This window comes from Heptranchias perlo, chromosome 1, assembly GCF_035084215.1.
Source record: "Heptranchias perlo isolate sHepPer1 chromosome 1, sHepPer1.hap1, whole genome shotgun sequence".
In the NCBI taxonomy this organism is placed as follows: Eukaryota; Metazoa; Chordata; class Chondrichthyes; order Hexanchiformes; family Hexanchidae; genus Heptranchias; species Heptranchias perlo.
In genome coordinates, this window is record NC_090325.1 from 66,675,637 (window position 1) to 66,803,562 (window position 127,926).

A 127,926-nucleotide genomic window follows, 5' to 3' on the forward strand; every position below is an offset into this window, starting at 1 on the left:
TCCACGGACCTTATACATGAAGAAAGTTTTTCTGCAATGACGGCGTACAATGGCACTTAGTTTATTTGTGGCCACAAGGCATATCCATGGTCGCCCCAAAATTGGTCATGATCATGTTACTTGGGATATGTAATACCATATATCCGACACTCATTGTCCCTGCCCCAACGGTCCCACCTGGCAACGAGTAAAAAGGGTAATTACTGACACCGACCGGTTCTGGGCCATTGCTTTCCCTTGGTGGGGAATGGGTAAGGTCACCAGAGAAATCATTAATATGGCCAAAATCTTGGAAGAGATTGCTAACGATACGGTAGAAGCCTTAAAGAAAATGAGCGCAGAGATGATAGCCATTCGAACAGTCACCTTACAGAACCGTATGGCCCTTGATTACCTATTGGCAGAAAAAGGGGGGACATGCGCACTAATTGGATCTGAATGTTGTACCTACATACCTGATAGTTCAGAAGAGATTACTAATTTGGCCGATCACATCCAAAAGCAAATTGAGAAACTTAAGCAGCCCCCTTCGTTCACTCTTTGGGGCTGGGCAACAGGATGGCTGGGTTCTATTGGGACTTCTCTAGTTCAAAGTTTAATCATATTCGTTGTTATAATTCTTATAGCTTATTGCTTACTTAAATGTTGCTGTGCTATGATGTCTAATTTGGGTACAAATATATCACCCACTAATTTAATGGTACAAGTAGAGACGGGAGGAGATGAGGAGCAGGAAGAATTTGAACGCTTAGCTAAGGTAAGGCTCTACTAGGATATTGTCCTTTATGAAGGACAAAGGGGGGGAATGTGGAAATGCATGAAGGGATACTTGACCATATTAACTCTTTATTAACCCACATAATAGGTTAGCTACAGCACACAGAGAAGCACAATTGTGTAATTACGTTTAAGCCTTGGTATGTTGATAATTAAGTTAGCTGAGCAGGTGCTTAGTACCGTCTGGCCCCCCTAGCAGATAAGGGTATTGCTGACTACAAAAATAAAATGAGAATACAGTTTCTTGAAAGGCCATGTGGCCTTGAGACTGACTTCAGCCCTACTGATAACCAGGACAGAAATGTGGGGAGGATGGGAATGCTCAGGCCTACATGCCAAAGTAATAAAGGGCTATGGACGTTCGGGGGGGGGGGACAGGCTCACTACTTGATTGACCAACTACCTGAGCCAATAAAGAATGTATGTGTACACCCATATTCTGTAGCAGATGGGCGTTTTTTATTGAACTGTATAAACATGAGCTATTTCACTGACTCGAAGAAGCTGTACCTTCAACCATTGTTTTGAGGTGCTCTTCCCTTGTATACAAGTTAAAATAAAATTTTCTCTTTGTACTACTGGTTTGGGTGTTAATGCATTGGTATAGTGTTAAGTTTCGACAAGCTTCCCCCTCTCTTTCCAAGTTCCTCTCCAGTTGCTCCGAGATGTCCTTTACCCTTGCACCAGGTAGGCAACACACCCTCCTGACCTCTTGGTCACGACTGCAGAGGACACTATCTATCCCTCTAATTATAGAATCCCTGAGTTAGGCGTTGTTGCAGCGTAGGGGTTGGAAATTGGGGCAGAACCTGTCCTCTGTTGAACAGCTGAACTCCATTTTGTGTGGTCAGCTTTCAAGCTAAAAGTCTATTTAGGGCATTTCCTCCATGAACCTCGAAGAGTCCTGTCATCAATTTATAGGGCATTGTTCCTATAATACCTTTATATCAGTGATGCACTGTGGCTTCAGCATGTGCTATCCATAGAGTACACTGCAGCAAATAATCCAAGCTTATTTACATTACATAGAACGTACAGCACAGAAACAGGCCGTTCGGCCCAACTGGTCCATGCTGTTGCTTAAGCTCCACATGCATCTCTTCCCACCCCTCTTAATCTAACCCTATCAGCAGAACCTTCTATTCCTTTCTTCCTTATGTATTTATCCAGCTTCCCCTTAAATGTACCTATGCTATTTGTCTCAACATTCCAACCACTCTCTGGGTAAAGACATTTCTTCTGAATTCCCTATTAGATTTATTAGTGCCTATCTTATATTTCTGGCTCTAGTTTTCGTCTCCCCAACAAGTGGAAATATCTTCTCCATGTCTACCCTATCAAACGCTTTCATAATCTTGAAGTTTCTATCAGGTCACTCTTCAGCCTTCTCTTTTCCAGAGAAAAGAACCCCAATCTGTTCAATCTTTCCTGATGGGTATAGCCTCTCAGTTCTGGTATCATCCTTGTAAATATTTTTTGCAACTTCTCAATTCTATTCCTCTAGAAATGAACCCCAGTGCTTAGTTTGCTTTTTTTAAAAATGGACTTATTAATCTGCATCGCAGCTCCTAGCCCTGCAACCTCTACCACCGGAAAAGACAAGTGCAACTGTGACCTGGAATATCGTCACCTCTAAGGCATACGCCACCTTGACTTGGACATGTATCACCATTCCTTCATTGTCGCTGGGTCAAAATCTTGGGATTCTCTGCCTAACACAATCATGGGAGAACCATTAACATAGGGACTGCAGATAGCTGGGAAGAAGGCTCAACAACACATTTTCAGGGTAGACTTCCAAAAAGCATTTGATGAAGTTAAGATCAAAGCTCAAATTGGCTAAAGGGTTGAAAACAATGGGTACTTGTTACAGGAGTAATGTTAGTGTGGAGGGAAGTATTGAGAGAGCAGCCCCAGGGCTCGGTGTTAGGACTACTACTGATTCTAATTTACATCAATGATTTGGATTTGGAAATTTTATGCAAATTGGTCAAATTTGCAGATGATATGAAATTAAGATAGAGTTATAAAATCATAGAATGATACAGCACAGAAGGAGGTCATTCGGCCCTTCATGCCCGTGCCGGCACTTTGGAAGAGCCATCCAATTAGTCCCACACCCCTGCTCTTTCCCCATAGCCCTGCAAATTTTTACCCTTCAAGTATTTATCCAATTCCCTTTTCAAAGTTGCTGTTGAATCTGTTTCCACCAGTGCATTCCAGATCATAATAACTCGCTGCAAAAAAATTTGTTTCCTCGTGTCACCTCTGGTTCTTTTGCCAATTACCTTAAATCTGTGTCCTTTGGTTACTGACCCTTCTGCCACTGGAAACACTTTCCCCTTATTTACTGTATCAAAACCCATCATGATTTTGAACACCTCTATCAAATCTCCTCTTAACCTTCTCTGCTCTAAGGAGAAAAACCCCAGCTTCTCCAGTCTCTCCACATGACTCTCCTTCATCCCTGGTACCATTCTAGTAAATCTCTTCTGTGCCCTCTGTAGGGCCTTGACATCCTTCCTAAAGCGTGGTGCCCAGAATTGGGCACAATATTCCAGCTGGGACCTAACCAGTGTTTTATAAAAATTTAGCATAATTTCCTTGTTTTTGTACTCTATGCCTCTATTAATAAAGCCAAGGATCCCATATGCTTTTTTAACAGCCGTCTCAACTTGTCTTGCCACCTTCAAAGATTTGTGTACATATACTTCCAGGTCTCTCTGTTTCTGTACCCCCTTTAAAATTGTACTACTTAGCTTATATTGCCTCTCCTCATTCTTCCTTCCAAAATGTATCACTTCACACTTTTCTGTGTTAAATTTCATCTGCCATGTGTCTGCCCATTTCACCAATCTGTTTATGTCCTCCTGAAGTCTATTTCCATCCTCCTCATTGTTTACTACATTTCTGAGTTTTGTCTCATCTGCAAACTTTGAAATTATGCCCTGCATACCCAAATCCAGGTCATTAATATATATCAAAAAGAGGTGTGGTCCTAATACTGACTCCTGGGGAACACCACTGTATACTTCCCTCCAGTCTGAAAAACAACCATTCACCACTACTCTGCTGCTTAGTCAATTTTGTATCCACGCTGCCTCTGTCCCTTTAATCCCATGGGCTTCAATTTTGCTAACAAGTCTATTAAGTGGTATTTTATCAAACGCCTTTTGAAAGTCCACATACACATCAACCAAACTACCCTCATCAATCCTCTCCATTACTTCATCAAATAACTCAATAAGTTAGTCAAACACAATTTGCCTTTAACAAATCCATTCTGGCTTTCATTTATTAACCCATACTTTTCCAAATGCCAATTAATTTTGTCCCAGATTATTGTCACTAAAAGTTCCCCACCACCGACGTTAGACTGACTGTCTTGTAGTGGCCGGGTTTATCCCTCTCCCCTTTTTTGAACAGGGGTGTAACATTTTTCAATCCTCCAATCCTCTGGCATCACTCCTCTATCTAGTGAAGATTGGAAGATTGTGGCCAGAGCCTCCGCAATTTCCACCCTTACTTCCCTCAGCAACCTAGGATGCATCCCATCTGGACCGGGTGACTTTTCTACTTTGAGTACTGCCAATCTTTTAAGTACCTCCTCTGTATCTATTTTTATCCTATCCAATATCACTACTACCTCCCCCTTTACATTGGCAGCAACCTGTTATTTTTTGAAGACAAATACAAAGTGCTCATTTAGTACCTCAGCTATGCCCTCTGCCTCCACAGGAAGATTTCCTTTTTGGTCCCTAATCGGACCCACGCTGCCTTTGACCACCCTTTTACAATTTGTGTGTTTATGAAAGACTTCTAGGTTCCCTTTTATGTTAACCGCTAATCTATTCTCATACTCTCTCTTTGCCCCTCATTTCCTTTTTCAGTTCTCCTCTGTATTTTCTGTAGATGGCTTGGTTATGTACTGTAATAGGAACCTGACATTTGTCATAAGCCTCTTTTTTCTGTTTCATTTTAATCTCTATACCTTCATTCATCCAGGGAGCTCTAGCTTTGGATGCCCTTCTTTTCTCTGCAGCAAGTTGCCAAGGCTTCTTTGGCAGTTCTTCCCAAACCCGTGACCTCCAATACCTAAAAGGACAAAGACAGCAGGTGCTTGTGCAGCACCTCCAAGTCACACACCATCCTGACTTGTTCATATATTGTCATTCCTTCATCTTGGTCAAAATTCCATTCACCCATCACCCCTGTGCTCACTGACCTACATTGGCTCCCAATCTGGCTACACCTCGATTTTAAAATTCCCATCCTTGTTTTCAATTCCCTCCATGGCCTTGCTGCTACCAGCTCTGTAACGTTCTCCAGCCCCAAAACCCTCCACGATCTCTGCGTTCCTCCAAATATTGCTTCTTACGCATCCCCGATTTTAATCGGTCCACCATTGGCGGCCGTGCCTTCAGCTGCTTAGGCCCTAAGCTCTGGATTTCACTGCCTAAACCCCTCTGTCTCTCTATCTCTTGCTTCTCCTTTAAGACGCTCCTTAAAAGCTATTGCTTTGACCAAGCTTTTGGTAACCTGTCCTAATATCTCCTTATGTGGCTTGGTGTCAAATTTTGTTTGATAACGCTCCTGTGAAGCACCTTGGGATGTTTTAATATGTTAAAGGCGCTATATAACTGCAAGTTGTTGTTATTACAAATAGGCTCCCATCTGAAAACGTCATTTATTCTGTTCAGGGGCGGGTCACTGACTCTGACCTTCACCCCCATTTGGGTAGGTCACAGACTCGCTATCCTTACTCCGCCTCATTTGGGTATGTGACTGATTCTCCCCGTTTGGGTGGGTTACTGACCTTCTCCCCCTATTTGGGTGGGTAACTGACCCCCTCTTCACATTTGGTAGGTCTCTGACTTCCTTTCCCTCCCATTTGGGTGGATCACTGACTCCCCCTTCCCCCGCTATTTGGGTAGGCGATTCTCCCCAGCTGTTTGGATGGGTAACTGATTCTCCGCTCCCTCACCACCCGTTTAGGTGGGCCACTGATTCATTATCCTTACCCCCGCCCCCCCCCAATTTGGATAGGTCACTGACTCTTTCCCTCTGTTTGGTTGGGTTACGACCCCTATTTGGGTAATTGATTCCCTCTATCCACCCCCCCCCCCCAATTTGGGTGATTGATTCCCTCCCCCCTCCCAATTTGGGTGGGTCACTGACTCTCCCTTCCAATTACATGGAATTTTACAGCACAGAAACAGGCCATTCGGCCCAACAGGTCTACACCGGTGTTTATGCTCCACATGAGCCTCCTCGCACCTTACTTCATCTCACCCTATCAACATACCATTCTATACCTTTCTACCTCACGTACATATCTAGCTTCCCCTTAAATGCATCTATGATATTCGCCTGAGCCACTCCATGTGGTAGCGAGTTCCACATTCTCACCACTCTCTGAGTAAAGAGGTTTCTCCTGAACTCCTTATTGGGTTTTTTAGTGACTATCTTGTATTTATGGCCTCTAGTTTTGGATTCCCCACATGTGGAAACATCTTCTTTATGTTTACTCTATCGAATCCGTTCATAATTTTAAAGATCTCTATCAGGTCATCTCTCACTCTTCTTTTCTTGAGAAAAGAGCTCCAGCCTGTTCAGTCTTTCCTGACAGTTGTACCCTCTCAGCTCTGTTTTTATCCTTGTAAATCTTTTTTGCACCTGCTCCAATACTTCTTTATCTTTTTTGTAATGTAGAGACCAGAACTGTGCATAGTACTCTAAGTGTGGTCTAACCAAGATTCTAAATAAGTTTAACATAACTTTTCTGCTTTTGAATTCTATACTTCTAGAAATGAACCCCAGTGCTTCGTTTGCACTTTTTATGGCTTTGTTAACCCGGATTGCTACTTCTAATGATTTGTGAATATGTACCCCGAGATCCCTTTGCACCCCTGCCCCGTTTAGACTCTTATTTACCAAGGAGTAGGTGGCCTCCTTATTCCTCCTATCAAAATGCACCAACTCACACTTATCAATATTGAAATTAATTTGCCAATTACTCGCCCATTCTGCAAGTTTGTTAACGTCTTCTTATATTTTGTCACAGTCCTCCTCTGTATTTACTATACCTCCTATGGATGGGACATTAACTCATTTCTGCTACCATTTGGATGGGTCACTGACTCCCTCCCTCCCGTTTGCTGGATCTTGTTCTCTCTCTCCCTCCAGAGGACGAGTCAGTGGCTCTCCTCCCCGCCCACCACCAGAGGACGAGCCACTGGCTCTTTTCCGCCCCCCTGCCAAAGTACGGGTCACTGGCTGTCTTCCGCCCCCACCCCACTGCCCGCCAGAGGACATGTCACTGGCTCTTCCACCCACCCCCTGTGGATGGGTCACCGACTCTCGTTCCCACCCCCCCGGTGACGGGTCACTGACTCTCTCCCCCCCCGGTGGATGGGTCACCGACTCTCATTTTCCCCACCCCACCCCCGGTGGACGGGTCACTGACTCTCTCCCCCGCCGGTGGATGGGTCACTGCCTCTCTTCCCCCCCCACCCTGGTGGACGGGTCACTGACTCTCTTCCCCCCTTGGGTGGACGGGTCACTGACTCTCTTTCCCCCCCCCCGGGTGGATGGGTCACTGCCTCTCTTCCCCCCACCCTGGTGGACAGGTCACTGACTCTCTTCCCCCCCCCACCCTGGTGGACAGGTCACTGCCTCTCTTCCCCCCCACCCTGGTGGACGGGTCACTGACTCTCTTCCTCCCCCCCCACCACACCCTGGTGGACGGGTCACTGACTCTCTTCCCCCCCCCCCCCCCCCACCCTGGTGGACAGGTCACTGCCTCTCTTCCCCCCACCCTGGTGGACGGGTCACTGACTCACTTTCCCCCCCCACCCTGGTGGACAGACAGGTCACTGACTCTCTTCCCCCCCCCCCTACCCTGGTGGACAGGTCACTGACTCTCTTCCCCTCCCCCCACCCTGGTGGACAGGTCACTGATTCTCTTCCCCTCCCCCCCCACCCTGGTGGACAGGTCACTGACTCTCTTCCCCCCCACCCTGGTGGACGGGTCACTGACTCACTTCCCCACCCCCCCCCCACCCTGGTGGACAGGTCACTGCCTCTCTTTCCCCCACCCCACCCTGGTGGACAGGTCACTGACTCTCTTCTCCCCCCCCCCCCCATGGGTGGACGGGTCACTGACTCTCTTCCTACCCCCCACCACACCCTGGTGGACGGGTCACTGACTCTCTTCCCCCCCCCCCCAACCCTGGTGGACAGGTCACTGACTCTCTTCCTCCCCCCCCACCACACCCTGGTGGACGGGTCACTGACTCTCTTCCCCCCCCCCCACCCTGGTGGACGGGTCACTGACTGTCTTCCCCCCCCCCCCCCCCCACCCTGGTAGACGGGTCACTGACTCTCTTCCCCCCCCCCCACCCTGGTGGACGGGTCACTGACTCTCTTTCCCCCCCCCCCCCCCAGGTGGACGGGTCACTGACTCTCTTCCCCCCCCCCCCCCACCCTGGTGGACGGGTCACTGACTCTCTTCCCCCCCCCCCCCACCCTGGTGGACAGGTCACTGACTCTCTTTCCCCCCCCCCCCCCACCCTGGTGGACAGGTCACTGCCTCTCTTCCCCCCACCCTGGTTGACGGGTCACTGACTCACTTTCCCCCCCCACCCTGGTGGACAGACAGGTCACTGACTCTCTTCCCCCCCCCACCACCCTGGTGGACAGGTCACTGACTCTCTTCCCCTCCCCCCACCCTGGTGGACAGGTCACTGATTCTCTTCCCCTCCCCCCCCACCCTGGTGGACAGGTCACTGACTCTCTTCCCCCCAACCCTGGTGGACGGGTCACTGACTCTCTTCCTCCCCCCCCACCACACCCTGGTGGACGGGTCACTGACTCTCTTCCCCCCCCCCCCCACCCTGGTGGACGGGTCACTGACTCTCTTCCCCCCCCCCCACCCTGGTGGACAGGTCACTGACTCTCTTCCCCCCCACCCTGGTGGGCGGGTCACTGACTCTCTTCCTCCCCCCCCCACCACACCCTGGTGGACAGGTCACTGACTCTCTTCCCCCCCACCCTGGTGGGCGGGTCACTGACTCTCTTCCTCCCCCCCCCACCACACCCTGGTGGACGGGTCACTGACTCTCTTCCCCCCCCCCCCCCCCACCCTGGTGGACAGGTCACTGACTCTCTTTCCCCACCCCCCATGGGTGGACGGGCCACTGACTCTCTTCCTACCCCCCACCACACCCTGGTGGGCGGGTCACTGACTCTCTTCCTCCCCCCCCCACCACACCCTGGTGGACAGGTCACTGACTCTCTTTCCCCACCCCACCCTGGTGGACAGGTCACTGACTCTCTTCTCCCCCCCCCCCATGGGTGGACGGGCCACTGACTCTCTTCCTACCCCCCACCACACCCTGGTGGACGGGTCACTGACTCTCTTCCCCCCCCCCCCAACCCTGGTGGACAGGTCACTGACTCTCTTCCTCCCCCCCCACCACACCCTGGTGGACGGGTCACTGACTCTCTTCCCCCCCCCCCCACCCTGGTGGACGGGTCACTGACTCTCTTCCCCCCCCCCCCACCCTGGTAGACGGGTCACTGACTCTCTTCCCCCCCCCCCACCCTGGTGGACGGGTCACTGACTCTCTTTCCCCCCCCCCCCAGGTGGACGGGTCACTGACTCTCTTCCCCCCCCCCCCCACCCTGGTGGACGGGTCACTGACTCTCTTCCCCCCCCCCACCCTGGTGGACGGGTCACTGACTCTCTTCCCCCCCCCCACCCTGGTGGACGGGTCACTGACTCTCTTCCCCCCCCCCACCCTGGTGGACGGGTCACTGAATCTCTTCCCCACCCCCCCCCCCACCCTGGTGGACGGGTCACTGATCCACCCCCCCCCCCCGCTGGACGGGTCACTGATCCACCCCCCCCCCCCCCCCCGGCTGGACGGGTCACTGATCCACCCCCCCCCCCCCCCGGCTGGACGGGTCACTGATCCTCTCTTCCCCCCCGGTGGACGGGTCACTGATCCACCAACCCCCCCGCTGGACGGGTCACTGATCCACCCCCCCCCCCACCGCTGGACGGGTCACTGATCCTCTCTTCCCCCCCGGTGGACGGGTCACTGATCCACCCCACCCCCCTGCTGGAGAGGTCACTGATCCACCCCCCCCCCAGCTGGACGGGTCACTGATCCACCCCCCCCCCCCGCTGGACGGGTCACTGATCCACCCCCCCCCCCCCCCCGCTGGACGGGTCACTGATCCTCTCTTCCCCCCCGGTGGACGGGTCACTGATCCACCCCACCCCCCCCCGCTGGACGGGTCACTGATCCACCCCACCCCCCCGCTGGACGGGTCACTGATCCCCCCCCCGCTGGACGGGTCACTGATCCACCCCCCCCCCCGCTGGACGGGTCACTGATCCACCCCCCCCCCCCCCGCTGGACGGGTCACTGATCCACCCCCCCCCCCCCCCGCTGGACGGGCCACTGATCCACCACCACCCCCCCCGCTGGACGGGCCACTGATCCACCACCACCCCCCCCCCCGCTGGACGGGCCACTGATCCACCCCCCCGCTGGACGGGTCACTGATCCACCACCACCCCCCCCCCCGCTGGACGGGCCACTGATCCACCACCACCCCCCCCCCCGCTGGACGGGTCACTGATCCCCCCCCCCCCTCTGGACGGGTCACTGATCCACCCCCCCCCCGCTGGACGGGTCACTGATCCCCCCCCCCGCTGGACGGGTCACTGATCCCCCCCCCCTCTGGACGGGTCACTGATCCACCCCCCCCCCCCGCTGGACGGGTCACTGATCCCCCCCCCCCCCTCTGGACGGGTCACTGATCCACCCCCCCCCGCTGGACGGGTCACTGATCCCCCCCCCCGCTGGACGGGTCACTGATCCCCCCCCCCTCTGGACGGGTCACTGATCCCCCCCCCCTCTGGACGGGTCACTGATCCACCCCCCCCGCTGGACGGGTCACTGATCCACCCCCCCCTGGACGGGTCACTGATCCACACCCCCCCCCGCTGGACGGGTCACTGATCCACCCCCCCCCCGCTGGACGGGTCACTGATCCACCCCCCCTCCCCCGCTGGACGGGTCACTGATCCACCCCCCCTCCCCCGCTGGACGGGTCACTGATCCACCCCCCGCTGGACGGGTCACTGATCCACCCCCCCCCCCCCCCGCTGGACGGGTCACTGATCCACCCCCCACCCCCCCCGGTGGACGGGTCACTGATCCTCTCTCCCCCCCCCCCGGTGGACGGGTCACTGATCCTCTCTCCCCCCCCCGGTGGACGGGTCACTGTCTCTCTCTCCCCCCCCCCGGTGGACGGGTCACTGTCTCTCTCTCTCCCCCCCCGGTGGACGGGTCACTGAGTCTGTCTGTCTGTCTGTCTGTCTGTCTCTCTCTCTCTCTCTCTCCTCCCCCGCTCTGAATGATTCCGTGTTCGGTTTTAATTTGATTTTTAAATCTAACCGCCGCCACTTCTCGCGGTCACTCCGAGCACGCGCAGCCTCCAGCCGCTCAGCGGTCCCACCGGGCAACGCGCTTCTCTCGCGAGATCTGTGGCGCTGCCTTTTAAAAATATTTTCCAATTGGGTGACCCCTGAGTAAACGTCACCCACGGAAAGGTCAATCTCTAAATCACCTTTATTCTTCACTTAATATGTTACATCAATTAAGAGGGGGGAAAGATAAGGGCGCACAGCTGATTGTCCTCAAAGCAGCAGTCGGTGTGACCAGCCCCCGTGGTCACTGAAGGAGAATGGGGGTTTCCACTTTGTCTTTTGTTGGATTTTTATTTTCGTCGTGACGTCAGCGAAGCGACCAGGGCAGATTACGTCATCATGCGTTGCCTGAGGTCGTCCAACTTTACAGATTCTGAAGGCAGTGGAAGAGTTTGAGGATTTAATTTAGAATCAAGAAAGGAGTCGTCTTCCGTGCTTGACTCTCGTTGCGCCGTTATCTGTTGGCGATGAAACCCTATTGTCCGTGTGTTTGCGGCTTATTCTCGATTTCACATTGGCAGATTTCCTAAATCTTTTCATTCATTCCGCTTTCCCAAATATTTACAACCGTGAAAAATATCTGAGGCCTAATTATCGTTATTTGTAAACAAGAATTTAAAAAATCTTCTTGTTTGTTGTTAACACTTCACTTTCTGCTGCCGAGTTCTTGTCAGAACTTCCTTGTGTTCAATCTGAAGATTTTTGAATCTGCATTAATTACATCATATTATTGGTTAAGGTAACGCAACTTCACTGTTATGCCGCGGGATATCTGCAACAGTAAGTATATATTTCATATTTTTTAAATGCTGAATTTTATGAATAAAGTCTTTCATATTGACTTTTGTGTATAAACATTACTAAATAACATGATTGATTAAATATGCATAAACAGCTACTTCTGAAGATAAATCAGAAGATTCTGAGGATGTAATTGCACTAGAGAGGGTACAGAGGAGATTTACGAGGATGTTGCCAGGACTGGAGAATTTTAGCTTTGAGGAAAGATTGGATAGGCTGGGGTTGTTTTCTTTGGAACAGAGGAGGCTGAGGGGAGATTTAATTGAGGTGTACAAAATTATAAAGGGCCTAGATAGAGTGATAGGAAGGACCTATTTCCCTTAGCAGAGGGGTCAATAACCAGGGGCTTAGATTTACAAGTAATTGGTAGAAGGATTAGAGGGGAGCTGAGGAGAAAATTTTTCACGCAGAGGGTGGTGGGGGTCTGGAACTCACTGCCTGAAAGGGTGGTAGAGGCAGAAACCCTCATCACATTTATATGCACTTGAGGTGCCATAGTGGGATTAGGCTGGATGGCTCATTTTTGGCTGGCGCTGACATGAGCCGAATGGCCTCCTTCTGTGCTGTAAATTTTCTATGATTCGATCATGTAATTTTCAGATTCATGGGGTTTGTGGTCTAGAACCATTTGGAAAAATTTGCTTATGAAATTAATTGATATTTTTTAATTGGTGTAACAAAGTGTTTTTGTATTTCATTGTGTGGAATTTGCAAAGACACTAAATTCCAGTAGTTGCTGAAGAAATTAGGGCTACAGCTAAGGTAAAGATTTTTTCCTTTAAAAGGAGGGTTGTTAATTGGAGTTTTAGAACTCCAGAGCCTTGAAGTTTTTAAACTTCTGTAAATTCAAATCTAGCCGGTGAATTGAATTCAATCAATGTCCTTAAAACCTACTTCTTTGACCATGCTTTTGGCCATCTGTCCTAATGTCTCATTCTTTAGCTTGGTGTTCATTTTTGTTTCATTACCCCCATGTTGAAGTGGCTTGGGACATTTTACTACGTTAAAGGTGCTATATAAATGTGAGTTGTCAGTGTATTATATAAAGTCTAGGAGATTATGTTGATTTTGAGCCATTCTGACATGAATGAATATGATCTTTATAGTACCTGTAGTAAATTAGAGAGGAGTTGTGCAGCTTCATTTCTGAAAAGAATGTAAAGTAGTGTGGCTAATACAATATTTAAACTTTGTTAGCTGGTTAGGAATATGGACTGAACTGAATTGGTCAGAACATGACCTTTTTGTGATTGTGTTGGTGCAGTGGGAAGAATCAGAATTGTGGTCCAGATTAAGAGTGGTTTATAGTTTGAAAGGGATGATGTGGCGTAGTGGGTTAATGCACGAACCTCTCACCTTTGGGACCTGGGTTCAAGCCCAGTTCAAACTGATAGGATGAAAGTAATTCTCAAGTTTGTTAGATGTAAGGGTCCTTCTTGAAATGGGTTTGGGCAATCTCAATTCAGTTTCTGTTAGATGCGATCACTAAATTAGCAGTCTCAGTTAGAGGCTGAAGGGATGACTGGTGTAAGAAATGGAAAATTCACATTGATACATTTGGTGATACTTTTCTGAACTTAGAGTTGAACGACTATGTTGGAAAGGCAAACAGGGAGTTTTAATCTGCTTCTGGCCATGCTGTACGTATTTGAATGCTTGATGCTGACACCTGCTGCCAAAAGTGGGAAAAAATGTTTTGTTCTTCAGCATTGACATTCCTCACCTTGATGAGCACAAACATTCACATGAGCTCAGTGTGAACGGAAAGAATGTTTGTAGTTTTGGTCTCTTCTATTTATATATGATGCTGTTTTCTAAGTAGGAGTCTGGTGCCAGGTGTTGGTAGTGTTGAGTTTTTAATGTACTTAGTTAAAATACAGTGGTGGCAGTCTACATTCATTTCTGACTCGTGGGGAAGAAAGAGGTTTGTGGAGTGAGTTCAATTGGTGGTTGCCAGTATATCACCTGTTTGCAGTTTCTACATTTTTGCTTTCTCACCCTTACTAAGGGTAATGTATTATGTAAATTCATAATGAAGATTCAGTTCTTTGCCATGAAGGCATTCATATTAGATATTTATGTGTCTGTCTAGTTTGATGAGAAATTATGTAGAAATGACATCCATGACCAATTAGTGAGTCTTGATTAAATTCTGGTAAATTGTATTATACTGTTCTCATTTAAAATTTTGTAATTAAAACAAATGTTGTGTTTTTGGATCTAAGGAAATTGTCAGCTAAGTCCAATCACTTTTGTTTGCCTCACTTTTTGATTTATAATGTTCTGACATTGTGCCTAGTTACAGTAGTAAATTCACAGAAAATCTCCCTCTTACTGTGTGTCATAGTTTTATGATTTGCTGCTATCTCAAGGTTAATTTAGTTCCCTTTCAGGGGTGTTCAGAAATCACTAATCTATTTCCTTTTAATTGGAGCTCAACATATTTTAAATAGTTATGCTTTCTTTTTTGTATTTAATTGAATTCATTGATTTCAATTTAAATACTACTTGGTGGAAACCTTGAGTTTGTGAATGAATATAGTATACATTTTAGAGTTAAATGTGTTACATGATTTAATTAGATAAATGTCTTCAATGCCAAGTATTGATTGCTGCAATAGTCTTTTGTGCTAACTGTGATCTTGTAACTTTCACCTATTTCCTGTCTGGCAATAAACTTATTAACTTTGTCACTTGATTTTCCTTTTAGTATTAAGTTTTTAGTTCTCTTTGATATGAGTGCTTATCCTCGCCCACTGTTTGTATTGCTCAGCATGGGTCAGTTAAAAACAGCAAAGCCCAAGGTAACATTTCTGAAGCTGTAAAGGGTTTCTGATATTTCATCATTTTTTTTTCATACTAGTTTGGATGGGCCTAAGTGAGTGCTATGTTTGTATAAATCTTTCTTGAGCAGTCCATGAAACAGGAGATAATATGACAAGTTTCATGAGAGCCAGGGTTGCATGTTGGTGGTGTGGTATTTGAAAATGTTCACAATCTGTACATAGCAAATTATCCAGTCTGGACGCCAGTCTGGCAACAATGATGACTATCTACACTCATGGCATTTCCTAAGTTATATTGTAGCAGTCACTTCACTGCAAAAAAAAGCCCTTTCAGTGTAAAATCCCAACTATCAAACAGATTTTATTTTGCAGATAGTGTTTCTTAACAAAAAATAGATGAATTCCATGAAGATGTCTGAATTTCATTTTAAATTTGTCTTCCTACAGTTTTCAAACCTTTTGCCAGGTTCATACAGCAATAAATGCTGGTGTGCTTAAAACTGGAAAAATGAATCTTTGAATGACCCTTACGTTGTGCTGCGATGAAAAGAAGCAGAGTCTTGTGGTGCTGTTGCTGGGAAGTTCACACTGTGGAATTGCTCCCTTTTTTTGGAGAAAGGTATGCTGATAGATTCTGAATTGCTTTTAGCGAATAGTGCATTGGTCTATTTGTAGATATTTATCAATAGTTAAAGATGAAGGAAGAAACATTTCTAATGAAAAAGAAATTGGTAAAGGAAAGGCTCCATTATATTTGATAACTTGCATTAGGGAAACAAATAACTGAACTCAATGTAATCCTAAATTTTCACTTTTACAGGGATTTGCCATGAGGTGTTGATACCTTATTTTAAAATTTTGAGACATAGGACCTAAATGGCGCAGCATGACTTTGCTCCAGCCTGGCTTAACTTTCCAACTCCACCTTCATCAACCAAGGTATTGCAATTGTTAAATTTTGCACTTTAAAGTGTTTGAATACTTCTGCCCATTTTTTCACTCCTTGTTTTTGGTGCACAGAATGTGTTTTGTCTTATGTGTACAAGGAGAAACTTTAAAAAAAATTCAGAACTGTGATATATTGTAATTTTGTAAGAATTGTAAAAATTTGCTTTTCTAGTTGGATTAAGGTGGCTTGTGAATTCTTAATGGATTTGATTGGGCTGTTTTGAGCTATAGTCAGATTTATCAAGCATCCATTTAAAAGCAGCAAGAAGGAATTAGGTTATTTCCTGATGATGTGATAGCTCTTGAATACGCAGGGACTTTCTAGCTTTGCATTCAGTTAGCATAAATTGGAATGTTTTCATTTTCACTGGGACAAGTGGAACCATAGACTTTCAGTGCACAGAAGGAGGCCATTCGGCCTATTGTGTCGGTGCTAGCTCTTTGCTAGAGAATTCAAAACTAATCCCACTTCCCTGCACTCTTCCCCATAGTCCTGTGTCTTCATTTGCTTCAAATATTTATCCAGTTTTCCCTTAAAAGGTGCTATAGTTTCTGCCTCACCCACATTCCATGCTCCAATAAGTCTCTGCTTAAAGAAATTTCTCCTCAGTCTCTTAGTGACAATTTGAAATTGATGATGCCTCGTCACTAACTCACCACCCAGAGGAAATAGTTTTCCCTATTCACTCCTTCATAATTTTAAAAACGTCTTTGCCTTCTCTGCTCCATTGGAAATACTGCCAGTATCTCAAGTCTCTCCTCTATAGTTTCTCATTCCTGGTATCATTATGATGAATCTACACTGTATGGGCTTTGGGGGCGATTTTAAGTTTGGGCAGGCGGTGGGACGAGTGCTTGTGCTGACTGCTCGTGGTCCTTGTTGAGAAGCCTGAGTGATTTTGAGGAGTGCTGGCAGCTTGTCAGATTGGGGGGGGGGGGGCAGCTTCTCTGCAGATCCAAACTGGAAGTACCGTGCTAATGGGTGGGGTGGGGAGGCAGTCATGAGGGGGGAAGGGAAAGGGTGCATGGGCAGGGCTGAAAATCTCTAACAAAACTTGTACTTAATGTTTTCTGAGCAACCTGCAGCGGTCCCTTTAAGGATCGCTGGTTAGGTTGCTCAATGCCTGGTACCAGTGGGCGAAATGTGATTGGTGCATGCTCCACCTCTTGGTATCTCAAAATTGCGGCCGAGTCCTATTATGTTATCGGACCTCAGTTAGCATATTACAAGTCAGGTCCTGCTTGAAACAGGTGGGTGCCTGGGCCACCCATGTGAGGGCCCTAACAAAAATGTTGGCAGGTGGATTGGAAGTGGGAATGGAGCGGTAAATGTTTTGCTGTGATTTTCAGAGCACTACAACTCCAGTCCTGCCTGGTGGAGGCCTTCAAAACAATGCCTCTGTCTTTAATGTCCTTTCCATAATTAGGACTGCACACAGTTCTTTAACTATGGCCGTACCAGTTTTGCAAATTTATCATTACTGCTTTAATCTTGTAATCTTATACCTCTGTTTATGAAACTCAAAATGCTATTGGTCTTTTTTGCGGTTTATCTCACATTTTCAGGGAATTATGTATTTGAATCCCTAGGTCGCTGTTCATCTACTCCCTTCTTCATCTTTCCATTGACTATATACTCCCATCCCTTGGTTTTCCTCCCAAAATGTATTGCTGCACACTTGTATCACATTAAATTGCATCTTTTTTTTGCCTGTAATTTTGCTAACCTGTCTGTTTTACTGAAGTCTTTTACAATCCTCTTTGCTGTTTGCAAATTTGTCAGCAAATTTTGATACTGTGTTCCCTATCATCACTCAATGCTGATCCCAAGGGAACACCACTTCCAACATTCTCCAATCTGAGCCTATTGTCCATTATACTTAACTCTTTGTAACCTTTCCAACCAGCTTTCAATCCACGCTGTTACATTTCCTTTTATAATATACATCTGAAACTTTCTAACAAACTTATTGTGAGACATGGTATCTGAAAATCCATATGCAGCACATCTACTGCATTCCCTTTATTCTTTCTGTCACTTCTTCAAAAAACCGTTAAATTTATCAAACATGACTTACCTTTAACAAATCTATGCTGGCTGTCCTTGATCAACCTATAAATTTCTAAATGTTCACTAATTTATCTTGAATAATGGATTCCAAGGGTTTGTCCATGACTAACCAGTCATTAAGTTACTCGCTTTATCTTTCTCTCCCTTCTAGAATAAAGGTGTTCAAGGAACATTGGCAACTTTCCAGTTCAATGGCAGAATCTACGGGTTCGGTAGCCTAGTGGTTATAATACTGGACTAGCATCCCAGAGGTGGTGAGTTCAAATCCCACCATAGCAAGTTTTGCACTTGAATTTTATAATTCTGGTAATTTATGGGCTAGCACCAGAAAAATAACCATGAAAGCTTCCGGATTGTCGTAAAAACCCAACTGGTTCACTAATGTCCTTCAGAGCCTGCCACCCCTACTTGGTCTGGCCCACATGTAACTCCAGTCCTACACTATGTGGTTGATTCTTGCCACCCTCTGAAATGGCCTAGCAAGCTGTCAATTGTAAGCAATCATTACAAAGTTCAACCATAAGAAGAAAATCGGACAGACCTATCGGCAATGGAGTTGAGCGACTGATCAGCCATGGTCTAATTGAACGGTGGAACAGGCTCAAGTGGCTGAATGGCCTACTCATGTTCCTATGATCCAGACATTGTATTAGGATGAAACTAAAGAAACTAGAGCCCAGTCAAAGTCCTCCTCACTAACATTTGAGAGCTGGTGCCCAAATTGGGAGAACGGGCCTACAGACTACTTGAGCAACAGCCTGACATAGTTGTACTCAGAGTCATATCTATCGCCAATATTCCAAACTCCTCCAGCATCTTTCTTGGGTATGCCATGTCCTACTGGCAGGATAGACTCACCAGAGATTGGGGTGGGGCACACAGTGATATACATTTGGGTGGAGGTGACCCTGGGAGCCCTCAACATTGACCCTGAACCCCATGAAGTCTTAAGGCTTCAGGTTAAACAAGACCAAAGAAAACTCCTATTGTTCACCACCTACTGCACCCCTCAACTGATGAATCAGTACTCTTTCATGTTGAACATTAGTTGAAGTGAACTGAGGGAAGCATGGGCACACAATGTAATCTGGGTGGGGGAACTTGAATGTGCACACCAAGAGTACTTGGTAGTACCACCACTGACAGAGTTGGCTGAGTCCTGAAGGACATAGCTGCCAGACAAGTCCTGGGCCTGGTGATGAAATAACCTACTTGACCTCATCCTCAGCGATCTGTCGCAGCCATGTCTGTCTAAAACAGCATTGGCAGAAGTGACCACCTTGCAAAGGCAAAGTTTGCTTCCATGGTGAAGACACCATCTACCATGTGATGTTGCACTACCACTGTGCTAAGTGGAACGGACTAAGGACAGATCTCGTAACCGAAGCCCAGGCAACAGTGAAGCACTGTGGATCATCATCGGCAGCATGATTGTATACCACAATCTGTATCCTAGGGGCTTGGCATGTTCCTCACTCCATAGTCACTATCAAGCCAAGAGACCAACCCTGGTTCAGTGCAGAATGTAGAAGGACGTGTCAAGAACAGCAAAAGGCATACCTTAGAATGAGGTACAAATCTAGTGAAGTTACTGCACAGGGCTACCTGCATGCTACATACCTAAAGCATAGGATATAGACAGCAAAGTGGTTCTTTAATCAATGGATCAGAGCAAAGCTCTGTAGCCCTACCGTGTCGAGTCAAAAATGTGCACAACCAGGCAACTAACAGGAGGAGGAGGAAACGCTATGAACATCCCCATCCTCATTCCTGGTGGAGCCCAACATGTGAGTGCAAAAGACAAGTCTGAAGCGTTAGTAAGTGTCTTCAGTCAAAAGTGCCGAATGGATGAGCTAACATGGCGTCCACGCATGATCCCCACCATCATAGATATAGGTGTCCAGTCAATTTGGTTCACTCCACATGATGTTAAAAAGCAGCTAAGTGCAATGTACATAGCAAAGTCTGACAACATCCCAGCGGTATTGAATCATATCATAGAATGGTTACAGCACGGAAGGAGGCCATTCGGCCCATGGAGTCCGTGCCGGCTCTCTGCAAGAGCAATCTAGCTAGTCCCACTCCCCCTCCCTTTCCCCATAGCCCTGCAAATTTTTTCCCTTTAAGTACTTATCCAATTCCCTTTTGAAAGCCACGATTGAATCTGCCTTCACCACCCCCTCAGGCACTGCATTCCAAATCATAACTGCTTGCTGTGTAAAAACATTTTTCATGTCACCTTCAGTTCTTTTGCCAATCACCTTAAATCTATGTCCTCTGGTTCTTGACCCTTCCGCCAGCGGGAACAGTTTTTCTCTACCTGTTCTCTCTAGACCCTCCCTGATTTTGAATACCTCTATTAAATCTCCTCTCAACCTTCTCTGCTCTAAGAACAACCCCAGCTTCTCCAGTCTATCCACGTAACTGAAGTCCTTCATCCCTGGATTCATTCTAGTAAACCTCTTCTGCATCCTCTCTAAGGCCTTCACATCCTTCCTAAAGTGCGGTGCCCAGAATTGAACACAATACTCCGGTTATGGCCGAACCAGTGTTCTATAAAGGTTCATCGTAACTTCCTTGCTTTTGTACTCTGCCTCTATTTATAAAGCCCGAGATCCCGTATGCTTTTGTTCACTGCTTTCTCAACCTGCCCTGTCACTTTCAACGATTTGTGCACATATACCCCCAGATTTGTCTGTTCCTGCACCCCTTTTAGAATTGTACCCTTTAGTTTATATTGCCTCGCCTCGTTCTTCTTACCAAAATGTATCACTTTGCACTTCTCTGCGTTAAATTTCATCTGCCATGTGTCCGCCCATTCCACCAGCATGTCTATGTCCTCTTGAAGTCTATCACTATCCTCTTCGCTGTTCATTACACTTCCAAGTTTTGTGTCATCTGCAAATTTGGAAATTGTGCCCTGTACAACCAAGTTCAAGTCATTAATATGTATCAAGAAAAGCAGTGGTCCTAGTACCGATCCCTGGGGAACACCACTGTATACCTTCCTCCAGTCCGAGAAACAACCGTTCACCACTACTCTGATTCCTGTCACTTAGCTAATTTTGCTCTTGTCGACCCTCCCTGTTACCTCATCAAAAAACTCAATCAAGTTAGTTGTTGCAGTTAGTTAGTTAGTTGTTTATTGTTGCAGACTTGTGTACCAGAGATGGTCGTTCCCTTCGCTAAGCTCTGACTCTAGCATTTAATCAAACGATGTGGAAGGTATGGCCGATCCACAAAAAATGGGGCAAATGTAACCTAGCCAAATACCACCCTATCAGCCTCCTCCCAATCATCAGTAACGTGATGGAAGGTGTCATCAATAGTACCATCAAGCAGCACCTACTCACCAATAACCTGCTCACCGATGCTCAGTTCGGGGTCTGACAGAATTGCTGGGCTCCAGAACTTACCACAGCTTTGATCCAGATGTGGACACAAGCGCTGAATGCCAGAGGAGGGGTGAGAATAGCTGCCCTCGATATCAAAGCAGCATTCGACCGAGTATGGCACCAAGGAGCCATGACAAAACCGAACTCTGGGGGTCAAAGCGAAAACCCTCCAGTGGCTAGCGTGATATCTAACGACCTGATGGCCGTGATTGTCGAAAGCCAGTGTTCACAGCCCCAGTACATCACTGCAGGAGTTCCTCAGGGAAGCATCCTCGGTCCTACTATCTTCAGCTGCTTCGTTAGTGATTTTCCCTTTATCCTAAGGAGTTTACTGATGGTTTCAGTGTTCAGCTCCATTTACAACCACTCCGATAACAAAAGAGCCTACAACGGGATCTGGATAACATTCCAGACTTGAGCTGACATGTGGCCCGAATGTAACCTACCACTTAAGTGCCGGGTAAAACCACTTTGAATAAGAGAAAGCCCAGCCACCTCCCTTTGGTGACACCACCATCGCCGAGTCATTCACCATCAACATACTGGGGGTCACCACTGACCAGAAGGTGTACTGGACCAGCCACATCAATACTGTGGCTACAAAAGCAGGACAGAGGCTCTGTACTCTGATGCGTGGCTCACCTTCTCACCCCTCGAAGCCACTCCACCATCTGCAAGGCTCGTAGGAAGTGTGATGGAGTACTCACCAGGTGTATGGATGGGTGCAGCCGCAACAAAACTCGAAGCTTCACAACAACCAGGACAGAGCAGTTTGCTTTATTTGGTGCTCCTGCAACTGCACTCAATATCCACCCCTTCCACCACTGGCGCACTATGTACGATCTACAGGACGTGCAGCAACTCACCAAGGTTACTTTGACAGCAGCTCCTTCCTCTGTGAGTTGTACCACTGAGAAGAACAAGAGAAGCCAAGTTGTGGGTACACCATCACTTCCAGGTTGCCCTCCAAGTCACATGCCATCCTGACTTGGACATACATCGCCATTTCTTCATCATCGCTGGCTCTGAATCATTGAATTCTGTACCTAACACCACTGTGGGTGCACCATCACCACAAGGACTGTAGTTCAAGGAGAAAGACTACCATTTCCTTCTCCGGGCTACAGGGGATGGGCAATAAATGCAGCCTTGCCTGCATCGCCCGCATCCCAAGAAGAAATACATTTAAAAAAAAAGAAAACATTACATAGTTAAAATGAATTGAAAATGTGTGGCTAGATCCTCTGGTATCTCCTCTGACTTCTTTCAACAGCTTAGGGTTCATGCTAGCAGGGCCGAGTGATTTATCCACCATGAGTTCTGCTAATTTTTCAGAACAAATTCCTTTTGCTCTGTTACCTCTAACAATCATTCCACATCCTCCTCTAGTACACCTACGTTCTTAGTTCTACCATCATTTGTAAAAATTGCAAAATACATATTTAATATCTTTGTCATACCTTCATCCTCCACGATTCGATGTCTTTCGTCCCTGAGTTGTCCTACCCTCTTATTCTTATGTTTATAAAAGCTTGTACTATTTCCTTTCATAATATCTGCTAGCCTTGTTTTATATACTCCTTTTAGCCCTTCTAATTTCCCCATTACACTTTTTACATTCCTCATGACATTAATTTTATCATATGCCTCCTTTTAAGCTTATTTAGTTTTAATCTCTCTTTTTCCAAAGAACCCTGTTCTTTGATGCACCCCTTTATAGGAATGTATTTACTATGTACTCTATCCATCTCATATTTGAAGATTTCCCACTGAGGATCCATCTACCTGTTTCCTAACTTTTCTACCCAGTTAATTTGGGCCTGTATCCTTTTTATCTCACTGAACTTTGCCTTTTTCCAGTCCAGCACCTTATGACTCTTATTATCTTTTTCTGTTCTTACATTGAACCTAATTTTGTTGTGATTGCTATATCCCAATTGTTCTTCCACACCCATGTCAGTAATTTGACCACCTTCATTTTTCAGAACCAAATCAAACAATGCTTCTTTCCTTGTTGGACTACAAACATACTGATCTGGGAAGCAGTCTTTGATGCATTCTAAAAAGCATTCCTCACTTTGACCGCATGCATTACTTTTATCCCAATCTATTCGAGGTTAGATAAACTCACCCAACTTGCCTTGTTACTCTTGCATATCTCTCTGAACCGTCTGTGGATCTTCACCTTTGGTGGTTTGTAATACACACTGAGAATTGTAGAATTTCCCTTCCTATTTGTTAACTTTATCCACATCAATTCCATCTTAACATAAACCCCAGGGCATTCTCGCGATGTGATACATTCCTTTACTATCACTGTCATCACATCTCTCCGCCCCCGCCCCGCTCCCGTATCCCTATGTCTGCGGAAAATATTATAAATAGGAATATTAAGGTCCTGGTCCTGTCCAAACCTACTGCTGTATTATAATTTTGTAATACCGCTATATTGTAGCTTTTGCATCATGCCCTTTCATAGTTATTAATACTTCTAACTATCCAATTTTGTTTTGAATGCTTTATGCATTCACATACATACCATTCAACCCTGACTCCAATTTTTTGAAACCTTGAGTCTTCTACTTTCTCCAGGTTTTCTCATTTAATTTTTTGATCTCCCTTGTCCCTTCTACAACAGAGCTTTTTAGAATCTCTCATTTCCACATTGCCTTTTTTCATTCATTTTAGATGACTCTGTTTCTGTGTGGGGAAATTTAGATAGTATTGCAGGATTTCCTTTTATGGATCTCATGCCTAGTTTTTTAATGAAAGGTAAATAGTTAAAGATAGTGTTTCAATGGCACACCAGTCTTAAGGCAGCAGTTAAAAAACTTAAATTATGAAAACAAACCTATCTTGCTGTTTCTGTGTTTGTGCTTGTTTATAAAATTTGCAAATATATTTTCACACCTGGTTACATGTTCACTTTCTGCAAGTTTAAACATACTCTTTCTTGCAAACACCTCTTCAGGATGTGTTTACAGGAATTCATTCACAGAATCAACTTCTCTTTCTGACCCACATGCTAGCTGACATTGTAAGTGATCCTCTCTCCTTAGGCACTTCCCCCACCCCCCCACCCCCCTCCCTTTCAAAACCACTGTCATCACCCCCTTCTCAAAAAATCCACCCTTGACCCCTCTGACCATGTGAACTATTGCCCCAACTCTAACGTCCCTTTCCTCTTCTAAGTCTTTGAATGTGTTGCTTCCCCAATTGTGCTCATCTCTCCCGTAATTCCCTGTTTGAATCCATCCAATCAGGTTTCTGCCCTGCCGCAGCACTGAAGTGGTTGTAACCAAAGTTTTAAGAATGACATTCTCTGTGACTGTGGTGCATTATCCTTCCTTGACCTTTCTGCAGCCTTTGACACAGTTGACCACACCATCCTCCTCTCGAGCTTGTCCTCCATTGTCCAACTTACTGAGATTGCGCTTACTTCGTTCCTCTTTTGGCTTCTTTTCCCTTTCCCACATCACCTCGGGCATCCCTCCAAAGATTGATCTTTGGCCCCCACCTCTTCCTCATCTACATGCTGCCCCTTGATTACATCATCCACAGATATGGGATCAGGTTCCACATGAATGCAGTTGACACCCTGATCTACCTCTCGACTACACCACTGCCTCTATCCTGTCAAGACTACTCATATGACATGCAGTATTGAATGAGCTGAAGTTTTCTCCATCTAAACAGTAGGAAGACCAATTTTCAGCCCCACCATATTTAAAACATATAAGATTCTGAGGGGGCTTGACAGGGTAGGTGCTGAGAGGGTCTTTCCCCTGGCTGGAGAGTCTAAAACTACGGAGGCATAGTTGCAGGATAAGGGGTCGGCCATTTAAGACTGAGATGAGGAGGCATTTCTTCACTCATGGTTGTGAATCTTTGGGGTTCTCTACCTCATAGGGCTGTGAATGCTGAGTCGTTGAGTAAATTCAAGGCTGAGATAGATCGATTTTTGGACTCTAGGGGAAATCAAGGGATATGGGGATCGGACGAGAAAGTGAAGTTGAGGCTGAAGATTAGCCATGGTCTTATTGAATGGCAGAGCAGGCTCGAGGGCCCATATGGCCTACTCCTACTCCTATTTCCTATGTTACCACAAACTGTACCCTCGCCATCTCCCTCCCTGGTGATTGTATCAGGCATAATCAAAGTCTAGCAACCTCAATGTCAATTCAACCTCGAGCTGAGTTTCTGCCCCATATCCTCTCCACCACAAAGATAATATTATCTACATCTGCCCCTAGCTCAATCCATCCGCTGCTGAAATCCTCATTCATTGCTGTTGTCACCTCCAAACTCGAATATTCCATTTATCTCCTAGATAGGAGACCAGCCTGCACCCTCAATAAGCTCTCTTTCATTCAAAATTTTGTTGCCCATACTCTATCCCGCACCAAATGCCACTCGCCCATCACCCCTATCTTCACTGACCTACAATGACTCCTGGTCTTCCACACCTCAGATTTAAAGTTCTCATCCTTATGTTTAAATTCCCCCATATCCTCGTCCCTCCCTATCTCTAAAACTTCCTCCAACACTACAACCCTCATCTTCCCCCATACTCTGTTCCTCTGACTCTGGTCTCTTGTGCATCCCCCTATCTTTGCCCCACCATTGGTGGCCTTGGCTTCAACTGCTTAGGCCCCATGTTTTGGAATTTCCCCCCCCCCCCCCCCCCCCTTCACCGCCTTAAACCCTTTTCTCTCCTTTTTAAGACCCTGCTTAAAACCGACATTTTTTGACATGCGTCTGGTTATCCCCTCCTAATATCTCTTTCTTTGGCTCGGCGTCTATATATTTTGACTCCTATGTGATGTTCCTTGCAATGTTTTTCTATGTTAAAGATGCTTTATAAATGCAAGTTGTTTATTACTGATTCTTCAGGTTGCTGTATTAGGGATGCTATAATATCTGTCTTGTCACAATGTGCAAAATGTTTGGGTCCTGAGCACTGTTGAAATAGCAGTGAAATGTGTTGATAAGACACACTTCCAGAGAATTCTAATAGAAATAAATCTATAGTAAAGACTGAAAAACATGAAAGAACTTGAGCATCTTTAAAGCATTCTGGGCTATAAAAGTTAAGCCTTGTTAGTCTTTCAATTCTACTTGAAATCACTTAATTTACCCAGTCATGTAAAACTGAAGGTTATTTTAGTTTGGAAAAAAGTGGTATGTTTTTTGTCTTATTTTATACTTGACATTAAAAGCAGTCAGACATTGGATGTTTTGTTTTATTTAGCTGTGCAAATCAAAGTCATCTATTTGGTACCTGTTCTTTCCACATGTACACTGTTGGATTTTGCTGTCATAGGGTATATGTAGACAGTGTTATTGTGATTTGTTCTCTCTTGTGCTGTTACAACCTAGCGCATTATTGTTAGTGGTGAGTATCACAGTATTCTGTCAAATGTTAATCATCTTAGATCTGTTTTCAAAAGATTCATGGCATTTTCTGAAGTTTAAAAAGATTTCTGGCAAATGTACAGTAATCCTCAATCCTTGAAGTGATGCATATAGAAATGACATGACATTTTAGCTTTGTAATACCTGAGTCAGTATATAAAACAGTTGATAATGATAATTGGCTAATGTTGATACAATGGTGGAACTTAAGAACGTAGTGTTATGCAAAGTTTAGATGCTTAATGGAGGTCTGTGCTGAACTGCCCCCATAGCTCAAGTTAGATTCCCAGTCCCTGATCTCAGCCATGATAGTAGTAGGGATACTACAATTGGCTTCAATGTCCCTCAGCCAGGGAGGGGAAAATCAGCTAGGGTTCTGGTTCCAGCTTCTGATTGCCATCCATTGACACCTGGAAAGTGCACGTGTAGATGTTGGGTGATGTTTGGGCATGATTGTGATTCTCCGCACCCCCGCTCCATAAATGAATAATTTGCCACAATCAGTGTCAAGTCTCGTGAAGAATGGTCACTTGGGTGAGGTAGCAGAAGGGTGCTGGCACTCATTCAGCCATACCCAGCAAGAGTGAAAACATCGAGGAAATGGGAAGGGCAGGCAGAAGAAGAAAATTGGCAAACAAAAAAGGGGAAGCTGTATGCTATTGGCCTAGTTAATGCTTTTTAAATTTAAAAACTTCACTAGAATAATATACAGTAACAATTCCCAGTGGTGTTATGCTTTCTTTATATGAATACAAATAATAGATGCTTAAAAGATCACTGGATGGAGCAGAAACCCTACCTCCCAGCACTTATTGTCGTGGCTTATATGTGAAGAAAGGCCACTTGGATGAAGTGTGGGGGGGTTGCAGGTTCCTACCTATGTTGTCTTATTCTGACCAGCATCCAACATGTAAATCTTTTATTCCTTCACTGGATATTCTTCTGAGTTGAAGGCTATGACCTATTTGTTGGAGTACCTAAAACAACTAAAGTCACTTCACATCTTGGGTAGTAGAGTCCATTAGCTCAGGCAATGTTGTTGTTTATGCTGCTGAAACCCTCATCCATGCTTTTGTTACCTCCAGACTCGACTGTTCCAATGCTCTCCTGGCCAGCCTCGCACCTTCCACCCTCCATAAACTTCAGCTCACCAAAACTCTGCCCGTATCCTAACTTGCACCAAGTCCTGTTCATCCATCACCCCCGTGCTCGCTGACCTACATTGGTTCCTGGTCCAGCAACGCCTCAATTTTAAAATTCTCATCCTAGTGTTTAAATCTTTCCATGCCCTCGCCCCTCCCTATCTCTAACCTCCTCCAGCCCTACAATTGATCTCTACGTTCCTCCAATCTGGATTTTTGTGCATCGCTGATTTCCATTGCCCCACCATTGGCGGTCTTGCCTTCAGCTGCCTAGGCCCTAAAACCTGGAATTCCCTCCCTAAACCTCTCGCCTCTCTCTCCTCCTTTAAGACGCTCCTTAAAACCTACCTCTTTGACCTAGCTTTTGGTCACCTGTCCTAATATCGCATTATGTGACTCGCTGTCAAATTTTGACTTAACGCTCCTGTAAAGCGCCTTGGGACGTTTTACCATGTTAAAGGTGCTATATAAATGCAAGTTGTTGTTGTAATCATATTGAGATCTTACTTATGTCCATTTCTTGGTCGTCAAATTACTATCCCCACTGAGACATTGGTGTCCTTTTGAGATACATAGGCTATATAAATGGTAGAATTTGCTCTCTTTCTGGGTCCTTTATCATACTGCATTGGGACTGCTAACTTATCATTTGAAATTATGTACCTGCTAATCTGTTTGAAGCCAGCAAAACATCTGAATGCAAGAACCCGCAAATAACACTTCTTTATTGACTGATCTCTATTATATTAGTATTACTTCAGTGTTTTTCTCGCTGAATAGAGTAGGAGGCTTGACATGTGGCTTTTCATTGATTACATAACACAAACAGTAAGCTGTGGGTGTTATAATTTTCAGCCTCCCCTTCTTCACCATAGTATATCTTCAAAAAATCTGCATACATTTGCCTAATATGCTTGTAAGAAGTACATTTTTTTGTAGATTATTTGTCATAATCTGAAACTTCATTTAAAATGTTCCTATTTTGTCTTAAGTATGAAAGCTGAATGTGACTTTTGATTTTCTTCACATTCGTAGATGCTGATAGTTTGAAAGATCATGGAATGGTTACACCATTTGGAATAGCATGTCAGATTGCACATTCATCTAGGATGAACTTCATCAATTTGTAGAATAATGAGGAAGATTCAGTCCCCATAATTTGTATTGCTATTTGCAGCCACGGTGCTGAAAAATAGTTATACGTATGCCAGTGGTTGTATTATCTAGTTTCTGTTTCTGGATTAACCCAAGTATAAAATGTTTTTCTTAATTTGCCCATGGTCCTTTGCAGAGATTGGTGCTAACTGGTATATTGTTCAAACTTTAAATTGTTCCTTGTTGAACAAAGACATAGTTGCTATCAGTTTGATCAGATTTGTTGTCTTGTGCTGTTTGAATTTCTTTACCTGCAGAAGTGTTATTGTGAATGCTCTGAGATATCTCTGGGTTTAGTGTGCTTTATATATCCATATGCTTTGGGTTTCTCTTCTGTCCTCTGATGCAGTATCTTATATTGAAAGAAAGTACTTGTGTGTGTGGATAACACACAAGTAAGTAACACGATTAGAGCATGGAAAAGGAGGATGCTGAATTTCTTAATAAAATATTAGTACTAAAATATTGATTGAGATGTATGAATTGCTAAGTAGGTTCACCATTTTGTCTGTCAAAAATCATAAGCTACCCTATTAGTATTTGTGCTCTGTACATTCATACTAATTTATAGGTGGAGTAAACTCAGTTATAGAATCATAGAATGGTCACAGCACGGAAGGAGGCTATTCGGCCCATCGAGTCCGTGCCGGCTCTATGCAAGAGCAATCCAGCTAGTCTCACTTCTCCCTTCCTATCCCGGAGCCCTGCAATTTTTTTTCCTTTCAAGTACTTAGCCAGTTCCCTTTTGAAGGCCATGATTGAATCTGCCTCCACTACCCTTTCTGGCAATGCATTCCAGATCCTAACCCCTCGCTGTGTAAAAAAGTTTTTCCTCAAGTCACCTTTTGGTTCTTTTGCCAATCACCTTAAATCTATGTCCTTATCTAGTTCTTGACCCTTCCGCCAATGGGAACAGCGTCTTTCTATCTACTCTGTCTAGACCCTTCATGATTTTGAATACCTCTATCAAATCTCCTCTCAACCTTCTCTGCTCCAAGGAGAACAACCCCAGTTTCTCCAGTCTATCCACGTAATTTAAGTCCCTCATCCCTGGAATCATTCTAGTAAATTTCTTCTGTACCCTCTCTAAGGCCTTCACATCTTTCCTCAAGTTCGGTGCCCAGAACTGGACACAATTCTTCAGCTGTGGCCGAACCAGTGTTTTATAAAGGTTCATCATGGTGATGCGAAGGTGCTTAATCAGTTAATTTTATATATTTTTATGAGTAACTAATTATATATTTATATTTTATACATTCACACACATACCTGGTTGGCATAGGACTTCACTTCAAATCCAACACACTAGTTGATCAACATATCCATTTCTGCAGCTGTAAGAGCCTTGCATAAAATTAATCCATGTAGTATCAACTCAGTTTGTAATAGCTGTAGGATGATAGGTGAAAACTGCCCACAGTTTGGTTGAAATTCCCCTTTGCATTATTTGTAATACATTGGCTAATGTGTTTGCATGAAATTCCTCCACTTTTTTTATTTTAATTAAGTCATCAAGCTATTTATTTTAAACAGATTTTGTTAAAATAGCAAAAAGAGGAATTTTATGCAAAGGTGTTTCAAATCCTATAGTGGCAATCTCGCTCAGAGGAGCAGTAAAAATAGCTAGTGTGGGAAATTGTAATATTCAGTGATATGGTAGAGGGTTCACATCTGAAATTTAGGTTTGGAAAATAAAGTTTCAAATTTGGAGTTGATTACCAACTAACACTTGAACATCTCTGTTATGATTTTCAGGCTGTGTTAGATATTTCCCGCCTACTCGGTATGAAGGACCATTTCCATAAGCAAGCCCTAAGTGTGATTTTATATGTACTACAATATCCGGTAATTTAGCATTGCCCAGGATTAAGCAGAACACCCTTGCTAATATAATTTTCAGTTTAGAAATGATACAAGCTCTCTCTCATATCCTCATCTTCAGATAACAGAAGAATAATCACTGTCTGACCTTGTGGCTTAGGCTGCAATCTATGAATCAAGTTTTCAAAAGGTAAACATTAAACAATAGCAAGAAATTGGAATAGTAGATTTCATTAGCTTATAACCTAACACTCTGAATTCCCAGTTTCAAAACCAAAAAAAGCTGTATTGCTTTTCTAACTCTCCTAATAATACTGAGGCTGGATTAGTACATGTAATACAAAGTTTTATATGTGAGGTTGAACCCCTCCTGGAGCCTCGCCTACTCATCTCCACATGGGCTGCAGTATAGTAGAACAGGAGGAACTGCTGAACGAGCCAAAAGCTGCTGTATATATTTCTCGCCTGGGCGTAGAGCTGTCGGTTAGACAGTGAGTGCTGTCAAGAGCCTGGCTGACATTTTTGCAACAACAACCCTATCCCTCCTGGTAAATCTACAATTAGCTTGGGCTGTTTTTGCAGCCTCTGTAAACAACTTCTCAAACAATGACAATTTCCTGGCCAAAGTGAAAACAAAGAATTTAACTGCTATCGTCTGATAACATTTGCATATTTTGACACGCAGCCTTTCAGAGCTATTTGTTTGTGTGGGTGGGACGAACCAGCTTTCACAACAGGTGACTGAAACGCCTGAAACTTTCTTTAAGCTTTAGTCAGAATTGTGAATATGGATTCTCTTCCAACATACAAATCCAGTCTGAAGTTATCAGTTTAAAGTGGTACTCTTATAAGCCTTATTGTCACAATCGCCTTGACTCCTGTCTCAGTGGTGACATTGGGACTGAAGCGTGTCCCTGTGAATATCATCCGCCTTCTATGCAAAAAATGATTTTGTGTTGATGGTGGTGCCATTGAAGGTCAAGGGTAGATGGCTGGGCTTTCCCTTGTTCAAGATGGCCATTACTTGCAGCTCGGTGTGAATGCTACCTGCCACTTTTCAGCCCAAGCCTTGATGTTATCCTGGTCTTGCTGTTGGCTGGCATGGGCTGCTTTATTATCGGAGGAGTTATGAATGCAACTGAGTACTGTGGAGTAGTCACTGAATGGCCCCACTCCTGACGTTATGATGGAGTAAATTGATGAAACAGCTGAAGATGGTTGGGACAAGGATGCTTTCCTTAGGAACTCCTGCAGTGATGTTCGGGGACTGTGATGACGAGCCCCTGAAAACCACAACCTATTGAAATTAAGAGAAAAATGCGGGAATAACAGAGCTATAGTAATTGGTGACTTTAATATCACCAGCTCAAACATTAGTAAACTCAAATTTATATTTTTAACTTGCACAAATGCTCAACTGCTAAAAGAAAAAACACAATCAGAAAGCAGCTAACCATACCACTTACTTAATCAACTAATTGACCCATCACCAGCTCAAACTACAGGTAAGGCACCAGCTAACTGTCTAACCAATAGCTGCCATCTATTACCTTTTGATTCTATCCTTAATCCCTTAATTCTGCTTCAACTATTGACATTCTTGGTCTCAAATGGAGCTCCTGTGACTCCTTTTATTGCTAAAGTTGCCTCCAAGGAGCATGGTTTCTTCTTTTGTGCTGAACATTTTTCTCCTCAACAGTGCTTAACTCTATAAAGCCTAAGTCTGTCAAAGACATTTTAAATAGTTCTCTCCCCTCCGATATTCTCCCTATCCCTTTCAAAATCGCCGTCATCACACCCTCATTACAAAACCCACCCTCGGCCCCTCTGACCTTGCAAACTACTGCCCTTTTCTCTCATTTCTCTGCATTTTTCTGGCCTACATCCAAGGGTTCTGAAAGAGGTTGCTGCAGAGATAGTGGATGCATTGGTTATGATCTTCCAAAATTCCCTAGATACTAGAACGGTCCCAGCGGATTGGAAGGTAGCAAATGTAACCCCGCTATTCAAGAAAGGAGGGAGAGAGAAAACGGGGAACTACAGGCCAGTTAGCCTGACATCAGTTGTTGGGAAAATGCTGGAATCCATTATTAAGGAAATGGTAACAGGGCACTTAGAACATTAAAATATGATTAGGCAGAGTCAACATGATTTTATGAAAGGGAAATAGTGTTTGACAAACCTATTATAGTTTTTTGAGAATATAACTAGCAGGGAAGATAAAGGGGAACCAGTGGATGTAGTATATTTGGATTTTCAAAAAGCATTCGATAAGGTGTCACATAAAAGGTTGTTACTCAAGATAAGGGCTCATGGGGTTAGGGATAACATATTAGCATGGATAGAGGATTGGTTAACGGACAGAAAACAAAGAGTAGGGATAAACAGGTCATTCTCAGGTTGGCAGGCTGTAACTAGTGGGGTACCACAAGCATCGGTGCTTGGGCCTCAGCTATTTACAATCTATGTTAATGACTTGGATGAAGGGATCGTGTGTAGTGTATCCAAGTTTGCTGATGATACAAAGCTAGGTGGGAAAGTAAGCTGTGAGGAGGACACAGAGTCTGCAAAGGGATATAGACAGGTTAAGTGAGTGGGCAAGATGGTGGCAGATGGAGTATAATGTGGGGAAATGTGAGGTTATTCACTTTGGTGGGAAGAATAGAAAAACAGAATATTTTTTAAATGGTGAGAAACTATTAAATGTTGGTGTCCAGAGAGACTTGGGTGTCCTGGTGCAAGAAACACAAAAAGTTAGCGTGCAGGCACAGCAAGCAGTTAGGAAGGTAAATGGCATGTTGGCCTTTATTGCAAGGGGGTTGGAGTACAAGAGTAAGGAAGTCTTACTACAGTTGTATAGGGCTTTGGTGTGACCTGACCTGGAGTACTGCATACAGTTTTGGTCTCTCTATCTAAGGAAGGACATACTTGCCTTAGAGGCGGAGCAACAAAGGTTCACTAGGTTAATTCCTGGGATGAGAGGGTCCTCCTATGAGGAGAGGTTGAGTAGAATGGGCCTATACTCTGGAGTTTAGAAGAATGAGAGATGAGCTCATTGAAACATATAAGATTCTGAAGGGGCTTGGCAGGGTGGAGGCTGAGAGGTTGTTTCCCCTGGCTGGAGAGTCTAGAACTAGAGGCCATAGATGCAGGTTAAGGGGTCGGCCATTTAAGTCTGAGATGAGGCATTTCTTCACTGAGGGTTGTGAATCTTTGAAATTCTCTACCCCAGAGGGCTGTGGACACTGCGTCGTTGAGTATGTTCATGGCTGAGATAGATAAATTTTTGGGCCCCAAGGAATATGGGTATCAGGCAGGAAAGTGGAGTTGAGGTTGAAGATCAGCCACGATCTGATTGAATGGTGGAGCAGGCTCGAGGGGCCGTATGGCCTATTTCTGCTTCTATTTCTTATGTTCAAGGACTTACATAAGAACATGTTATTGCCTCCCAAATCTGTGCTCGTCTTTCCTGCAACTCCAGTTTGAATCTCTCCAATCATGTTTCAGCCCCTGCCTCAGCACTGAAATGGCACTAATCTAAATCACTAATGACATTCTCTGTGACCGTGGTGCACTGTCCCTCATTGTTTTTCGTGATCTCTTGGCCTTTGACACGGTCGACCACACCATCTTCTTCATTCCTCCTCTGTTGTCCCTCACTTAGTTCCACTCTTTATCCAATTACAGGCAGAGCATCTCCAGCAATGGCTTCTCTTCCCACCCCCACACCATTGTCTCCTGAAGTACTCCAAGGATTTATCCCCTCCACATCTAGAGGGTGCCCCTTGGAGACATCATCCAAAGACCTGGAGTCAGGTTCCATGTGTACAGTGACGTCACCAAACCCTATCTCTTAACCACCTCTCTCGACCTCTTCACTGCCTCTGTGTTGTCTGACATTCAATCCTGCAGAGCCACAATTTCCTCCACATAAACACTGGAAAGACCAAAGCCATTGTCTTTGGCTCCGATCCATAGCTTTTTCGCCTCCAGACTTAATTATCTCAATGCTCTCCATGCTGGCCTCCCATCCTTCACCCGCCATAAATTTTAGCTCATTCAAAACTTCTGTACCCTATCCCACACCAAGTACCGCTCACCTTTGTGCTCGCCGACCTACATTTACTGCCAGTCTCCCAACGCCTTGATTTTAAAATTTCCATCCTCGTGTTCAAATTCCTTCATGGCCTTGCTTTCTCTGCAACCTTCTCCAGCCCTGAGACCCTCTGAGAACTCTCCGTTCCTCCAAGTCTGGCATCTTGTCCATCCCGTACTTCTTTCGCCCCACCATTGGCAGCCGTCTATGCTATGTGGTCTGGAAATCCCTCTCTGCCTCTCCACCTCCCTCTCCTTTTAAGAGCCTCCTTAAAGTCCACCTCTTTGACCAAGCTTTTAGTCAGCCCTCCTAACGTCTCCTTTTTGGTGTGGCATGCTTTTTTGTCTAATTACGCTTCTGTGTAGAATCTTGGCATTTTTTTTTGTATTAAAGCTGCTGTATAAATACATGTTATCATTGAATACTATTGGTTTTAAGAAAAGAGTAGACTGAGGTGATCTCACTGAAGTTGTCAATATTGTGATTAACAAAAGTTATTCTCGGCAAAGTGCTTACTGCAGTGAATGTTCAAATATTGGTGAATGAGTTTTAAAAATTTGGTAGAGTAAGCAGGGAAGTTGGAGGGATATCTTTTAAGTAAGATAATAAGTTACCAGGGAACATCTTTGAAGCACACTGTACATATGTGAATTCAAGAGGCAATTTGTGTGGTTTGTGGCATAAAATGGATTGTGTCATAGGGTGACATGCTGGGTAGATGGGGTGAAAGAGGTTAAAACAGAATGAACTTATTGGGTCTAAAGCCTTCTCTTGTTCCTTGAAGACGTTTTGGGCTGTTTTATCACTGGGGAGATTGGAACTTTGGGAAATATGGACTTGAATCTTTTGTATCTTTTTCCAGGCATTGTCTGGGCATTTTATGTCATATATGATGAACAGAAAGAGTAATATTTCACCATTATTTGGTGCAGCTAGATTTCAGGCGGGATCAGCTTTTGGTGGCTTTGATAATTTAAAGTTGCATTTAACGCTGTTAGATCTTAAACACTGAAACCCAATTGAAATTTCTTTTTTTCTTTTTTTCTCTCTTCTCGCACATTTTCTCACTCTCTTCCTTTCTCGTGCACATGCTCTCGCGCTCTCAGGTGACCATTCACGTGGTGGGGGTAAAAATGTCCTCCATTATTTAAGCCATTGTACTTTTTCCTGGTAGAAAGTTAGCGGCATTTCATTCACCAAGGGATGCTACTTGGGTCGGCTGTGTGGAAGATACAGTGGAGCAAGATAAATTATAAACTGGACTGCAACAACAATGCTTTGAATTCACCTGTTCTGTATGTGGTTGCATCTGCCCCTTGTATGTGTATTACACTACTGAACCATACAAGAGCTCATGAATGGAGACCCACCATCTCATTTAAGAGCATACAATCAGTACATTTCCCTTTTAATCTCTTTTTAAGGAAATTAGCAATGCTAGATGGTGACGTGGGAACTGAAAGCATATGGTTTCAAATGATTCCTTCAATTCTCACTGTCATTTCCTTTTTCACTTATGTACAGCCTCTAGTGAGCTTAGCATATTGTGTCATATATAACTGAAAAAAAATCACAGTATTGCAAAGAATAACCTGTCATGCATGCAGTTTAAGTAGTAATTTAATCTTCATATGTTCATAAACCACTCAAGCTCTTCATTTTTACAGTTCATAGAGTTATTTGATTTTTTCAAGTGAATTGTTGCATTGTAGCTTGCTCTATCATCTATTGTGCTACAATAGAAGACAGAACAAGCTGCAAGGCAGCAACACACTTAAGAACTGTGAAATGGTCAAATTTAAATCGACTCATTCTTGGGCTAGATGGAGAGTAATTACCTGTGATTACAGGTGCAGCTAAAAGTTTGACCTGCAAAGTCAGTTTGGCTCTGTCGGTAGCACTCTTGCTTCTTAATCAGAAAATTGTGGTTTGAAGCCCCACTTCAGGACGTGTGTGTGTGTGTGTGTGTGTGTGTATCTCTCTCTCTCTCTCTCTCTCTCTCTCTCTCTCACTTAGGCATTATACTCCAATGCAGTAAAGAGGGAGTACTGCACTGTCTAAGATACCATTTGTTAGATGGGATGTTCAGTCGAAGCCCTTTCTGCATATCATGGTCCTATCTTCAACCAACGCTACTAAAAACAGATTAGCTGCTAGTCACCGTGTTGCTGTTTGTGGATTCTTGCTGTGCACAAAACGGTTACTGTGTTCAAATAGCAAGCCATCTTACCTCAAAGTAATTCATTTTATGTGAAGTATTTTGTGTCCTTTGAAAGATATGATATGGTGCCATATGAAAGTCTTTCTTTTAGATCTTTTGCTACTAAAATTGTTAATATTTGATTTCAATTTCATTTGTTGATATTTGTTTTTTTTTGCACTTGTAGCAGTCACTCAATGTTGAAAAGAATCCTGAAACTTTTGTCCGACCAGAGAATCGTTATGATGTGAATCGCAGGCGGCACAACTCTTCAGATAGCTTGGAGTCTGCTGGTGCACGTTCTGGCGGAGGTGTGTTAATTCATCAACTAATTAGTGTGGTGAGAAAATTAAAAGCATGTTTAGAGTTAGCATGTGTGGGGCAGGGGTTGGAAATAGGATATTACAGTAGTACTTGGCTTTGTTAAATATTGGAATTGATACCTTAATGTAAAATGTTTTAAATCTCAGTCACTCATTTTGAATATTCAGTTCACTTTGTAATTTATTTCCTGTAATGTAGTTGAGTGTCCAGGCAACAACAGAACTGTATAAATATAGCTTGTTCAGTAAGTCATGAGTGAATATACTTAAATCTGGGATGACTTGTCCAGCCTATTACGTAAAACTTATAGGCATGATTTTACGTGTGTTGTCCTTTTGACATAAGTGGCATCAAATTAATTTGTTGTGAAGTCCCTTGTCTTTATTTTTTACTTGATATATTTAAACACTGTAATAATGAAGTTTGCTATGTACACGTTGGATGTGTTGATCCAGCAAACTGACCTCATCATAGCGTGTGGCTCTGTTGTTTGTACAGCATTTGGTTGGGTTTGTATGGACAAATGGTGATACATTGCAAAACCTGTGAATTAGCTGCTCAACTCACTCATCGGATGTAAATCATATACCATGGGTATTTTCAATGTACTCTTTTTATATCCTATATTACAATTGGATGAAGCTAATTAAGTGGAATTGATTTAATGGTGCCCTGTATCCCTTTGTGGTTTGTTTCCAGTGCAGCTAATGATTGTAAGTACAGAACTGGATTATCATTGTGATGTGGGTTTAGAATATTCTCTCAATTTTTGAAGTTGAACTAATTAGTACATAGGAATGTAGGAACAATAAAGACCCATATAGCACATCTTACTTTCTTGGTCATCCAAGACTTTTGGCAGACTTAATTTGACCATCTTTGCTACCCCCACCTATGTCCTCTCACTCTTCATTGAATCAGCAATTGATCCAGTTACTCTTTGGAATGCTTCGGTTGAGTGGATATTTATTGCACTATGTCAATTTATTCCTTCAGTTTGGCTTGAGGTTTTAGTTTATAATCATGCCACCTGGTTCTGTTGACTTGGTTTTGCACAAAATACCTTTAAATTAATTTCATTGATCTAAAAACTTGAATCCTTATTTTCTAAGGGGGAATCCTCTTTGAGAATATATTGAAGACAAGGTCTTGCATTGTGGGATTTTCTTTCTTTTTAGGAAATGTTATTGTCAAACTAATGTACTGCTTTCTTATTACTTTTATTATTGTTTGCAGAGTGGGAATAAAATATGTTTGGTTTGTAGGAAACTTTGGAAGAAAAGAGAAGAATGGTTGGCGGTCACAAGGAAGGGGCACAGAAACTGTAAATCCACGAAGTGGCTACCATGGAGGAAATCCCCGTCCTCGAAGTGGTACTTTTCATGGAGGAAAAGCCCCAGCATTGCATGAGAATAACTTAACGGAAGATGAAAATGGAAAAAAGGAAGAAAAGGAGAAACCTAAGCAGTTTGAGGCTGAGGATTTTGTAGGTTGATTTTTAAAAAAAATCTTAGATTAAGATTTAATGTTAACATCTCTTATTTTAACTTAAATTGTAAATTCATCAAATAATCTGACATTTATGTAGTTGTGCATTAGGTCATCACCATCTGATTTAAGATGTTAGGTATGTATTTGGAAGCCATTTCACAAAATATGAATGCACGATGCAATAAATTCTATAATTTGAATTTAAGTTGCTTTATTTTTTTTTCCCCTTTTTTAAAAGCAATTTTTGGTTCTCAATCAGTTGTTTTTCCCTCCATTAATAGATTAGCAAGCTAATATTAGGGGTAATTTTCTGATTTTGTGCTGTTGTGGCTGATCTTTACCCACTAATGCGCATATCAGAAACTCAGGCGCACACTGGCGGCCATTTTCTGGCCATTATTTTGAATGATTGGACAAACAAATGGTCTGTATGCACCCTTGGTGGTGTGGTGTGGCTCCCTGCTCGGCGCACAAAGTTAGAAAACGCCCCTATTATGCAGTACAAGCCGATAATAGAAACCAAATGACATTTGGGGTGGAACGTATAAACAAAATAATGCAAGCTGAACAGTAATAGACAAGTTTAAAGAATGCTGAGACTTGGATTTGAGCAAAGCAGCCATTATAATTTAAATTCTTGTAAATAACCTCTTAACAACTTGAATAATGTTCAAATGTTGCATTAGTTCTCATTCTCAATGAGATCATCCTTACTACTTCAGCATTTACAGAAAAATGAATAGTCTGATGTCCAAATGTAGGACGAACGCCTAGGGTCACTGTCTCTTTGAGCTTCATGCTTTGATGAGATCTTGTTGGTTCAGTGCTCTTCCCCATCCCTTGCCCCAGTCTGTCACATCAATAGCAGAAAAATCAAATAAGAAAAATGTTTTGAAGAGGCTTACCCTACTAAGCTGCATATATACTGGGACAATTCGTAATAAAACGATTGAACATAAAGCTTTTGTAATATATTGCTATTACATCATAGTTCCCAAAAATGGCCAACCCCTAATGATGGAGACCAGCACAAAATACAAGGGTTTAGAGAATGACAGATTAGATAGGGAAGGAAATGAGGTACCTTTTTCTGTCGGGGACACCTGAAGTAAGGAAAGTAGATCCATTTGTACACCATAAGCTTCCCACTGAGTTTACCTGACTGGACATAAGTAGTTCAAAGGGAGCAAAGATAATTCTAAGTATTTGCTATAGACCACCAAGTCAGCACAAAAAGTGGGCAGGTTATTCTATGAAGAGATCAGGAAAGTAGGTGCAAATAGGAATATCAAGTGGGATTTTAACCAACCCGATATAAATTGGGAATGCCCAAGTGATCAGAGCTAGTAAATGTAATGCATGGCTGCTTTCTGACCAATTGCGTTAAGGATGTTGAGAGTTAATTTATATTTTGACTTAATAATGACAAGAACCTCCCTATAATAGCACCAAACTCTTTCTAGAGACAATCAGAGTCTTTGTGATAGCATATAGCAATAAAAGAATGAGTATGTTTCAAGGAGCAATTTTATATTGTGTGTTAGCACAAAGAAGCTTCTTTTGCTTTTTAATTCATTTTCCGGCCTTGGGCACAGTGGCTAGACCTAGTTGCCCCTGAAAAGGTGATGGTGGGCCGCCGCCTTGAACCGCTGCAATCTGTGTGGTGATAGTGCTCTTGCAATGCTGTTAGGTTGGGAAGTTCCAGCTACGATGAAGAAACGGCGATATCTGTTCAAGTCAGGATGGTCTGTGACTTGGAGGGGCACTTGGAAATGATGTTCCCATGCACCTCTTGCCCTTGTCCTTCTGGGTCGTGGGTTTGTGAGGTGCTGCCAAAGAAGCCCAGGCGAGTTGCTGCAGTGCATGCTGTAGATAGTATTCACATTATCCACGGTATACTAGTGGTGGTGGGGGTGGATGTTTAGGCTAGTGGATAAAGTGCCAATCAAGCAGACTGCTTCATCTTGGATGGTGTCGAGCTTAAGTGTTGTTGCAGCTGCACCCGTCCAGGCAAGGGGAAAATATTCCATCACACTTCTGACTTATGCCTTGCAGGTGGTGGAGAGGTTTGGGGAGTCAGGACGTGAGCCACTTGCTGCAGAATACTCATCCTCTGACCTCTAGTAGCCACGGCATTTGTGTGGCTGGTCCAGCCGCGTTTCTGGTGAATGTGACCCTGAGGATGTTGATGGTGGGGGATTTGGTGATGGTAATGCCATTGAATGTCAATGGGATGTGGTTGGACTCTCTCTTGTAGATGGTCACTGCCTCACACTTAGGTGGCAAGTAATATTTGCATCAGCCCAAGCCTGGATGTTGCCCAGGTCTTGTTGCATGCAGGCATGGACTGCTTCATTATTTGAAGAATTATGAATGGAGCTGAACACTGCAATCATCAGTGAACAGCCCCACTTCTAACCTTATGATGGAGGGAAGGTCATTGATGAAACAGCTGAATATACTTGGGCCTGGGTCAATGCCCTGAGAAACATCGGCAGCGATGACTTGGGGCTGAGTTGATTGGCCTCCAACAACCACAGCCATCTTCCTTTTGCCAGGTATGACCCCAGCCACTGATCCCTATTGCCTTCAGTTTTACTTCGGCTCCTTGATGCTCATTCGGTTGAATGCTGCCTTGATGTCAAGGGCAGTCACTCTCAACTCGCCTCTAGAATTCAATTCTTGTATCCATGTTTGGATCAAGGCTGTAAACACATCAGGAGCTGAGTGGTCCTGATGGAACCCAAACTGAGCATCGGTACGCATGTTATGGTAAGTGCCGCTTGAAAGCACTGTTGACAACTCCTTCCATCACTTTGCTGCTGATTGGGTGCAGGCTGATAGGTAATTGGCCGGTTTAGATTTGTCCTTTTTTTGTTGACTGGACATACCTGAGCAATTTTCCACATTGTGAGATCAGTGCCAGAGTTGTAGCTGCATTGGAACAGCAGCTAGGGGTGGGCTAGTTCTGGAGCAGAGGTCTTCAGCAGTACAGCTTAGATGTTGTCAGGGCCCATAGTCTTGGCTGTGTCCAGTGCACTTCGACGTTTCTTGATGTCACGTGGAGTGAATCGAATTGGTTGAAGACTGGCATCCGTGATGGTGGGGCCCTCAGGAGGAGGTCGAGGAGGGTCATCCACTCAGCATTTCTGACTGAAGGTGGTTAAAAATGCTTCAGCCGTGTCTTCTGCACTTGTGTGCTGGAGTCTGCCATCATTGAGGGCGGGGATGTTCATTGTGCCTCACGGTGGTAATGCACAGAACATGATAGAGGGTGTCCTCTGTGAAGACGGGGCTTGGTCTCCACGGAGACTGTGCGGTGGTCACTCCTAGCAATGCTGTCATGGACAGTCTCATCTGCGACAGGTAGATTGGTGAGGACGAGTACAAGGTAGTACGAGGACAAGTAGGTTATTTCCTATAGTAGTAAAGTTTGTAATCACTGTAAATATACTGTTTGTACTGTTCAGTCTCATTTGGGATTCTGTTTCCTCCCTGCTCTTGCTTCATCCCCCATAACCATGTATTCTATTTAAATGATTCTCAATAGCTGCTCCAGTGTTCCTTGCTAGTCTCCTGCTTTGTTTAGGTACACCCTATCTGTCTTGTACCAGTCTTACTGTCTTGAAAATATTCCCAACTACTTATGAAATTGACACTATTTTCACCCCAGATTGCCAACCACTTAATTGCATCCTTGAATTTTCTTGGTGAACTCTTCTCTTTTACTAAACATTGGAAATATAACAGAGAATGTTACTTTGTATCCTATATTGGAGTTTTGAGACCTTCCTTACATACATGACTTTTAAGGCTCTATATGATTTCTCACTGTCGTTTATCCCTGTGGCCCACCACCACAAGGAATAGGAAAAGGTTTATTGTAGTCTATTTTCCTGCAATTCCATGTTTGAACCTCTCCTATCAGGTTTCTGGCCCTAATCAAAGTCATAAATGACATCCTCTGTGACTGTGATGCACTATCTTTCGTCATCCTTTTTTGATCTGTCTGCAGCCTTTACTATGGTTGACCACACCATCCTCCTCCAGCACCTCTCCTCCTTTGTTGTCCAGCTGCTTCCACTCTTACCTATCCCATCTCTTCCTGCCCTCGCACAGTTAGCTTTGGAGTCCCCCAAGGATCTAGCCTTGGCCCGCTTCTATTTCTCATCTGCATGCTGCCCCTCGGCGACATCATCCGAAAACATGACATCAGGTTCCACATGTACCCAGCTCTACCTCACCACTACCTCTCTCGACCCCTCCACTGCCTCTTTGTTGTCAGATTGCTTGTTGAACATGCAGTCCTGGATGAGCTGCAATTTCCTCCAATTAAAATGAAGTCCAAAACCATTGTCTTCGGCTCCCACCACAAACTCCGTTCCATCACCATCAATTCCATCCCTCTTCCCGGCCAGCGTCTCAGGCTAACCAGTCTGCGTCCTATTTGACTCTGAGCTGAGATACTGAGCAATATCATCATCTTCATAAACACCGCCTATTTCCACCTCCGTAACGTCGCCTGTCTGCCCCTGCCTCAGCTTATCTGCTGCCAAAGTCCATATCCATGCTTTTGTTACCTTCAGACTTGACTATTCCAGTGCTCTTCTGGCTGCCCTCCCTGGTTCACTAGATTGATTCCTGGGATGAGAGGATTGTCCTATGAGGAGAGATTGAGTAGAATGGGCCTATACTCTGGAGTTTAGAAGAATGAGGTGATCTCATTGAAACATACAAAATTCTTAGAGGGCTTGACAGGGTAGATAATCAGAGGCTGTTTCCCTTGGCTGAAGATTCTAGAACTAGGGGTCATAGTTTCAGGATAAGGGGTGGGCCATTTAGGACTGAGATGAGGAAAAATTTCTTCACTGAGGTTGTGAATCTTTGGAATTCTCTACCCCAGAGGACTGTGGATGCTCAGTCATTGAGTATATTCAAGACTGCGATAGATAGATTTTTGGACGTTAAGGGATATGGGAATCGGGCAGGAAAGTGGAGTTGACATAGAAGATCAGCCATGATCTTATCGAATGGCGGAGCAGGCTCAAGGGGCTGTATAGCCTACTCCTGCTCCTATTCCTTATGTTCTCCCATCTTCCACCCTCCATGAACTTGAACTCATCCAACAGCCTGCTGCTCGTACCCTAACTCACACCAAGTCCCACTCACACATCAGCCCTGTGCTCGCTGACCTACATTGGCTCCCGGTCCACCACTGCCTTGATTTTTATAATTTTCATCCCCGTGTTCAAATTCCTCCACGGCCTCGCCCCTCCCTATCTGTAACCTCCTCCAGCTCAATGAGCCTCCAAGAGCTTTGCATTCCTCCAACTCTGGCCTCTTGTGCATCCCCCACTTCCTTCACCCCACTGTTGGCGACCTTGCGTTCAGCCGTCTACGCCATAAGCTCTGGAATTCCCTCCCTATACCCTGTCTGTCTCTCTTCCTTTAAGTCATTCCTTAAAACCTACCTCTGACCAAATTTTTAGTTACCCGTCCTAATATCTCCTCCTTTGGCTCAGTGTCAGTTTTTGACTGATGTACACTCCCGTGAAGGGCCTTGGGATGTTTTCCTATGTTAAAGGTACCAAATAAATGTAAGTTGTTGATTTGTACTTAAATGTTTGAGTTTTAAACGCATTATACAAAACAAAGCATGATGCAAGTACAAATAAAACCTCTGTCATGTGCACCTGTTGTCTTGATCTTGAGTTTAAAATTGCACGCTGTTAAGCACAGCATTGCATGAAGCACATGTACTTCATGCTTTGCAGGCACAGTGGTATTAATTCTGATGCTATTAAGTGGCATATAATTCCACTGTAATAGCCTCGGCGTGTGATGTTTCCAATAATTGTAAAACTTGGGCGTGATGGAACGATACGTTCATGCTATATTCTATCTGAGGCAAAGGTTTTAACCTAATTTTGTAGATATCTGAAATGTTTCTATATTCAAGAATAAGATCATAATTTTGGATAAATGTAAAACAATGCTGTCTGAAGCAGGAAATCGTACAAACCACCCTACAGGTGTGAACAGTTTTTTAAAAAATGTTTAGTTAGCAATCTCTCCTTTTCTTCATTGCCTGATACACTGGTAAGTCACATTCTTATTGATCTAATAGCAGTTTAAATATTAGATACAACAAAAACTGGGTGATATTTTGTTGAGGACCTAAAGGATTATGACGGTTGAACCTTTTACACTTTTATACTTTTTTCGATGTTGGAAGGCAAGTATGCTTGTGCTGAAAGTATGTGATAATTACATTACCATGTTCAAATAAATAATTCACCCCATCATTATTTAAGAGGAATCAACTCTGTACAGTTATTCACTAAATTATTTCAGAAGAAAGGAAGAATTAAGTCCCTATTGCATGAATCAGTTTCTTTGACAATATCGAGCCATTGGAAAATAATGGCTGCGCCACTTCTGATTCACTGCTAAGCTCGCTGCGATGTATTCTAATTAGAAAACCAGGAAATTTAGGAGTAAGTTAGCAGTGGCGCGATCACAGCAGTGAAATTTATGGCTGTGACTCTGTTAGCAGAATGCAAATTGTGCGTCTGACCATTGGCCTAGTCTCATAGTGTTCTTATGCCTGCCTTCCAGACGATGGGAGAAACGCATATACGAGGAAGTGTGAGATTACCAACCCAGTTCACGTTACGAGGGTTTTTCACAGTTTCCGGGCCACAATATCGTATGTCTAGATGTTGAGTAAAAGAAAGAAAGACTTGCATTTATATAGTGCCTTTCATGACCTTGGGACTCCCAAAGTGCTTTACAGCCAGTGAACTACTTTTTGAAGTATAGTCACTGTTGTAATGTAGTCAAAGTAAACTGGTTGCAAGGGACGCAGGATCTGCTTACAGGGGAAAAAATCTAGTGCAGACCCAAAATGTTTAATCTGCAGTGTACTCTGTCTTCAAGGATGCACCTGCAGTGTTTATTCAGTCACTGGGGAAAAGGCGGGAAAGTGGAGTTGAGGTAAAAATCAGATCAGCCATGATCTCATTGAATGGCGGAGCAGGCTCGAGGGGCCGTATGGCCTACTCCTGCTCCTATCTCTTATGGTCTAAACTGCTGAAATACTTTTCTTCAACACGACATTGACAGAGGCCTGGGAACTGACAGTTTGTCTGCTTTCTTTGCCTCGGCAGCTTCTGCTTATTTGCTTTTCAAAATTATATGAAGAAAAGCTAAAGGATAAATTTCAGGTATAGATTATATTTGACTTTTTTTTAAGAAGCAGACAAACTACTGACCCATTTCCTGCCCTCTCCATGCTTCACCTGCTGGAGAACTGCCTGAGGAAATTCAGGGCCTAAATATCTGCTTCCAGCTGGTACATCTTGCGTACCATCTTTGCTCTATATTCTCAACTTCAAAAATGGTAAAGAATAAAAATTAAATACAGAGGATATATAATGTATATAATCATTCATTAACTTTTTATAGAATAATGGAATTCAATCCTCAAAGCAGAAGTAAAATCACAGGATAGAATTGGACTGCTTCATTCTCTAAATCGGTGGCCCTAGTGTTATGCTCTACATTGCATAAGCGCCCCAATTGTTATAAAACAGCATAACCTCTGAGTCGTCATAAGCAACACCAGGTAGATCTGCTGATTTTATATTAAATGTCTTGCCTATAGCATGCACTTCCTGGGAACATCACATTTGCTGCTGTCACGCTTTTTTGTGTCCTCTGACTCACTGTGAACAATGCCACGGGATCTGCTGGAATATATAGAAAATTTAGTTTATAGTAATGTTGGAAATTTATCTAAGCTTTGTTTGTGGAATACTCAAAAAAAAAAAAAAGTTTCTGTTGAAAACTCCGGAAATGCAACTGGTTGACCCTGTATTTAATCTTTTATTAAAGGTCAACCTGTAACCAGGTTTGATCTATTCGGCTACACATCAAAGCATTAATGATTCCTACTCGGGAATTAAATAGTTCTATCTTTTACTGTCCTATCTCCTTGTATTAAGGTATCAGATGTTATAAAATGATTTGTTCAATTAGTATTTTTATCATTGGAGGATAAGGTCACGTTGTTGGAGTACCATCACCGTGGATATTCCATGTCACTAGTATAAAACCTGGTCCATACATTATATCTTAATGTAAGTTTTGAAGAAATACGAACCTAGAGTGTGGCTTATATATTGGTGTGAATGGGCAGTCATCTAACTCAATGTTAAAAAATCAGGTGTGATCAATACATTAGGCTTCACAGTAATTAACAGTGTTCTCAGAACCCAATTAATTTTTGAATTCTTATATTTTTTTAAAGTGAGAGTTTCACTGTAGGCAACATTTTTAAAATTCTAACCACTTAAAAAAAAAACTCTGATTAACATCCTTTTGGAGCTTCTGATCTTTGTTTCAAGCAGTGAATGTTGATTATATCATGGGTTTGGTTTAGTGATTAAACTTTACACTTTGGAGACAGCTAAATCAACATATTTGAATGAAGTGGATTCCTGAAGCACCTAGGGTTAATGGTTACATCTACTGAAGTAACATAGGAACAGGAGTAGGTCATTTATCCCCTCGAGCCTGTTCCGCCATTCAATGAGATCATGGCTGATCTGTGACCTAACTCCATATACCCACCTTAGCCCCATATCCCTTAATACCTTTGGTTAACAAAAATCTATCAATCTCAGATTTAAAATTAACAATTGAGCTAGCATCAACTGTCATTTGTGGAAGAGTGTTCCAAACTTCTAACCCTTTGCGTATGGAAGTGTTTCCTAACTTCACTCTTGAAAGTCCTGGCTCTAATTTTAACGCTATGTCTCCTAGTCCTAAACTCCCCAACCAGCGGAAATAGTTTCTCTCTATCTACCCTATCAGTTCCCCTTAAGATCTTAAACTTCGATCAATTCACCTCTTAATCTTCGAAATTCCAGGTAATACAACCCAGGGAATAATGATCTATGTACATGGACCTCTAAGTCTCTTTGAACCTCCACTGTTTCAAGCTTTTCACCAGTTAGAAAATACTCTGATCTATCCCTTTTAGATCCAAAGTGGATGATCTCACACTTGTCTACATTGAAATCCATTTGCCCATTCACTTAACCTATTAATATCTCTCTAATTTTGTGCTTCTATCTATACAGCTTACAATGCTGCCTATCTTTGTGTCATCAGCAAGCTTGGATATATGGCTCTCTATCCCGTCATCTAAGTCGTTAATAAATACAGTGACTAGGTGAGGCTCCAACACCGATCCCTGTTGGACACCAATAGTCACATCCTGCCAATTTGAGTACATGCCCATTATCCCTACTCTCTGTCTCCTGCCGCTCAGCCAATTTCCTAACCAGGTCATTAATTTGCCCTCAATTCCATGAGCTTCAATTTTAGTTAACAGTCTCTTATGAGGGACTCTATTGAATGTCTTCTGGAAGTCCATATAAACAACATCCATAGACATTCCCCCATCCACTACTTTAGTCACTTCTTCAAAAAAATTCAATCAGGCTCGTCAGGCATGATTCAAAATGAGTTTCCTTGGGGCGTCCGGCATGCTATCCTCTTCCTCTACTCTAAATACTGACGCAAAGTAATTAACATGTCCGCCATTTCCTTATTTTCATTTACAATATCACCATTATCAGTTTTTAAGAGGCCCACATTGCTCTTGACCATCCTCTTTTACCTAATATAATTGTAAAAAATTTTTGTGTTGATTTTGTTATCCCTTGCAAGTTTCTTTTCATACTCCCTTTTTGTAGCTCTTACTATCTGTTTTGTCACCCTTTGCTGTTCTTTGTATCTCTCCCAGTTGCCAGGATCTGTGCTATTTTTTGCATTTTTGTTTGCTTTTTCTTTTAGTTTTATGTTGTACCTTACCTCTCGTCATCCATGGCTTTTTTTTGGCAAGTAGAGCCCTTGTCCCTTAGAGGTATCACATTAAATTCTTCTTTGAACACCTCCCACTGACTTTCTGTCGTTTTACCCATTAACAGATTTGCCCAATTTACTGTGGACAGTCTCTGTCTCATCCCGTTGAAGTCGACCTTACCTAAATTTAGAATCTTAGTAGCCGATATGGGTATAATAAGCTGCCTCATGCTTTGGAACTCGGAAGATTCTTTCAGCCACTTCTCCTGGCACCGTGCACACATTTTCTGGACTGATGTTGATAAGAGACCAACATGAAGAATTGAAAATCAGTTGACTAATTAAATATGTTCATTAATGCAAAAATCTTTTTTTCACTTATACAGTAGTGAACTTTATAGGGGGAGGGAAATCACCTGCAACTCTTTTAAACATGAAATGATTAATAGACTGTTACATGTCAATACATGACTTTTCTAAATGAGGCATGCATAATGAGACCCCTGAAAATCAGTACCTTTGATAACTGTTGACACATTAGCAACTTACTTCAGAAAGGAAATGAGTGGAAGTTTTTTTTTATTCATTCATGGGATATAGGCGTCGCTGGCAAGGCCAACATTTATTGCCCATCCCTAATTGCCCTTGAGAAGATGGTGATGAGCTGCCTTCTTGAACCGCTGCAGTCCGTGTGGTGAAGGTTCTCCCGCAGTGCTGTTAGGTAGGGGGTTCCAGTATTTTGACTCAGCGATGATTAAGGAATGGTGATGTATTTCCAAGTCAGGATGGTGTGTGACTTGGAGGTGAACATGCAGGTGGTGGTGTTCCCATGCGCCTGCTGCCCTTGTCCTTTCAGATGGTAGAGATTGCAGGTTTATGGAATGATAGGGTTAGATGAAGTAGGGAGTGAGGAAGCTCGTGTGGAGCATAAACAATGGTATGACCCGTTGGGCCGAATGGCCTGTTTCTGTGCTGTACATTCTATGCAATTCTATGTTTGGGAGGTGTTGTCAAAGAAGCCTTGGCGAGTTGCTGCATTGCATCTTGTAGATGGTGCGCCGATGGTGAAGGGAGTGAATGTGTAGGGTGGTGGATGGGGTGCCAATCAAGCGGGCTGCTTTGTCCTGGATGGTGTCGAGCACCTTGAATGTTATTGGAGCTGCACTCATCCAGGCAAATGGAGAGTATTCCATCACACTCCTGACTTGTGCCTTGTAGATGGTAGAAAGGCTTTTGGGAGCCAGGAGGTTTTTTTAATTATTCGTTCATGGGATGTGGGCGTCGCTGGCAAGGCCGGCATTTATTGCCCATCCCTAATTGCCCTTGAGAGTCACTTAACGCAGAATACCCAGCCTCTGACCTGCTTTTGTAGCCGTAGTATTTATGTAGCTGGTCCAGTTAAGTTTCTGGTCAATGGTTGGCCCCCAGGATGTTGATGGTGGGGGATTCGGCGATGGTAATGCTGTTGAATGTCAAGAGGAGGTGGTTAGACACTCTTTTGTTGGAGATGATCATTGCCTGGTACTTGTGTGGCGCGAATGTTACTTGCCACTTATCAGACCAAGCCTGGATGTTGTCAGGTCTTACTGCATGTGGGCACGGACTGCTTCATTATCTGAGGGGTTGTGAATGGAACTGAACACTGTGCAATTATCAGCAAACATTCACACTTCTGAACTTATGATGGAGGGAAGATCATTGATGAAGCAGCTGAAGGTGGTTGGGCCTAGGACACTGCCCTGAGGAACTCCTGCAGCAATGTCCTGGAGCTGAGATGATTGGCCTCGAACAACCACTGCCACCTTCCTTTGTATTAGGTATGACTTCAGCCACTGGAGAGTTTTCCCCCTGATTCCCATTGACTTCAATTTTACTAGCGCTCCTTGATGCCACAGTCGGTCAAATGCTGCCTTGATGTCAAGGGCAATCACTCTCACCTCGCCTCTGGAATTCAGCTCTTTTGTCCATGTTTGGACCAAGGCTGTAATGAGGCCTGGAGCCGAGTGGCCCTGGTGGAACCCAAACTGAGCATCGGCGAGTAAGTGCCGCTTGATAACACTGTCGACGACACTTTCCATCACTTTGCTGATGGTTGAGAGTAGATTGATGGGGCTGTAATTGGCCGGATTGGAATTGTCCTACTTTTTGTGGATAGGACATACCTGGGCGATTTTTCACTTTGTCAGATGGATGCCTGTGTTGTAGCTGTACTGGAACAGCTTGGCTAGAACGTGGCTAGTTCTGGAGCATTTGCTGTAACTTAAGGGGGACCAGTGCAGGAAGTTAATGTTTGAGTGCCTTGTGACAATAATACATTTTTGGTTTTGTGATTGGTAACTTACCCTCAGGAAAACAGTCATGCTGCCAAGTGAAGCCCAGCATTCAATTAGCAGCATGACTATGACTGGTAATTTATCCTGGAGAGTAATTAAAGGGCAAGTTATCGCTGGTGGATTGTGTGTCTGAGTGGCGACACGCAACATTGATCGAGGCCTGGGAACTGACTACCTGTCTGCTCTCTGCCTCGACAGTGATGCAAAAAACCTACAGAGGAAGAGCATAAAATAAGAAGGCTGAGTAGTCCTTCAGCTAGATTGTCTGATTTGCAAATGAGTGCTAAATTCAGATTCTTGTCTCCCCCAATGTTTACATTGGATTCCCTAGAAGAGAGTTTTGCCTTTACATCTGGTTTTTGTGGGAAAGAGGAGGAACTTGCTTCAGTGAGAGTAACTACACTTATGCTCTCTTTCCCCCCCAACCCCCTCCCCAATGCCACTCCTGATAGGCCAGCAAAAGAATGTCATTATTGGCATCTGTAAGAGAAAAACTTGCATTGTCCAGCTTCCAGGCTTATCAATCAGAGAGCATTGTGTTGATGTAGTGAGGCTTAGTTTTTTTTTTAAGTTGTTCTAATAATAAAATAAGTTATTTTTCATGTATGATATGGGTTAGAATTGAAAATAAAATGAAAATGCTTGCAAGCAAGTTTCTAATGAAGCTTATATATGTTATTTTTTCCTTCCAGCCATCACTTAATCCTGAGGCGAAAAGAGAACTTGGCAAGAAAAAATCTGTTGCAGGAGTATGGGGTGAGTTACTGACTACTTCTTAGTTGTCGCCTACAAATGCACAGCTAATATTGGTATAGAGCAAGGATGTCCAAACCTTTTGTCTTTTGGGTTGCATAAATGCACATGAAGAAGCCTCTGGTTCACGCACAGTTTAAGTCCATTAATTTTCATGTATTTCAAGTGGCTGACATTAACGAATCTTGTCGTTCTGATTTACTTATCAATGAGGCTATAGCACTAAAAACAGACCCATAAAATTCAAACAGAACAAACCGGCTACTGTGAAATGTAAGTGCAAATAGAAAATGTAAGTGCAAATAGACCTGAGTTGCCAGAGCTTTAAGAGCCATAATGTTGGTTGGGTTGCAGGTGGCTCCCAGGCTGCAGTTTGGACTCCCTAGGTAGAGGGTTGTTAAAACCAGGCCCTACTCAATCTTGTATTGTTTTTATGGGAAATGAATATAAATTTTTCATTCAACTGAGTAAAAACTATAGAAGCTGACAATTGGGAATCTCGCATTTAATATACGATAGAATATTAACTGCTTCCTCGTATAGTTAGCTGCTTCCAATAAATCATAAATTGGATTTCCTGAATTTATTTTTAAATAACAATGTGAATTTGTTTCCAAAAGTAACATCAATGTGACTATTTTCTATTGTGCTAAAATCATATTTACCAGCTTTATGGAGTGGATACTGATATTCAACAATATGAATAGTGCTGTTTTTTTTAAATTACTGCATTCTTCCTTTCTTCTTATCTTCTTAAATGTGTAATGTTCAGCTGGTAGGGTTCATGAAAGGGTGTCAGACTTCTCCATTGCTCCAAATCTCCAATGTGTCCTAGTCAAGTTTCCATCTTTTGCTGAAACCAAGGGACAGAGTGGTTAGGAATGGAGCTGATGTCACTAAAACCATACCAATATAAACTTCTTTTGGGTCTTGACTAGTCAATTACATTTTGCACCTTTCAACAAAAAAAAAGTAGGTCTGGGTTCTGCGTCTGCACTGAATAATTTAGGTTAGGCCGTACAGAATCTTGGGCTAGTTCACAATGTTTCTTTCTTGTTCCTGACTTCAGCAAAGCAAAGGTATCATAACAGGTACAGCACAGGAGGAGGCCATTCGGCCATTCATGCCTGTGCCGGCTCTTTGAAAGAGCTACCCTCTTAGTCCCATTCCTCTGCTCTTTCCCCGTAGCCCTGTAAATGTTTTCCCTTTAAGTATTTATCAAATTCCATTTTGAAAGTTACTATTGAATCTGCTTCCATCACCCTTTCGGGCAGTACATTCCAGACCATTAAAACTTGCTGCATAAAAAAATAATTCCTCATGTTCTCTGGCTCTTTTGCCGATCACCTTAAATCTGTGTCCTCTGGTTACTGTTCCTTCTGCCACTGGAAACAGTTTCTCCTTATTTACTGTGTCAAAACCGTTCATGATTTTGAACACCTCTATCAAATCTTCCCTTAATCTTCTCTGCTATAAAGAGAACAGGATGTGATCGCTTTGGAGAGGGTGCAGAGGAGATTCACCAGGATGTTACCAGGGCTGGAGCGCTTCAGCTATGAAGAGAGACTGGGAAGATTGGGTTTGTTTTCCTTGGAGCAGAGGAGGCTGAGGGGGGACATGATTGAGGTGTACAAAATTATGAGGGGCATAGATAGGATGGATACTAAGGAGCTTTTTCCCTTCGTTGAGGGTTCTATAACAAGGGGGCATAGATTCAAGGTAAAAGGCGGGAGGTTCAGAGGGGATTTGAGAAAGAACTTTTTCACCCAGAGGGTGGTTGGAGTCTGGAACTCACTGCCTGAGAGGGTTGTGGAGGCAGGAACCCTCACAACATTCAAGAAGCATTTGGATGAGCACTTGAAATGCCATAGCATACAAGGCTACGGACCAAATGCTGGAATATGGGATTAGATTAGACTGGGCTTGATGGCCGGCGCGGACACGATGGGCCGAAGGGCCTCTATCCGTGCTGTATAACTCTATGACTATGACTCTATAACAACCCCAGCTTCTCCTGTCTCTCCACATAACTGAAGTCACTCATTCCTGGTACCTTCTGCACCCTCTCCAAGGCCTTGGCATCCTTCCTAAAATGTGGTGCCCAGAGTTGACCATAATACTTTAGCTAAGGCCTAACCAGTGTTTTGTAAAGTTTAGCATAACTTCCTTGCTTTTGTACTCTATGCCTCTATTAATAAAGCCCAGGATCCCATATGCTTTTTGAACAGCCTTTTCAACTTGTCCTGCCACCTTCAAAAATTTGTGTGTGTGTACTCCCAGGTCTCTCTGTTCCTGCACCCCCTTTAAAATTGTACCATTTAGTTTATATTGCCTCTCCTCATTCTTCCTACCAAAATGTATCACTTCACACTTCTCTGCGTTAAATTTAATTTGCATGTATCTGCCCATTTCACCAGTCTGTCTGTGTCCTCCTGAAGTCTTATACTATCGTCCACATTGTTTTCTACATTTCCGAGTTTTGTGTCATCTGCAAACTTTGAAATTATACCCAAGTCCAGGTCATTAATATATATCAAAAAGAGCAGTGATCCTAATACTGACCCCTGGGGAACACCACTGTATACTTCCCTCCAGTCTGAAAAACAACCATTCACCACGATTCTCTGCTTTCTGTCCCCTAGCCAATTTTGTATCCACGCTTTCACTGTCCCTTTAATCCCATGGGCTTTAATTTTGCTAACAAGGTCTAATATGTGGTATTATCAAATGCCTTTTGAAAGTTCATAAACACATCAACCACCATACTATCCTCATCAACCCTCTCTGTTACTTCATCAAAGAACTCAATCAAGTTAATCAAACACGAGTTTAACAAATCTGTGCTGACTTTCATTTATTAGTCCATACTTTTCCAAGTGCTAATTAATTTTGTCCCAGATTATTGTCGCTAAAAGTTTCCTCACCACCGACATTAGGTTGACTGGCCTGTAATTGCCGGGTTTATTTTTTTTGTTGGTTGAGTAGAATGGGCCTATACTCTCTGGAGTTTAGAAGAATGAGAGGTGATCTCATTGAAACATAATAAGATTCTGAGGGGGCTTGACAGGGTAGATGCTGTTTCCCCCGGCTGGAGAGTCTAGAACTAGGGGGCATAGTCGCAGGATACGGGTTCGGCCATTTAAGACTGAGATGAGGAGGAATTTCTTCAGTGAGGGTTGTGAATTTTTGGAATTCTTTAGCCCAGAGGGCTGTGGATGCTGAGTCATTGAGTATATTCAAGGCTGAGATCGATAGATTTTTGGACTCTAGGAAAATCAAGGGACATGGGGATCGGGCAGGAAAGTGGGGTTGAGGTCGAAGATCAGCCATGATCTGATTGAATGGCGGAGCAGGCTCAAGGGGGCCGTATGGCCTATTCCTGCCTCTATTTCTTATGTTCTTATGTTTTGAACAGGGCTGTAACATTTGCAATCCTCCAGTCCTCCGGCACCATCCCCATATCTAAGGACGATTGGAAGATTGTGGCCAGAGCCTCCGCAGTTTCCACCCTGACTTCCCTCAGTAACCTAGGATGCATCCCATCTGGATCGGGGTGACTTTTCTACTTTGAGTACTGCCATTCTTTTAAGTACCTCCTCTTTAGCTATTTTTATCCTATCCAATATCACTATTACCTCCTCCTTTACTGCTACAATAGCAACATCCTCTTTAGTGAAGACAGATGCAAAGTATTCATTTAGTACCTCAGCCATGCCCTCTGCCTCCATAAGAAGATCTCCTTTTTTATCCCTAATCGGTTCCACCTTTCCTTTGACTACCCTTTTACTATTAATATGCTTCTAAAAGACTTTTGGGTTCCCTTTTATTTTAGCTGCTAATCTATTCTCATACTCTCGTCCCTCTTATTCCCTTTTTTACACCTCCTCTGTACTTTCTGTATTCAGCCTGGCTCTCTCATGTATTATGAACCTTACATTCGTCATAAGACTCCTTTTTCTGTTTCATTTTAATCTCTTTATCTTTAGTCATCCAGGATGAGTCTACTCTATACCCGAACCAACTCCTCCCTGAAGGCCCTCCCCATGTTCAATTACTGTTTTGCCTACCAATTTTTGATTCCAATTCACCTGGGCACCCCGTCCGTCTTGAACAGAGCCCTCCTGCCCTAGGAATCTGAAGACCTCCCTCCCGACCATTGCTCCAACCATGCATTAACCTGTCTTATCCTACTATTCCTGTATTCCCTAGTGTGTGGCACTGGGAGTAATCTAGGTAAATAAATTCATGTCATTGTAATAAGTAGTATAATGCATATAAAAAAATTATTTTTCCAACTGACAGATAACAATGGTTTCATTAGTAAAACACACAAGTCAAAAACCACAAACAAATTTTAATAGTACTACCCATACGATGTAATTTTTATTAACTATCATATTTTATGAAACTCCTAAAATAGCACTGAATATTCCTCAGTTATCTGGCTTTTAATAGTTGCTGTATTCCTGATTTTCTTTTAGTCTGAAGACAGTAATAGATGTTACATACTTTTGTCTGAAATGTTTTTTTATTTAGATTAAAAATGTGTTACAAATTTACTTTTTATTTACAATTAAAGGAAATGTAAAAGCAAACATTTTTTAGTTGACTAATCGTATATTTGTATCTGGGTTCAGTATTATAATAAAGAGTACATGAATTCCAGTGTGAAAATTCATTTCAGTGCTCACTCTTCTTTCCATTTATTTAACTATGAAAACTTTTTAGCTTTCTTTTTCTTTTAGTCAAAGCACCCAAAGTGAATTTACTTGGGTCTCCTTATTGCAATATCTTTATCTTAAAATTCTGAGCAAATATATGTTTAGGGCTAAGTTCCTGTGGAAGGCTATCCTCAATGTCAGTAATTTTGTGACTTAAATGACGTGATATGAGAATTGGGATAACAATTATAATAGATCTTTCCTCTTTTTTATCCTTTGCATACATTACGGCTAGGCCTTTTCTTTAACAGGAGAAATCATACGATAAATTACCTGTTTGAGTTTTGTTTGCTATTGCCTTCTGATCTTCGTGCATTTTGTAACCATAGTTGTAGATCAGTCTTGTGTTTTGTTTTGTTGGTGCCGCCAGCAGTGTAACTTCGCGGTGTGCCAAGCTTCTGTTTGCTTCACAAAAGATCAAAACAATGGAAAGTGATCTTTGAGAATAATAGGTTTTGTTTGATAATCCAACTCCAGTATGAACCTTTGGAATGGTATATCTAAAATGCATATGCAGTTCAGGTAAAAGTGATTTACAGGACAACTTAATCAGTTACAAGACTGCAGGTACAAGAGAATAGTTGAATTAGGCTCACAGATTTGGGAATCAGACATTGGACTCTTCTGTCACTTGGCAGTACTTAATTAGCGCAGAAGAACATAAGTCAAGTATAACAACATCTTGCTTTTATATAGTGCCTTTAACGTAGAAAAACGTCCCAAGGCGCTTCCGAGAAGCTTGATCAAAAAACTAGATGCCGAGCCAAAGAAGGTGATATTAGGAAGGGTGATATTTAGCCGCCAGTGGTGGGGTGAAGAGAGTGGGGATGCATAAGAGGCCAGAGTTGGAGGAAGACAGAGTTCTCGGAGGTTGGTAGGGCTGGAGAAAGTTAAAGATAGGGAGGAACAAGGCCATGGAGGGATTTAAACACAAAGATGAAAATTTAAAATGTGAGGCATTGGTGGACTGTGAGCCAATATAGGTCAGCAAGCACAGGGTTGTGACAGATGAGCGGTACTTGGTATGGGACAGCACCGTATCCAAATGCCCATCGCTCATTTGTAATCTTAGGTGGTGAGCATCTGCAGGCTGTTTGACCATAGAAGGAAAGGACTTTCGACCATAGAACCTCATCCTTCCAGTACCCTAACTCCCATTTTAATATCGAACTACATTTGTAACTTCCCCAATGTTTTTGACTGGATTACTGTGCCTGGGTAATTATTTCAAACACTGATCATTCTGTGAGTAAAGAAGTTCTTCCTAATATCTGTTTTTATATTTTACATTTCACTCCTTTTAAATTTGTTATCTCAGTCTTCTTTTCTGACTTATTTCTGGGTTTGCTTTATTTACTAGTGGTACAAGGCAACCTAAAAATAAGTCAACCGAAGGAACACGTGGATTTAATATAATTTTTTTAAAAACAGTAGTAATGGAGAAAGTGATGAAACTTAAGATAGACAAATCTGCAGGACCTGATGGTTTCCACCTCAGGGTATTAAAAGAAATAGATGAGGAAATTGCAGATGTGATGGGTATAATTTTCCAGGAATTGTGCCTATGGGTTGGAGAATTGTAAATGTCACCCCGTTATTTAAGGAAAGAGAAAGAAACCAGATAACTACAGACCTGTCAGTTTAACATCAATTATGGGGAAGTTACTGGAAACTGTCAGAAGCAGTGTGACTGAACACTTGGACAAGTATGAGCTGATCAAAGAGAGTTGGCATGGATTTGTGAATGTTAGGTCAAGTCTGACTTTTTTTGAGGAGATTACAGGGATATTGGGTAGGGGAGTATCTTTGGCTGTTATTCAGAAGGCATTTTATAAGGTTCCACATGAGATTATTATCAAAAATGAAGCCGCATAGAATTGGAGGTAACCTTGTGAACATGGGTCGGTAATTAGTTGGGAGGTAGGAGACAGAGTAGGGATAAGAGGAACGTTCTCTGATTGGCAGGATGTGACGTAGTGTTTCCCAGGGATCTGTACTGGGCCTCAGCTTTCCACCATATATTTAAGGACTTGCAGGAAGGAATAGAGAGTTGAATGTTAAAATTTGCAAATGATGGTAAGTTTGGAGGCATAGTAAGTTGTGTAGATAGAAGCAGGAAGTTACAATGGGACATAGACAGCCTGACTGGGCAAAACTATGGCAGATGGAGTCCAATGTGGGGAAGTGTGGGGTTATTCCCTTTTGGATCTAATGTCATAGAATGGTTACAGTGCGGAAGGAGGCCATTCGGCCCATCGAGTCTGTGCCGGCTCTCTGCAAGAGCAGTCCAGCGAGTCCCATTCCCCCGCCCTTTCCCCGTAGCCCTACAAATTTTTTCCCTTCAAGTACTTATCCAATTCCTTTTGAAATCCACGATTGAACCTGCCTCCACCACCCCCTCAAGCAGTGCACACCACTCGCTGTGTAAAAAAAAAAGTTCTTCCTCATGTCACCTTTGGTTCTTTTGCCAATCACCGTAAATCTCTGCCCTCTGGTTCTTGACCCTTCCGCAAGTGGGAACAATTTCTCTCTATCTACTCTGTCTAGACCCTTCATGATTTTGAATACCTCTATCAAATCTCCTCTCAACTTTCTCTGTTCTAAGGAGAACAACCCCAGCTTCTCCAGTCTATCCACGTAACTGAAGTCATTCATCCCTGGAACCATTCTAGTAAATCTCTTCTGTACCTTCTCTAAAGTTTCCCCACCGCCGAGGTTAAACTGACTGGCCTGTAGTTGCTAGGTTTATTCTTGCACCCTTTTTTGAACAAGGGTGTAACATTTGCAGTTCTCCAGTCCTCTGGCCTCACCCTCGTATCTAAGGATGATTGGAAGATTATGGCCAGTACCTCTGCAATTTCCCTCAGCAACCTATGGGATAAAAGGGTCATTTTCAAAATGGCAATCTGTAACTAGTGGAGTGCTGCAGGGATCAGTGCTGGGGCCTCAACTATTTACAATATATATCAATGACTTGGATGAAGGAACAGAGTATCTTGTGGCCAAATTTGCTGATGATACAAAGATAGGTGGAAAAGCAAGTTGTGATGAGGACACAAAGTGTCTGCAAAGGGATATTGACAGGTTAAGCGAACGGGCAAAAATCTGGCAGATGGAATATAATGTGGGAAAATGTGAAGTCATCCACTTTGGGAGGAAAAATAAAAAAGCAAAATATTATTTGAATGGAGAAATACTACAAAATGCTGCGGTACAGAGGGATCTGGGTGTCCTCGTATGTGAAACACAAAAAGTCAACATACAGGTGCAGCAGGTAATTCGGAAAGCAAATGGAATATTGGCCTTTATTTCTAGGGAGATGGAGTATAAAAGCAGGAAAGTCATGCTACAACTGTACAGGGTGCTGGTGAGACCACACCTGGAGTACTGCGTATAGTTCTGGTGCCCTTATTTAAGGAAGGACATACTTGCATTGGAGGCAGTTCAGAGAAGGTTCACCAGGTTGATTCTGGGTATGGAAGGGTTGTCTTATGAGGAAAGATTGAACAGGTTGGGTCTATACTCATTGGAGTTTAGAAGAATGAGAGGAGATCTTATTGAAACATACAAGATTCTGAGGGGACTCGATAGGGTAGATGCTGAGAGGGGGAATCTAAAACTAGTGGACATGGTCTCAGACTAAGGGGTCGCCCATTTAAGACGGAAATGAGGAGGAATTTCTTCTCCCAGAGGGTCGTGAATCTTTGGAATTCTTTACCCCAAACAGCTGTGGAGGCTGAGTCATTGGATACATTCAAGGCTGAGTTAGACAAATTTTTGATCAGGGGAAAGTGGAGTTGAGGTAAAAATCAGATCAGCCACGATCTCACTAAATGGCGGAGCAGGCTTGAGGGGCCGAATGGCATACTGCTCCTATCTCTTATGGTCTTATAGTCTATGATGCATCCCATCCGGACTGGGTGACTTATCTACTTTAAGTACAGCCAGCCTTTCTAGTATCTCCTCAATATCAATTTTTAGCTCATTCAGTATCTCAACTACCCCTTCTTTTACTGTGACTTTGGCAGCATCTTCTTCCTTAGAAAAGACAAATGCAAAGTACTCATTTAGTATCTCAGCCATGCCGTCTGCTTCCATGCGTAGATCTCCTTTTTGGTCCCTAATCAGACCTACCCCTCCTCTTACTACCCGTTTACTGTTTGTATGCCCATAGAAGACTTTTGGATTCCCTTTTATGTTAGCCGTCAGTCTATACTCATACTCTCTCTTTGCCCCTATTATCTCCTCTCTGAACTTTCTATACTCAGCCTAATTCTCACATGTTATCGACCTGACACCTGACATACGGCCCTATTTTCTGCTTCATCTTATCTCTATCTCTTTCGTCATCCAGGGAGCTCTGCTTTTAGTTGCCCTATCTTTCCACCTTGTGGGAATGTACCTAGACTTTCCCCAACCATCTCTTTTTAAAGGCCATCCGTCGTTCGATTACAGTTTTGCCTGCCAATCTTTGATTCCAATTTACCTGGGCCAGATCTGTTCTCGACTTTAGACCACTCCAAATTTTCCCACATTATACTCCATCTGCCACCTTACTGCCCAATCCACTTAACCTGTCGATATCCCTTTGTAGCCTCTTTGCATCCTCCTCACAATTTACTTTCCCACCTAGCTTTGTAGCATCAGCAAACTTGGAGACATTACATTTGGTCCCCTCATCTAAATCATTGATATAGATTGTAAATAGCTGAGGCCCAAGCACTGATCCTTGAGGCACCCCACTGGTTACAACCTGCCAACCTGAAAATGACCCGTTTATTCCTACTCTCTGTTTTCTGTCTGTCAACCAATCCTGAATCCATGTTAATATATTACCCCCAATCCCATGAGCCCTAATCTTGTGTAACAATCTCTTGTGTCTACCTTTTATCGTAATGATTGTCCTGTATGCTAAATCCAGAGAAGGAACTTGAAGACCTCAGTTCATTAAACCCTCTAAATTTAGTGAAATTGGGTTTTATAAATTAGTAAAACATCCTAATTAGAGTTTTTGCAGGATCGTCCCCTGCACATCTGCTTGATTTTAATCATTTCTGGGCATACCCTCTTAAGCACTCGTGCTTGAATTCTCCACCCTCAGTAGGATGATGGCTATTCCTGAGTCACTGATCAGTGGCTGTTGCCATCTTGGTGGTTCTAAACGCATGCTCTTTATGGATACTATTAAAACTAAACCTTGCTCAATAATCTTGACGCTCTCTTCATTGCCCCAGTATGTGGAGACTGACCAAATCAGCAAATGGTTTGTCTTTGTGAGACATCTCCTTGGTGACTCCATAGTGCAGACTGCACTGTTGCTTCTCAGTTGTGGTGGATCATAGAATCATAGGAAATTTACTGCGCGGAAAGTGGCCATTCGGCCCATCGTGTCTGTGGCGGCCGAAAATGAGCCACCCAGCCTAATCCCACTTTCCAGCACTTGGTTCGTAGCCTTGTAGGTTATGGCACTTCATGTGCATATTCAAGTACTTTTTAAATGTGATGAGAGTTTCTGCCTCTACCATCCTTTCAGGCAGTGAGTTCCAGACCCCTGCCACCCTCTGGGTGAAAACATTTTTCCTCAGCTCACCTCTAATCTTTCTACCAATCACTTTAGATCTATGCCCCCTAATTATTGACCTCTCTGCTAGGGGAAGTAGGTCCTTCCTATCCACTCTATCTAGGCCCTTCATAATTTTGTACACCTCAATTAAATCACCCCTCAGCCTCCTCTGTTTCAAAGGAAACAACCCCAACCTATCCAATCTTTCTTCATAGCTAAAATTCTCCAGTCCTGGCAACATCCTTGTAAATCTCCTCTGTACCTTTACTAGTACAATCGCATCTTTCCTGTAATGTGGTGACCAGAACTGTATGCAGTACTCAAGCTGTGGCCTAACTGGTGTTTTATACAGTTCAAGCATAACCCCCCTGCTCTTCTATTCTATGCCTTGGCTAATAAAGGAAAGTATCCCATATGCCTTCTCATAAGCCAAGTGGTGCATAAATAAGTTCAGCTGTAAGTGCTGTTGCTGGGATCTGTGTGCCCTGCCCCCAGATCAAATCCACAGTTGGACGATGCATCTGCACATTGACATAGCAACAAACATGTTTGAGATTTGGTCCAGCTGTCTTTGTATAGTCAGATGTGTTTCATTAATGTTGCCAAAATCCGATCATGCTCAGTATTACACCATGGCCAGTGCTGAAGTGTTTTAATGATTATGTATTGTTGGGTTCAACTTGCAGGATGAAAAAGTGCTGACTTTCCTCTGCTCCTTCCCCTGTAGGATATTAAATCCAAGCTTGGTGTCTCCTAATCACTAATTTCTAATTTCTTCTCTTTTCGATCTTGATCCAGAACAATGGCCCTTGCCCCTTTGCTTAGGTTTCTCCCTGAGAGGGGAGAAAAAAATCTGCTATTGCTGTAATAACAGCCATTGTACAGTGGATTAAAGAACTGCATCCCTTACTGTCTGCCACTTTATTCAATCTTCACAGCTGCCACTGCTTCCAACTCTCACTTCAGCGTTCGACCTCTCTCTCGCTCTCTCTTCTACGACGGTGCAAAAAAAGCCTCTTTCACCTACAGTCATACTGATATGGTCTTATGTGATTTGAACAATCAGTAGCAGCATTGATAACTGCCATAATCTGTTCAGATTCAAGTTTACATGAATTTCTTTTTCTTATTTATGATACAGAAAATCCTCCAAATCCAAAATCCAGAACATCTAAAATGCTGGTCATTAAGAAGGTCCTCAAAGAAGAACCAATACTACCAGGATACCCTCTGACAGGGGGATCTCATCCCCAGCCTGTGAAGAATGGGACAGGACCCCGTGTATATAAGGGATTGGTTCCCAAGGCTGCTGGTTCTCCAGCAAAGGTAGGTTGCAACATCACCTCCATGGACAATAACAATCCTAGTTTAATTTATGGTATGGGAAGTTTCTAACTACCTTTCCATTTAAAAAAAAATGTATGTACCCATTTCTTCTTCAGGAATGAGGGTTTAGTATTCTGGTCTCTTCTTCCCTCTCACCCATTTAAGTGTAGCCTGGTTCAGATGCCAGTAGAGGTTGGAATTTGAAACTCTAGTTTTGTGCTTTTTAAATGCATAGGTAACTCTTAGACAACATATTGATAAATGTCTAGATTAAAGCAGTACTTTAATTTGCAATTATTTGGATAAATATCCATCAAATACTTTGCATGACAGTTTTAACTAATTTTTATGGTTTTAGTTGTCAAGATGCAAAAATCCTAAATACATCTCTACTAAGTAAATGTCATAATATTAGTGATATGTCATGATAAATATTTAATATTTGTAATCCTGTGTTGGAATTCTGTATTCCTGTTTTGTGTGTGTGTCTGCATCTAAAGCTTTGTACATTATTTTAGAAGGACTTTGGTGGGGGGGGAGGTGAACCTAAGAAAGTGGAAACAAATTACTGACTTGCCACCAGACTCTTTGTACACATGCTAGAATAGCCCTCAGGTGTCCAGGGCACTTACTGCATTTGGAACCTTCCTGTCATTATACAAACTGGGATCAAAAGACCCACAGCAATTATGCCAGGCTGTGAAGCTTTGAATATTTGATGAACAGAATGAAACAGGAATAACTGTTAATCTAATCATGATGGTATTTGATGTTAATTTTGATTTCAGGAACTTCCTTTTTACTGCTATTTAAATCAGACTCCACAGTGCATTAAAATCTCTAACTAACCTGAAGCTTTTAAAAATACTTTGGAACAGAAATACTCAAGAGTATGGAAAAACAGAAAAATATTGAGCTTTATAGGGCCAGACTTCAACAGAATGCAAAATGTTTTTTTTAAGTTATTAGAGCACAGTAATGGTTGGGAGATGGTAGTGGTTGTTGGAGGCCAATCATCTCAGCCCCGGGACATCGCTGCAGGAGTTCCTCATGACAGTGTCCTAGCCCCAACCATCTTCAGCTGCTTCATCATTGACCTTCCCTCCATCATAAGGTCAGAATTGGGGATGTTCGCTGATGATTGAACAGTGTTCAGTTCCATTCGCAACCCCTCAGATAATGAAGCAGTCCGTGCCTGCATGCAATAAGACCTGACAACATCCAGGCTTGGGCTGATAAGTGGCAAGTAACATTCACGCCAGGTAATGACTATCTCCAACAAGAGAGAGTCTAACCACCTCCCCTTGATATTCAATGGCATTACCATCGCCGAATCCCCCACCGTCAACATCCTGGGGGCCAACCATTGACCAGAAACTTAATCAGATCAACCGCATAAATACTGTTGCTACAAGAGCAGGTCAGAGGCTGGGTATTCTGCAGCGAGTGACTCACCTCCTGACTCTCCAAAACCTTTCCACCATTTACAAGGCACAAGTCAGGAGTGTGATGGAATACTCTACACTTGCCTGGATGAATGCAGCTCCAACAACACTCAAGAAGCTCGACACCGTCTAGGACGAAGCAGCCCACTTGATTGGCTCCCCATCCAACATCTTAAACATTCATTCCGGCGCACCGTGGCTGCAGTGTGTACCATCTACAAGATGCACTGCAGCAACTCACCAAGGCTTGTTTGACAGCACCTCCCAAATCCGTGACCTCTACCACCTAGAAGGACAAGGGCAGTAAGTGCATGGAAACAACACCAACTGCACTGTCCCCTCCAAGTCATACACCATCCTGACTTGAAAATATATTACCGTTCCTTCATTGTCACTGGGTCAAAATCCTGGAACTCCCTACCTAACAGCACTGTGGGAGTACCTTCACTACATGTACTGTAGCGGTTCAAGAAGGTGGCTCACCACCACCTTCTCAAGGGCAATTAGGGATGGGCAATAAATACTGGCCTTGCCAGCGCGCCCACATCCCATGAACGAATAAAAAAAAATCTGCAGTAGAAAAATGTGTTTAAGGAAATGTTGGCGAGGCCACAATTGAAATTGATTCAGGCCAAATTAAACTGATTTAAAGGACAACAGTGGCCAATGTGGTTAAGTAGGGATATAAAGAGTCCTATTAAGGGTTACTAGCAGGCTTTCAAAACATACAAGTGTTTCAGTAATCGGGAGGATTGGGTATATTACAAAGAAAAGCAAAACCAATAAGAAATTTTTAAGTTTGCTCAGAACATCTCCGTAACAATTAAAAATTTGTTCAAATTTTCATGTATAAATAAATCAAAAGATGAAAGAAATTATTGGTCCATTTAAAAATGGTATAGGGAAGCTAGAATCTAGGGGTAAAGAAGTATTACTTCCTCAACTTCTTTACCTAGGAAGAGGGAGGCAAGTTACCCAAGTCAGATATCCGATTTACAGGAACAGCAGAGTAGGAGCTAAGCAGCTTGCAAGTAACAAAGGAAATTGTCTACTATAGTGGAGGATTCAAATACTAGGGAATGCATGTTTAAAAATTGGGAATTAAGAAGGGAAGTTGTGTAGTACCTTTATCATCCAAAGGATAATAGAGTTCTAGGATTAATTGACCAGGGAAGGCCACAGACACATTCAATATAATTGGGTTCAAAATACAGTTTGATGCATTTCTAGAGACTGGATGGAGGGATATAGTAAGAAAGTAGGCAGGTGGGGCTGATCTGTGAAAATGCCAAACTGATTTGTGTCTTGTCCTTTTCCTGTTCCTAAATATTATTATATTCTTGTACTAGTTTTATTGTGAAATCATACCTGTTAAACACCTTTTAACAGAATTAGTTAAAACCAGAACTGAGGAAACTTTTTGATCCATTTCCTGGATCTAGAGTAGGTGTGAGGACTTTGTTTGTGTGGATCTTATACATAGAAATACACAAGTTACAACATGGAAACAGGCCATTCAATCCAACCAGTCCGTGTTGGCATTTATCCTCCACATAAGCAAATAATTCTAATTAATTTACCCATCCCATATCCCTTGAACCCCTTTTCCTTCATTCAATATCCAGTCTAATGTTGAATGTTGACATAGTTTTTGCCTCAACCACTAACCCTGGAAGTGAATTCCACAGCCTCATAACTCTGTGTAAAGAAGCTTCTTCTATTCTCTGATCTAAATCTTTTACATTTAACCTTGAATCTATGGCCCGTCCTTCTTGATTCAACTATTGGAAACAGTCTGCTTTTATTTACCCTGTCGCATCCTTTCATAATTTTAACCACTTTTGTTACATCGCCCCATAATATGCGTTGTTCTAACAAAAAGATTCCCAATTGTTCAAGTCTTCCTTTCACTAGCATCCTAGTGAATCTGTGTTGTACCCTCTTTAAAGCATCACTTTCCTTCCGATAGTGTGGAGCCCAAAACTGCACACAGTACTCTAATTGAGGCCTTTTTAAAGTTTTATATAGGCTCGTCATTACCACTTGACTTTTATATTCTTTATTCTTGTGATAAAACCTAGCATTCTATTGGCTTTTTTTGCAGCCGGAGATGCTGCCTTTAATGTCCTGTGAACCTGTATCCTAAATCCCTCTGGTTTTCCACAGCATCGAGCTTACTTCCATTCAAAGTACAATTACTGCTGTTTTTATACCAAACTCCATCACCTTACACTTGCACTGAATTCCATCTGCTACTTTTTAGCCCATTGTTCCATCTTATCAATATCCCTTTGATCTTGTAAAGAATTAACTATACCTCCTATGTTTGTATCATCTGCAAATTTTGACACCTCCAACCACTTTGAAAAACTTTTCTTCACTCTTACTCTCTGTTTTCTCCCTTCTAATGAATTTTTAATCCAGTTTGCTATTCTCACCCTAATTTCATACTCCTTAAACTTCTCTAGTAATCTCTTGTGTGATACCTTGCTAAAGGCTTTGCTAAAATCCATGTATGCAACATCTGCTGTATTTTCCCACATCGACCATGTCTGTTGCCTCCTCAAAGAATTCTATTAGGTTTGCCAAGCATGACCTCACAACGTCCCAAAGTGTTTCACAGTCAGTGAAGTATTTTGAAGTGTCGCAATGTAGGGAAACGAGGCAGCTAATTTGTACACAGCAAGATCCTACAAACAACAATGGGATAAATGAGCAAATAATCTGTTTTATTTTGGTGATGTTGGTTGAGGGATAAACATTGGCCAGGGCACTAGGATCATGCCCCGCTCTTCTTCCAATTGTGCCATTTGATCTTTTACATCCACCTTGGTTAACAAATGGAGCTTCATCTGAAAGATGGATTAGGGTATTACGCAGTTGTGCGCCTCATTATAGAAAGGATATTCAAGCCACAGAGAGCGTAGAGTGTAGAATCACCAGGATTATGCCAGCGATGAGAAACTAGTTATAAGAAGAGACTTGAGGTAAAAGGAAGAATGACTTGCATTTATATAGTGCCTTTCTCAGCCTGAGGATTTTCCAAATAAAGTACTTTTGAAGTGTTGTAATGTAGGAAATGCAGCAGCCAATTTGCGCACAGCAAGGTCTGGCAAACAGCAATGTGATAATGACTAGATAATCTATTTTTTTAAAAAAGTGATATTGTTTGAGGGATAAATATTAGCCAGAACACCGGGGAGAATTCTCCTGCTCTTCTTCGAAATAATGCCAAGAGATCTTTTACATCTACCTGAGTTAACAGACGAGGTCTCAGTTTAACATCTCATCTGAAAGATGACACTTCCAACAGTGCAGCATTCCCTCAGTACTGCACTGGAGTGTCAGCCTGGATTTTGTGTTTAAGTCTCTGGCGTGGGACTTGAACCCACAACCTTCTGACTCAGAGGTGTACAGATATCTCCCTGAGAGAGAGGGGACTGAGAGACATCAGTGTACTGATACCAACTGTACCACACAGCGAAGCGATACAGTCCAGCATTGGAGAGATGAAGAGAATGGATCGTGAGCGAGTACTGGGAGATAGTTCCACTGGAGTGGAGAAAGCTAAAAGGAGATTGAATTGTTTTTTTTTGAATTATGAAAGATTTTGACAGAGTGAACAGGGAAAGACCATATCCTTTAGTTAGGGAGTCAATAATGAGAGTTATTAATTTAAAATTGTCATTGAGAGTGAGGAAAGAGGTTAGGAGAAATTTCTTGATGGAGTGGATTGTTGGAATATGGAATATACAGTGAACAGAAGTGGCCTCAGAACTGAACCCTGAGGGACACCACTACCCACTTCCAACCATTCTGAAAATTGCCCTTAACTCCTACTCCTTTCTAACCAATTTTTGATCCTGTTTGCTATCTTCCCTCTAATTCCATACCCCTTAATCTTTAGTAATCTCCTGTATGGTATCTTGTCAAAGGCTTTGCAAAAATCCATGTACACTACATCCATTACATTTTCTTCATCTATGATGTCTGTTACCTCCTCAAAGAATTCTATATTTGTCAAGCATGATCATTCCTTTTGAAACCCATGCTGACTATTTCTAACTATTTTCCCTTTATCTAGATATATAGTAATTTCATCCTTAATTAAAGACTCAAGTTTTCCATACCACAGATATGCTAACTGGCCTGTAATTACCCCATTAGCCTTGTGTATCCCTTTGGGCAATACACTAGCCACTCTCCAGTCTTCCGGTACACATCCACACTCCATAGAGACCTGACCTAACCTCTTGTGATAGACATCTGATCCTAAAATATTTTAATTTACATTCTTTTATATAAGATGCATTATTATTCTTTGTTATACTTGAATAGATGACAGACTTTCATTAATTTATATTTATGTTAGTTGCTATGAGAGGTGGCATTGCAGGATTTGTAATCTCTTCTCCACTTGGGAACTGTTCCATTGGAAACTAATAAAAAATACAAAATTCAATACAATTTGCTGCTAATATGAGCCAGCTGCTTATTACCTGTAATACTGCATCCCACTGGGAAATAATTCCCTCATTATACCTTCCATAAACTGTGACAATATTTCTGTATTTAAATCATCGTAGCTTCTCAGACAGTGATCCTCCACCACACAACCTCCTAATCACATCATTGAACAATTTTGGTTTGAGAAAAATCAAATTTGTATATATAGTTTGTTTAAAAATTGGTTCAGTGAGGACAGAACTGAAATTTAATCTGGTGATTCAAATAATGGTCACAAACCACTTGAGTTGTGCTGTTTGATGTTCTGTGAATCCCTTGATTTAGATTGTAGTCATTAATTGCTGAAAACCCATTCTATATATGAAATTTATAGTAGTGTGTGTATCCCTCGCCCACCCCTCTCTATATCCCCCTCTCTCGTCCATCTCTCTACTTCTCTATCAATCTCTTTATTTTTTTCTCTCAATCTTTGTCCTCCTCTCTCTCACTCTCCCCAATCTCTATCTATCTCTTTTGATCGATCTGTTTCTCTCTCTCTATCTTTCTGTCTCTCTATCTCTCCCCCTTGCCCCCCTCTCCTCTCCCATCCCCCACCCCCACACCACTTAATGGTTCTACTTGTAAATTATATGCCACTTACTATTGATTTTCTATTTAGCCTGCACAGTGGAAAGGCTCAGCAAAGGAGAACAAACATGGGACTCCGTTTATCAGCTTCAATGCTCTCCTAAAACCCGCACCTCAGACCTTCAGTTCATCACCAAACTCTTTGAAGGAGGTATAATTTTAATGCTTCAACTAATTATCGGAATACTTCTGTAAAACACATTTTAAAATGAACACAATCATTTAGGATCAAATTTCCATTTGGTGCTCTTAGAAATTACACTGTTGGAAAGTATAGCACTCATTTTCGGAAGGTATAGAATTGGTCTTAAGTTGCATTTACATTGGGTTTAGTGGGATGCTATGGCTACTGGCTCATGATGTGCGAGTCCCTTGCAGACACCAACAATCTCAAATTCGCTTAGGCTGGCCTCTGGTAGAGCAGGTTTTAAAAAAAAAAGTATTCCTGGCTGCCAATCTTAATGAATGTGACAAATTTGCTTTGGGTTTGTCTCTGGCTGTACTGGACGTATGCAGTGGAAGCTGGTGGCCATAGCACCCTATTAAACCCAATATAAAAGCAGTTTTCTGCAGACCATTGCCAATTTTTTGTTGCTGTAAACCAATATTTGCAGTTTTGAATATTTTTTGGTCTGTAGCTTTGCTAAAACCGAAGTGGTTGATTTGTTATGACATCTTGCAGCAGTGACCAGAGAAACTACTACTTCATTCAAGTACAGAATTTAAGTGCCTCATTCCCATTCCGCTCATTGTATGAAAAATCTAATTCAAATGGAACCCTTATTGGAAAATAGTTGTATACTTTGAGAATTCAGCTACATTAATGTGTCGAAGAGAGGGAGAATTTCATGTAATGCAAAATTCTGCCTGTGTGCAGTTTTTAAAGCATGCTAAAGTTTCCTTCTGGGAATAGAAAATTTATTTTTCGCTATTACCTTTCATGAACTGCCTATGGATGACTTTTAAAAGGAGTTTTATTTATAAAGTGCTGAATAGATGTAGCTTAAATTGCCTAATTTATTTTCAACAGATCAACAGATATTGGATCTATCAATTAGTAGAGAGAAAAAGATTAAAATTTAGCCTAAAACAAATTATAGTCTTTTACCATCACAATGACACTTTGTGCTCAGCAGAGGGTCTGAGATGATAAATGTAACATACTATGGTCATCCTCTGAATATTCACGTCACCTCAATAATTTACAAACATTCCTCATTTCTTCAGATACTAGGATCGACACATTTAGAATAGTCTAAGTTTTATTTGCTTCTCCATAAACAGGAAGTCATAACTAAAGTTGTTCAAAGCTGCAAATGTTGGTTTACAGCAACAAAAAAGCAGCATTCATCTGCCATGAACAGAAAACTGCTTTCATATTGGGTTTAATGGGGTGCTATGGCCACCAGCTCCCAGTGCGTAGGTCCAGTACAGCCAGGGGCGAACCCGAAGCAAATTTGTCACGTTCATTAAGACTGGCAGCCAGGAATACTTTTTTTAAAAACCTGCTCTACCAGTGGCCAGCCTAAGTGAATTTGAGATTGTTGCTATCTGCAAGAGACTCGCACATCAAAATGCAAAGTTTTGGATTTTTATAGTACTTTTAAAAAAAAATGGTATGTAAAGTGACTTAGTGTGGTTGCTTACAATATATAATTTTTTTAATTGGAAGAAGGATTTTTTTTTGACGCTGCACTCACAATTTTGAGATAGATTAGTTTTGAATAAATGTGTGTATTATCTACTACAGATAATCTGAACAGAAATTACTTCCATTAATTTGGATCAAGTTTTGGTAATACTGTTCTGTATAGTCACAATTATTTTAGGTCTAGAATTGAGGGAATGTGAATGTACACTGATTTTTCTGTGATTAAAAATATTACCATCAGCAAAAAATGTTGTTTATATGAGTCAATTTGATAGGGCACAAACAAGTAATGATCGTACTTATTCTTGTATAAAAGTGTTTTTGAATTCACATTATGTCTGTAGTGGATACCTGAGAGTGCAAGGCAGTAATCCAATCAAAGGATTAAGATAACTCGGTTGTACCCTGAAATTAGATAATTTATCTTGGAACTGCTTTGAGGTTTTTTTTTTGTTTTAATTGTATGAGTTTATTTAATTGTGGATCATTTTTGTAGAGTAGGAGGTTGAGCTGATAGTGGCTATCACCTGGCTGTGCACTCCACATTGTGAAATTAAGTTCATGCAGAATAAATAGCTAAAAGCAATACATTTTATTAATTAGTAATTGTCAGGGACACTGTTCCACAGTAAAATAGTCATATTGTGTTTTTAATTACTTAGAAGGTGCTGGAACAATGAGAATTCCATGGTTCTGACAGTTTATAATTAGGCTGTTTCATTTTTAACAACTGATAAGTCAAATTCTATTTTTATTATATGGGATTACAGGATTATCCAGGATTATTGTTGGCATTTTGGGAACCATATTCTGTGGCCTCGATTGGTCACAAATTTGCCAGTAATCAATGTTAATAATGTGAAATTATTGCAACATGTGAAACCAATATGTTGTTCACTGTGTCTGCCTGAAATGTGACTTTCACCATGTGAAGAAAAAGTTGAAACTTTTTTTTCACCCATTTTATTGATTTTTGATGCCCCTATTCTGCCAAGCTCTTTAGACTGCATGCTCCTTCTCTTCACTCTCCCCCTTAAGAAAACACAACTTGGCAAGCATATGCCTAGTAATTTCATACTGATCTTTCATATACAAGCACCTCTAGAATGTGTTGAGAACAAGTGGGTGAAGTTACTTATTATTATTGCCCAAGAACGGATGGTCTTGGGGCAGAGAATGGAGGAAAATGGGGTGGGGAGGCCTTATGCTGAATCGCTGCCCCTAATATTAGCCGGGATTTCCTTTGTCACCTCTGTTAACTTTGACGCCTGTCCGCCCTGTGTAAATAACGGTGAGGGGCGGGGCCTAGGTCTCCATCAGATGTCTCTCTGTACTGCCTCTGCACTGCTGATGGTAGAGAAGGCCTGGAAAGAAAAGGTGGTCGTGATGCTGTGGCGGCAGGAGGCAGGCACAATTAATTTTAATACATCCAAGATAGGCAATCTGGCCACTTCTCCTTTTTACAACCCCTCCGACTGAGACTGAGAGTTTTGAAACTGAGGCTCATTCAGAGCCAATTAACAAGATGGACTCTGCACTTTCTGGGGGTTGCTGCTGCTCCCTTTAAAATTAGTCCTTCTCATTTCAAATGCTGCAGCATATGCCTCACTGCTGCACCGCAACATTTTGCTCTCCCACAGAGGCTTGCTCTCCCACAGAGGCAGGCTCTCGCTGAAGAGTACTGAGAGTCCACTCTGAATCTGTAATTAGCCCTAACCCAAGGAATTGGATGGGTTCACTGTGGGGTCGGAGTGCCGGGCGCACTTATAGCAGGGAAACCAGTGGAAGGAAAGTCTACCCTCAAATCTCAAGCTTTCATGTAGACTTGTATATCATGGGTGCCAATGTGTTTCTCAAGTCAGCACATTATCACTGCATTAATTTATAAGTCCTATCCCTATTATAATTGTCATTTTAATTTTAAAGCCAAATTTTCCCCAAATACAGCAGTGCGTCTTTTAAAAATGTGCGTAGAGTTGCAACTTGTGTATCAAATATTCCATACTCACTGTTTCCTGCTGATATTTTATTGCTGTGTTCACTCCAATCTATGACATGTCCATTTTTCTGCAGTTTTGAATAAGATTCTGTCAGCTGATTCAAAATAGTATGTCTAAACACCTGTCAGTACAAACAAATGCATCAGCAGCCTATGTCACTACATGTTAAAGGTGCTGTATATCATCTTTAAATTAATTTACTGATTTAATTTCTTTAAATAGAGTAGTCGCTCAAATTCTTCTTCACCAATTGATATAACAAGTCAACCTCGTATGTTGAAACTGACACGCATGCGCTCTGATAAGAAGAGTGAGTTTCTGAAGACTTTGAAACAGGACAAAGCTGGTGAAGAGTATCATGATGATGGAGACAATATAGATAAAGAAATGGTAACTATGTACCCAGATGATCCAGTTGACGTAATTTGCTATTGCTCCTTTTATTATTTGCTGTACTTTTTGTTATTCCTGCGAGCATGCTACACCACATAGATGTCAGGTATCCAAAGGTTTGACTGCTCCCTGTTTATTATATTGCTGTACATCCATTTTTCATTGGATTGAGAGATTTTTACTGGGTACTAGCCAACCAAAATTTAATACTGCCTAAGTTGTTTAGAGATATGTAGTCCAGGCTATATTTTTTTAAGAGTTTGGTTTAGTTAGTTATATGTTCATAAGATAAAGGACAATGAAAGTACAAGCAGTTAATATGGACTGTAGCAACTGTAATCAAGTGTTGGAAATGGCTTGTGTGTATGTGTGAAGAGTGATGTTTGAATGATCCCATTCCTGGTTTGTGGTTATCAGACCATTTATACTACATACATATGTAGAGTGAAAACTACTGTAAGATCACACATTTTTAGGAACAAGAAAAAACCTAAGTCAAAACAAACCTGCCCCTTTTTCATAGAACAACTGCACCATTTCCTGCCAGAATTTCTTGATCCATACATCCAATTGTCTCTTGAACCCATTCGTTCTATCTGTTTCATTGATCTTCTCTGATAACTTATTGCACAACTCTATTACCCTTTTAGCGAAAATTTTCCCTGACTCTCTTTAATCGTGTATTTCTAATTTTAACTAACGAGGAGAGAGGCTGAAAGAGATCAGGGAGTGCTACTGAACTCAGTACTTACTGCGTCCAGTCACTGCAGAACAGCAAACCACAAAGCAAACAGAATACTGTGCCATATTGTTCAATCAGTAAATTAGAAGAGTTTTCTGATGAAGTTGTATAGTACTGAGGCCATCTTGCACCTTGAGAACTGTATTTGTACCAATCACCATAGCACAAGGAAAGCATCCAATCGTTGGGAGTGGTGCAGAGAAGAGTCCCAAGACTGATTTCTATTGTCAGAGTTATGAGAAAAGGTTAGAAAATTTTGACTGTCTGGCAATGAAGGAAGGTAAATGATGAAGTATATAAGATAGTAAGTGGAATAGAAAGGTTAATTTGGAACATCATTTCAAGTTAAATTGTGATTTTAGAATAAGGGGACTTGGGTATAAACTGCTAAAAGGCAAGTTCAGGATTAATTTGTAAAGTACTTCACATACAATGATTTAATACTTGATATAGACTCTCAAGTAGATTAGTGGAGGCAAAAACTGTGAAATCATTCAAGAGGCAAATGAGTTTTTAATTGAAATGGCCTCCTAATCAGTACATCTACATCGGGTGCGGTAGCGTTGTGGTTATGTTACAGGACTAGTAATCCAGACGCCTGCACTAATAATCCAGAGAACATGAAAGCTGGTATTTTTTATTTCCAGATTTTAAAAAAACTGTTATCAATAAAAGTGACCACGAAGCTGTCTGATTGTCGTCAAAACCCAATTGATTCGCTAATGTCCTTTTAGGGAGGAGGACCTGCCGTCCTTACCCAGTCTGGTCTATATGTGCCTCCAATCCTACCCCAAAGTGGTTGACTCTTAACTGCCCTCTGAAATAGCCTAGCAAGCCACTCAGCTGCATCAAACCGCTTAGCGGTTCAAGAAGCAGACTTATCACCATCTTCTAAGGGCAACTAGGGATGGGTGATAATTGCCAGCGGCGCCCACATTTCGAGAATGAATATTTTTTTTTTAAATGATCTTTTTGTATTCCTTGGAGTTTGAGATTTTACTATTGTGAACAATTTGACTTGAACATTTTTCTCAATTCATTCATAATCTTGAAAACTTCAATTAGATCACATTGAAATCTCTCTTTTAATTTAAATTTTTGATATCAGGAATCATCTTTGTTGCTCATCTCTAACTTTTTGAGGGCAGTAATATCCTTCCTATGATTAGGTGGCTAGAATTGCATGCAGTTGGAGTCTAGCCAGTATCTTATACTGAAGCAATAGAACTTCTTTAGATTTGTATTAGCTTTTGCTAATATTACTAATTCCTTGTTTGCCTTTTTCACTGCAGCAAAGCAGCAACGTGCCAATTAGTTCTGTACATTTATCAGTAACCCCAAATCATTTAACTGATTGCCATGCTGTAGCACTGTTCCATTTTTGCCTTCACCAATTTTTCCCGTCCCGTCCTCCTCCTCCCCTCCCTCCATTACTCCTCCTTATCTGAATGTGTTTATTTCATGCTGGGTCACAGATCCACTAATAAGCCTTGACAGTGAGTATTTAGCAGCCAATTTAGCTGCATGGGTCATCATAGCTGAGCCCAAACCTGTGCTCGTTCACTGTCCAGAAATATGGAGTTTCAGCAGGGGCTTGATGGATAACAATAAGAAGCAAGAAGTTTGCCCCCAGATTACAGAGAATAAAGTTGGCCAATTACATCAATGTACATCACTCTTACCATTAGGTCTTCCTTGTCTGTACAGCTCAGCTGCTGAGCAATTGGAGGTGCTTCACTGTTTTGTGTGCAAATTGGCTGCCGTGTTTGCCTACATAACAACAGTGACTACACTTCAAAAGTAACTCATTGGTTGTGAAGTGTTTTGGAATGTCCTTAGAACATATTTATCTGCATTGGATTGTACCTGCCACCTATTTGGTCAGATATATAAAGAACCTAGATCTTTCTGAATCTGGCTTCATTGTTCCTCATTATTTCCCTCACTACATATTTTGGTATGATCTGCAAATCCGGAGGTATTGCTGTGTGGAAAGGGATTCAGCCGTTCGTCCTTCCTGCTGTCACACCGAGTTCATATTGATTAGTGATTTCTTGGCAGCTCTGACTGTGGGAGGAGCTTTAAAATGTCTGAGAAACTCACGTGGCACCAGGGCATTGACATTAGCAGTGTTCGGGGGATCTCCCTGTGGGAAGCGGGTTAGACATTCATACAACAGTGTGTGTTCTCTGTGTGGAAAGGGATTAACTCATTCCTTCCACTTGCTGGAACACCAACATGTTCACACTTAGATTCTACTGTTAATCGCATTCCGTTGTGAACTTTCAATTATCTGATCATTATCTCATTACTGTTTGTGGGACCTTGCTATGTGCAAATTGGCTGCCGAGTGTCCTACAACAGTGACTACACTTCAAAAGTACTTCATTGGTTGTAAAGCACTTTGGGATGTCCTGAGGTCGTGAAAGGTGCTATTCTTTCTTCAATATACACTCATTCAAGTCATGTTTACTCCCCAAACTATGTAATATGCCTGAATCATTACTACAGATTAGACGTAGAACAGTGGCTGACTTTGTTGGGCTGTTTCACAAATGGGTACCAAATATATTTTTCTGTCAGGAATGTTCTAGAATATTTGATGCAACAAACATCTGCGTGTTGCGTTTCTCTTTCTTCGCCTCGCTCTCTCGTTGCAGCTTTTTGTGTTGCAGACTGAAGCCTGATATCCATTATGACAATGAATGAAAGAAAGACTTGCATTTATATAGCCCCCTTCACAGCCTCAGGATGTCCCAAAGCGCTCTACAGCCATTGAAGTACTTTTGAAGTGTAGTTACTGTTGTAACGTAGGAAACGTGCCAGCCAATATGTGCAAAGCAAGACCCCACAAACAGCAATGTGATAATGACCAGATGATCTGTTTTTAGTGATATTGGTTGAGGGATGAATATTGGCCAGGACACCGTGGAGAACTCCCCTGCTCTTTGAAATAGCGCCATGGGATCTTTTACATCCACGCGAGAGGGCAGACAAGGCCTCGGTTTAACATCTCATCTGAAAGACAGCACCTCCGACAGTGCAGCACTCCCTCTGTACTGCACTGGAGTATCAGCTTAGATTTTATGCTCAAGTCCCTGGATTGGGACTTGAACCCACAACCTTCTGACTCAGGCGAGAATGCCCCTATTAACAGATTACAGACTGTAGTACCACATACTAAATTTTTCTTTTGGTACTCTGTGCTACAAATCAATCAAATTTGGATTTTAAAAAAAATGCAAAATGTGGTGGGACTTAATTTCCAGGAAATTAAAGCATCAGTGAATTTAGGCCTGCTCTTCATTATGCACAGACATCCCTTATGGTTAATTTTTAGTAAATATTTTTATTGGCTAATATAATTTCAGTAATTCATTTAGTTTGCTGAAGGATGAAACTGTACAGTAATTAAAATACCCTTGTGATAGCTTTAATTAGTGTTAATGAACTTTCAAGAAAGGACAATGGCTGGAAATTTCCTTGGCAGAGCGGGAACAGCTCCGAGGAACTTCTTGGCGTAAGTGTTTGCTTGCTGGGATCAGGGTAAAAAAGTTTAAGTAAAGGGTGTACGAGGAATTTAACTGCTTTTGAGTACAAGGACCTGAAAATCCTAGTGTAAACCTTCCAGTTTACTGTTGGGAGAGGTGAAATGTCCCATTTTGAGTTTGTGGTTGTATTGTTGATCCATACTCACTCTGTACTGTTTAAGACCTTTAGTTCCCTCCCCAATAGCCTTATGTGGTGAAGTGACTGCTCGAGAGGGTATGCGGCTAATTTCGTTGCCACTGCTGTGCTGGAGAGTGGAGTGTATTTTATATTGGGTTATAGGATTTTCCCTTACTTCCTGTAATTATTCAGTTCTGATATGGGTAGATGTTGGCATATGTATTTAAAATTTATTTTGATTTTCCTCAGCCTGCTTTCTGAGAGAATTCATTTCCCATCACCCTGTACAATTAGTTTCTCTTTTCTAAGAAGAAATTGTTATCGACAAATGTCCCTATCAAAAAGACTCTTGTGCTACTAATGGCCTATCAATCAATAACTGGGTATCTTTTATCTCAAACACTGTTTTAAAATAAAATACCTGGTTACCTAAGTTAAAATTTGTTACACTATCAAAGTGAAACGTTAAAAGTTAGAACTTTTTTACCACTCCAAAGAAGTGTTCTTTGATTTTTATGAATTAAATATTTGAGTATTAGCAAACAGCTGGGTTGCAAGATTTATTTTTATTTGTCTTGGTCTATCACCTGCAGGATTATGAAATGTTTAACATGCAACAAAACAAGAATACTCATCAAGAGAGAGACGAAAACCGAAATTTTGATAAAAATGGTGATCCTAGGGAGAATGGAAATGCTCGAGTTCTATCCCAGACAACCGTTCACCCATCAGCGTTCCCCCAATCTAATATTTTATCAAGTTCGCTGGAAGCTGAGCATAGGTATGTGTGTAAAATCATATAGATGTACTTTTAACACTTTAAACTTCAATTTGTCTTATTGATTAGATGCAGCAAAACTGCAAAGAGTAAAAATTACAAGTTGTGAGAAACTTACAATCTCTAGCAGGACCTGGACATTATGCTGCTAGCTACTATAAATGTAACTGTCCAACTGGAGCATTGATTCTTTCTATGTCCTAATACAACTTCCGTCTGTGTGTCTTGTTCTTTTGCTGTTTGAGTTGTACTATTTACAGTACTTAGGCTTGATCTTGGATTTTTGATTTTTTTTTTTCCCACCCCCACCCACCCCTTTCACAGATGCTTTCTACTTATCTCAAAGATTTTTACACTTTTTTTATCACAGTTGCACCTTCTGACCTGTAATTGTCATAGGTATTGCCATCCAGGGATTCTTTTCCCATCGCCTTGGTTTCTTTCCGACTGCACTGTTTCCCATTTCAGATATTAGCTCTTGGTGTATAATACTTGCACCCGTTAAGACAGAACAGTTCAGTGTTTAATACATACTGACAAATGTTGTATTTGATAATTGGGCTAGGTAGTTTGCATCCTGTTCACGCATCAGATTTTACAATTCTAACTTGACATGATCTAGATAATGCTGAAAACAGCGGATGGCAGCTGACTGATGAATGAGAAACCTTATACTGGAATGCTATTGGTGTGGGGCGATTACATTTAAAATAAAATGTGAGCCTTTAGATGGCAGTGAAGAGTTTTATGCACTAAATGTATAATGTTTGAGCTTGGATTTCCTTCACCTTGGTAGAATGATCTATAATTTAGTATTCTTCTACTGAATGTTTTCTGTTTATTTCTAGGCTGCTTAAAGAGATGGGTTGGCAGGAAGATAGTGAAAATGATGAAACCTGTGCTCCATTAACAGAGGATGAGATGAGGGAATTCCAGGCCATCAGTGAACAGGTAACATCCTGCTCAGTAAAAGGCAGAATTGGGTCTATTCTCCACCCTTTTTATCCCCCCTTTATCCTTTTTAAATTAGCTGTTCTAACCCTAGTAGTGAATGTTGTTGGATGTTGACTTTAATCAAATAGTTACTAACCATAAGCCAAAATGGCAAGATTCAAAAATTGTTAAATTAGAGGGGGTGTCAATTTTTAAGTAATGGTAGGAATCAGTTAACCAATGTGGCTTGGAGTTTGTGCCAGTGTGATTGAAATCAGCAAAGTGCTTTGCTGGTATTTCAGCACCTTTTTGGGCATGAGCCCCTTTGACTTGGTGGTATAATTCCCATTGTCACAAGGTGCAGGGTTCGCACCCTACTCCAGACAGTCCTGGTGAGTGGAGACCAGAGCTCTGTTCTAAATTCTGGAATCTAGCTGGATACTCGTGTCTGGTGGGTGTGGGTGGCCCCCTTCATTGTATGGGTTTTGGGAGCCTTTAAAACCCTCCCATCATATAGGACTAACTACCCTATTGGCTGGTATAAAGATGCTTATGGTCGTTGGAAGGACCATTATGGCTTGTTAGACTGTAATCAGCTGCAAATTTTTCCACTGCTTCTGACTGTTCTCTAAGTGAAGAGTGTGAAGACACAAAAAACAACTTTTTAAAAAAACTCCTTAGTTCCCACTGTTTAGCAGCTCCCATGAAAACCTCTACGAAAAACACACCCTGTAAATTCATATCCCCTTCCTTCTATTTGGCTGGTATCATGCCTTTATCCAATTTTTCTGAAGCTGACATGCAGTTGCTTGCACTGGCTTCCTCCCATCACAACAGTCCAGGCATTTGGATGTTTTGTTCTGTCCAGAGTGTTGGTTCAGCTATTACCAGCAAATCTTAATTTAACTGAATCTATGTTCCAGAATTCTAGATTTCTCCTGGAACATCCCAATGGATATTCCTAATTCCATACTTATCCCACTGGATGATTTAGACTTGGAAAGAATACTTGGGCTCTCTTGGTATATAGTCTAGAATGTAATAATTGTCTCCTTTCCAAGATGAGTATTTCAAGCCCACCCTAACACTGAATATGAACGCTTTAAACCTAGAAGATATTCACTGCATTCCCCAAAGGATGCATCATTCCCTACACAGTGTTAACAAATTTCCCTCAACAGATATTCCAGGCCTGTATTAAACCACCATCATTTCTTTTCTGAAGCCAGAAACCATGATCCATAGTTTTTTTTTTAGCAGCAAGGTTTCATTTTGGCCTGTCTTAGCCTGACCAAAGTGAACAAATTCAGAGTCTGGTTACTGAGAATGTTATTGAACCTATGTTATGACCAGTTGATCACATGATCAACCATCCAGGATTGTAATGGGCAACAAAAGTCCTCTGCTAAAAGAGCGTGTTTATTCAAATAAGCAGGCATGACTTTCCTTTATTCGAGGGCCTAAAATGATACTTTGTTCATTTCTAGTGATTTTTAAAGTAGAATTAGATAATTGCTTAGAAACTAAGCTAATTTTGAAATTAAAATAACTGTTATTTTGGTGCTCTTAAAATTAAACATTTAAGGCCACTTAAAAAGCCTTGAAACTGTAGAATTTGGGAAATCACCATGAATTCATAGCACCTGGAGCAAAAAAATCTATATGGGAAGGAGAGGAAAAAGATTGAGAGATTTATGTTGAAATAAGGATACATTTTTTCCACCAATTTGGTCACCATCCTATTTGAAGATTTTCTTTTTACCCATTTCTCTTTTCTTGCCCCTCTACATCCAAACCACTGGAAGCAGTTACAAAGCTGCCTTTCCATCTGAGGCAAAAATGTGAATTCAGTAACTTTTTGTTTTTAAAATCAAACTTTGAGTAAACTTTAAATGATTTCCCCTCCTCAGAAACTAGATTCCTGAAGAAAATGAGCATGTGGAGAGCAGTCCATATATTGTGTTTGCATATCTACGGACACTGATGTCACCTTAGTAACTGATTGTATAGGAATTTCAACCAAATTCGTTCACTGATTTTTTTTTTCTCTCATCAGAGTATTGATTTTTAGGCAGTACTCTGAAGTAGCCAGGCACAAGATCTCTTTTAAACTAGTCGTTGTGTTATTGTAGTATTTAAAGGATAGGACTTGAGCAATGTAAAAAATAACCTCCAACAAAAAAAAATCACCACTGTGAATTGGTTTGCAGGAAAAAGCCGTTATAAAGAGAATACTATACAATCTACTTTTAATTCTAAGTCACTTAATTCAAATTATCTGATTCCAATTTTTTAGCATTAAATTCCTACTTTGCCATGTTATTTGCATTGCCTAATTCAAATGACTGAATAATTCATTATTTTTGCACCAAACGATTTAGAATGATCAGGATTGAACTGTATTGGAAACTTGGATAACTGTTTTGATCTGTAGATTGATGGAATAAAGAAAACCATCTGATTCAAGAGATACAATAATGAACCACTAAAATTAAGTTGTCAGGCTGCAATCTAATCTTGGTATTCGAAGCCATATATAATCCATAGGAGTGAGACTTGAATGGTTTATGAATGTCCTCTGAACCACAAAGTTACAACTTTGAATTCATTTCCCAGTATCTGGAATTTTTTTAAAATAAAGAAGCAATCTCACTTCTACATAGTTACCAGAAGGGTTGTAGTATCAGTGCATTTACAAAGGTTGGGAAGTTTGTTCTGGAAATTATTATTGTTGCAATTTTTTTTTAGATTTTTTTTTAATGTAATTGTTTTACTTTTCTTCTTTCAGCTGCAGAAAAATGGCCTTCGAAAAAATGGTCTTCTGAAAAATGGCCTAACTTGTAACTTCAAGTTTAGTACATGGAAGAGCACTTATAAGCCTACTGTTAATGATGACACAGAGACGAGCAGCAGCGATACATCTGATGATGATGTGTGAGAGGTTAAAGAAAGACATAACAAATATTTGGGTATAATAATTATCATTGTGGTAAACTGCCAAAAATAAACTGCATTAAAAGCAGTACAGTACCCCACCAGAAGAAATTTGAGGGGACTTCTTTATTCAAGAACACAGATTGTTGGACTTGGCCTAATTTGAACTTTGCTTAATGCTTTGTAATGGCCTTTTGTAGTAATGAGGATTTCAGTTGGATTTAGCATTGATCTGCTTCATCACTGCTGATCAGAGGATACATTACTACAATGTGAAAAAATTATTGATCATGGGATAATTCACAGTTCTAATAAACCGAATTGAAGTTCAAATTGTGTATTGTTCCATGGAGCTTTTTGGCTTCCAGTTGTTCCATTCGTTGAGAAACAGCAATTTGAAAACTCGGTATCCTGCTTGCTGAATCATATTCATTACCAAAATAAGACTCTGCAAGTCTACTGTCTACAGAAACACAGGTGATCTAGCATGTTGGTCAAAAGTGGAGAAAGATGCAGTAGAATCTTCATTGCCTAAACTTAATGAGTGCTCTTGTACCGTTCCACTTCTTTCTCAAAGTTAATTGCTTTTTTAACCATTTGTAGTTTTTTTTTTTATCATCACATTTCTTCAATTTGTAGAAAGAAAAATTCTGAGATCAAGAGCTTTATCTGTGCTACACACAGCCTTGATATTCAGGGTGGACTGTACAAAGCAAACTATTGAAAATTGACGAGATTATTTTGATAAAGTAGTTTATTTACAACTCTTACCAAGAGGTTATGATCACAGTTGCTGGATCTATTCACTAAATGGAATAAAAACTGGATTTGCAGCAAGTCTGATGCTGGTCTGACTTTGTGCCAGAACTATTTTAGGAGTTGGTGCTCCTGCATATTTGATGTCTGCTTTATGGGCAGGCTTCAAATTCCCATTACCATGTAAGGGAAGCTGAAACCTTAAAAACTTTGTGGTTGTGACTGATAAAATGCTCAGTGGGTTTAATCTCCACACAAGGACATGAGCACGGATTCTAGGTTGACACTTCAGTACAGTACTGACTATATTGTCAGAGGTGTTGTCCTTCAGATGATACATTAAACTAAGCCTGTTCCGGTGATTGAGGTGGACATTAAACATCCCATGGCACTATTCAAAGAGCAGGGAATTCTCCCGGTGTCCTAGTTAAAATTCTTCCCTCAACCAACACCAGCAAAAGCTTGACTGTAGTCATTGATCTCATTGCTTTGTGCGAGACCTTGCTATTGGCTACTGCGTTTACCCACATAACAGTAAGTGCACAATCTAATTCATTCTTTGAGGTACTTTGGGGTTTTGAGAAGTGATAAGGCACTATGTAAATACAAGTTCTCTTCCTTTCTCCCTTCATTCATTCTGAATCGTGTTGCTTTGATTTCATGAAGATTTGGATATATGTGCCAAATTATTTTATTTAACCATTGCAATCTGAACTGCATTGATGTTTTTCTTTCACTTGTCTAAAAGAAGAAAAGATAAGTATTAGTTAAAATTGAATCTTTGACTGTAACGATGTTCTTAAAGAATTTAATATACTGCTATTCTAATTGTGTATAACTCTTGGCAGGTGTGTTGTGTGTGTTAGGATCCTTGACTCACAGCAAATTATTTAAATACTAACATGTCTCATAGCATTGCTGTTAATGGCTCAGAGGACATGCTGTTTTTTTATAAATTTTATGATGTATAACATCCAATATACTATTAGGGCCACTGATTTTATGGGACTGAATAAGTCAGATTCCATTTTTATTACATTGTATTCTGGTATTTTTACTGGAAATCAAATTTCTGTGAAATCTATAAGAAGTGGCCTTGGTAATGATTATTCGATGGTGAATTCCCATGGGGGTTCTCACTCATCCGCCATAACTTCAGGGAAGAATCAGAGAAATGCTGGAAATATCATTTATGCCATTTTTCCAGGGTTTCTGTGGCTCTTCCGCCGAAGTTACCGCAGACGAGTGGGAGAAACCCTCGAAGAAATTCAGCCCCTTAATCCACATATTCAATTTTTAGCTCTTAGCTTTTTAAAGTCCAGGAGACTCAACAAGAAGGTAGGCAACATATGTCAGGCTAGCGGTAGGTACCAGAATCATGGAGAGAATCATGGATGCAATGGAACACGTACAAATGAAAAAAAGTAGAGTCTGGAGACTGAGGTGGGGAGGCAGAGGCTCGGAGGAAGGAGGGTGTGGAATGCTTGAGGTTGCCACATGGGAGAGGGAGGGTGTTGGAAAGGAGTTTGAGGAGGGGAGGGTTGCTTTTTGGGAGTCGTTATGAGGCATAGGATCTGGAAGACTTGACATTTGCAGCTAGAGTGAACTGAGTTGGAGCATTGAGAAGGTCCTGAAGTTTGGAATCACAGCAGGGGTATCTTGTAGCGCTGAAAGGGGGATCTTCAGGTTTAGCAACATGGGGTTCAGAGCACGGGAATTGTGGGGGGTTGGTGAGGAGAAGAGGCCCTACCATTTTGTAATGGGAGGTGACCCTCAGGGTTTGACAGCACTGGAGGGTCAGGATACATTGGAGCGGCTGGGAATGAAAGCAGCCAGAATAGGAGCATAGTTGACCATTTCTGGCTGCATTGCCAACAGTGGAAGTATCCGTAATCGAGAATACTGGAGCGGCAGCAATATCATGCATGTATTTGTCATCAGACTCCAGGGCACACCTATGCCATGGGGGACCATTTTCACCACAGCAAGCCCAAGTGAAGAATTTAATTTCCAGGCAAGTACGTCAAATTGAGCATCAGGCCTCCAATCCAGGAATAGGCCTCCAAGAAAATATTTTCTTGAAATCTGCAAGCAACTCTTGAGTAAGAATAAGCACTGTTTTTCAGAAATGTAATTTTATGGATTTCTTGTGCAATAAATATTACTTTTACTGGTAAATTTTCAGCTTGGAAAAGTTCAAGGTGGCAGCTGAAACAACTTTACAAAGTATTTTGAGTAATTTCTTTGGTTCGTTATCTCCTTTTCTCTTCTCGGTAGGTTTCCCTCACTGTGCTTTAGTTTCTCATTTGGCAGTTTCCTAGACACTTCTTATCGATCTATTCCTACCTCCTTAATTGTTGCTGGTTTCTGAATACAACATTTGAACTAAAGCTGCAGGAAACTTGTGCGTAAGGTATGACATGGTGGGCTAAATATGTGCTAGATGTACTATATTTTTAGTGGTGAGTTGGAGGATATAGTATTTTATAATGACAGGAACGCTAAATGATCAGACACAATGGGCCAGAATTTGCTCTGAGCGGCAAACTAATGGCACCTGCCGTTCGTTAGACTTGCACTTGCCCATAGACACTTTTTTGCATGACAGGTTCCTCTGAATTAGAGAGCCAAATGACATGGTGCCTTTTACAGGGCATCTGGGACCTGAGTGAACAGGTCAAGCAACTGTGTATGTCCTTAACCAATCAGATTGAAGGATTGTTAATAGCGCAGTCAGAACCAGGAAATGTAAGTTAGAATAATGAATTTAATGTCAAATCAGGTACAGAAAATGAAATAAAGAAAAGGTAAGAAAGATTGAATAAGAGAAAGTTTAAAAAAAATATTTAAAAAAAATGTCCAACAACAATTAAAATCTGACTAAATGAGATTCCACACTTGTAAAAGTTAATTTTCATGCCAGAGAGATTGTTTGGCAGTAATTAAGACTTACCATGCCGTTAAAAGGAAACTTAGACTTGAAATGACTTAATTTTTTTTTGGTGAGATTAATCCGTATCTGAGATAAGTGCAGGAACTTCACGCCATTTAATATATTTGAATGGGGAGTCAGATGCCGTATTCGCGAGGCTTTTGGAGGAGCATCGCATCGTGTACAGCAACTTCCAGATTTCCGCATTTAAATGCGCATGTGCTGTGGCCGGAAGTTGCTGTCCGATTTACACATAAATAACGGTGAGTGCAATTAGCCTCACTTTTTTTTACAGCAAAATCCGGCCCATTATATTTTAATTTGGTTGATCTTCTGTTATATTTAACATTGTACCCTAGGGCCACCTACAGGCATAAGTGATATTGCAAGTACATGTTAACACTTTTATAATGGATTTTCTCATTGAAATCAGGGGACAAAGGTGTTTTCAATGCATTTAATATACTGTGTTTACTGTATATTGATATACATTTATGCACTTTTTCTTCATGGGTTATATTTGTATTCATCTACAGTATTTTCATGTTAACTAGCTTTTTTAAAAAAACAGTTTAAACCTTTGCATCCAGTTTACCTAATTTGCTGTTTCAGAATTATTTGAAGATAAGATAGAGATCAAAATTCAAAAGCATTATTCAGGTAATGTTCATATTGAGGGTTTTTGAAATGGGCTGTGTGTAGAACAGGCAGAGATTTCAAATGTAGCAGACTACAGATTACACACCTGTTTTAATTTATTTTTGAGTTACAAACATTCTGTTTTTCTCAGTGAGAGAAGTCAAATTAAGTCTTTATTAGTTAGTGTGTTTTTGAAAATAATTTGAATATGAACTGGGCAAAGAATTTGAGTTGGTTTTCAACTAAACGTTTAGATAAAAGCTATTTTAACTTCAGAAAGCTTGTCAAACTGAGAGGGCCACAGAAAGTCATAAAGAAACAGTGTCTTTTCTTGTCCTAATTTGAGGGTATTTTCTACTCCCAAAATAAAGAACAAATGAATTGAATTTTGAAAGTTTCTGAAACACACCGGCTCTGATTAGTATCACCCATGTTTTATTGACAGCTAGAAAATGTAAACATTCTAATTAGGGGTGGGTGTGTGTGTGTGTGTGTGTATGACAGAGTGATACACATACATCCAAGATCTCTTGGACACTTCGAAACCATTGCTGTCAGGCCTGGGGGGGGGACATGCTCCCTTCCTTTCCAGTGCTGCCACATCTGGGTCTTTCCTCCCCCACTGCCGTCAGGCCTGTGCCTTTTTTTCTCCCCTCACTTCTCACTGACCCAAAAATACACCAAAGAGCCAAAGTCCCGCATTCCAGTGCGCTCTCCTAATTATGGCAGACCCATGCTGCTGAACTCCAGCACCCCACTGTAGTTCTACCAAAGCCTAGGACCACCCTCTCCATGTAGCAAAACCTCACGCCCCTCACCAGGACTATCAATTATCTACTTCGAACATCATCTTACTATGTATCTTTTTTTTAAAAAAAGTAAGAGATAATTAACTACATAGGTAGAAGAATATCTATATAAAACTCTTATAGGAATTGCAGTGTTAAAATGTCTGCATTTGTATGTTACATACCTGTCACAATTGCCTGTAATGCTAGTATGACCTGGGGGTTCACACACACAAATCTTTGAAGGTGGCAGAACGTTGATAAAGCTATTAAAAAAGCATAGGGGATTCTTGGCTTTATAAATAGAGGCATAGAGGACAAAAGCAAGGAAGTAATGGTAAACCTTTATAAATCACTGGCTAGGCCTTAGCTAGAGTGTTGTCTCCAATTCTGGGCACTACACTTCAGAAAGGATGTCACGACCTTGAAGAGGGTGCAGAGGAAATTTACCAGAATGGTACCAGGGATGAGGGAATTCAGTTATGTGGAGAGACTAGAGAAGCTGGTTATAAAAACAGAAAATGCTGGAGAAGCTCAGCAAGTCAGGCAGCATCTGTGGAGAAAGAAACAGAGTTAACGTTTCAGTTGGAAGACCTTTCATCAGAACTGGAAGATGTTAAGAGTTAAAGTTTTTGAGCAAGTTCAAAGCTGTTACACTGTTCCAATGAAGCTCAACGTAAGCTCGAGGAACAGCACCTCATCTTTTGTTTAGGCACTTTACAACCTTCTGGACTCAACATTGATTTCAATAACTTCACATCATAACCACTGCTCCCATTTTTTCGGTCAGCTAGTGCTGGTAATGGTTCTGCTGCTGCCATTTACAGCTACTCCTGATCAATCTTTTGTTTCTTAACCTGTCCCATTACCACCTGCCTTGCTTTGTACCATCATCCCTTTTGTCATTTAATCACTCGTGCCCTTTACCCTATAACAGACCTTCCCTTTTGTTCTTTCCTCTCCTCCCTCCCCCCCCCCCCCCCCCCCACCCTTTCCTTGGCTCTGTACTTGCTCAAAAACTCTTAACATCTTCCAGTTCTGATGAAAGGTCATCCACCTGAAACGTTAACTCTGTTTCTTTCTCAACTGATGCTGCCTGACTTGTTGAGCTTCTCCACCATTTCAGATTATTTCAGATTTCCAGCATCCACAGTGTTTTGCTTTGATCTGGAGAAGTTAGTATTGTTTTCCTTAGAACAAAGAAAGTTAAGGGGAGATTTAATGGAGGGGTTTTGATGGAGTAGATAGGGAAAACTATTTCCACTAGCAGGAGGGTCGGTAACCAGAGGACACAGATTTAAGATAATTGGCAAAAAAGCCGGGGGGGGGGGAGATGAGAAGTTTTTTTACGCGGAGAGTTGTTATGATCTGGAATGCATTGCCTGAAAGGGTGGTCGAAGCAGATTTAGTAGTAACTTTCAAAAGGGAAGTGTATATATTCTTAAAAAGGAAAAATTTGCGGGGCCATGGGAAAATAGCAGAGGAGTGGGAAGAATAAGAACATAAGAAATAGGAGCAGGAGTAGGCCAATCGGCCCCTCGAGCCTGCTCCGCCATTCAATAAGATCATGGCTGATCTGATCCTAACCTCAAATCTAAATTCATGTCCAATTTCCTGCCCGCTCCCCGTAACCCCTAATTCCCTTTACTTCTAGGAAACTGTCTATTTCTGTTTTAAATTTATTTAATGATGTAGCTTCCACAGCTTCCTGGGGCAGCAAATTCCACAGACCTACTACCCTCTGAGTGAAGAAGTTACTCCTCATCTCAGTTTTGAAAGAGCAGCCCCTTATTCTAAGATTATGCCCCCTAGTTCTAGTTTCACCCATCCTTGGGAACATCCTTACCGCATCCACCCGATCAAGCCCCTTCACAATCTTATATGTTTCAATAAGATCGCCTCTCATTCTTCTGAACTCCAATGAGTAGAGTCCCAATCTACTCAACCTCTCCTCATATGTCCACCCCCTCATCCCCGGGATTAACCGAGTGAACCTTCTTTGTACTGCCTCGAGAGCAAGTATGTCTTTTCTTAAGTATGGAGACCAAAACTGTATGCAGTATTCCAGGTGCGGTCTCACCAATACCTTATATAACTGCAGCAATACCTCCCTGTTTTTATATTCTATCCCCCTAGCAATAAAAGCCAACATTCCGTTGGCCTTCTTGATCACCTGCTGCACCTGCATACTAACTTTTTGATTTTCTTGCACGAGGACCCCCAGATCCCTTTGTACTGCAGTACTTTCCAGTTTCTTGCCATTAAGATAATAACTTGCTCTCCGATTTTTCCTGCCAAAGTGCATAACCTCACATTTTCCAATATTGTATTGCATCTGCCAAATCTCCGCCCACTCACCCAGCCTGTCTATATCCCCTTGTAGGTTTTTTATGTCCTCCTCACTCTCTACTTTCCCTCCCATCTTTGTATCATCTGCAAACTTTGATATGTTACACTCGGTCCCCTCCTCCAAATTGTTAATATAGATTGTAAAGAGTTGGGGACCAAGCACCGACCCCTGCGGAACACCACTGGCTACAGGTTGCCAGTCCGAGAATGTACCATTTATCCCAACTCTCTGCTCCCTGTTAGATAACCAATCCTCCACCCATGCCAGAATATTACCCCCAATCCAGTGATTCTTTATCTTGAGCAATAATCTTTTATGTGGCACCTTGTCGAATGCCTTCTGGAAGTCTAAATACACTATGTCCACTGGTTCCCCTTTATCCACCCTGTACGTTATATCCTCAAAGAACTCAAGCAAATTTGTCAGACATGACTTCCCCTTTGTAAAGCCATGCTGACTTTGTCCTATTAAAGCATCCACAATCCCTACTGCCACTTCCCTCAAGACCCTAGGATGTAAGCCATCAGGTCCAGGGGATTTATCCACCTTGAGTCCCATTAATTTACTGAGTACCAATTCCTTAGTGATTTTAATCTTATTTAGCTCCTCCCCCCCCCCCCCCCCCCACCCCTAGAGCCCCCTGTTTGTCCAGTGTTGGGATATTCTTAGTGTCCTCTACCGTAAAGACTGAAACAAAATATTTGTTCAGCATTTTTGCCATCTCCATGTTTCCCACCATTAATTTCCCGGTCTCATCCTCTAAAGGACCTACGTTGCCTTAGTCACCCTTTTTCTTTTTATATAACTTGCTATCTGTTTTTATATTTTTTGCTAATTTATTTTCATAAACTATCTTCCCTTTCTTAATCAATCCTTTCGTTACTTTTTGCTGTCTTTTGAAGACTTCCCAATCTTCTATCCTCCCACTAAGTTTGGCTACCTTATATGTCCTTGTTTTTAGTTGGATACTATCCTTAATTTCCTTACTTAGCCACGGATGGCTGTCATTTCTTTTACACCCCTTTTTCCTCAGTGGAATATATATTTTTTGAAAGTTGTAAAATAACTCCTTAAATGAACACCACTGCTCATGTACCGTCTTACCCTTTAATCTATTTTCCCAGTCCACTTTAATCAATTCCGCTCTCATACCATCATAGTCTCCTTTATTCAAGTTCAGTACGCTTGTTTGAGAACCAACCTTCTCACCCTCTAATTGGATATGGAATGTAACCATGTTATGGTCACTCATTCCAAGGGGATCCTTAACTAGGACATTATTAATTAATCCTGGCTCATTACACAGGACCAGGTCCAAGGTTGCTTGCCCCCTTGTAGGATCAGTTACATACTGCTCAAGAAATCCATCCCTAATACACTCAATAAATTGGATAGCTCTTTCAATAAGCCAGCACAGGTACGATGGGCCGACTGGCCTCCCGTGTTCTGTGTTTCTATGATGCTCCAATGTTAGCTACTCCACTAACCTGTAATGACTCCCTATTGCCACTGTGTAGTGCTGTAGAGCCTGATCATGCTCTGCTACAGCTTCTTCACCAAGGCTCAATCCGCTGCATCTTCTCGAGTTCATTGTCCCGACTCGACTGGCTTCTAATCCCTGAACATCCTTGTATTTTGTGCCCTGTTGATTTGTGTTTTAATATAATCTTTTCTTTTGGTTGTATTCCATTGCATGCAGCTGCTTTTATTTAATTTATTTGAGACAAGCCCAAGCTACTGCTGAGTTTATTTAATGAATTAATTGTAGAGTTCATTATTTTCTCCTGTAAAGCCAGTTTTTATCTATTGCTGGGGTTAGTACTTGTGTTTATTAATTCATTTTACTCAATTCTCTCTCGTACTGCTTTCAACTCACGAAGCCCATGTTTATTTAATTAATTTATTGCTGGAATTCATTTAAATCTCACTCCTGGAAAGAAGCATGAGTTTTATTAATTTGACCTCCAGGTCCAATAAATCCCACTCCTGACAAGTCAAGCAGCCAGAATTTATTTATTTGTTTAATTCATTGCTCAAATTCATTGAAAATCCCACTTCCAACAAGAAGTTAAGAAGCCCAAGTTTTAATAATTTAATCTCAGTTTGGTTAGCTAAGAAGGCATGAAGCCTGATTTTCTTTAATTGATTTCACCCAATTCGTCCTCCCCTTTGGCTGCTTATTTTGTCAGAAGCCTGTGTTTATTTATTACTAGAGTTTATTTGCAATGCAGACCCAATTTTTCTTTTACTTTATTCCTTTGCCACAAGCAGTTTTTGATTTAATTCATTTACTGGCATACTGTACTTAATTCATTGGAGTGCATACCTCCTTTGCCCCACCCAATTCTGCCTGTTTCAAAGCTTTTAATTCTTAATTCCTTGCCATGCATACCTGATTTCCCATTCAAAGGAGTAAAATCATGATGTTTGTAAGCTGTATGCGGATAACACAGTTCAAATCTTGACTCCCTATGTGCAGTGTCATGGGAGATCAACTAATAAAGGCCCCTCATTTACAGTTTTCACAGAATAATGGACAGTTACAGAATTTGATCACCAAGGCAAAATACCATGTGAGAATATGATTTATTCAGTCACTGTAAATCAGTGTTCCTGATATGCCTTGCATGGCATAACAGTCCTATTGCTACAAGAAAACGTATTCTCTGACTAACCAGGAGCAATGTCACAGGAGATCTGTTAGCAATCGATTAACAGTCTTGCATATCAAGCTCACTTCCTCTAAGTGTCACACTTACTTATCTCAATTCAGCTGTCATACTTTCGGACTTTGTAGCAAATCAGAATTAAAGGGGTAAGGAACGTATAAACAAGAACAACTTGCATTTATATAGTGCCTTTAGTGTAATAAAACGTCCCACGGTGCTTCGCAGGAGCGTTATCTAACAAAATTTGACACCGAGCCACATAAGGAAATATTCGGACAGATGATCAAAAGCTTGGTCAAAGAGGTAGGTTTTACCCATGGCCTTAAAGGAGGAGAGAGAGGCGGGGAGGTTTAGGGAGGGAATTCCAGAGCTTAGGGGCTAGGCAGCTGAAGGCACGGCCGCCAATGGTGGAGTGATTAAAATCAGGGATGCGCCAGAGGCCAGAATTGGAGGAACGTCAGAGGGTTGTAGGGCTGGATGAGGTTACAGAGATAGGAAGGGGTGAGGCCATGGAGAGATTTGAAAACAAGGATGAGAATTTTAAAATTGAGGTGTTGTTGGACCAGGAGTCAATATAAGTCGGTGAGCACAGGGGTGATGGGTGAACGGGACTTGGTGCAAGTTAGGATACGGGCAGCAGAGTTTTGGATGAGCTGAAGTTTATGGAGGGTGGAAGATGGGAGGCCAGCCAGGGGAGTATTGGAATATTCAAGTCTAGAGGTAACAAAGGCATGGATGAGGGTTTCAGCAGCAGATGAACTGAGACAGGGGCAGAGATGGGCGATGTGGAAGTAGGTGGTCTTGGTGATGGTGCGGATATGTGGTCGGATGCTCATCTCAGGGTCAAATCAAAAATGACTACATAAGTAACTAGCTTGACAGTACATTGTTCTTTACTTGGAATGACACCACTATTGTTATAAAACAGCATATCCTCTGACTCACCATAAACAATGCTGTCGAAACTGTGCTGGTAGTATATTAACAGCATTGCATCTAGCACACTCTTGCAGTTTGTCATGATAGCAAAATAGTAACAAAAAGGGAAGCTATGCCTGAGTATAATGTCAGAGCATTAATTTTCATTGTAAGATATATCTACTAAGCTTTGAGTCCTCCAAGCTATGTGATTCTGCAGCTCCTCCTAAGTTCTGTCTTCCAGTTCAGTCCTTTTAGATGGCACTGCAGGTATGCTTCAGTTAATTTTTATTTTTAACTTCTGGGCCTTATTTCCTGAAAAGTTTTTTCATTTTAAATTTAAACTACCCTATTTCCAGGGTAGTTTTATGTTTAATGGTCTCTACTTTTTAAATTAAAAATAAAAATAATTTAAAGTTTAAATGACCCCTCCACTGTTAAATTTTAACTAATATGTCCCCATCAATTCTGAAATAATAAGTTAAAAGCAAGCAAAGCAACTGGAAAAATAATGGCCCTGATGATGCATTTTGCATTAATGGTTATAAACCCCCCATCACCTCTTCCAATGCTTGAGCTGCTCCTCCCCCTCATCCCCGCTCTTGTAAAAAGATGGAGTTGCTACTCACCTGTGGCTGGTTGCTTTCTGTCGATTACACCGAAATGAAGAAATGGCTGAAGACTGGCAAAATGCATTTAGGAATAGTACTAACTTTTTACTGCTATCTCAAATATATAATATTGGCCTTGACCATCACCAACTAGCGTTACTTTGTATGCCATTTTATAATATCAAAATGTTAAGCTAATAATTTCTTCTGTTGCTTCTCGAGGCTCATACCTTCTTGGCTCATTGTTCTAATTTTCTACCTTGTTTACAGCATTGTTTCTGGTAGGTAAAGAAGGCACAGTCATTCCATTCTATTTGGGTTGCCTTCAAACCCAGATACCAGCACTGAAAGGTGGATGTTCTGATTCATTATAGATTTGGGACCTAACCAAACCTTTATGACCACACCAAGCAAGGCTTGGCTTCCATACTCTTAACTCTACATCCCACTCACAAACAGAAAGGGAGATAGAATGTGAAAAGTAGGAACAGCAAGTGAGAAGGCAGATAGAGGAGACAACCTTTGTTTTGTGAAAGCACTGCTGAAGTTGAAGCTGAGGTGATAAATCATATGGAGCGCATACTTATTAAGTATAAAATGGAGGAAATTAGAACATTTTAAAAAGACCACAAAATCTAACAAAAAATAAAACTCCAAAGCAATAAAGTAGAAATCTAAAATTGCTTCTATGCAAAAATAAGGCGTCACTTTTGCTTGATCAGTGAGTTGTCTGATTTTTTGGGGGGAGGGAGATTGTGTGCACATTTATGCATGATCTGTCATGAGCTAATCATGAAACTAGCTTGAAGAGAGAGAATATTAAAGTAATAAAATCAGTTAAATATATATTGAATTAAAAGTTATGTACTAAATGAGGTAAAATTAAATGTCTCCATCTGAGTGCAATGAAGAAAACTGGGCTCTAATGAAATATCAGCATAGGTGGTACTATTAGGGGGACAAATTATGAAGGTGTTTGTGCACAAATGCCATAAGTGTGCTTAAAAAATTATGGACATAAATGTGTTCTAGAACCAGGAGGCATTAATAAAAATGAAGTAAAGATGGCCCAGAAATTGCTCAAGAAATAATGGCGAGGCTAATTGGGCTCACTGTTATTTCAGGGAAAATGGAAGAGCAAGTTCTGGCGAACGCACATGCGCAATCAAATGTGGAAATTGGGAACTTGCTCTTCCTGATTCCCTGCTGATCTGACAGCTTCACGTTAGAGATATCACAAGCTGGAATCAACAGACCAGCATGAACTTGCTCTCCTGCCCATCTGGAAACTGACTAAGCTCACCAGAAAAAAGGTACGCTGAGTTATATCAGGTCTAAACTAACTTATAACAGTGTAAGTATTAAAGACTGCCAAACAAACTCCCTGGCACTGAAAACTAACTTTTAAAAGTGTGGAGTCTCATTATTCCTGATTTTAATAGTTTTTGGACATTTTAAAAAAAAATTATTTAAGAAAATTGTATTTTTTTTTACTTTTTCCTCCTGTCTTAAAACAAGGTTTAAAAATCTTTAGTCTTTTAATCTTACCCTTTATTTCACTTTATCTGATTTTATAGTACATTTACTAATCTTATCTGCCATTTCCTGGTTCTTACCCTGCACGGTTTGTGAATGAGCTTCACTGCCTGGTTCCCACAGTGTGGCTTGTTTCAAGCTGATTGGATGGGACACAGCGATCCTTTCCTCCTCTCACAGCTCAGAGAAGCCCGGGAACGACTGCTGCACTTCTTGCAACCCCCAATTAAAGCAAGTGGGTGAGTTAGTTATGAACGGCGGGCAATGTCCGTTCGCCACTCAGCTCAATTTCTGGCCCAATATTTTATTTAGAGAAACACTTGGGTGCAATGAACATTTAAAAAAAATGAATGCAAATACAGGCTTTCCTTTGGGTCAGGGAGCTGCAGGCATGGTAAATAACAAATTTAGATATGAATTATTGATGAAACGATCACAAGAAGGTGCTTTATTTCATTGGGTTGGAGAGCAGGCCTTTGGGTAGAAGAGTAACATGAGTAATGAATCTGTAAATTCATAAATAAATGGGCAGTAATGAACAACAGAACAGGTTGACTAATGGTGGGGAGGGCAGGCAGCTGAGAATGGGCCATTGGCAGTGGGAAAAAGAATCTGCCTGATTTTAAAGAAAACATGTAGCAAGAGAAGAAAATACTTTGTACAGGCTCCTGGCAAACCACACTACCCATGCTCCAAGAAGCCAGGATCAAAGGCAGACAGGTAGGTGACCAGAGGCCTGACCTAGGAGGTGACACATGGGAAGCCAACTGGATGAAGTAGTGATCAATGAAAAATTTGGTAGGGGAGAAGATAATCACTCCGAAGGAGACTAAAATAAAACAAGGTTTAAAAATAATATATATATTTAAAAATATAAATAAAAGGATAAAATAAAAACTCAGTACTTACCTAGTGAAGCTACTGCGCAGGGCTATTTGCATGCAAAACACCAAAAGTAGCAGGCTATAGACAGCTGTACAATTCCACAACTAACAGATCAGAGAAAAGCTCTGTCACCCTACCATATCCAGTTGAGAATGGTGGTAGACAACCAGGCAATTAACAGGAGAAGAATGCTCCATGAACATTCCCATCCTCAACCATGGTGAAGCCTAGCACATGAATGCATCAAATAAGGCTGAAGTGTCTTCACCCAAAAGTGGTGAGTGGATAATTAAACACTGCCTCCTTCTGAGGTTCCACCATTGTAGATGGGAGTATCCAGCAAATCCGGTTCACTCCACATGATATTAAGAAACAGCCAAGTGCATTGGACACAGCAAAGACTATAGGTCCTGACAATAGTGCTGAAGACCTGTGCACCAGAGCTGACTGCTCCCCTAATCAAGTTGTTCCAGTACAGCTATGACACACAAAAAAGATAAAACCTAACCTGGCTAATTGCTGCCCTAGCAGCCTCTTCCTAATCATTAAAATGATAGAAGAAGTCATCATCAAGTGATACTTAGTCACCAATCTGCTCATCAAAACTCATTTTGGGTTCTGTTAGAAACATTTGGCTCCAGACTTCATCACAGCCTTGATCCAGACATAGATACAAGAGCTGAATTCCAGAGGAGAGGTGACAGTACTTGCTCTGGACAATAAGGCAGCATTTGACTGAATATGGCACCAAGGAACCCTAGCAAAACTTAAGTCAGACATAAAGAAAGACGGTTGTGGTTGTCAGAGGCCAATCATCTCAGTCCTACTACATCATTGCAGGAGTTCAAAATCTTCAGCTGCTTCAATAATGACCTTCCCTCCATCATAAGGTCAGAAGTGGGGCTGTTTGTTGATGATTCCACAGTGTTCAGCTTTATTCACAACCCTGATAATGAAGCAGACCATGCCAACCTGCAGCAGGACATGGAGAGCATCCAGGCTTGGGCTGAGAAGTGGCAGGTGATGACCACCTTGAGCAAGAGAAAGGCCAGTTATCTACCCTTAACCTTCAAGGGCACCATCATTGCCGGTCTCCTCCACTTTAACATCTTGGGGGTAACCATTATCCAGAAGTTGGATCAACACTGTGGATACAAGAGCAGGGAAGAGACTGAATACTCTGTGACAACTGGCTCACTCCCTGACCCCTCAATGCTTCTCTACCATCTACAAAGCTCAAGTGAAGAGTGTGATGGAATACTCACCACGCGCTAGGATGCTTGCAGCCACAACAAAATTGAAGAAGCTCAACGCTATCCTGTCCTTGGACTCAATATCCATTCCCTCCATCATTGTTGCATTGTGGCTGCAGTATGTACGATCTACAGAATACAATGCAGCTACTTGCCACAGTTACTTTGACAGCACCTCCCTCCCTTGTGACTTCTACCACCAAGAAGGGCAAGAGCAGTAATGTTCTGGAAACACAATCACCTCCAAGTTCCCCTCCAAGTTATATACCATCCTGACTGGGACACATGTCATAATTCCTTCATTGTTGCTGGATCAATAACCTGGGATTCCCTACCTAACTTAATTGTCGGAGCACTAGTACTACAAAGACTGCAATGGTTCGAGTAGAAGGTCACTACTATCTTCTCAGGACAACCAAAGATAGGAACATAGGAACAGGAGTAGGCCATTCAGCCCCTCGTGCCTGCTCCGCCATTTGATAAGATCATGGCTGATCTGTGATCTAACTCCATATACCTGCCTTTGGCCCATATCCCTTCATACCTTTGGTTGCCAAAAAGCTATCTATCTCAGATTTAAATTTAGCAATTGCCGTTTGCGGAAGAGAGTTCCAAACTTCTACAACCCTTTGTGTGTAGAAATGTTTTCTAATCTCACTCCTGAAAGGTCTGGCTCTAATTTTTAGACCGTGCCCCTTACTCCTAAAATCCCCAACCAGCGGAAATAGTTTCTCTCTATCCACCCTATCCGTTCCCCTTAATATCTTATAAACTTCGATCAGATTACCCCTTAACCTTCTATACTCTAGAGAATGCAACCCCAATTTGTGTAATCTCTTCTCGTAACTTAATCCTTGAAGTCCGGGTATCATTCTAGTAAACCTACGCTGCACTCCCTCCAAGGCCAATATGTCCTTCCGAAGGTGCGGTGCCCAGAACTGCTCACAGTACTCCAGGTGCGGTCTAACCAGGGTTTTGTCTAGCTGCAGCATAACTTCTGCCCCCTTGTACTCCAGTCCTCTAAATATAAAGGCCAACATTCCATTAGCCTTCTTGATTATTTTCTGCACCTGTTCATGACACTTCAATGATCTATGTACCTGAACCCCTAAGTCCCTTTGGACATCCACTGTTTTTAACTTTTTACCATTTAGAAAGTACCCTGTTCTATCCTTTTTTGATCCAAAGTGGATGACCTCACATTTGTCTACATTGAATTCCATTTGCCACAGTTTTGCCCATTCACCTAATCTATCAATATCCCTTTGTAATTTTATGTTTTCATCTACACTGCTTACAATGCCACCAATCTTTGTGTCATCGGCAAACTTAGATATGAGACTTTCTATGCCTTCATCTAAGTCGTTAATAAATATTGTGAATAATTGAGGCCCCAAGACAGATCCCTGCGGGACTCCACTAGTCACATCCTGCCAATGTGAGTACCTTCCCATTATCCCTACTCTCTGTCGCCTTTCGCTCAGCCAACTTCCTAACCAAGTCCGTACTTTTCCCTCGATTCCATGGGCTTCTATCTTAGCTAACAGTCTCTTATGCGGGACCTTATCAAATGCCTTCTGGAAGTCCATATAAATAACATCCATTGACATTCCCCTGTCCACTACTTTAGTCACCTCTTCAAAAAATTCAATCAGGTTTGTCAGGCACGACCTACCTTTCACAAATCCATGCTGGCCCTCTCTGATTAACTGAAAATTCTCGAGGTGTTCAATCACCCTATCCTTAATTATAGACTCCAGCATTTTCCCCACAACAGATGTTAGGCTAACGAGTCTATAATTTCCCTGTTTCCCTCTCTCTCCCTTCTTAAAAAGTGGAGTGATGTGTGCAATTTTCCAATCTAGAGGGACAGTTCCTGAATCTAGAGAACTTTGAAAGATTATAGTTAGGGCATCCGCAATGTGCTCACCTACTTCCTTTAAAACCCTGGGATGGAAACCATCTGGTCCTGGGGATTTGTCACTAGTGCTATTATTTTCTTCATTACTGTTGCTTTACTTATGTTCATTTTATCGAGTCCCTGTCCCCAATTCAATATCAATATTCTTGGGATTTCCGGCATGCTATCCTGGGTAATCATAGATGGGTAATCATAGAATTGTTACAGCACAGAAGGAGGCCATTCGGCCCATCGAACACGTGCCGGTTCTTTGTAAGAGCAATCCAGTTAGTCCCATTCCCCCGCTCTTCCCCTGTAGCTTTGCACATTTTTTCCCTTCAAATATTTATCCAATTCCTTTTTGAAAGCCATGATTGAATCTTCATCCACCATCCTTTCAGGTAGCACATTCCAGATCATAACTAATCGCATAAAAAAGTTCTTCCTCACATCGCCTTTGGTTCTTTTGCCAATCACTTTAAATCTTTTTTGCTGTCCCTCATTTTTGTACGTTTATAAGTGCGTAGAAAAACAGAAAAATTTATGGCACAGAAGGAGGCCATTTGGCCCATCGTGTCTGTGCCAGTTGAAAAAGAGCTACCCAGCCTAATCCCACTTTCCCGCTTTCCAGCACTTGGTCTGTAGCCTTGTAGGCTATGGCACTTCAAGTGCACATCCAAGTACTTTTTAAATGTAATGAGGGTTTCTGCCTCTACCACCCTTTCAGGCAGTGAGTTCCAGACCCCCACCACCCTCTGGGTGAAAATAATTCTCCTCAGCTCCCGTCTAATCCTTCTACCAATTACTTTAAATCTATGCCTCCTGGTTATTGACCTCTCTGCTAAGGGAAATAGGTCCTTCCTGTCCACTCTATCTAGGCCCCTCATAATTTTATACACCTCAATTAAATCACCCCTCAGCCTCCTCTGTTCCAAAGAAAACAACCCCAGCCTATCCAATCTTTCCTTATAACTAAAATTCTCCAGTCCTGGCAACATCCTTGTAAATCTTCTCTGTACCCTCTCCAGTGCAATCACATCTTTCCTGTAATGTGGTGACCAGAACTGTACGCAATACTCAAGCTGTGGCCTAACTAGTGTTTTATACAGTTCTAGCATAACCTCCCTGCTCTTATATTCTATGCCTCGGCTAATAAAGGAAAGTATCCCATATGCCTTCTTAACCTCCTTATCTACCTGTCCTGCTACCTTCAGGGATCTGTGGACATGCACTCCAAGGTCCCTCTCTTCCTCTCCACCTCTCAGTATCCTCCCATTTATTGTGTATTCCCTTGCCTTGTTTGACCTCCCCAAATTCTTTACTTCATACTTCTCCAGATTGAATTCCATTTGCCACTTTTCTGCCCACCTGACCAGTCCATTGATATCTTCCTGCAGTCTTCAGCTTTCCTCCTCACTATCAACCATATGGCCAATTTTTGTAGCATCTGCAAACTTCTTAATCATGCCCCCTACATTTAAGTCTAAATCATTAATATATACCACAAAAAGCAAGGTACCTAGTACTGAGCCCTGTGGAACCCCACTGGAAACAGCCTTCCAGTCACAAAAACACCCGTCGACCATTACCCTTTGCTTCCTGCCACTGAGACAATTTTTGATCCAATTTGCCACTTTCCCTTGGATCCCATGGGCTTTTACTTTTTTAACCAGTCTGCCATGTGGGACTTTGTCAAAAGCCTTGCTAAAATCCATGTTGACTACATCAAATGCGTTACCCTCATTGATCTTCCTTGTTACCTCCTCAAAAAATTCAATCAAATTAGTCAGACACGACCTTCCCTTAACAAATCCATGTTGACTGTCCTTGATTACTCCGTGCCTTTCTAAATGACGGTTTATCCTGTCCCTCAGAATTGATTCCAATAATTTGCCCACCACTGAGGTTAGATTGACTGGCCTGAAATTACTCGGTCTATCCTTTTCTCCCTTTTTAAACAACGGTACAATGTTAGCAGTCCTCCATTCCTCCGGCACCACCCCTGTAACAAGAGAGGATTGGAAAATGATGGTCAGAGCCTCCACTATGTCCCCCCTTGCTTCTTTTAACAGCCTGGGATACATTTCATCTGGGCCTGGCAATTTATCTACTTTCAAAGATGTGAAACCCCTTAATGCTTACTCTCACTATGCTTATCCCATCTAATATTTCACACTCCTTCTCCTTAACTACAATCTTTGCATCGTTCCCCCTTGTTTGTGAAGGAAAGGTATAAATGCAAGATTTTTCATGAAATACTATTTGATCTCCCACACAGAAACTCGGAGAATATGGGTTCTCTCTTCCATGTTTCTGTTGATGTGTTGCTGTTTCGTTCTCTTCACCTTCTTCTGCTTCTTTCTTTCTTTGTTCCCCTTCTTATTGGGTGGAAGGTGGTGAGTGGTGTGATGGGGAAAGGAGCCAAGAATGCTATCTGCCTGAATTTGGGGATGGGACTGTGGAGAAAATGTCATCCTCAATGGCCTCTTACCCATCTCTTCTCCCATTCACTCATGCTTGCCCATACCCCTCACTCCCATTGTCTCCCACACCCCTTCACCTTTCCTACCACTCCCTCACACCTATCACTATCCCACATACTCCTTGCTGAAGTCCTTGCGTAACCCCTGTATCATAGTAGGTACAGCACAGGAGGAGGCCATTCGGCCCACTGTGCCTGTGCTGGCTCTTTGAAAGGGCTATCCAATTAGTCCCATTCATAGAAACATAGAAAATAGGAGCAAGAGTAGGCCATTCGGCCCTTCGGGCCTGCTCCGCCATTCAAAATGATCATGGCTGATTGTCTAACTCAGTACCCTGTTCCTGCTTTTTCCCCGTATCCCTTGATCCCTTTAGCATTAAGAAATATATCTATCTCGTTCTTGAATACATCTAATGACTTGACCTCCACTGCCTTCTGTGGTAGAGAATTCTACAGGTTCACCACCCTTTGAGTGAAGAAATTTCTTCTCATCTCAGTTCTAAATGGCATACCCCGTATCCTGAGACTGTGACTCCTGGTTATGGATTCCCCATCCATCGGGAACATCCTCCCTGCACCTAGTCTGTCTAGTCCTGTTAGAATTTTATATGTTCCGATGAGATCACCTCTCATTCTTCTAAATTCTAGTGAATATAGGCCGAGTCAACCCAATCTCTCCTCATATGTCAGTCCTGCCATCCCAGGAATCAGTCTGGTAAACCTTCGTTGCACTCCCTCCATGGCAAGGACATCCTTCTTCAGATAAGGAGAACAAAATTGCACACAATACTCCAGATGTGGTCTCACCAAGGCCCTGTACAACTGCAGTAAGACATCCCTGTTCCTGTACTCAAATCCTCTTGCAATGAAGGCCAACATACCATTCGCCTTCCTAACTGCTTGCTGCACCTGAATGCTCGCTTTCAGCGACTGGTGTACAAGGACACCCAGGTCTCGTTGCACCTCTCCTTTTCCCAATCTATCACCATTCAGATAATAATCTGCTTTTCTTTTTTTACAACCAAAGCGGATAACCGCACATTTATCCACGTTATACTGCATCTGCCATGTTCTTGCCCACTCACCCAACTTGTCTAAATCACATTGGAGCCTCTTTGCATCCTCCTCACAGCTCACATTCCACCCCAGCTTTGTGTCGTCTACAAACTTGGAAATGTTACATTTAGTTCCCTCATCCAAATCATTGATATATATTGTGAATAGCTGGAGCCCATGCACTGATCCCTACGGTACCCCACTAGTCACTGCCTGCCACCGGGAAAAAGATTAGTTTATTCCTACTCTCTGTTTCATGTCTGTCAACCAATTCTCAATCCGTGCCAGTATATTCCCCCCCAATCCCATGTGCTTTAATTTTGCACACTAACCTCTTGTGTGGGACCTTATCAAAAGCCTTCTGAAAATCCAAGTACACCACATCCACTGTTCTCCCCTATCTATTCTACTAGTTACCTCCTCAAAAAACTCCAGTAGATTTGTTAAGCATGATTTCCCTTTCATAAACCCATGCTGACTTTATCCAATGCCTTCCAAGTGTTCTGTTATCACATCCTTTATAATAGACTAGCATTTTCCCCACTACTGATGTTAGTCTAACTGGTCTGTAATTCCCTGTTTTTTCTCTCCCTCCTTTTTTAAATTGTGGGGTTACATTTGCCGCCCTCCAATCTACATTTGCCGCCCTCCAATCTACATTTGCCGCCCTCCAATCTACATTTGCCGCCCTCCAATCTACATTTGCCGCCCTCCAATCTACATTTGCCGCTCTCCAATCTACATTTGCCGCCCTCCAATCTACATTTGCCGCCCTCCAATCTACATTTGCCGCCCTCCAATCTACATTTGCCGCCCTCCAATCTACATTTGCCGCCCTCCAATCTACATTTGCCACCCTCCAATTCCTCTACTCTTTCCCCGTAGACCTGTAAATTGTTTCCAAGTATTTATCTAATTCCCTTTTGGAAGTTACTATTGTATCTGCTTCCACCACCCTTTCAGGCAGTGCATTCCAGATCATTATAACTTGCTGTGTTAAAAAAAATGTTTCCTCAAGTTGCCTCTGGCTCTTTTGCCAATCACCTTAAATCTGTGTCCTCTGGTTACCGACACTTCTGCTACTGGAAACAGTTTCTCCTTACTTACTCTATCAAAATTGTTCATTATCTTGTATACCTCTCCCCTTAACATTCTCTGTTCTAAGGAGAACAACTCCAAATTCTCCAGTCTCTCCACTTAGCTGAAGTTTCTCATCCCTAGCACTATTCTAGTAAATCTCTTCTGCACCCTCTCCAAGGCCTTGACATCCTTCCTCAAGTGTGATGCCCAGAATTGAACACAATACTCCAGCTGAGGCCTTACCAGTGTTTTATAAAGATTTAGCATAACTTCCTTGCTTTTGTACTCTATGCCTCTATTAATAAAGCCCAGGAACCCGTATGCTTTTTTAACAACCTTCTCAACTTGCCCTTCAAAGATTTGTGTATGTGCACCCCCAGGTCTCTCTGTTCCTGCACCCCCTTTAAAATTGCACCATTTAGTTTATATTGCCTTTCCTCATTCTTCCAACCAAAATGCATCACTTCATACTTCTCTGCATTAAATTTCATCTGCCATGCGTCTACCCATTTCATCAGTCTGTCCATGTCCTCCTGAACTCTGTTACTATCCTCCACATTGTTTACTACATTTCCGAGTTTCGTGTCATCTGCAAACTTTGAAATTATATTCTCCATACCTAAGTCCAGGTCATTAATAGATACCAAAAAGGGCAGTGGTTTTAATACTCACCCTGGGGAACACCACTGTATATTTCCCTCCAGTCTGAAAAACACCCGTTCATCACTACATTCTGCTTTCTGTCTCCTTGCCAATTTTGTATCCATGCTGCCACTGCCCCTTTAATCCCATGGGCTTTAATTTTGCTAACAAGTCTATTATGTGGTACTTTATCAATTGCTAAATTTAAATCTGAGATAGATAGCTTTTTGGCAACCAAAGGTATTAAGGGATATGGGCCAAAGGCAGGTATATGGAGTTAGATCACAGATCAGCCATGATCTTATCAAATGGCGGAGCAGGCACGAGGGGCTGAATGGCCTACTCCTGTTCCTATGTTCCTAAATGCCTTTTTAAAGTCCATATACACAACATCAACTGCACTACCCTCATTTAAGTACCTCCTCTTTATTTATTTTTATCCTATCCAATATCGCTACTACCTCCTCCTTTACTGCTACAATGGCCACATCCTTTTCTCCAGTGAAGACAGATGCGAAGTATTAATTTATTACCTCAGCCATGCCCTCTGCCTTCACAAGAAGATATTTTTTGTCCATAATCGGTCCCACCCTCCCTTTGACTACTCTTCTACTATTTATATGTTTACAAAAGACTTTTGGGTTTCCTTTTATGTTAGCTGCTAATCTATTCTCATACTCCCTCTTTGCCCCTCTTATTCCCTTTTTTAGATCTCCTCAGTACTTTCTGTATTCAGCCTGGTTCTCTACTGTATTATGAACCTTACATTTGTCATAAGCCTCCTTTTTCTGTTTCATTTTAATCTCTATATCTTTAGTCATCCAGGGAGCTCTAGCTTTGGATGCCCTTCCTTTCCCCCACGTAGGAATGCGTTTACTCTGTACCCGAACCAACTCCTCCTTGAAAGCCTCCCAAAGTTCAATTACTGTTTTGCCTACCAATTTTTGGTTCCAATCCACCTGGGCAAAATCCCATTTTAACTCACTGAAATTTGCCCTCCTCCATTTAAGCATTTTCACATTTGATTGTTCTTTGTCCTTTACCATAACTATTCTAAACCTAGTGATATTATGACCACTGTTCTCCAAATGCTTCCCCACTGAAACATGCTCCACCTGCCCCATTTCATTCCCCAGAACTAGATCCAGCATTGTTTCCTTCCTGATTGGGCTGGAAACACACTGTTCCAGAAAGTTCTCTTGAACACATTTCAGGAATTCTTCCCCCTCTTTGTCCTTTATACAATTACTGTCCCAATCTTTATTGGGATAATTGAAGTCCCTCATTATCACTACACTATGGTCCCTGCATCTTTCTGTAATTTGCCCGCAAATTTTCTCCTCTAACTCCTTCCCACAATTTGGTGGCCTATAGTATACACCCAGTAGTGTAATAGCTCCTCTAGTGTTCCTTAATTCTAACCAAATAGATTCTGTCTTTGACCCCTGAACTGCATCATCCCTTTCCAGTGCTATAATTGTGGATGCATTGGTGATCATCTTTCAAAATTCTATAGACTCTGGAACAGTTCCTACAGATTGAAGGGTGGCAAATGTAACCCCACTATTTAAAAAAGGAGGGAGAGAAAAAACAGGGAATTACAGACCAGTTAGACTAATATCAGTAGTGGGGAAAATGCTAGAGTCTGTTATAAAAGATGTGATAACAAACCACTTGGATGGCATTAACGGGTTTGGACAAAGTCAGCATGGGTTTATGAAAGGGAAATCATGCTTAACAAATCTACTGGAGTTTTTTGAGGAGGTAACTAGTAGAATAGATAGGGGAGAACAGTGGATGTGGTGTACTTGGATTTTCAGAAGGCTTTTGATAAGGTCCCACACAAGAGGTTAGTGTGCAAAATTAATGCACATGGGATTGGGGGGGAATATACTGGCATGGATTGAGAATTGGTTGACGGACAGGAGAGTAGGAATAAACGGGTCTTTTTCCCAGTGGCAGGCTGTGACTAGTGGGGTACCGCAGGGATCAGTGCTTGGGCTCCAGCTATTCACAATATATATCAATGATTTGGATGAGGGAACTAAATGTAACATTTCCAAGTTTGTAGACGACACAAAGCTGGGGTGGAATGTGAGCTGTGAGGAGGATGCAAAGAGACTCCAATGTGATTTAGACAAGTTGGATGAGTGGGCAAGAACATGGCAGATGCAGTATAACGTGGATAAATGTGCGGTTATCCACCTTGGTTGTAAAAAAAGAAAAGCAGATTATTATCTGAATGGTGATAGATTGGGAAAAGGAGAGGTGCAACAAGACCTGAGTGTCACTTGTACACCAGTCGCTGAAAGCGAGCATTCAGGTGCAGCAAGCAGTTAGGAAGGCGAATGGTATGTTGGCCTTCATTGCAAGAGGATTTGAGTACAGGAACAGGGATGTCTTACTGCAGTTATACAGGGCCTTGGTGAGACCACATCTGGAGTATTGTGTGCAGTTTTGGTCTCCTTATCTGAGGAAGAATGTCCTTGCCATGGAGGGAGTGCAACAAAGGTTTACCAGACTGATTCCTGGGATGGCAGGACTGACATATGAGGAGAGATTGGGTTGACTAGGCCTATATTCACTAGAGTTTCGAAGAATGAGAGGTGATCTCATCGAAACATATAAAATTCTAACAGGTCTAGACAGACTAGATGCAGGGAGGATGTTCCAGTTGGCTGGGGAGTCCAGAACCAGGGGTCACAGTCTCAGGATACGGGGTATGCCATTTAGAACCGAGATGAGGAGAAATTTCTTCCCTCAGAGGGTGGTGAACCTGTGGAATTCTCTACCACAGAAGGTAGTGGAGGCCAAGTCATTAAATATATTCAAGAAAGAGATAGATATATTTCTTAATGCTAAAGGGAGCAAGGGATATGGGGAAAAAGCGGGAACAGGGTATTGAGTTAGACGATCAGCCATGATCATTTTGAATGGCGGTGCAGGCCCGAAGGGCCGAATGGCCTACTCTTGCTCCGATTTTCTATGTTTCTGTGTTTCCTTTGATCAATACTGCCAACACCCATCCTTTCTTTCTTTCCCTATCTTTTCTGAATATCTTGTTGCCAGGGATATTAAGTACCCAATCTTCCCCTTCTTTGAGCCAGGTCTCTGATATTGCCACTATATCATAGTCCCATGTGGTGACTTGAGCCTACAGCTCACCAACCTTATTTATCACACTACGTGTGTTTACTCGAAACTCATCTTAGACTGCCTCGCATTTGCCCCCTGTCTGATCCCTATTTCTGAACTATTCTTTTCTCTAGTGCTACTTATTCCTCCCAGTCTAATATGCACCCTGTTTCTCCTCTCTATGTTTCATCCTGGTGCCCATCCGCCTGCCAAATTAGTTTAAACCCTTCCCCACAGTATCCTCCCCTCTCAGCAGTCACTCACCTCACCCTTAACCCTCTATCCAAAACCCCCGCTCCTACTTGCTTCCGAGGTCAGGGTGACATAAAGCCAAAGGCCCCTCATCCTGATCCTTTTGTCATCCTATTTATTTCCCTCATAAAGGGTTTCTTAACGTCCAAAATTCATCTTTTCTAAAAAAAATTAGATTGAGGAAAGACACTCCGACTCTATGTCTCTTTTCCTCTATCTCACAGGCGGTTAGCAATTAGGACAATCACCTTTTCTGTCAACAAAACATAGGTGAGCTAATTAATTGGCTTTACAATTCATCTGTGTTTTGTTGAAAATTGAACTAACACTCGGCCTAATGCACTTTCTGAAGTTTATAGAACACAAAAAACTAGCTACAAATGGCATGTAATCAGTAGTCACTTTTTTCTCTCTCACATACTCTTTAATAAAAAACTCAAAATAAACTTTACTTGAATAAACCTGTTGAAATGTAACGCCTAGCTTACCTCCAAATAATTATGAAAAACAATGGAGCAGAAACTTATTTTTTGTTCTTAGGATTTTTAAAAATTCATTCATGGGATGTGGGCGTCACTGGCGAGGCCGGCATTTATTGCCCATCCCTAATTGCCCTTGAGAAGATGGTGGTGAGCCGCCTTCTTGAACCGCTGCAGTCCGTGTGGTGAAGGTTCTCCCACAGTGCTGTTAGGAAGGGAGTTCCAGGATTATGGGCAACACTGGTGAGGCCGCATTTGTTGCCCACCCTTAGTTGCTCTGACAAGGCAGTAGTTGGCCATTTCCTTGTACCACTGCAGTCCTTGTAGCGATGAGGGTCTGACAATGGTCCTAGGTGGGGAATTCAAGGATTTATTTATGTCCAAGTCAGAATGGTGTGTGACTTAGTGTTGATGGTATTCCCACAATATTGTTGCTCTTGTTCTTTAGGTCACAGGGGAGGAGCTGCTCTCAAAGTAACCTTGGTGAATTGCTGCAGTGCAACCTATAGATCATACATACTGCAGCCAAAGTGCACTTTCCTTCCCACTATTTGTAGTATGCCTATTTACCTATAGTATACACCCAGTAGAGTAATAGCTCCTCTATTGTTCTTTAATACTAACCAAATAGAATTATCTGAGTCCAGTAGCAGGAGCACCGATCAAACAAACTCCTTTGTCCTGGATGATGTCAAGCTTGTTGAGTGTTGTTGGAGCTGCACCCATCCAGGGAAGTGGTGAGTATTCCATCACACTCCTGACTTGAGCCTTGTCAATGGCGGAGAGTCTTTGTGGGGTCAGGGGATGAACCACTCATGGGGGTAAATTTTAACCGAGAGCTGGGAAGAGGGCGGAGGGGGGCTGGTGGAATTCCTGATGGGATATCCGGAAGTACGGGTTTCCCGGACATTGTTATGATTTTGACGTAAGGACGTCTTTCATTTTTTGTAGGTTTCCCGCCCGACAGGCCAGCCTAATTGACAAGTTTGGCTGTCAGTTGGACGGGAGAAGAGGAAGGAAGAGGATGTGAGCAGGTAAGTCTTAGATGGGGGTGGTGGTCATCGATGGGGGGGGGGGGGGGGTTGGTCGTCGGGGTCATCGGGGGAGTCATCGGGATCGGAGATCTTGGGGCGGTCGGAGATCTTGAGGGGGTCGGAGATCTGGGGGGGCGTCGGTCGATCGATCGATCGCATTTATGGGGTCGTGGCAGGTAGGCTTGTTGGTCCTGGAGGAAACACTCCTGCTCCTCCTGGCCCATGAGCAGTGCAACAAAGGCACTTACCTGCTGATCTGGGCCTTACTGCCTCCTCTTACATGGCGTGAAGCAGAGGGCCCGGGAATCCCGGCCTCCTGGAGTTAAAAATGAAAAATCTATCAAAATGGAGGCCCGCAGCCTCCTTAAAAGCTTTCACTGACCAACCTGCCCCCTGAGAGCAGGTTGGTCGCCCACCCCTCATCCCGCCTCCGTTAAAACTGGAAGTGGGCGGGTTGGAGGCGAGTTGAGGTTGGGTGATAGTTTTTTTTACAATTTTTACCTTCCCACCCGTCCCTGACCCACCTGTTTGTAGGGTTAAAATTTATCCCATAGAGTTTCAAGTCTTTGCCCTGCTCTGATGGTTACAGTTTTGACATAGCTGGCCCAGTTCAGCTTATGGTCAATGGTGAGATATTGCCGGTGAAAGACTCAGAAATTATGATTCCGCTGAAGATCAGAAGGCGCTTTCTCTTGTTCAAGATGGTCAATAATGGCACTTATGTGGCACAAATGTGATCTGCTACTTCTCAGCCCAAGTCTGGATATTATCCAGGTTCTGGTGTACGTTGGAATGGGCAGCTTCATTGTCAGAGGAGTTGTGAATGGAGCTGAATACTGTGAAATTATCAACGAACAGCTCCACTGCTGACCTTACGATGGAACGGAGGTTATTGATGGTTGGGACTTGAGGAACTCTTGCAGAAATGTCTGACTTGAGAGCTTTCCCTTTGACAACAGTTTTGTTAGGGTTCCATGGTGCCATATGCAGTAGAATGCTAGAAGCTAAAGAAAAATATTCCATCTTACTTAATAATACTGATGCTTTTTGGGAAATTAGGCACTACACATGCTCAGACTGCATAATTTAAATTCACTGTTCTGGGTAAAAGGGTAAAGGTAGATTTTCAACTCTCTGTTCAGGTATAAAACTGGCATTGTGGATTGGCTGCAGGTTATAGAAATCATCTGATTTTCATTTCTTAGCCCAAGCTTTTGGGAGAGGCTGAGGTCTTCAAATAAAATTATTAACTGAAGACATTAAAAGATACAAAAGATAATTCAATGAGGAGCGGAAGCAGGAGCAGACCTGATCGGGGACTGGAGCAGAGCAGGTAAATAACTAACGAGGAGTGGAGGCCCGCGGTCACCGGGCGGAGCGGAGGCCCGCGGTCACCGGGCGGAGCGGAGGCCCGCGGTCACCGGGCGGAGCGGAGGCCCGCGGTCACCGGGCGGAGCGGAGGCCCGCGGTCACCGGGCGGAGCGGAGGCAGGGTATATTGTATATTCTGTGGGATTGAAAAAAGAATCAAGGAGAGACATCACAGGACAGCAGGTACGTGATTGGTTGGTGAGTATTACAGCTTTGTTTGCTCTCTAAGTTATGGCAGTGGGTTAAGTTAAGAGCTGGGAAGCTATAACTTGCTATTACTTTATTAAATTAATAACTTAATCTAGATTAATTAATAAAACTAAAAATAATCGATTGAATAAAACTAATTAAATAAAACAAGGTTAGATTGGGATGGCAGGGCAGGTGGTGTGTGGTAACTGCAGCAAGTGGGAGTTTGTGGAGACCAGCGAGATCCCCAGTGCCCACATCTACAGCAAGTGTCCGCAACTCGAGGAACTTCGACTCAGAGTTGTTGAGCTGGAGTCTGAGCTGCAGACATTGCAGGGAGGGGGAGAGTTACCTGGACACTTTGATCCAGGAGGCAGTCACATCCCTTAGGTTAAGTAGTACTTTAGAGTTAGTCAGTGGTCAGGGACAGGAGGATGTGACTGTGAGTCAGGCAGTTATGGGGACCCAGGATCTAGTGATGGAGGAGCCTCAGCCCTTGACCTTGTCCAACAGGTACGAGGTACTTGCTACCTGTATGGAGGACTGCAGGGAGGATGGGCAAACTGACCACGGCACCATGGTACAGGAGGCCATTAAGTGGGGGGAGTAAAAAGGAATGTGGCAGTGGTAGGGGATAGTATAGTCAGGGATAGATACTGTTCTCTGCAGCTGCGAGTGGGAGTCCCGAAGGCTGTGTTGCCTGCCTGGTGCCAGGGTTAAGGATATCTCCTCGCGGCTGGCAAAGAACTTGGAGCATGAGGTAGAGGATCCAGTTGTCATGGTCCACGTAGGAACCAACAACATAGGCAAAACTAAGAATGAGTTTCTGCTGAGGGAGTTTGAAGAGCTAAGATGTAAATTAATAAGCAGTACCTCAAAGGTAATAATCTCTGGATTACTACCTGAGCCACGTGCAAATTGGCATAGGGACAAACAGATCAGAGAGCTAAATGCGTGGCTCAAAGAGTGGTGTGGGAGACAGGGGTTTCAATTCATGGGACACTGGCACCAATTCTGGGAAAAGAGGGAGCTGCTCCGTTGGGACGGGCTCCACTTAAACTGGGCTGGTGAATCGAATAACTAGGGCTGTAAATAGAGCTTTAAACTAAAAAGGTGGGGGGGAGGGCTCAGGTGAGGGGAAATTTAGAAATCTAAAGAGAAAAACCAAGGCAACAAGGCAATAGGACAGTGTAGCGATTTGAGAAAAGGTAAGCAGAGTATGACAGGTCGGAACAGAGAGTTTAACGGAAATAGTGCATCAACGAATAAAGTCAAAGCAGGGAATAATGGTAAAAAGTTAAAATTAAAGGCTCCTGTTATGAATGCTTTGTGCATTCAGATAAAGATAGATGAATTAGTGGCACAAATAGAGATAAAGGGCCCGATTTTACCAGGGGTGCGGGTTGGCAGCGGGTGGTCGGGCGGGCTCGAGGAAAACGCGCCGGCCAAATTGAGTGCGTTGCGCACGCGATCGCGGGATGATTGATGTGATTAGCCGGCAGTTACGGGTTCCGCGCTTCTCAGCTGCGTGCCGGCGGCCTGCGCATGCGCATTGACGTCTGAGCGATGGTTGCGCTCTATTTAAAGGGGCAGTCCACCAAAGCCCCTCCAGCCACAAACTACACTCCATCAAGGATGGAGGAGCACAGGGGTAAGGCTGCTCCCCGTTTCACGGACCACGCCCTCCAGGTGCTGCTGGACGGGGTCCGCATGAGGAGGGAGACGCTGTTCCCCACGGATGGAAGGAGGTGCCCTGCCAGCGCCACCAAGAGGGCATGGGAGGAGGTGGCCGCGGAGGTCACAAGCAGGGGAAACACCACCCGCACTTGGATTCAGTGCCGCAAGAGATTCAATGACCTCACCAGGTCCGGAAAAGTGAGTACACTAACGCATTCTGCATCACTCCGTCTTCCACATCACCTCAAACACCTCACAACCCCATCTCCACTGACAGTACTGCGCTCCCGCACCAATCCTCACAGCCACCCAACTATCATCCTCACAGTGCCTGCACGTACCCACCGTCCCTGTCCCCACTCGACCACTACCACACACCCCAATGCCCATACAATGGGATGGCCATGTGGCACACGCATCCTCCCATCCATCTGGCACACGTTCAACCCAATCACACCAATGCTTGAAGCGTCTCACATTGTAATCATCACTCAATAACGTTTTTGTGTTTTGCCCTCACAGGAGAAGAGGGCCAGGAACGCACGCGATAGGGCATGCACCGGAGGGGGCCCGCCACACGAGATGGCCCTGACAGACGCCGAGGTCGAGGCACTGGAGATCAGCCGCACGCTGCATTGCCTGTCGATGGCGGATGGCGAGTCTGGTTCTGGCGAAACGGCCGGTAAGGGAAAGCTGGCACTCATCACTCATGATCGTGAATGATCGTAGCATCACATGGCATATGCCGCACCGCCACATTTGGTCACATGCCTGATATTTCCCTCTGTTCTCTTCCAGGACCGTCTGCGATCGACGTCTCGGTTGAGGGCGATTCCTCAGAGGACATGCCCGTCTCTGAGGGTGCATCGTCACACATGAGCCTTGCATCCACCAGCGCAGATACACACACCTCGGTGGGTCCCCCCCCTCAGCTAGTTGGGATTGCACATGGTGAGTCACCGCGCACACATGAGCATGAGCAGACCCTGGTGGCAGGGTCAGCCGCGGAGGGTCCGCGTCGGTGGGAGCACTCTTCTCCAGGCTTTGCTCAGCCGGACCCAGATGCTGAACCCAGGGGGCCACCTGTCAAAAGGAGAGTCGTCGAGGGGCACCAGAACATTGCTGAGGTACTGGGAGAGGTGCCACGCGCACTCTCCACAATCGCACGGAGGATGGAGGAGTCCAACTCCTGCATGAGGGGAATGGTGGCACAGGTGCAGGAGGGTATCGCCGAGATAGTGTCGCAGGGACGTGAAGGCATCTCTGAGATAGTGTCGCGGGTAGGTGTGGGAACGTCTGCGGTGGAGGACAGGCTAGCCTCCCTCGAGCGTCACGCACAGCTCACCAATGAGTCCATCCAGGCCCTCACAACGGCTGTTCGGATTCAGGGTGAACAACATTCTGCCGCCATCAACAGGTTGACAGATACATTGGAGGTGGCCTTGCAAGGTCACACCCACGTCATCCAAACTGCCGTCCAGCAGGGTGGAAGGGGTGATGTGGGCCTTGGCCATGAGAGGGAAGATGGTGAACGGGGAAATGGAAGTGTGGACGCTACTCAAGGCGCCCCCAAGTCTCACCCGTTGCCCCCCTCTCAACCAGTGCCCGCAATAGTCCATCCTCTCCAGGTGGCCGAGTCTGCCCCTGCACAGGTGCAGGAGGAGCAGTCTGTGGAGGTGCCCTCACGGGCACCGAAACCCAGGGGGCGTCGGCCCAAAGCATCTACCCGGTCAGGGCACGAACAGGAGCAACCTGCCACCACCTCTGCTGGAGCCACAGGGGTAGCACCACGTAGGGGGTCCCGAAAACGAACGCCTAAAGTTCCGTGAGCACACAGGGATTGCACCAGGGTGTTTGTCGTTTTTTTTAAATTTTCTACTCTTTGAATGTCACCACAAAATACACTCACTTTTTCTCACCAATGCTGCCACCTCTTGTCCATAATTCTGCGGCTTGTGCAATATGTCCCTTCCGTGCGCCTCATCATGACGACGACCACCCCATCCCACCCATTGGGCATAATCCAGTGGGTGCAGGTGTACAGGCACCACTCTTCTGTGGAGGGAGCCTGTATGGACCCTCGTCTGTGCACGTTATGACATGTGAACGCCTCACACAGTGTGATGTTAGGAGAACCGTTGGCATATGAGTGCCTCCCTGGCCTGACGAGCACGCAGGTGAGCCGGTGTTCGGCGCATGGGTCGTTCCTCCTCCTCTCCCTCTTCCTCCTCCTCCTCTTCCTCCTCCACCTCCTCCTCATTGTCGTCCTCAATGTGGGTGGCAGGTGTGCATGGGGCCTCCTCCAGCGGCACCCCTCTCTGTAGTGCCATGTTATGCAGGGCACAGCAGACAACTATAATTCGTCCCACTCTGAGTGGCGTGTATTGGAGCGCTCCCCCGGAACGATCAAGGCACCTGAAGCGCATCTTGAGCAGCCCTATAGCCTGCTCAATTGTAGACCTGGTAGCAATGTGGCTGTCATTATACCGACGCTGTGGCTCGGTAATGGGGTTCCTCAGAGGTGTCATAAGCCACGTGTGCAGGGGATATCCCTTGTCGCCGAGGAGCCAGCCGTTGCCGGCGTTGGGTGCGTGGAAGAGGGGCGGGACGGTGGACTCCCTGAGGACGAAGGCATCGTGGCAGCTGCCAGGGTATCTGGCGCACACGTGTAGGAATCTCTGGCGGTGGTCACAAATGAGCTGGGCGTTCATGGAGTGATACCCTTTCCTGTTGATAAACAGCCCTGGCTCATGTGGAGGTGCCCGTATTGCTATGTGGGTGCAATCGATTACACCCTGCACCCGTGGGAAGCCAGCCACAGCATGGAATCCAACCGCCCTCTCCGTCTGGCTGCGCTCATCCATGGCGAAGTTGATGTAGGTCGAGGCCCTGCGGAACAACCCATCGGTGACCTGCCTTATGCACTTGTGTGCAGACGACTGACAGACCCCGGTGATGTCCCCCGTGGCACCCTGGAAGGATCCGGAGGCGAAGAAGTTGAGGGCAGTGGTGACTTTGACGGCGACGGGTAAGAAGATGCTGCTTGGTCCATCCGGGAGCAGCTCGTCATTGAGGAGGCTGCAGATGTCGGCGACTACCTGGCGAGTGACTCTGAGCCTCCGTATGCACTGCTGCTCAGAGAGGTCCATGAAGCTGAGCCTCGGTCTGTAGACCCTGTGCGGAGGGTAGTGCCTCCTGCGACGCATCTCTCTCTGCGGATGCCCTCCATCCTGCTGTGCAGGTGGATGTGCCGCAGCACCGTGTTGTGGGGATGCATGTCTCTGAGGCGGACGGCGTGGACTGCGAGGCTGCTGAGGCTGGTCATGCTGTTCGTCCTCCGAGGATGTCAACGAAGCACCCATCTGGCAGGTTTAGGTTTGCGGGGTTGTGCACGCTAGAAAAGTGTGTCCTCGCACAGGGGTTGGACTTCCACGCCGGTGAATCTTCTTGCTTGGAGGAGGGTGGTGGAGGGCAGGCGTTGCCCAATGTTACGGAGTGTCCTCCTGCGTTGGTGAAGGCTCTCCCCCCCCCCACCTGTGGAATGCACCTTGGCAGCTGCCACAGGCTGCTGGCTGCAACACGTCCGTTGAGAGTGTGAGTGTTTCCCCCAGTATGGGAAACAGTCTCATTTCACTGTAAAATCCGACACCTGTTAAATAAACAGCTCAATCAGGTCATTTAATGACCTGAAATACCAAGATAAATACACTCAAGTGGAACCCCGCTGGCTTTAATTGCCTGCGGGATTCCCACCAGCGGGGCCAACGCACGCACCCCCGCACGTCAGCGCGCAACCCGGAAGTGGGCGGGATCGAGGCGCGATCCGGTCCCGCTCCTCGAAACCGGGATTTTAGAGGCCCCCCCGCCGAGAACGCACCCGGAACCGGGTGCTAAAATCGGGCCCAAAGAGTTTGATCCAATAGCCATTACAGAGACGTGGCTGCAAGGTGACCAAGGATGGGAACTAAATATTCCAGAGTACTTGACGTTTCGAAAAGACAAGCAGAATGGAAAAGGATGGGGGGTAGCCCTGATAATAAAGGATGACATAAGGACAGTGGTGAGAAAGAATCTTGGCTCGGAAGATCAGGAAGTAGAATCAGTATGGGTGGAAATAAGAAATAACAAGGAGCAGAAAATGCTGGTGGGAGTAATTTATAGTCCCTCTAACAGTAGTTATACCATTGGACAGAGTATTAATCAAGAAATAATAGTAGCTTGTAACAAAGGTAATGCAATAATCGTAGGGGACTTTAATCTTCATACAGACTGGGCAAATCAAATTAGCAAAGGTAGTCTGGAGGACGAGTTAATGGAATGCATTCGAGACAGTTTCCTAGAACAATACATCGTGGAACCAACCAGGGAACAGGCTATTTTAGAATTGTGTAATGAGACAGGGTTAATTAGTAATCTCATGGTAAAGGATCTTCTGGGGAAGAGTGATCATAATATGATAGAATTTCATATTGAGTTTGAAAGTGACATACTTAAGTCACTAGCGTGTGAAACTAGAGTCTTAAACTTAAATTATATAGGTATGAGGGGAGAGTTGGCCAAGATAGATTGGGAAATTAGATTAAAAAGTATGACGGTAGATAAGCAGTGGCAAACATTTAAAGAAATATTTCAAAATTCTTAACGAATATACATTTCATTGAGAAATAAAAACTCCACGTGAAAAGTGATCCATCTGTGGCTAACTAAAGAAGTTAACGGTTGTATTAGATTAAAAGAAGAAGCTTATAATGTTGCCAAGAAGAGTAGTAAGCCTGAGGATTGGGAGAGATTTAGAAACCAGCAAAGGATGACCAAAAAATTGGTAAAAAGGGAAAAAATAGAATAAGAGTAAACTAGCAAGAAATATAAAAACAGATTGTAAGAGCTTCTACAAGTATGTAAAAAGGAAGAGAGTAAGAGAGTAGCAAAAGTAAACGTGGGTCCCTTAGAGGCAGAGACAGGAGAAATTATTATGGGGAATAAGGAAATGGCAGAGACGTTAAACAAATATTTTGTATCTGTCTTCACAGTAGAAGTCAAAAAAGCATACCGGAAATAGTGGGGAACCAAGGAACTTAAAGTAATTAATATCAGTAGAGAAAAAGTACTTGAGAAACTAACAGGACTAAAAGCCGACAAATCCCCTGGACCTGATGGCTTACATCATAGGGTTCTAAAAGAGGTGGCTGCAGAGATAGCGGATGCATTGGTTGTGATCTTCCAAAATTCCCTAGATTCTAGAATGGTCCCAGTGGACTGGAAGGTAGCAAATGTAACCCCACTATTCAAGAAAGGAGGGAGAGAGAAAACAGGGAACTACAGGCCAGTTAGCCTGATATCAGTCATCCGGAAAATGCTCGAATCCATTATTAAGGAAGTGGTAACAAAGCACTTAGAAAATCATAATATGATTAGGCAGAGTCAACATGGTTTTATGAAAGGGAAATCGTGTTTGACAAATTTACTATTGAGAGACCTGAGAGTGGGGATATAAGGAGTGGAGGCCCGAGAGCGGGGATATAAGGAGTGGAGGCCCGAAAGCGGGGTTATAAGGAGTGGAGGCCCGAGAGCGGGGATATTAGGAGCAGAGGCCCGAGGCCTGAGAGTGGGGATATAAGGAGCGGAGGCCCGAGAGCGGGGATATAAGGAGCGGAGGCCCGAGAGCGGGGATATAAGGAGCGGAGGCCCGAGAGCGGGGATATAAGGAGTGGAGGCCCGAGAGCGGGGATATAAGGAGTGGAGGCCCGAAAGCGGGGATATAAGGAGCAGAGGCCCGAGGCCCGAGAGCAGGGATATAAGGAGCGGAGGCCCGAGAGCGGGGATATAAGGAGCGGAGGCCCGAGGCCCAAGAGCGGGGATATAAGGAGTGGAGGCCTGAGACCCGAGACCAGAGCGGAGCGGACCCGAGGCCCGAGGCCAGAGCGGAGCGGACCCGAGGCCCGAGGCCAGAACGGAGCGGACACGAGACCCGAGACCAGTGGAGCGGGCCCAAGGCCCGAGACAGGCGTTCCTTTGGCCGCAGACGTGATTCCAGGATGGTATGTTGCCTCCCTGGTGCCAGGGTCAAGGAAATCACTGAGCGGCTGCAGAACATTCTAGAGGGGGAGGGTGAACAGCCAGAGGTCGTGGCCCATATCAGTACCAACAACATAGGTAGAAAGAGGGATGAAGTCCTGCAGGCAGATTTCAAGGAGTTAGGAAAGAGATTAATAAGCAGGACCTCAAAGGTAGTAATCTCCGGATTACTCCCGGTGCCACCCGCTAGTGAGTATAGAAATAGGAGGATAGAGCAGATGAATGCGTGGCTGGAGAGATGGTGCAGGAGGGAGGGCTTTAGATTCCTGGGGCATTGGGACCACTTCTGGGGATGGTAGGACCTGTACAGGCCAGTCGAGTTGCAACTCAGCAGAGCTGGGACCAATGTCCTCATGGGGAGGTTCGCTAGTGCTGTGGGGGAGGGTTTAAACTAATTTGGCAGGGGAATGGGCACCAGGATGTAGCATTGGAAAGGAGAATCAAGGGGCACAAAGAATTGGGGGAGAAAGAGAGCACTAGAGCAAGAAATAATACGGCATTAGGTGGGAGCAGACTAAGAGAGAGTACAAGAAAGTCTAAGACTGGTTTGCAGTGCATGTGTGTAAACGCACGAAGGGTGGTAAACAAGGTTGGTGAGCTACAGGAACTAATAGCCACATGGGAATATGATGTAGTGGTGATAACGAGACCTGGCTCAAAAAAGGGCAAGATTGGGTACTAAATATTCCTGGATACAAGGTATTCAGGAAAAATAGAGAAGGAAAGAATGGAGGCGGGGTGGGGGGCGAGGGGTGGTGGCAGTATTGATTAAGGAGAATATTGCAGTGCTGGAGAGAAAGGATGTCCTGGAGGGGTCAAGGACAGGATCTATTTGGTTGGAGTTAAGAAACAATAGAGGTGCCATTGCACTACTGGGTGTATTCTATAGGCCACCAACTAGTGGGAAGGATATAGAGGAGCAAATTTGCAGGGAAATTACAGAGAGGTGAAAAAGCTATAGAGTAGTGATAATGGGGGACTTCAACTATCCTAATATAGACTGGGCTAATAATAATATAAGGGGCAAAGAGGGGGAGGAATTTTTGAAATGTGTTCAGGATAACTTTCTTAACCAGTATGTTTCCGGCCCAACGAGGAAGGAGGCATTGCTGGACTTGGTTCTAGGGAATGAGGCAGGCCAAGTGGAGCAAGTGTCAGTGGGGGAGCATTTAGGGACCAGTGATCATAGTATCATAAGGTTTAGAATAGCTATGGAAAAGGACACAGACCACTCTAAAGTAAAAATACTCAATTTCAGTGGGATGAGAACGGATCTGGCCCGGGTAAATTGGAATCAAATACTGGCAGGCAAAATTGTAATTGAACAGTGGGGAGCCTTTAAGGAGGAGATGGTTCGGGTACAGTCTAGGTACATTCCCATGACGGAGAAAGGTAGGGCTCCCTGGCTGACAAAAGAGATAGAGAGTAAGATGAAGCAGAAAAAGATAGATGTCAGGTTGATAACACAAGTGAGAACCAGGCAGAATATAGAATGTTCAGAGGGGAAGTGAAAAAGGAAATAAGAGGGGCAAAGAGAGAGTATGAGAATAGACTGGCAACTAACATAAAAGGGAATCCAAAAGTCTTCTACAGGCATGTAAATAGTAAACAGGTAGTATGAGGAGGGGTGGGGCCAATTAGGGACCATAAAGGAGATCTACTCATGGAGGCAGAGGGCATGGCTGAGATACTAAATGAGTACTTTGCATCTGTCTTTACCAAGGAAGAAGATGCTGCCAGAGTCTCAGTAAAGGAAGATATAGTTGAGATACTGGATGGGCTAAAAATTGATAAAGAAGAAGTACTAGAAAGGCTAACTGCACTTAAAGTAGATAAGTCACCCAGTCTGGATGGGATGCATCCTAAGTTGCTGTGGGAAGTAAGGGTGGAAATTGCAGAGATACTGACCATAATCTTCCAAACATCCGTAGATACGGGGGTGGTGGCAGAGGACTGGAGAATTGCAAATGTTACACCCTTGTTCAAAAAAGGGTGTAAGGATAAACCCAGCAATTATAGGCCAGTCAGTTTAACCTCGGTGGTGGGGAAACTTTTAGAAAGGATAATGCGGGACAGAATTAACGGTCACTAGGACAAGTGTGAATTGATTAGGGAAAGCCAGCACTGATTTGTCAAAGGTAAATCATGTTTAACTAACTTAATGGAGTTTTTTGATGAGGTAACAGAGAGGGTAGATGAGGGCAATGCAGTTGATGTGGTGTATATGGACCTTCAAAAGGCGTTTGATAAAGTGCCGCATGGTAGGCTTGTCATCAAGATTGTGGCCCATGGAATAAAGGGGGCAGTGGCAACATGGATACAGAATTGACTAAGTGACAGGAAGCAGAGAGTAGTGGTGAACGGTTGTTTTTCGGACTGGAGGGAGGTGTACAGTGGTGCTCCCCAGGGGTCGGTGCTGGGACCACTGCTTTTCTTGATATATATTAATGACTTGGACTTGGGTGTATAGGGCACAATTTCAAAATTTGCAGATGACACAAAACTTGGAAGGGTAGTGAACAGTGATGAGGATAGTGATAGACTTCAAGAGGATATAGACAGGCAGGTGGCATGGGCAGACACGTGGCAGATGAAATTTAACGCAGAAAAATGCAAAATGATACATTTCGGTAGGAAGAATGAGGAGAGGCAATATAAACTAGAAGGCATAACTCTAAAAGGGGTACAGGAACAGAGAGATCTGGGGGCATATGTGCACAAATTGTTGAAGGTGGCAGGGCAGTTTGAGAAAGCAGTTAAAGAAGCATGTCGGATCCTGGGCTTTATAAATAGAGGCATAGAGGCATAGAATACAAAAGTAAGGAAGTCATGACGGGTACGGTAGCATAGTGGTTATGTTACTGGACTAGTAATCCGGAGTCATGAGTTCAAATCCCACCACTGGGAGCTGGGGACTTTAAATTCAATTAATTAAATAAAATCTGGAATTAAAATACTAGTATCAGTAATGGTGGCCATGAAACTACTGGATTGTCATAAAAACCCATCTGGTTCACTAATGTCCTTTAGGGAAGGAAACTCTGCTGTCCTCACCCGGTCTGGCCAATATGTGACTCCAGACCCACAGCAATGTGGTTGATTCTTAATTGCCCTGTGAAATGGCCTAGCAAGCCACTCAGTTGTACAATCTTGCTTAAAAAAAAAAGTCACAATAAGAATAAAACCAGACGGACCACCCGGCACCAGACACGACAAAGGCAAACCAAACCCAGTTGACCCTGCAAAGTCCTCCTCACTAACATCTGGGGACTTGTGCCAAAATTGGGAGAGCTGTCCGACAGACTAGTCAAGAAACAGCCTGACATAGCCATACTCACAGAATCAGGCCTTTCAGCCAATGTTCCAGACTCTTCCATCACCATTCCTGGGTATGTCCTGTCCCACCGGCAGGACAGACCCACCAGAGGTGGCGGTACAGTCAGGGGGGAGTGGCCCTGGGAGTCCTGAACATTGACTCTGGACCCCATAAAATCTCATGGTATCAGGTCAAACATGGGCAAGGAAACCTCCTGCTGATTACCACCTACTGCCCTCCCTCAGCAGATGAATCAGTCCTCCTCCACGTTGAACACCACTTGGAGGAAGCACTGAGGGCACAGACTTCAATGTCCATCACCAAGAGTGGCTTGGTAGCACCACTACTGACCGAGCTGGCTGAGTCCTGAAGGACATAGCTACCAGACTGGGCTTGCGGCAGGTGGTGAGTGAACCAACAAGAGGGAAAAACTTACTTGGCCTCGTCCTCACCAATCTACCTGTCGCAAATGCATCTGTCCATGACAGTCATTGGTAGGAGTGACCACCGCACAGTCCTCGCGGAGATCTTTGCACTGAGGACACCATCCAACGTGTTGTGTGGCACTATCACCGTGCTAAATGGGATAGATTCAGAACAGACCTGGCAGCTCAAAACTGGGCATCCATGAGGCGCAGTGGGCCGTCAGCAGCAGCAGAATTGTATTCCAACACAATCTGTAACCTCATGGCCAGGCATAGTCCTCACTCTACCATTACCAACAAGCCAGGGGATCAACCCTGGTTCAATGAGGAGTGTAGAAGAGCATGCCAGGAGCAGCACCAGGCGTACCTAAAAATGAGGTGCCAACCTGGTGAAGCTACAACTCAGGACTACATGCATGCTAAACAGAAGAAGCAACATGCTATAGACAGAGCTAAGCGATTCCACAACCAACGGATCAGATCAAAGCTCTGCAGTCCTGCCACATCCAGTTGTGAATGGTGGTGGACAATTAAACAACTAATGGGGGGAGAAGGCTCTGTAAACATCCCCATCCTCAATGATGGCGGAGTCCAGCACGTGAGTGCAAAAGACACGGCTGAAGCATTTGCAATTATCTTCAGCCAGAAGTGCTGAGTGGATGATCCATCTCAGCCTCCTCCCGATATCCCCACCATCACAGAAGCCAGTCTTCAGCCAATTTGATTCACTCCACGTGATATCAAGAAACGGCTGAGTGCACTGGATACAGCAAAGGCTATGGGTCCTGACAACATCCCGGCTGTAGTGCTGAAGAACAAGCTGCGCCTCCAGCCAAGCTGTTCCAGTACAGCTACAACACTGGTATCTACCCAACAATGTGGAAAATTGCCCAGGTATGTACTGTCCACAAAAAGCAGGACAAATCGAATCCGGCTAATTACCGCCCCATCAGTCTACTCTCATTCATCAGCAAAGTGATGGAAGGTGTCGTCGGCAGTGCTATCAAGCAGCACTTACTCACCAAAAACTGCTCACCGATGCTCAGTTTGGGTTCCGCCTGGACCACTCGGCTCCAGACCTCATTACAGCCTTGGTCCAAACACGGACAAAAGAGCTGAATTCCAGAGGTGAGGTGAGAGTGACTGCCCTTGACATTAAGGCAGCATTTGACCGAGTGTGGCACCAAGGAGCCCTAGTAAAATTGAAGTCAATGGGAATCAGTGGGAAAATTCTCCTGTGGTTGGAGTCATACCTAGCACAAAGGAAGATGGTAGTGGCTGTTGGAGGCCAATCATCTCAGCCCCAGGACATTGCTGCAGGAGTTCCTCAGGCCAGTGTCCTAGGCCCAACCATCTTCAGCTGCTTCATCAATGACCTTCCCTCAATCATAAGGTCAGAAATGGGGATGTTCGCTGATGATTGCACAGTGTTCAGTTCTATTCGCAACCCCTCAGATAATGAAGCAGTCTGTGCCCGCATGCAGCAAGAACTGGACGACATCCGAGCTTGGGCTCATAAGTGGTAAGTAATATTCACGCCAGATAAGTGCCACGCAATGACCATCTCCAGCAAGAGAGAGTCTAACCACCTCCCCATGACATTCAACGGCATTACCATCACCAAATCCCCCACAATCAACATCCTGGGGGTCACCATTGACCAGAAACTTAACTGGACCAGCCATATAAATATTGTGGCTACAAGAGCAGGTCAGAGGCTGGGTATTCTGCGGTGAGTGACTCATCTCCTGACTCCCCAAAGCCTTTCCACCATCTACAAGGCACAAGTCAGGAGTGTGATGGAATACTCTCCACTTGCCTGGATGAGTGCAGCTCCAACAACACTCAAGAAGCTTGACACCATCCAGGACAAAGCAGCCTGCTTGATTGGCACCCCATCCACCACCCTAAACATTCACTCCCTTCACCACCGGTGCACTGTGGCTGCAGTGTGTACCATCCACAGGATGCATTGCAGCAACTCGCCAAGGCTTCTTGGACAGCACCTCCCAAACCCGCGACCTCTACCACCTAGAAGGACAAGAGCAGCAGGCACATGGGAATAACACCATTTGCACGTTCCCCTCCAAGTCACACACCATCCCGACTTGGAAATATATCGCCGTTCCTTCATCGTCGCTGGGTCGAAATCCTGAAACTCCCATCCTGACAGCACTGTGGGAGAACCTTCACCACACGGACTGCTGCTGTTGAAGAAGGCGGCTCACCACCGCATTCTCAAGGGCAATTAGGGATGGGCAATAAATGCTGACCTCACCAGCGACGCCCACATCCCATGAACGAATAAAAAAAAAGAACCTGTATAAAACACTGGTTCGGCCACAACTGGAGTATTGCGTACAGTTCTTGGCACCGCACTTTAGGAAAGATCTGAAGGCCTTAGAGAGGGTGCAGAAGAGATTTACTAGAATAATTCCAAGGATGAGGGACTTTAGTTACGTGGATAGACTGGATAAGCTGGGGTTGTTCTCTTTGGAACAGAGAAGGTTGAGATGAGATTTGATAGCGGTATTCAAAATCATGAAGGGTCCAGACAGAGTAAATAGAAAGAAACTGTTCCCATTGGAGGAAGGATCAAGAATCAGAGGACATAGATTTAAGATGATTGGCAAAAGATCCAAAGGTGACATGAAGAAAAACTTTTTTACATAAGTTAAGATCTGAATGCCCACGGGGGTGGTGGAGGCAGATTCAATCATGGCCTTCAAAAGAGAACTGGATATGTACCTGAAAGAAAAACATTTGCAGGGCTACGGGGAGAGGGTGGGGGAGTGGGACCAGCTGGATTGCTCTTGCATAGAGCTGGCACGGACTCGATGGGCCGATTGGTCTCCTTCCCTGTTATGATTCTATTAGAGTTCTTTGAGGATGTAACCAGCTGGGTAGATAAAGGGGAACCGGTGGATATAATATATTTGGATTTCCAAAAGGCATTCGATAAGGTGCCACATAAAAGGTTGTTACACAAGATGAGGGCTCATGGGGTTGGGGGTAATATATTAGCATGGATAGAGGATTGGTTAAAGGACATAAAACAAAGAGTAGGAATAAACGGGTCACTTTCACGTTGGCAGGCTGTAACTAGTGGAGTGCCGCAAGGGTCAGTGCTTGGGCCTCAGCTATTTACAATCTATATTAATGACTTAGATGAAGGGACCGAGTGTAATGTATCCAAGTTTGCTGACAATGCAAAGCTAGGTGGGAAAGTAAGCTGTGAGGAGAACACAAGCAGTCTGCAAAGGGATATAGACAGGTTAAGTGAGTGGGCAAGAAGGTGGCAGATGGAGTATAATGTGGGGAAATGTGAGGTTATTCACTTTGGTAGGAAGAATAGAAAAACAGAATATTTTTTAAATAGTGAGAAACTATTAAATGTTCGTGTTCACAGAGATTTGGGTGTCCTGGTTCAAGAAACACAAAAAAGTTAGCATGCAGGTACAGCAAGCAATTAGGAAGGCAAATGGCATGTTGGCCTTCATTGCAAGGGGAGTTGGAGTTCAAGAGTAAGGAATTCTTGCTACAGGGATTTGGTGAGACCTCACCTGGAGTACTGTGACTAGTTTTGGTCTCCTTAGCTAAGGAAGGATATACTTGCCTTAGAGGCGGTGCAATGAAGGTTCACTAGATTGATTCCTGCGATGAGACGGTATTCCAACGATTAGAGATTGAGTAGAATGGGCCTATATTCTCTGGAGTTTAGAAGAATGAGAGGTGATCTCATTGAAACATATAAGATTCTGAGGGGGCTTGACAGGGTAGATGCTGAGCGGTTGTTTCCCCTGGCTGGAGAGTCTAGAATTAGGGGGCATAGTCTCAGGATAATGGGTCGGCCATTTAAGACTGAGATGAGAAGGAATTTCTTCACTCAGAGGGTTGTGAATCTTTGGAATTCTCTACCCCAAAGGGCTGTGGATGCTGAGTCATTGAGCGTACTCAAGGCTGAGATAGATTTTTGGACTCTAGGGGAAATCGAGAGATATGAGGATCGGGCGGGAAAGTGGAGTTGAGGTCGACAATCAGCCATGATCTTATTGAATGGCGGAGCAGGCTCGAGGGGCCGTATAGTCTACTTCTGCTCCTATTTCTTATGTTCTTATGAATGTCAAATTTTGTCTTAACACTCCTGTAAAGCACTTTGGGACGTTTGACTACCTAAAAGACACTATATAAATGTAAGATGTTGTTGAATAAATTTAATTGTGTTATTGCAAAATGTGTATTTTTAAACTTTTCAGTTACTGAGAATAATTTTCAGAAAGCAATTTGTGGGGAAAAGAAAAATGCCGCCCGGTGGTCACATCGTTTAATTACAAGGTGACAAG

The 127,926-nt window shown here is 43.0% G+C and overlaps 1 protein-coding gene across 2 annotated transcripts; it reads left to right on the top strand.

The window, feature by feature from the left end:
- Nucleotides 1–11,583: 11,583 nt before the first annotated feature.
- Nucleotides 11,584–83,971, top strand: LOC137322991 (vasculin-like). Of its 2 annotated transcripts, XM_067986300.1 has the most exons (12): nt 11,587–12,061; nt 15,316–15,487; nt 15,689–15,807; nt 37,299–37,422; nt 38,701–38,921; nt 51,825–51,888; nt 63,311–63,495; nt 70,066–70,185; nt 73,908–74,075; nt 79,083–79,270; nt 80,116–80,218; nt 82,989–83,971. In XM_067986300.1, the coding sequence occupies exons 3-12, from the start codon at nt 15,745–15,747 to the stop codon at nt 83,136–83,138; spliced, it is 1,386 nt and encodes a 461-aa protein (XP_067842401.1). In that variant the 5' UTR covers nt 11,587–12,061; nt 15,316–15,487; nt 15,689–15,744; the 3' UTR covers nt 83,139–83,971. The 2 variants fall into 2 exon arrangements, with proteins under 2 accessions (XP_067842412.1, XP_067842401.1); XM_067986311.1 differs by lacking the exon at nt 70,066–70,185 and having other exon boundaries at nt 11,584–12,061.
- Nucleotides 83,972–127,926: the final 43,955 nt, after the last annotated feature.

Bases quoted from the DNA above. Each gene is read 5' to 3' on its own strand.
- LOC137322991 (XM_067986300.1), top strand. From the start codon at position 15,745: ATGGCGCAGCATGACTTTGCTCCAGCCTGGCTTAACTTTCCAACTCCA. The intron at 38,922-51,824 runs GTAGGTTGATTT...TTTTCCTTCCAG, and splicing joins AGTTTGAGGCTGAGGATTTT to CCATCACTTAATCCTGAGGC. The intron at 70,186-73,907 runs GTATAATTTTAA...TTCTTTAAATAG, and splicing joins CACCAAACTCTTTGAAGGAG to AGTAGTCGCTCAAATTCTTC.